Source organism: Prionailurus viverrinus, chromosome A2, assembly GCF_022837055.1.
Source record: "Prionailurus viverrinus isolate Anna chromosome A2, UM_Priviv_1.0, whole genome shotgun sequence".
Taxonomy (NCBI): Eukaryota; Metazoa; Chordata; class Mammalia; order Carnivora; family Felidae; genus Prionailurus; species Prionailurus viverrinus.
This window is the reverse complement of record NC_062562.1, coordinates 180314-295228: the sequence shown is the minus strand read 5'-3', so window position 1 is coordinate 295228 and position 114915 is coordinate 180314. Positions and strand designations below refer to the sequence as shown.

The 114915-nt window shown below is 59.6% G+C and overlaps 4 protein-coding genes across 18 annotated transcripts; 3 read left to right on the top strand and 1 right to left on the bottom strand.

The window, feature by feature from the left end:
* The first annotated feature begins 14198 nt into the window (after positions 1 to 14198).
* Positions 14199 to 51282, top strand: AP3D1 (adaptor related protein complex 3 subunit delta 1). 4 transcript variants are annotated; one of them, XM_047849011.1, is made up of 32 exons: positions 14209 to 14429; positions 25935 to 26030; positions 26626 to 26706; positions 28016 to 28096; positions 30044 to 30151; positions 31607 to 31736; positions 32612 to 32751; positions 32898 to 32971; positions 33993 to 34042; positions 35235 to 35284; positions 35606 to 35654; positions 36635 to 36780; positions 36866 to 37014; positions 37085 to 37315; positions 37758 to 37989; positions 39079 to 39224; positions 39580 to 39721; positions 41237 to 41308; positions 41997 to 42072; positions 42541 to 42743; positions 42942 to 43015; positions 43098 to 43278; positions 43509 to 43574; positions 43909 to 44025; positions 44863 to 45006; positions 45388 to 45435; positions 45792 to 45981; positions 46190 to 46278; positions 46388 to 46473; positions 47035 to 47156; positions 47270 to 47349; positions 50333 to 51282. In XM_047849011.1, exons 1-32 carry the CDS (start codon positions 14334 to 14336, stop codon positions 50426 to 50428), a joined length of 3645 nt encoding a protein of 1214 aa, XP_047704967.1. In that variant the 5' UTR covers positions 14209 to 14333; the 3' UTR covers positions 50429 to 51282. The 4 variants fall into 4 exon arrangements, with proteins under 4 accessions (XP_047704969.1, XP_047704968.1, XP_047704967.1 ...); XM_047849009.1 differs by having other exon boundaries at positions 44860 to 45006; XM_047849013.1 differs by lacking the exons at positions 46190 to 46278; positions 46388 to 46473; positions 47035 to 47156; positions 47270 to 47349; positions 50333 to 51282 and having other exon boundaries at positions 14199 to 14429; positions 43509 to 43585; positions 45792 to 45934.
* Positions 51283 to 52269: 987 nt separating this feature from the next.
* IZUMO4 (IZUMO family member 4) lies at positions 52270 to 55614 on the bottom strand. Of its 7 annotated transcripts, none has more exons than XR_007150174.1 (10): positions 55056 to 55344; positions 54865 to 54945; positions 54700 to 54771; positions 54068 to 54094; positions 53895 to 53970; positions 53664 to 53711; positions 53567 to 53581; positions 53182 to 53199; positions 52916 to 53011; positions 52270 to 52596 (listed from the first exon to the last, which is right to left on the bottom strand). XR_007150174.1 is itself a non-coding variant. In XM_047848977.1 (10 exons), the coding sequence occupies exons 1-10, from the start codon at positions 55267 to 55269 to the stop codon at positions 52506 to 52508; spliced, it is 657 nt and encodes a 218-aa protein (XP_047704933.1). In that variant the 5' UTR covers positions 55270 to 55342; the 3' UTR covers positions 52270 to 52505. The 7 variants fall into 7 exon arrangements, 4 of the variants coding, with proteins under 4 accessions (XP_047704933.1, XP_047704935.1, XP_047704934.1 ...); XM_047848977.1 differs by having other exon boundaries at positions 52916 to 52930; positions 55056 to 55342; XR_007150175.1 differs by lacking the exon at positions 53664 to 53711 and having other exon boundaries at positions 55056 to 55345.
* Position 55615: 1 nt separating this feature from the next.
* On the top strand, positions 55616 to 71011 carry MOB3A (MOB kinase activator 3A). Of its 5 annotated transcripts, XM_047848974.1 has the most exons (6): positions 59848 to 60241; positions 60413 to 60573; positions 64640 to 64769; positions 65083 to 65629; positions 68381 to 68583; positions 69231 to 71011. In XM_047848974.1, exons 4-6 carry the CDS (start codon positions 65209 to 65211, stop codon positions 69375 to 69377), a joined length of 771 nt encoding a protein of 256 aa, XP_047704930.1. In that variant the 5' UTR covers positions 59848 to 60241; positions 60413 to 60573; positions 64640 to 64769; positions 65083 to 65208; the 3' UTR covers positions 69378 to 71011. The 5 variants fall into 5 exon arrangements, with proteins under 5 accessions (XP_047704927.1, XP_047704930.1, XP_047704931.1 ...); XM_047848972.1 differs by lacking the exon at positions 59848 to 60241 and having other exon boundaries at positions 60256 to 60547; XM_047848971.1 differs by lacking the exons at positions 59848 to 60241; positions 60413 to 60573; positions 64640 to 64769 and adding an exon at positions 55616 to 55794.
* Positions 71012 to 87264: 16253 nt separating this feature from the next.
* MKNK2 (MAPK interacting serine/threonine kinase 2) lies at positions 87265 to 99440 on the top strand. 2 transcript variants are annotated; one of them, XM_047849451.1, is made up of 14 exons: positions 87265 to 87410; positions 87547 to 87682; positions 90891 to 90978; positions 91085 to 91186; positions 91265 to 91362; positions 93360 to 93439; positions 93765 to 93838; positions 94120 to 94224; positions 94341 to 94396; positions 94500 to 94595; positions 95045 to 95239; positions 95942 to 96106; positions 96847 to 96890; positions 97210 to 99440. In XM_047849451.1, exons 2-14 carry the CDS (start codon positions 87632 to 87634, stop codon positions 97442 to 97444), a joined length of 1389 nt encoding a protein of 462 aa, XP_047705407.1. In that variant the 5' UTR covers positions 87265 to 87410; positions 87547 to 87631; the 3' UTR covers positions 97445 to 99440. The 2 variants fall into 2 exon arrangements, with proteins under 2 accessions (XP_047705407.1, XP_047705408.1); XM_047849452.1 differs by lacking the exon at positions 95045 to 95239.
* Positions 99441 to 114915: the final 15475 nt, after the last annotated feature.

Sequence of the window (114915 nt, the reverse complement as noted above, 5' to 3'; positions counted from 1 at the left end):
CAAAAAAAGGAGAGAGAAATGAGACATATTTCCACATCCTCTTTATGGGAGGAAAGAAGGGAAGGGTCCCGGGTAAGAGTGGGGTTGCAACATGGGTGGGAGCAGACAGGGCCAGGATTGACCACCCAGAGACTTAGTCCCCATCATACAAGGATAAAAGTCCTCACGAGCTTCTTCTCCCTTCTCTGGGTTCCCCCTCTCCTCCCTATGAACCTTCCGCAGTGGAGAATCCCTGGAATTACGATTGCCAGATGTAGCAATGAAATATACAGGATTCCCAGTTAGAGTTGATTTCAGACAAACAACGGACAATTTTTGTTCTGTAAATATGTCCCCAATATTTAATGGGTCACGCTTACACTAAACAAAATTCACTGTTTACCTGAAATTCAAATTTAAGGGGCAGTCCTGTATCCTAGGTGGCATTCCTACCCAGAAATCCAAACACCTGCCAAACACACACCAGCCTGCAGGGGGTAAAGGGCCCGAGTCACTTCCTGAGGAGCCATATTTATTATCACGTGACCAGGTCATGTGATCACACTTCCTTAACGGGGATTGGCTCCCTAGCGAAAGCAACCAGCCATAGGTTGGGGAAGCAGCCTATCAGGTGGCCAGGCGTTCTAGCCAATAGAGGTTTAGACAGTGACTTAGTGGCCCAATCGGAGCTTCGGTCTGTGAGAATATTGCAGGTGGGTGTCCTAGGTTGAATGTGAGTTCAAATCCCGTCTCCGGCAGTTGTCTGTTTTGGAGGAGAGTCATCAGCCTCTGATTTTGATATGAACCCCATATGGGCATTAAGCGAGGTGCTATAGATGAAGCTTACAGTAAATGCTCCATAATTATGCCCATTATTATATTATTATAACTACCAATGTCAATGTAATTAACACTTTTGCTCTCCCTTCTCCCCATGACATGAGGCCAGCAGGGACTAAATATCATTACCCCACTTGACAGCTGAGGAAACCAAGGACAGGGATCCGCTGTCTGGCTGAGTTCCTGGGGGAGCGGTGGCTGGGACCAGGCCCTTCCGGGCTCCGAGGGCCACCTCCCTGGAAGCCTGGCTTGCACCTCTGTTGCCACCTCACCTCGGCACCCTCCCGGCAATCCCGGGCCCTGTGGTTACCAGGACCACAGGTGATGCAAGATGACGGGTTCGTTGCTGGGACCTCCTCTCCGGCTACCAGGGGACTGAAACAGCCTAACCGGGGTCTCTGGGGGCTAGAAGTGCCAACTCATTCACGCCGACACCAGGTCTAGCCCTAGGGACTCCACACCTCACGAGCAGAAATGAAAGGCGTTTTCTCGCTCTCAACCAGAGGACTCATTAGAGACCACCTCTGTCTCTAATATCCAGGTTCGTCACCTGCCAGCTGGCACTGGAACGATCGCCCACGTGGGTGTATTCGTTGGACACTTGAGACAGACAAGTGTGGGCACGAATATCGTAGCTCTGGAACCTCGGCCACTGCTGCAGGGATGGGAGGTTCGTACGACACTTTGGAAAACTGACATCATATACTAGACGTGAACATACCCTTACCCATGACCCTGGATGTGAAGCCAGGAGAAACGAGAGCACTTATCCACCAAAAAGTATGCACAAGCATGTACATCATTTAGATAAATTACACATCATCAGAATGAAAACCTTTTGTGCTTAAAAGAGCTCCACTGAGAAGATGATAAGGGACTTGTATTTTGAACGTGTAGAGAACTCTTACAAGTCAACAGTTTATAAATAATCCAACTGGGGGACACCCGTGTGGCTCAGTTGGTTAAGCACCCAGATCTTGATTTTAGCTCAGGTCATGATCTCACTGTTTGTGTGTTCAAGCCCCGCGTCAGGCTCTGTGCCGACAGCTCAGAGCCCGGAGCCTGCTTTGGATCTGTGTCTCCCTCTCTCTCTCTCTGCCCCTCCACCGCTCACACTCTGTCTCTCTCTGTCTCTCAAAAAGAAATAAACAGTAACAAAAAAAAGTCTCTTACCGTTTGCCTCCCTCCCTCCCTCTCTGTTTGTCACTATTTTTTCCCCTTCCCTCCCCCCATGGTCTTCCGTTAAGTTTCTCAAGATCCACATATGAGTGAAAACGTATATCTGTCTTTCTCTGAATTATTTCACTCAGCATAATACCTTCCAGTCCTATCCACGCGGCTGCAGACGGCATGATTTCATTCTCTGGTGCTCTGATCATTCGGGAAATTGCAAGAGTTTTAGGAGCTCTAGATAGGACCTGGGGGACAGACCAATACATACCCATTTTTAAAATTATTTCACAAGTCATAATTTACATGCCATAAAACGAGCCCCTTTAAACGCGCAACTCAGTGGGTTTTGCTACAGCCACAAAGTTGTGCAAACATCACTACTATCTAATGTTAGGACAGTTTCATCACCACAAGGCAGAAACAAGAAAACAAAAAACCTGTACCCGTTGGCTGTCTCTCCATATCCTTTCCCAGCCCCTGATAACCACTAACGTAGCTCCTGCCTGTGGATGTGCCGGTTGTGAGCATCTCACACAAATGGAATCACACGCCGTGCGGTCTTCTGTGTCTGGTCTCCTCCCTGAGCATCGTGCATTCAGGGTCCGTGCCTCCAGAAGCACGTGTAGGCGCCTCGCTCCTGCTCGTGGTTGAGTAATTTTTCCAATGTACCTATAACTAGTCGTCTGTTCGTGGATATTTGGATCACCTCCACTTTTCGGCAATTACGAAAAACGCTGCTGTGAACATTCACGTACAAGTTTCGGTGTGGAAATAGATTTTCGATTCTTATTTTTGAGTTGAGGAATATAGAATTTTAGCTGGGGAAAGGTACCGTGAAGTTCATGGAATCATTAACATGTTCAAAAGATTTCAAGTATGCTATATTTTTTTTAAAGGTTAAAAAAACTTTTTAATGTTTACATTGATTTTTGAGAGAGAGAGAGAGAGAGAGAGAGAGAGAGAGCGTGAGAGAGCACGAGCGGGGGAGGGGCAGAGAGAGGGAGACACAGAATCCCAAGCAGGCTCCAGGCTCTGAGCTGCCGGCACAGAGCCCGACGCGGGGCCCCCTTCTGTGATACTTTTTGTCCCAGCGGCCCAATCTGTGATACTTTTTGTCCCAGCAGCCCAAATGGACTCAGACGGTGTATAATGGTCCACCAGTGCACATCTCTTTCCAACTCTGTATTCAGTGCTGTCTCAAAGGTCGATTGAAAATCAGCTCCGGTGGGAGCATTCACACCACAGAAATTGGTGAAGGTGACAACCTCCCCCCACCTCTAGATAGCTGTTCAACATTCAACAGCACACCGTGCTTGGAATATAAGTGGGGCAACATAAATCTTGGAACCAGGACCAACTAAGATACAGTTAGCGCTACGGATGCCCCGCTGATCTGAAGATGGGAATAGATGATTACTGTCTAAGCCACGGAGCTTTGGTGTAGTTTGTTACCCAGCGTTAGCACAACACTTGCCAACTAATACACCAGGCGTTCACCTTATTGGACTGAGAGAGCTTCAAAGCAGTGACCCCAAGTGAAGATGAGAAAATCTGTTAATGGTGACACAGTTGGGTTCAAAGGTAGCTGGGATTAGGAAACAAACATGAGACCTGGGTTCAAATCTAGAGACTTAATAGCTGTGGGGTTTGGGTTCATGGACCTCACTTCTCTGAGCCTCTGCCTTCGAGAGAAAATTGAAATGACCCTCGCTCATTATCTCAGAGATCAAAATAGAAGAACACATATGGGAAGTAGCACAGGCACTCAGTGAATGCTCCCATAAGCTGATGCCTAGTGACCTTGCCAAGCTCACCTTCCTCTGTCCCCCTCTTTGCTCGCCCTGCTCCGATCACGCCAGCTTTCTCTCCGTTCTTCCGTGCTAACTTTGTCCTGACATCTGCCTGGTCATTTTCCCCAAAACTTCTCTCGGCCATGACTTTGGTCTCCTGCTCATTGCCAAAGTCAGCACGGAGTAGACACCCGGTATGGTGTTATTGAATGAATGGATGAATAGACAGAAGGATGGACAGACAGGAGGATGGCTGGCTGGCTGGCTGATGGGTGATGGATGGATGGATGGACAGATGGATGGATAATGCATGGATGGATGGGTCATTTATGGATGAAAGAACTGACAGGGGCGGAGTTGGGATTGATCACATGTGTCCAAACCTCTGGCTAGATGCCACGCTGGGGGCTCCAAGCCAAGATCATTTCAGAGAACAGTGGCCCCTTCTCTGAATCTGGCTAGCACTGCTCTCTGCTGGATGTCCTAAATATTGCAGTAGTCTACCAGAATCCCATAGGCAAACATTGGCCCTTGTTCAAAACCATTCTTCGGTACCCCCTGGATCACAAGTCCTACTAGGGTCTCACTGGGCTAAAACCCAGGTGTGATCAGGGCTGGTTCCTTCTGGGGTCCCAGGGAGACCCTCCTCAAGCCTTTTCCATCTCCCAGAGGAACCGCCTCCTTGGCCTGAGGCCCCGCCCATCTCTTTGACTCTGACCCTTTGCCTCCTTCTCATGAAGACCTCCTGAGGGTGCTGCCCTCCGCCCGACTGGTAGTCCAGGGTCATCCTCATCTCAGGGTCCTCATCTGTAAAATCCCTTTAACCATATGAGGTGACCTACCTACCTCATATGGTAAAAGATTAGGACGTGGACATCTTTGGGGGCCATTATTCTGCCAACCACAGCATCCAAGACATATCGGTAAGTGAAGGCAAGCAACGAATCAGCACGCTGACATGTTTTTCAATGTTTATTTATATTTATTTTGAGAAATAGAGAGAGAACCCCAAGCAGGCTCTGCACTGTCCGGTGCCCCAGCATGTTCTCATTTGTATGAAAATGCATTCACCTCCAAACAGACCAGGTAGAGACCAAAGTGCATAAATGTAGAGAGAAGGGTCTGGAAGGAGACATCCCCAACTGCTAACCACTGTTAGCACTGTTTTCCTCTGGGAAGAGGATATTGAGACATGAGGAAGACGGGTTTTGGAGAAGGCCATGAGATAGAAAAGCCAAAAGGTATGCTGTGTCCCTGCAAGTCTGAACAAGATGCGATAAACGCTAAAATATTGGAGGAAAAATAGGATGAGAAACAAGATATTACATAATCTCAAAATATCTCCCCTAAGATATTTATTGGTAAATGAAATATCTCCCCTAAGATATTATTGGTAAGGGGAGCGACAGATCAGCTTGTTCTCATGTGGGTTTTTCTTTACGTTTATTTGTTTACCTTGAAAGAGAGAGGGAGAGGCAGAGAGAGAGGGAGAGAGATTTTGAGGTTTTACAGATATCTGGTTTTAATTTCCAACCTAATTACATTGTAGGAAACTATTCTGCATGATTTCAATCATTTTGTATGTATTACATGTTTCATGACCCAGCTCATTATCCAATCGTCTTGATGAATATTCCGTGTGTTTTTGTCTTTAATTAATTAATTAATTTTGTATAGCTCCGCGTGCTTTTGAAGAGAATGTACATATTGCTTTTGTTGGTTGATAGTGTTGTTCAAATCATCTATATCTTAACTGATTTTCTATTTACTAATTATTGAGAGAGGGATATTGCTATCTCTTGTCATAATTGCGAATTTGACTTTTTTCTTCTCATTCCAGTCAAATTTTCCTTCATGTATTTTGAACACAGTTATTAGGGGCATACATGTTTAGGATTGTTACGTCCTTTTGATGAATTGGTAATGACCTTTTTTTTTTAATTTTTTTTTAATGTTTTATTTATTTTTGAGACAGAGAGAGACAGAGCATGAACAGGGGAGGGGCAGAGAGAGAGGGAGACACAGAACTGGAAGCAGGCTCCAGGCTCTGAGCCATCAGCCCAGAGCCCGACGCGGGGCTCGAACTCACGGACCGCGAGATCGTGACCTGAGCCGAAGTCGGCCGCCCAACCGACTGAGCCACCCAGGCACCCCGGTAATGACCTTCTTTATCCATGTTAGTATTCTTTGTTCTGAATTCTTTTTTTTTTTTTTTTCCTAATAGAGATGTAGCTACTCCAGATTTCTTACGATTAGTGTTTGGATGGTGTATCCTTTTTCCATCTTTTACATTTTTTTCCTGCCAATGGAAAGTTCCCGCCTCCACCACTTGTAGCATTCCCCACCTCAGCTTTATTGAGCTATACTTTACATACAATTAAATTCACTTTACTGTAAAACTACAATTTGATAACTTTTGGCCATTATTTATGGATGTATAACCACATCACGATCCCAATATAGGATATTTCCGTCACCTCAAAGTTTTTTCTCCTTTGCAGTCAACCCTCCCCTCATCCCTGCCCTCAAGGCCACCACTGATGTGTTTTCTGTCAATATTGTTTTCCTATGTTTTTTTAATCCACTTGTCTGTTGGTGGATACTTAAATAGTTTCCACTTTTTGGCTACGATGAAAAAAGATGCCATGATCATTTGCCTACAAGTCTGTGTTTGGAAATGTGCCTTAATTTCTTCTGGGTAAATCCCTGTGAATTGCTGGTGCATATGGTAAATTTATCTTTAACTTTGTAACAAACCGCTAAGCCCCGTTCCAGAGTGGTGGTGCCATTTTGTGTTTACTCCAGCCATGCCTGAAAGTTCCAATCGCTAAGCATCTTTGCCAATACTTGGTGTTAATGGGCTTTTAAATTAATTCTTTCTAGGGGCGCCTGGGTGGCACAGTCGGTTAAGCGTCCGACTTCAGCTCAGGTCACGATCTTGCGGTCTGGGAGTTCGAGCCCCACGTCAGGCTCTGGGCTGACAGCTTGGAGCCTGGAGCCTGCTTCGGATTCTGTGTCTCCCTTTCTCTCTGGCCCTCCCCTGCTCATGCTCTGTCTCCCTCTGTCTCAAAAATAAATTAAAAAAATAAAAATAAAAAAAAATTAAGAGTAGAGACGCAAGGGCGCCTGGGTGGCTCAGTCGGTCAAGCACCGAGTTTGGCTCAGGTCATGATCTCATGGTTGGTTTGTGAGTTGGAGCGCCTCATTGAGCTCTGTGCTGACATCTCAGAGCCTGGAGCCTGCTACGGATCCTGCGCGTCCCTCTCTCTCTGCCCCTCCCCCTCTCATACTCTGTGTGTGTGTGTGTGTGTGTGTGTGTGTGTGTGTGTGTGTCTGTCTGTCTGTCTCAAAAATACATTACTATTAAATCATTTAAAAAAAAAAAAAAAAAGAATAGAGATAGGGATGCCTGGCCAGCTCAGCTGGTAGAGCATGCAACTCTTCATCTTGGTCATGAATTCAAGCCCCATGTTGGCTGTTGAGATTACTTACAAAAAAAAAAAAAAAAGATTAAGGACAACTTTCTTTCTATTTTGATATTCAGGTGTTACAGCAGCAATTGCTGAAAAGGCTATTGTTTCCCACACTGAGTTATTTGGCAGTTTTGTCGCAAATAAATTGACAATATAACTGTGAGTCTCCTCCTTGGACTCTCTCTCTCTCTCTCTTTTTTTATTGTCTTGATTACTCTAAGTTTAGAATAAATCTAAAAACAGGTGGTCCTCCAGGGGCGCCTGGCTGGGTCCGGGGGTAGAGCATGAGACTTGGAGTCCTGTGTTGGGTGTAGGGATCACTAAAAAAATAAATAAGCTTTAAGAAACTTCAGATAGTCCTTCAATCTTGTTCTTTTAAAAATTGTTTTTAAGCCTTTATATTTAAAGCCTTTATATTTAAGCCTTTATATTTAAAGGACAACCTATAGTTGGGGCCATGCGGACAGTTTCTGTCCCTGGACTAGTGTTTAGACATTTGTATTTAATAGAAGTATGGTTATGGCCAGGTTTATTTGTTTATTTTAATGTTTTATTTATTTTTGAGAGCAGAGGAGGGGCAGAGAGGGAGGCACAGAATCGGAAACAGGCTCTAGGCTCTGAGCCATCGGCCCAGAGCCTGACGCAGGGCTCGAACTCACGGACCGCGAGATCGTGACCTGGCTGAAGTTGGACGCTTAACCGACTGCGCCACCCAGGCGCCCCTCAATTTATTTTTTTAAGTAGTCTTCATCCCCCAGCATGGAGCTCAACGTCGGGTTTGAACTCACAACCCCGGGATCAAGAGCTGAGCTGAGATCAGGAGTCATGCTCCGGGCACCTGGGTGGCTCAGTTGGTGACGCAACTGACTCTTGGTTTCAGTTCAGGTCATCATCTCACGGTCATGATCTCAGAATCGTGACATTGAACTGCGCTGGGCACGGAGCCTGCTTGGGATTCTCTCTCTCTCCCTCTTCCTCTGCCCCTCCCCTGCTAGTATTCTCATTTTCTCTCTCTCTCTCTCTCTCTCTCTCTCTCTCTCTCTCTGTCTCTCTCTCTCTCTCTCTCAAAATAAATAAATAAACTTTAAAAAATGCTCTAGGGGCCCCTGGCTGGCTCAATCAGTTAAGTGTCTGACTCTTGATTTCGGCTCAGGTCACGATCTCACCATTCGAGAGTTCGAGCCCCATGTGGGGCTCTGTGCTGACAGTGCGGAGCCTGCTTGAGATTCTCTCTCTCTCTCTCTCTCTCTCTCTCTCTCTCTGCCCCTCCCCACCTCTTATATGCTCTAGAACAAATCTCATGATACATTGCCGTTACTTTTTACGTAGAGTCAATGATCATTTAAAGAAATGAAGAAGTAATCCTATTCCCCACGTTTTAAACATTTCTTAGGCTCTTCCTTCCTTTGCGTAGATCTACATTTCTGCTCGCTGTTATTTTCCTTCTGTCCAAAGAACATCCTTTGACATCATTTCTTTCAATGTCAATCCACTGGTCACAAACTTACGTGGCTTTTATTTGTCTGGGAATGTGTGGCGTCTTTGCTGCTAGGTAAAGAATTTTAGCGTTTTTGTTGTGATTGCTTTGTTTCTTTTGGTACATAAAAATATTGTAGCCCAATGTCCTCCAGTGTGAATTGTTTGTTAAAAATTTCAGTCATTCTGGGGCGCCTGGGTGGTTCAGTCGGTTCAGCGCCAGGCTTCGGCTCAGGTCATGATCTCACGGTTCATGAGTTCGAGCCCCGCGTTGGGCTCTGGGCTGACAGCTCAGAACCTGGAGCCTGCTTCGGATTCTGTGCCTCCCTCTCTCTCTGCCCCTCCCCTGCTCGGTCTTGCTCTGTTTCACAAAAATGAATAAATGTTAAAAATTGAAAAAAAATTCAGTCATTCTTATTTTTGTTTCCATGTATGTAATGTGTCTTTTTCCTCTGATGTTTAAAAAATATTTTTTTCTGTATCTTTGGTTTCTGGTTTATTTTAGTTTTTTGAAATAATCTCCAAACCCCACATGGGCCTCAACGCATGACCCCGAGTCAGAAGTTGCACGCTCCAGGGCCTGAGCTAGACAGATGCCCCCTAATACTTTTTTTTTAATTTATTTTTTAATTTACATCCAAGTTACTTAGCGTATAGTGCAATGATTTCAGGAGTAGATTCCAGTGAGTCACCCCCTACGTATAACACCCAGTGCTCATCCCAGCGAGTGTCCTCCCTAATGCCCCTTGCCCATTTAGCCCATCCCCCCGCCCACAACTCCCCTCCGGCAACTGTTTGTTCTCTGTATTTAAGGGTCTTTTAGTGTTTGTCCCCCTCCCTGCTTTTATATTATTTTTGTTCCCCTTCCCTTATGTTCATCTGTTTTGTCTCTTAAAGCCCTCATATGAGTGAAGTCATAGGATATTTGTCTTTCTCTGACTAATTTCACTTAGCATAATACCCCCCAGTTCCATCCACGTAGTTGCAAATGGCAAGATTTCATTCTTTTTGATTGCTGAGTAATACTCCATTGTGTGTGTGTGTGTGTGTGTGTGTGTGTGTGTGTGTGTGTGTATACACACCACATCTTCTTTAGGCATTCATCCGTCGTCGGTGGACATTTGGGCTCTTTCCATACTTTGGCTCTTGTCGATAGTGCTGCTATAAACATGGGGGTGCATGTGTCCCTTCGAAACAGCACACCTATATCCCTTGGATAGATGCCTAGTAGTGCAATTGCTGGGTCATAGAGTAGATCTATTTTTAGTTTTTTGAGGAAACTCCAGACTGTTTCCCAGAGTGGCTGCACCAGCTTGCATTCCCACCAGCGGTGCAAAAGAGATCCTCTTTCTCTGCATCCTCTCCAACATCTGTTGTTGCCTGAGTTGTTACTGTTGGCCATTCTGACACGTGTCAGGTGGCATCTCATTGTGGTTTTGATCTGCATTTCCCTGATGACGAGTGATGTTGAGCACGTTTTCATGTGTCGGTTGGCCATCTGGATGTCTTCTTTCGAGAAGACATGTCTATTCATATCTTTTGCCCATTTCTTCACTGGATTATTTGTGTTTTGGGTGTTGAGTTTGAGCAGTTCTTTATAGATTTTGGATACTAACCCTTTATCTGACGTGTCATTTGCAAATATCTTCTCCCATTCTGTCGGTTGCCTTTTAGTTTTGCCGATTGTTTCCTTTGCTGTGCAGAAACTTTTTGTTTTGATCAGGTCCCAAGAGTTCATGTTTGCTTTTGTTTCCCTTGCCTCTGGAGACGTGTTGAGGAAGAAGGTGCCGTGGCCAAGGTCAAAGAGGTTTTGCCTGCTTTCTCCTTGATTTGATGGCTTCCTGTCTTACGTTTAGGTCTGTCATCCATTTTGAGTTTATTTTTGTGTCTGGTGTAAGAAAGTGGTCCAGGTTCATTCTTCTGCATGTCGCTGTCCAGGTTTCCCAGCACCACTTGCTGAAGAGACTGTCTTTATTCCATTGGATATTCTTTCCTGCTTTGTTGGATTAGTTGGCTATATGTTTGTGGGTCCATTTCTGGGTTCTCTACTCTCTAATTCTTTAGTTATAACATGACTGGGTATGCTTTTCCCTATTTTTTAAAAAAAGAATAATACCTTTTTAAAAAATATTTATTCATTTATTTATTTATTTTATTTTTTATTTTATTTTTTTTCAACGTTTATTTATTTTTCTTGGGACAGAGAGAGACAGAGCATGAACGGGGGAGGGGCAGAGAGAGAGGGAGACACAGAATCGGAAGCAGGCTCCAGGCTCTGAGCCATCAGCCCAGAGCCTGACGCGGGGCCCGAACTCCCGGACCGCGAGATCGTGACCTGGCTGAAGTCGGACGCTTAACCGACTGCGCCACCCAGGTGCCCCTCATTTATTTATTTTTGAGAGAGAGACAGAGAACATGAGGGGGAGGGACGGAGAGAGAGAGAATCCAAAGCAGGCTCCAGGCTCCAATCTGTCAGCACAGAGCTTGATTCAGGACTTGAAGTCACCAACCATGAGATTATGACCTGAGCCGAAGTCGGGTGCTTAACCAACTGAACCACCCAGGTGCCCCTGCTTTTCTCTATTTTTTATTATTCTTGGCATTCATTGAGGTTCGTAGACCTGTGGGTTTATGGTTTTCATCAGATTTGGAAATTTTTGGCCATTTGGGTTTGTTTGTTTGTTTACAGAGAGACTGAGCGTGTGAGCCAGTGCTCAGGAAGGGGAAGGATACGGAGAGAAAGAATCCCAAGCAGGATCCACGTTCAGCACGGAGCCCCACTTGGGGCTCAATCCCACAACCATGAACCCATGACCTGAGCTGAAATCAGGGGTTGGATACTTAACCGACTGAGCCACCCAGGAGCCCCTTGTTTGTTTAGTTTCTTTTTCTTTTTTCTTTTTTTTTGGTCATTCCTTTTCCTCTTTCCTTATGGGGCTCCAATTATATGTATGTTAGATCCTGATATTATCCTGCGGGTCACTGAGGCTCTGTTCATCCTGTAAGCATTCTTTGTCTTCTGTGTGTTTCACTGTGGATAGTTTTATTATAAAATTTTCTTAAAAAAATTTTTTTTTAACGTTTATTTATTTTTGAGACAGAGAGACAGAGCATGAACAGGGGAGGGGCAGAGAGAGAGGGAGACACAGAATCTGAAATGGGCTCCAGGCTCTGAGCTGTCAGCACAGAGCCCGACGCGGGGCTCGAACTCACAGTCCGTGAGATCATGACCTGAGCCGAAGTCGGACGCCCAACCGACTGAGCCACCCAGGTGCCCCTAAAATTTTCAATGTCACTAGTGACCTACAATTCCCAATGTCTACTCTATCACTAAGTCCATGCAGGGAGCGTTTTTCATACTGTGCTTTTTGGGTTAGAGGTTTATGTTTTATTCTCCCCCGTTTCTCAGCCGCTGGTTTTTGGCCTGGCCTGGTGGATCTTCACCATACGCACACGCAGTGACATTCAGCCAAAGACTCATGGGGACGCTTATGAAAATTTATAAGTTCTTTCTCGAGATAGCTCTCTGCTCTCTGCTACATTGCTCTGAAAATTCTAGCCACCTGGACCTCCCTCATCTCCCGTCTTTATCCCCTCACTTCATGAAACTGTTGTGCTCTGTTTGGGTTTTCCCGCCTAATCACAGTCTGGATGGTGCCTACAGTATTTTAGCCAGTTCTCCTGCTGTTTAGCGTGGGAGGGCAAGTCCCATAGCATTTACCTACTGTATTCTTTTAACAGTTGGTCAGGAATCTGTTGCATGTATATGCCAGAACTTACACATCCAGTCTCCAGTTCTTCTCTGTACAGTTGGGTAACCTCTAAGGAGTTATGTAATGCTTCTTACCATAGGCTGGTTTTGCCCGTAATTGAACTTGACATTGATAGGATCATATCATGCACACTCCTTTGTGTTGGGCTGGTTTCCTTCCACATTGTGTCTGTGCAATTTATCCGTTTTGTTCTGTGTATTAGTGATCTGTCCTTTTTCACTGCTGCGTAGTACTCCATGGTGTGGTGGCCGCAAAGTTGTGCATCCATTTTCTGTTGATGGACATTTGGGCTGTTTTGGATTTTGGACTAATAGAAATACAGCTCCTCTGAGCCTTTGGTGGATGTATTTCTGCATTCTTGTCGGGAACAGTAGTGACACTTCTGGGGCATAGGGTCTACGCGTGTTATCTTTAAAACACACAGCCAGGAGTGCCTGGCTGGCTCAGTCTGTGGAGCAGGCGAATTTTGATCTCCTGCTCCTGAGTTCATGCTCCGCGGTGGGAGTAGAGTTTACTTAAAAACAAAAACAAACACAGACAGCCAGGCAGATTTCCAATTAAGCTGTGTAGCATTACATTCCTACCTGGACAGGAAGAGCAAAATTTCAGTTGCTCCACATCATTACAACTCTCGACAGTGTCATTCTTTCTGATTGTAACCATTCTCATACCGGTACAGAGGCGTCTCATTGTCCTTTAAATTGGCGTTTCTCCGATGACCAAAGAGATAGAGCACCTTTTGCTTTTTTATCTTTTGGCCACTGGGGTGTTGCCTTTTGTGAAATGCATGCCATATTTTAACTGGGTTGGTTTTCTCTTCGTGATTTGTAGGAATTTTTGTTTTGCTCTGCCTTTGTGGATTAAAGTCCTTAGTCGGATGTATGAACATTGCAACTATCTCATCCCAGCTGGTGGCTTGCCTTTTTGCTCTGGTAGGGGTGCACGCGGAGGGCGGGCGCCGCGTGTCTCGTCGCCTGGCACCCAGTAGGCCCCCACGAATGTGTGCGGAGCCAACCGGCCTCGCTGGACCTCCAGCTCCCGGCCTCCGTTCCTCCACGTGGACATGTTATTCCCGTCCTGCCCGTGTCACGGGGTTTTCAGAGACGCGCTGGAGGCACCGCATCCGCTCCCCGCTGCGTCGGGCTTGGGGCTTCTCGAGCAGTGTCAGCTTTTCGATTCAGGAAAGGCGGAGCTGGATTCCTTCCCAGGAACTTGCCTGAGAAGCTCCACGTGGGAGCCCCGCCCACAGCAGGCCCCACCCCCTGCTGTCATTTGGTTCAGGGGCGGGGCAGGGAGGGCGCTCCTGGGGGGCGTGGTTAGAACCCGAAACAAGGAAGTGGGTGGAGTTATGGGGGCCGCTGGCCAATGACAGAGAAGAGCCCTGAGCCGGAGCGTGCGAAGCTAAGCGGACGGTGAGGGCGTTGTCTGCGTTTCCATTGGGCGGCAGGCGTCGCCAGGGAAACGTGGTGGCCTGGAGATGTAGGGGCGGGGCCCTAGGGGGAGGTGGGGCTTCCGGGGGCGGGTCGCCGGGCCTGGGCTCCTGTAGTCAGCTGACCCGCCGCCATCTTGTCCGCCATTTGCCAGCGGCGCGGCGCGGAGCCGGAGGGGAGCGGGAGTGCGAGCGCGGCCTGCGGAGCGGGTCGCCGCCGCCGCCGCCGCCGCCGCCGCCGCCGCCGCCCCGCGGACAGCCGCCGACCTGGCCTGGGAGCCCGCGCCACCGCGGCAGCCGGCAGCGCAGCGCTCCGCGGGCGGCAGGCGCGGCCCCCGGGCCCCCGCACGGTGCCCTGCCGCGGGCCTCCCGGGGCTCGAGCCCGGCGGCGTCCGCCGCGATGGCCCTCAAGATGGTCAAGGGCAGCATCGACCGCATGTTCGACAAGAACCTGCAGGATCTGGTGCGCGGCATCCGCAACCACAAAGAGGACGAGGTGAGCCGGCGCGCCGCACGGGGCCGGCCTGGCTCTGCCCGACCCCGACGCCAGTACCACCCGGGACCCCGACTCCGGCCTCCTGCTCGCCCCCGAGGCCTCGAGCCCCGCCTGCTTGCGACCCGGGCCGCCGCTCGCCTCTTTCTCCCTGAGCCTCAGTTTACCCCTGACAGACGCGAGCCGCGACTCTCAGGACCTCCCGTACCTCCCGTGTGTGTCGGATCACCTGGGGGCCCTGCCGCTGGGTGCCCTCCCCTCCCCCCCCGTAGTCTCAGTTTACCCTCTGGGCGATGGAAGCCCGCCTCCCCGTCGCCGCAGGTGGCCCGGGAAGAGACTTTGGAGGGCTCTAACTCCGCTCCAGGCCTCTAGACTCCTGGTTGGGGGGCCCTCCTCTCCGCGGGCCGCTCCCGGAGGAACCCAAAATGGGATTGGTACGCGTCCGGGTGGCCCTCTGGGGCCCGGTCCGGGAATCGGGCCTTGCCTCCTGGGCCCGCGTCCCCGGGAAGGTGGAGCCGCCCCTCTCAGGGAGGGAGGGGAGACCGCGGGAGCCCTGACTCAAAATAAGGAAGCCGCTGGGGGGGTCCTGGAATGGGGAAGCCGGCTTCAACCAGAAAGCCGAAAGTCGGGGCGAGGAAAAGGCTGTCCACAAGTAAAATCGTAACCGTGGGCCCCGTTTCCTTCCCTGCGCCCCTCCCCCCAGCCAGTGACCTAGATTTGAGAGGAACGGGGACGGTCAGTGGCCACCAGGCCGCCGGCTTCCTTGAGGAGGTGTCAGCCCACACTTGCACAGGGGGTCTCGAAGGCGCACCCCGCTTTCCCAGGTGGAGGGGGAGGCTGCCCGGTGGCGGGCGGTTGTTGCGTGCGGTGCGGGTCCCACGGGTCCCACTGCCCGACGCCATCCGCCCTCCTCACAATGGCGCCGGGGAAGTCGGGCACGCCAGGCTGGGAAGTGCAGGGAAGGGAGGGAATTTGCCCGAGGCACCCGCAGCCCCCGGGCCGTGTGCCGGGGCGAGTTCCTGCCGCCGGTGCACTTTTTCAGAACGGGCGTGACCTCGCTGGGCAGTCATTTGCAGCCTCCTATCCTTCCTTGGCTGTCCCCGGTTTTGCACCGTTAGCCGCTCCCGCTCGCAGGGGTGGTTCCGGTGCGCGTCTCACTGGGTCCTGGCCTTCAGGTTCGGTCACGGGAGAGGGGCTGGTTGGCCTGGGTTTTGTCTCTCCCAGCTGGGAGGGGCCGAGTGAATCTGCAACCTGTTCACCCTGCACGTTTCTTTTGTGCGCTGGTTCTCCTCCTGATTTCCCTGGGTTAGCGGATGTTGCTGGGTCGCCTGTTCTGGGATTGCGAGGAGGCACCGAGGCCGCTCCAGTTCGGGCGCCCGGTGTTTGGGGGAAGCACGCTGTCCCCGGGCAGTTCCCTGAGCCGTGGTTGATTCATTGAGAATCGCTGGCACCTTTCCGCGGGCTTGGAGCCCTTTCCACGGGGATGCTGGAGGGGGAAGAGTCTCCGAAGGCCCGTGTCTGTGTGGGTCCTGCCCTCCACCTGTGGGCGATTCCCAGAGGACGTGGTGTCTTGGCCCCCCCGGTTTCCTCGTCAACAGATCGGGGTGACCTGGAGGCTGGTTGCTGGGGTGTTCTCCAGTCGCCTCGCCGCTCGGCTGCTTCTGCACCCTCTGGCTGCGCTGGGTCCTCCCCTGCTTCCCCACCGCACCCCGGTGAGGACTCGACACTAGGCGCTTTCTCCGCGGCAGTTTAGCGCACTCCAGAGTTGGCTTGATAATAGGTTTTAGCCGAAATCTTCGGTGCGGCATCCTACAAATGAGGCTCGACGGGGCCTTGAAAGGCCACGTGGAAATGCAGCGTGATCTGTGGTGATTCAGTCGTGCTGTTGGACATCGGGAGGCTTGCGTCCAAGTTCTCGGGCTTATTGACTGGGTGACGAGGGAAGTGCCTCTGATACAAAGTGGGGGTGACAGCGTCTGGGTGGCTCCCTCCGTTAAGCGTCCGACTTCGGCTAAGGTCGTGATCTCGAGGTCCATGGGTTCGAGCCCCGCATCGGGTCCAGCCCTGTGCTGACAGCTGTGGGAGCCTGGAGCCCGCTTCGGATCCTGTGTCTCCCCCTCTCTCTGCCCCTCTCCCGCTTGCACTCTGTGTCTCTCTCAAAGTAAATAAGCATGAAAAAAACATTTTTGAGTCGGGTGACAGCCACCCCCTTCAAGTGCTTCTGAGAATGCCGTGGGTGACGTAATGCGGGTTTACACCGGGTCACCCACGAAGCTGTCTGCTTGGCTATTTCCAGACCTCAGCCTCTGACCCCTTAGTGGGTTGTGAATTCAGTTTAACGAGTTATGTTGAAAAAGAAGCTAGAAAATCCCAGTCCCGCGTGCACATAGAGTAACTGCCGTTTATTGAAGCTTATTTCAGCCAAGTGTGTGCATGCACGTGTATTGGGTTACTACGGAAACACGTTGCTCAAAATGAGTCCAAGAAGTTTGAAAACAATGGTCGAATTCATATGTGTCTGGGTGCTTAGTTTATTTTTAATCCTTGAGATACAGCACAAATAATGTTGGCAGGGAGGGCAAAATGCACTTATGGATATCCTTGCTTCTAAACTTTGGATATGACGGGGGGGGGGACCCCAAATGACTTCTTAAGTTTGTGTTTAAACTTTTTTTAATGTTGATTGTGAGAGAGAGAGAGCAGGAGTGGGCAGGGAGAGAGGGAGAGAAAGAAGCCTAGGGAGGCTCTGCGCTGTCGGTTCAAAGCCCGACATGGGGCTCAAACCTACAGTGAGGTCATGACCTGAGCCAAAGTTGGGTGCTTAACCAAGTGAGCCACCCAGGCGCCCCTAAGTTACTCTTCTGGGTACTCTTCATATTTGGGGGAAAGCTGCTTTTCAATCTTTTTAGGTTGTAAAATCACACCCATACTTTTAAAAACATACTCGATGTTTATTAAAGAAACGGGGGAATGCTCCTTGCCTGTGAATCAGTTTGGAGTATGTGTGTTGAGTGTTTTTTCTGTGCTGAGAAACGATGGGCATTTCCGAGTGTTGAGATTTCCTTCTGCATCCTGGGCGCCTGGCCACGCCCAGTGGTGGAGCGGTGACTCTTGATCTCAGAGTTGTGAGTTTGAGCCCCACTTGGGTGTAGAGATTACTTGAAAAAAAGGTTCTGTTGGGGGCGCCCGGGTGGCTCAGTTGGTTGAGTGTCTGACTTCGGCTTAGGTCGTGATCTAACGGTTCATGAGTTCAAGCCCCACATCGGGCTCGCTGCTGTCAGCACAGAGCCTGCTTTGGATCCTCTGTCCCCTCCCTCTCTCTGCCCCTCCCCCGCTCATTCCCTCTCCCTCCCTCTCTCTCAAAAATAAGCAAACGTTTAAAAAAAAAAAAAAAGGTTCTGTGTGCATCTTGCTTGTAGTGTCGTGGTCCTTACTGACTGCTTCCCAGGATGCAGTATATGAAGACGCCCCACGGTATTTTTAACATCTCCCTAGTCTGGATGTGCTTTAGTTTATTTGCTTGCCCCCCCCCCCCACCCCCGCATTGGAGTGGCTTCACATTGTTAGACACAGGCCCTGATTGGATCCACTAGTATCTGAGTAGTAGTGTTCTGGCTTGGGTGTGAACATTTCCAAATCATTTAACTGGTGTTTCAGAACTTCAAAAATTCAGTTTGTGTAGAGTAATATTTTGAAATGAGATGTAACCTAGGATTAAGATTGAGCTGTAGGGGCCTGGGGACTCCTGTCGGTTGAGCGTCTGACTTCAGCTCAGGTCATGATCTCACAGTTTGTGGGTTCGAGCCCTGCGTCAGGCTCTGTGCTGACAGCTGGGAACCTGGAGCCTGCTTCCAATTCTGTGTCTCTCTCTCTCTCTGTCCCTCCCCTGTTCACCCTGTGTCTCTCTCTCTCAAAAATAAATAAACATTAAAAAAAAAAAAAAAAAGGCTGGGGCGCCTGGGTGGCTCAGTCAGTTAAGCGGCCGACTTCGGCCCAGGTCATGGTCTCGCGGTCCGTGAGTTCGAGCCCCGCGTCGGGCTCTGTGCTGACAGCTCAGAGTCCGGAGTCTGTTTCAGATTCTGTGTCTCCCACTCTCTGACCCTCCCCCGTTCATGCTCTGTCTCTCTCTGTCTCAAAAATAAGTAAACGTTAAAAAAAAAAAGGCTGAACTGTATGCAAGAGCTCATATTCTGTTGTTTCTCATCTCAAAGATGGCAGTTTCCTGGGGTTCAGCCCAGGAGGTTTGTGGGACCCGCCAGGCTGTGAGGGGCATGTAGAACCAAGATGGGATCTGGTCTTGGGACTGTTGTTGAAGCACGTATCTCGTCTGGCCCAGGGCAGGCACCCCGTCTGTGAGAATTCCTTTTGTTTTAATGACTTCTAGGGAGAATAAAGATACGAAGTTTTGTTTTTTTTTTTTTTTTTTTTTTTTTTGGGACAGAGAGAGACAGAGCATGAACGGGGGAGGGGCAGAGAGAGAGAGGGAGACACAGAATCGGAAACAGGCTCCAGGCTCCGAGCCATCAGCCCAGAAGGATACGAAGTTTGAACTGAGTTCTTTTCCTGTTCTTTCTTAAAAAAAAAAAAAATTTTTTTGATGTTTGTTTATTTTGGGGGGGTGGGGGAGAGAACAAGTGGGAGAGGGCCAGAGAGCAAGGGAGACACAGAATCCAAAGCAGGGTCCGGGCTCTGAGCTGTCAGCACAGAGCCCGACACGGGGCTCGAACCGACAAGCCATGAGATCATGAACTGAGCTGAAGTTGGATGCGTAACCGACGGAGCCACCCAGGTGCCCCAGTTTTTTTCCTTTTCTTTAATAACATTGGTCATTACCCTAAATCAGGATCTCTCCCTCGGCACTGCTGACATTCAGGACTGGATCATTTTCTGGGGGGCTGGCCCAGACTCTGTGGGGGTTGAGCAGCATCTCTGGCCCCGCCCACTCGAGGCCAGGAGCACCCTCAGTCTGACAACCACAGATGTCCCCAGACATTGCCCAGGAGAATCTCTGACCCAAACTGATAAGAAAAATCTCCCTGAATTCCCTAACATTCTTCCCTTTATCCAGGCACCCTGTGTTTCCCACATCGTCACCATGTTGTTGGACCTTGTGGTATTGTGATACTGGAGATCGGAGCTCCTGGGTGGCTCAGTCGGTCTCGCGCTCTCTCTCTCTCTCTCTCTCAAAAATAAACGTTAAACAAAACTTAATAAAAAAAAAAAAAAAGGAAACATATATTTTGGTCCTCATCCCTGGCTCTAGGCAGAGCTTCTAAAATCTTTGTAATTTCCTAAGCAATAAAAGTACTAGGAACATCCTCGTTTATTTTTTGGTCTCTGACCCTGTTCCTGACCCTGAGCTCCTAGATCTCTCGGCATTTCCTGGGTGACAGGAGTGACTTTCGTCCTAATGAGATGACTTGGTGGCTCCTGGGTGGGCCATCTTCTGGGAGGGGAGATGGGCCAGGGATTGAATTAACGACCTATCCCGCCTGGGTGATGACGCCTCTGCAAACCTCTCCAAAGTGTGTGTTGGGGGAGGGTCTTGGTGAAAGCATCCCCGTGCTGGGAGGGCGACGCGGCGGCTGGCCCACTCCTACACTCGGGACCCTCCTGGAGCCCTCCCTGTGTGTGTCTGTCATTTGTCACACCCTCTGTTACGTACTCGACTGGTAAACGTGACCGTGACCCGGCCATGACCGGGTGCTTCCCTGGGTTCCCTGTGCTGCTTTGGTACCTTAGCCGGGCCCGAGAGGAGGGGGTCATTCAGAGTGGGTGACCACGTGGACGGGGCTCTGTACTGACCAGGCGGTGTGGCCACCTGACGGCGTCACAGCCGGGTCCGGGTCGTGCGGGGACCCACCCTGCATGTGGCGATCGAGGAAGACTGTTCGCGGGCAGACTCAGAGGGTGTGCTTTCCAGATTTGCTTTGCTCCTCGTCCTCCTAAGTTGCGGGGTGATGGCACATAGCACGTTACGCAGTTCGGTTAACGTAATTGCCTGAAGTTCTTTGAGTGAACTCTTTGCTGGTGAGTTTATCACCTCAACTCGTGTCCCTGCTGCTTCTGCCTGCACCGAGCTCCCTGCCGCCGGCTTCTGGCCGCTGCTCCGGCTGATCTCGGCTCAGGTCATGATGTCGTGGTTGTGAGATCGAGCTCTGTGTCGGGCTCCACCCTAAGCGTGGATCCTGCTTTGAGATTCTCTCTCGCCCTCTCTGCCTCTCTCTGTCTCTCTGTCGCCAAAAAAACGGTGCATAGCTGTCAGCACAATGTCACTTTGGGACATTTCCGTCACACCCAAAAGAAACCCGTGTCCATCTACAGATACTTCCCCACCCCCTCCCCCAGCCTCCTGGATCTGCTTCTGTCTTCGTGGGTTTGCATCAAAGCGTTTTGAATAGCGTTCCTGCCCCTTAGGTGGACCTTGGTGCCCCTTGGTCCTCTGTCCTGTGTGAGAGCCGAGGGTGACGCGGGCCATGAAGGTGACAGGAACGACCATGATTGGCTGCCGGGCACCGCCTGTTGTGTGTGCAGGGTTGGGGGGGAGGGGTGCTGGGGGCTGGCTGTGGGGGAGGGGAGAGGGCTGGGGCTGGGAGGCTGCTGGAGTCACACTGTCTCCAGTTACTGGCACTGAGTGGGTCTGGGGCGTCGCGGGAGGCCCTCCCCGAGGTGGTCGCGGCTCCTCTTGGCCGCAGGGGCGTTGGAGCCCGTCCACGGCAAAACGCTAGCGTGGCGTCCTGAGTTGTTGCTGCCACTCGAGTGTGGTCGGTAGAACAGCTTCCTTCGTTTCCCGACCGACGTTTCCTACGTTTGGGGTTAAAACGTATCGAAATGATGGTGATGGTGGTCAGCACCCTGGTTGTTCTTCATAAGGTGGAGAAAGTCGTCCCCACCCTGTCCCAGCTGTCGTGAGGACTTGACATTTTCTGGTCTGAGAAACTCGAGTGGCTCGGAACACTGATTTACACTCCGGCGGAACATCCCGTGCATGCCAGGCTCTGGGGGTCTCAGCCAGTAAGGGGCCCGGGGCTCACGCTCGTGGACAGGGTGGTGTGGGCTCCAAGACCCTGAGCCGGGGAGCCAGTGGGGCCCGCGGACAGAGCTGACATGTTTGGGACAGTCCAGAGAACCTTGTGAAAACGTCAAGGGCTGGAGCAAGTGTGCTGCCCCTTCAGCAGGTGAACGGATGGACGAACTGGTCCACGCAGCTGACAGACCATGGCCCACGCAGGTGACAGACAGACCGTGGCCCATCCGGCACTGAAAATGGGCCATCGAGCCACACAGAGACACGGAGGAGCCTCAGACGCACAGCACTCGGTGACAGAAGCCAGGCTGAGGAGGCGACACACGGGGCGGTTCCAAGTCCAGGATGTTCTGGACAAGGCAGGACCACGGAGGCACGGCTGCCGGGGTGGGGGAGGGTGAATGGGAGGAGCACAGGAGTTTCGGGGCCGTGGGTCTACTCCGGACGACACCGTGGTGGTGGGCAGGTGTCCGTGACATTCGTCCGAACCCACGGGGTGTGCCGCACCAGGAGTGACCTCGTGTCCGCTGTGGACCGTGGTTCGTCACGTTCGGTGCTGGGTGGGGATGTCGATAACGGCGCCAGCAGTGCGTTTATGGGGAGAAAGTGCTGCAGGGAATCCTGGTAGGTGGCCAGGGTCGAAATGGCTACTTACAATAGACCTGAGGAGTCCTGTAGAGGGGAACTTTGTGTCCTTTGTCGGAAATTAAATTCTCTAGCGAAGAAGGTGCAGAGAGGGCATCGTCCATTTCAGTGCTTGGTTTGCTGTTTGAGAGTCCGAATCAGGCTCGCCCGTCCGATGTCTTTCTTTTTTACTAAACGTCAAGGATACGTGGCTATTCGTACCTTAGGCTTTAAGCTCTTTCTAACGTATGTTTTTAATAGCGTTGTCTGGACGCAGATCCCGACCCGCCCGCCCACCCTGACCAGCCTGTTCCTTGTTAGTGATGTTGCGTGTAAATGAGAGATTAACGTGGCCACGGGGCTCTGCTTTCCTTCCTTCGACTTGCTGCGACCCCGTTCGAGGTCAGTACTGAATCCTCCTGCGTGAGCACGTGCTCTCCGGTCCTTCGTCACCTCCCTGCCTTTCCCAGGTGCAGGGGCCGTGAGCCAGGCGCCTCCTCTGTACCCACAGCTCCAGTTCAAGCAGGCTCATGTGTCCCTCCCCCCGGGAGTGCCCCCAGGTGCAGGGACAGATGTCATCGGCCTGGCCGGTTCAGCCAGTGCAGCACGTGGCTCTTGATCTGCGAGTTTGAGCCCCACCGCGTTGGGCATAGAGATTACCTAAATAAATAAATAAGTAAAGATTTTCTCCTAATTTTCAGTTTTTGGCCGTTTGACTTGGGGATGTGTGGGTGTGGTTTTCTTTTCGTTTTCTGTTGGTTGGTGCTGAGCTTCTTGGACCTGTACGTGGACATCTCTCACTACGTGTGGGGGAGTTTCAGCCGCTCTCGTTTCAGATGTGTTCTCTGTCCCACCCTTCCTTTCCCGGGACACCGGTTACGTGCCTGTCCCGCCGCGTGCCCTTGTCCCACAGACCTGGGGCTCTGCCCCTCTTTTCTCGAACTTTTCTCCCCTTCAGACCGGACGGTTACTATCGTCGCACCTTCAGATGCGCTGACTTCTCTCTCCAGCTCCCATTTGCCTTCAGTCCGCCCCGTGCATTCTTTGTTTCAGAAATTATCTTTCTAGGACCTCCGCTGGCTTATTTCCTACCACTTGCGTTCGCTGAGGTTTCTCCTCCTCTCCTTCTTGGTGAGCGCCTCCTTTTTTCTGGTCACAGGGGCCGAGCTGAGCCCTTTGTGTGCTAATTCCATCCTTTGGGCTACCTCAAGGCCAGTGTTCGTGGGTGGCTCGTCTCTTTTTCGTGGGTACGGGTGACATGGTCCCGTTTCTGGTTTTGAGTAGCTTCAGACCGAATCCTGGACGTTGTGACTGACACGTTTTTGGAGGCTCCAGACTGTGTTATCTTCTCTGAGGCGTGTTGACTGGGGGGCAGGGTTACTTTAAGGGGCAGTTAGCTTTTGTCTGGGCTGAGACTCCAGCTCTGCCCTCCTCGCTGCGGGCAGGGGGCGGGTGCGGTGTGTTCGTTTCTTTTTGCTTTAGCTGGAGCGTGCCGTGCATGCCTAGCTCTGGGGTCAGCCTCGGATTCGGGCTGAGTTTCTATGTTAGCGTGTGGGCACCATCGCCCCCCCACCAGTCCCCCGCCCCCTGGGATTTCCTTCCTTGAGTGGCAGCTGCCCTGTGTTCTGGTTCTGGAAGGCAGGAGCCCCAGGCCTTGGGTGCTCTGTGGGGTGCTTGAGATAAAAGCCAGGAGAGACATTACCCGGTGCTTTTGTGCCTCCAGATAGTCGTTTTAAAGCCGTACCTGGGGGAGCCTGGGACTGATGGGAGCTCCGTGGACGGCGGCAGAAGTGGACTCCGCCTGGCTCTCCCGAAAGCCGGGGTGGGGAGGTCCCTAGACTGTGTGCAAACGCGTCAGCAGCAGCAGAACATTTGAGTTCGTGCTTGGGGGCCGTCACGAGTCCTGCCACTGCACGGTCAGCCCCCCCCCGTTCTTGAGTGCGCGCCTGGGAGCGCTGCCGGGCCATCGCCTGGCCCCGTCTTCCGTGCGTAAGCGTGAGTCCCCCCACACTTGTCACTGTCTGCCTGTCCATTCCATTTCGTCCATTCGTTCATTCAGAGTAGGCTCCGCGCCCAGTGTGGGGCTTGAACTCTCGACCCTGGGATCAAGAGTTGGATGCCCCACCCATTCAGCCAGACAGCCCCCTATTTTTTCCCCTTTTAAATGGTTAACGGTCATGATCCAGGATGCAGGAAGGGCCATCTGTGTGCAGGGACAGCAAGTGAAGATTCCCAAGTGGGATTTAGTAACTGGAAGCCTGTTGGAAGGATACAGTGACACTTGCTCCATTGCACCGACTCTCGATCGTAAAATATTCATGAACTCTTCTCTGGCTGAGAGAGGGCTCCGATGGCTCCTGTCCCCAGGAGCCTGTGCTTCAGGCAGAGGAGCGTCTTGGGGCCGAGCGGGGTGTGGCCTCGGGGGACGGGAGTGCAGGGTGCACAGCCAGCGTACAGGACACTTGGAGCAGGAGTCCGCCATGGGCTTGCCACCCTGGTCTCTCGGGATGCGGTCACCCTGGGGACGGCATCCAGGGGCTGACCACTGAGTCCTGCCGGCAGGTGCCCAACTGGGCACATCCGAGTGGTGGTTGCTGTTGGCCACGTGACAGACGCGAGGCTCCTCGTGCTGCATGGAGTGCTGGGCACGTGCGGGGCTGGGGCACTGACCCGACAAACTCGTTCCGAGCCCTGCGGTGGCCCCTCGCTTCGTGGCTCCTCTCTGAGGCCTCTTCGGGGCAGGGGTGAAAGGAGCCTTGCCCCCCCCCCCCCTCCCCCCCCCCCCCCAGAGGGGCACACCAGTGGCTCTTGACTTCGCGTGTTAGTGCTGCTTCGGGTCGAGCCCGTTTGAGTGGTAGACGTGCCGAATCAGCGAGGAAGCCCGAGGGAATCCTCAGACCGTGTCCCCGCAACCCCTGCGGCGTGACTCCTGGAGTGGAAAAGGCGGGCAGTTTGCAAGTGTCCATCCTTCAAACGGATAAACACGAGGTGGCCTACGTGTGTGGGGGGGAGACAGAGCAAGGCACAGACCCTGTGCTACCGCGGCACGAGCCCCGACATGGTGCCCGTTGAGAGAAGCCAGCGGGCGCCACGGAGACGCCCAGACGAGCTCGCTGCCGCCAGGGCAGGACCGGACGGGAGAGCTGGGTGTCGAGCAGCCGGCGTCAGCGGGTGGACGGCGGGACCTGGGGGTTACTTCCGGGCCTTGTGCGAGTCTCAGTGCGCGCTGTTAAAACTAGAGGACCCCGTGTCTCAGTGTTGTTCTGTGTTGAAGTTCTTTTTTAACTTTTAAAGCGTGGCGACACAGAAAACCACCGCGAGGGGGCGCCTGGACGGCTCAATGAGAAGAGGGCATAGATAGCAGTCTTGGTCTCGGGGCTGCGAGTTAAGCCCCACGTCGAGTGCAGACAGTGCTTAAAAAGAAAGAGGAGGGAAACGTCAGCTGTGCACACAAGTTGCGAAAAGGGAATAACGTGTTGCGGCACCTGCTTCCGTGGCAGGGAGTCCGGCTCTCGCCGTCGTCGTGTCCTCTCAGGACTGAGGGACCCCCGGGCGTCTTGCCGAAGCGGCTTCTTTAAGTGCCAGCTCTATTAGACGCTCGCGTGCTGTACGAGTCACCCGTGCGGTTTCTCGCCGGTGCGTTCAGGAGTCGGGCAGCCGTCACCGCAGGGAGCTTCAGAGCACCGTGTCACCCCAGCCCCCGACACCCACCGGCCTGCTTCCTGTGTGTGTGGATGTGCCTGCTCGGGGTGTTGCACGCCAGCGGAATCGCACGGCGGGCGGCCTCTTGCGTTTGCCTGCTTTCTTGACCGTTTTAGACCCTTGGGATTTTCCAACGCTGTCTGCTTCCCTTTTAGGCAAAGTATATCTCTCAGTGCATTGATGAAATCAAGCAAGAGCTGAAGCAGGACAACATTGCAGTAAAAGCCAACGCGGTCTGCAAGCTGACCTACGTAAGTACCGCGGACCGTTTGCTCGGGCGGAGCCCCCCCCAACCCCGACGCCGTCAGGCGGGTTGTGGACTCCACCATCCCTCCATCCGTCCTTCTGTCCACCCGTTTATCCGTCCACCGTCCGCTTCTACCCGCCTGCCAGACATTGACGCCGTCATCCCCAGGCGCCGGCCTTGGCACAAAGTTGAGGGAAGGCACGCCGCGACGACCCTGGGGCTCGGGGCATGGCGGGCCCCGCCTGGCCTGGGCCAGGCCCCCCTCTTCTGGCCCCTCTGCTGGTCAGAAGGGAGGTGGAAGGCTTGCCAGGGGCGCCTCGTCACTTCGGGGGTGTGGGGAATTTTTACCAGTACTCCTGGACGCGAGTATTTCAACCACAGGCCTTCGTCCTGTGTTTGTGATTAACGTGGTCCTGTGGTTTTCAATGGGAAGGCAAGCCCGTCAGAAGAAGAAATGAAATGCCCCGGGGTGTGTGCGTGGAGAGGCCCGCCTGTTCGGGAAGCGTGTGGCGGTCCCATAGGAGCTGAGACAGAATGTTGGACGTTGGGCTCAAGCCTCGGCGTGTGAGTGAAAATCACTGGGCCTGTCTCTTCAACAGTTACAAATGTTGGGCTATGACATCAGCTGGGCTGCCTTCAACATCATAGAAGTGATGAGCGCCTCCAAGTTCACGTTCAAGGTGAGGCGGGCGAGCTTGCTTTGAGACCTGAACCGCGTGGTTGCAGAGGGTGAGGGTGTCCGTGGCCGGGGGCCACGCAGAAACAGAGTGTGGGACACGAGCGGCCTGTTCCAAGCAAATCTCCACGCCTCAAACATCACCAGCTCATGTTTGTCATGTTATTTGTTAATGCCATTTGTGTGATTTCCTTTTTCAACTTTGAGGAATGTCAGTGAAATGATGGGTCCGTAGGGTTATGTCTGTGTATCTTATTTTTAGTGTTTATTTTTGAGAGAAAGCGTGTGCACAGGGGAGGGGCGGGGGGGGGGGGTGGGCAGTGGATCTGAAGCAGGCTCTGAGCTGACAGCAGCCAGCCAGATGCGGGGCTCAAACCCATGAACCGTGAGATCATGACCTCAGTTGAAGTCAGATGCTCAACTGACTGAGCCACCCTGGTGCCCTGTATTTTTTAACGCCAGTAAAGATAAATGTGTAACTGTCCAAAAAACGAGAAAGCGCTGACGGTCTTGCACAGAGGCCACCACTTGTCACCTGGCCCCAGGGCCTCGTGGTCCTTTCTGAGCGTTTTCCTTCACCTCGCAGGGGTCCTGCTTGTGAGGGATCTGGAGCGCCTCCTCCTCACTCGATATCATAACTCGTAAATATTCTGAAAAGCGATCGGCCGTCTGTGTGGCCCAGTTGAGGGCATTCCGTAGTTTTCCTGGGGTCTCACCAGCCGGGCAGCTGAGACCATTTCCAGGTCCCCAGGGCCTCGCGCCCCGCCTAAGGGTCACTGCCTGGGTCAGTCCCGCGCTCCCTCTGAAGGACACCGTCATCCTGCCCACGGGTTACTCTCGGTGAAGAAACAAAATGTTGTGTTGCCAAAATCGGGAGGCGCTCTGCACGTGTACGAGGGCGTCTCGTCCGTGTGCCAGTGTGACGTAGGTGTCTGCGTCAGCCTGGCAGAGGGACCCGAGTGCTAAGAAAACCCAGTGCTTGTGATGACTTACGGATTCGATCGTAAAGGGAGCTCCTGGCTGCCCAGGAGGCTGTCAGGACACATGCTGGGGAGAGGACCGGCTGGTCTGGCGGACCTTATGAGAACTTGCATTTCAAAGGCCGGGTCTGGAACTCAGGAGCAGTTTCCTCCTCCTCCTCCTCCTAGAATGACTTTCTGGCACCCACCCACCAGTGTTCCAGCGGCCAGCCGCAGGCTGTCACTGCCTGACCAGGGGGCTGCTTGGCACAGAGCTCGGGGGGCGGCCTGGGGGCTTCTCCCCAGGGCGCCCGGCCCCTGCCTCGTGTGTGACGCCCTGTGTCTGACTCACAGCGGATCGGCTACCTCGCTGCTTCCCAGTGCTTTCACGAGGGGACCGACGTCATCATGCTGACGACGAACCAGATCCGCAAGGTAGGCCGTCCTTGGCCCTCACCGAGTGCCCTCGAGTCACCCTGTCCCCGTAGTATCCTCCACGCTGGCTTTTCTGCTCCGAACGAGCGGCGAGTCGAAAGCAGCGAGGCCCACAAGCTCTCGCCGTCGTGACCCCCCTCGCAAGCCCATGGCTCGCGAATGTGGCCGCGGCATCGGCAGGAGACGCCCAGGAGTGGTGTGGCGGGCCCGTCTCTCTGCCCTCGGGCAGTGGCGAGGCTGGAGGTTGCCAGACGTGCCCCTTCCCTGCCCCAGTGGAGCGGGGGGGGGTCCTCTGGGAGTTGGAGGGCTGTCTCAGGCCCCTGTCCCTCTGGGAGTGCTCCTCGGGGCTGCACGCCCTTCCCGCAGGGGCCTCCCTGCCCGCGGGCCCTTTTAGTCACGCTGCGTACACATCTCAGTCAGGTGTAAGTTTTTGTGTCTTAGTCTCGAAGATCACCGAGTGGTAACTTTCTTCCTCGGCCGCAGAGCTTCGAGCGTCTTTTGTGCAGTAGTGAGGGGGTGTCAGGGAGAGGCAGAGCTCACCGGCGGTGGGGTTTGCGGGCCGGACCCCGTGAGTTGCGGTCGGCCTCGCGGGGGCACCCGGTGACCCGGGCCGGGCTCCTGGCCGGGGTGTGTGTGGGCGCTTGGCGTGGGCCAGGCCACTGGTCTGAGCACGCGAGCCCGTGGTCGTGAGGAGGTAGCGGTGGTCAGGTTGCATGGCGGAAGCGGATGCCACGGGGCCTCGAGGGGCAAGCCCAGCTGGGAGCGGCCACTGGGGGAGCCTATTGGGGGGGGGGGGGCTCCGGCTGCTTGGAGCCCCAGGTGCCAGCCCACCCGCCCGGCGAGAACGGTCTCTGGCCCGGTGCCAGGACGCAGCCGTGCCCCCACCCACCCCTTTGTAAGGACCTCCGTTCAGACATCTCCGCGTGGACATGTGCTAGAGGCGGGTCGCTTAGGTCTCTGCTGTCAGCACAGAGCCCGACATGGGGCCTGATCTCACAAACCCATGAGATCACAACCTGGGCCGAAATGAAGAGTTGGACATTGAACCGACTGAGCCCCCCCACGTGTGTCATTTAAATAAACCCGTGACTTCTGAAACACGGCTTCCGCAGACCGGCCCCACCCCCGTCCCCTCGGCTGGGGCTCCTCCCACTTAATGGTGACGCAAGCGTCCTCCCCAGAAACTTCTATCTCTGAAAAGCCCCGCGTAAGTCTCGCTGAAGTAGGAGCCTGGCCGTCCAGGGCCTGGGCTCCCCCTTGGTTCCGTCCCGTCAGCCTGGGCTGGAGTGGGTTTCCGAAGTTGGCCTCTTCAGGTTGTCCCCACAGTCTGGAAGGTCAACTCCTAAAATGCTTCTCAGTCTGTTTTTACCACGTATAGATGGGGTTTGGGGGGTTCCTTAGGAAAGCATCCCCAGGGCAGGTTTCTGGCACAGACGATGCTTCCCTGGCGTGGAGGCCGGGCCCTTCTGCGCTGTGTAACCAGAGGCCTCTGGCAGCTGCCGGCCCGAAACATGAACCTTGGGCCGTAGGTGCCGTGCCTTTGGGCGGGGCCGGAGGAGTGGCCCCTGGTTCTGCTCTGGGGACCCCCGCCACAGGCCTGGGGGGCGGTTAGGGGCGGTTAGGGCCGGCCGGACTTGCCTTCCCCTCACGTCGGGGATCACAAACAGGCGGGCAGCTCGCGAGCCGGGCACTGGTACAGGCTCGGCCCCGCCTGTGGTCACGGCCCTGGGACGCCGGGCTGTGTCTGTGCGGAGGGCGGTGCCTGCCGTGGGCCTCTGTGCCCAGCGGGGTGGGGACGGCTCTCCCACCGTCCCAGCTCTTCGGGGACAGTCCCAGAATGGGCTGCTGCTCGCTACTCCTCAGACAGGCACAGCCCCAGACTGCAGGCCGGGAGCCCGTGATGCCCGGGTGGCACCTGCCCGCTGACCCTCCTCCTTCCCTTTCCAGGACCTGAGCAGCCCCAGCCAGTACGACACTGGCGTTGCACTGACTGGCCTGTCCTGTTTTGTTACCCCAGATCTTGCCAGAGACTTGGCCAACGACATCATGACACTGGTGAGTTTGCGAGAGTACCCGACCCCCTTGGCCTTTGCCCCGTGACGTGACTTGGTCCGTCCAGGTGCCTGGAAAATGGAGGTTAACAGTCATACCAGGGACACTCGGGCACGTGGGAGTGGGCCGGGTTCCCCCGGAAGACACGGGGGACCGGGTTGCCGTGTCCCCCACCCCCTCACTGGTGGGGCCCCGGGCTCCGGCTGTCTCCACCCTTACATCCCTTCGTCACCTTCTTTCACTGGCCCTGCCCGGGGCCCGGGGCGAGCGCCCACGTCCTCCGGCGCGTCCCTGCCACTTACCGCCTCCCTGCCCGGTGGTGGCCGTGGCAGTTGTGGCAGCAGGCCCTGCACGTGGTTAGCGTGGTTCTTCCGGCTCCACCCCTGATGCTGTGTTCTCTTCTGGCCACAACTTGACTTCCGGTGGTTCGGTCCACCTGAAGGGCCAGGACCCTACCCAGGGCTCCTCTCTAGGCTGTCGAAGCATCTTTCTAAAACGCAGATGTCCTCTTAGAAATCGTGGTCCTCAGGGGCACCAGCCGTACACCTGAATCTTCAGCTAATTGGGAGGCCTTTTCCCATCCGGTTTTATCTGGGCAGACCAGAAGGGCGGCTGCGTTCCCCCCGGACAGGTCCATCCGTCCAGGTCAGCCTGTTTGCCGTGTGGATGGATCAGTCTCAGCCTGTGGTCTCAGACTGTGTGTGCCAGCAGCTTCTAGAAAGGGGGCCGGTGCGCCTCGGCCCTGCCCCATGCAGCTGGCCCAGTCGTAACTGACTTTGCCCACACTCGGCCCCGCCCACTCGTTCACATCGTGTCCCTGGTGGCTCTCGAGAGCCGGAGCAAGAGTTCTGCCCTTCCGGCCCAGACGGTGCTGGGTCGTGGGGCTGGGAGCTCTCTCGGGGCAAGGTCCCCGGGGCCCATGCGCGTCGGAGGCAGGAGGCCTTTCTGGCCAGAGCAGAGTCCCGAAAGGATAAGAGTCCGAGACGGTCACGTGTGGAGGGGGCCCTGGCACCCTGCTGTGGGAACGGGCCTCGGCAGCTGGAGGCTCGTGAGGCAGAGGCTTGCTTTCCAGTTCAGGGCCCCGTCCCTCTGTCTGTCCCTCATCGGGTTCCAGCCAGTGTATGACAAGGGTCTCTGCCTCGGAGGGCGGGCCTGGGGTCACAGGCACAGGGAAGCAGGTTTCAGTTCTGTCCACGACACTATCATGTGACCCCTGGGCTGGGGGCAGTGGAGCAGGTGAGCAGGCCTGGCTTGGAGGCCAGAAACCAGATGAGCTGGAGAGAGGGCTTTCCTTCGGGTGATGGAGGGGAGACTCGGGCAGATGCAGGACAGGTGAGCAGGACAGGTGAGCTGGGTGGGTGCGGGGAGGGCGACAGGGGCAGCGGGGGAGGTGAGCAGGGCCGGCGCCGGGAGAGTAGCGGTGTGGCGGGGAGGCTGACCGGACCTCTGTCCCTGCAGATGTCGCACACCAAGCCGTACATTCGGAAGAAGGCTGTCCTGATCATGTACAAAGTGTTCCTGAAGTACCCCGAGTCCCTACGCCCCGCGTTCCCCCGCCTGAAGGAGAAGCTGGAGGACCCCGATCCCGGTTTGTCGATTGGCGAGGGGGTGGCTGGGGGCGCAGGGCTCCGTGGCATCTGTGAGCCCCTGGTGCAGGATGCTGCAAGGAAAGCGTTGAAGGGGCACTGGGTCCCGGTCTCGCGTCCTGGGATCTCTCCAGACAGCGCCTCCTTCCCTTCTGGCACCTGCTTCCCGTGCTCTGGCCTGGAACCCGCCATTTCCCCAAGGAGCCTGGCCCCGTTTGTTGGTGTGGGGTTTAGGCGCCGAGCTCTGGGTGCTGGGTGTCCCCTTGCCGCTGGGCTGCCCTTTTTCCAGCCTCTCAGTAGACCCCCGCCGTCCCCACACTGGGGAGTGCCCGCTGTCTGTTCACACCTTAGCGCTCATGACTTGATGCCGGTGTCTCGGCCCCGGTCCCCACCACGGGGCTCGTGCCTACTTGTCCTCTATAAATCCTTCCCGCGTTGAGAGCAGTGTCAGGTGGCTTCTGTGACACAAGGCAGGTCCCAGCTTGTCTCTCGGGAGAGCCTGCCTTGTCTTCAGGAGAATCACGGGCCGTGGGAAGTTTTGGTAGGAAAGTGGGAGCGAGGCAACAGGCGTGGTGGGTGTCCTGAGCCCGGAGTTCCTTGGGACCTGCAGGGGAGCAGCCCACAGACTCAGGCGACGGGCCGTGTCTGTTGCCTTGGCCTTGGCCGCTGGGAGCCTAACCCTGACGTGACTGATACTTCAACCCGGCCCACAGGTGATGGGCGGTGTGCCAGGCACAGAGCAGGGCTCCCTGCGCTTGGGGGGACCAGCCTGAGGAGGACGCCCCTCCTCGAGAAGGCTGCACCTCCCCGTGTGGTCGAGACTCTTAACTGCTGCAGAGGGACTCCCTTGCTGATGGGACACCCCCTTATTTCACAGGGGTCCAGTCGGCCGCAGTCAACGTCATCTGTGAACTGGCCAGGCGTAACCCCAAAAACTACCTTTCCCTTGCCCCCCTGTTCTTCAAGCTGATGACCTCCTCAACCAACAACTGGGTCCTCATCAAGATTATCAAACTGGCGAGTATCCCTCCTTACCTTTCCTTCCTCGCCACACAAAACGGCCCCGGCCTGTCCTAAGAGTCCCCTGGGCGTGTGGGCGCGGGTCGGAGTCCGCACGGTTCTGTTCCTGCCACGAGTGACCCCCCGGCTTCTGTCGTCCCTAGTTTGGTGCTCTGACCCCCTTGGAGCCAAGGTTGGGCAAGAAGCTGATCGAGCCTCTCACCAACCTGATCCACAGGTGAGCCCTCGACCCCCACGTGACCTCGTCTGCCGCACGCAGCCCCATGCCCCCTCTGGGCCCTCGGGGGGACCCGGGGAGAGTCTTGGTGGCAAGAAGCAAACACACGCCATGGGACTTGGCTCCGGACCGTGAGCTGTGCCACCGAGGCTCGTGCCGGCCCCCCCGGGACACTGGGGGCTGTGAGTCCGTTTTGGAAACAGCACCAGTGAAAACAAAAGGAGGGAAGACCCCTAGCTCAGCAGTAGGCCCTGGCCCTCTGGCTGGGTCTCTGGCCGGTTCCGGAATGTTGCAAGAGCTCCCACTCCACTCGGGGTGCCTGCGCTTGAATCACGGACGCTGAGTGGCAGATGGCACCAGAGATCTGCTCTCCAGGGGACCTGGGAGGATGGGCGACGGGAGGAACGGGGGTTTCGTGGCCCCATCAGACCTAGCACCACGTGCCCTGCGTGAGGCCTTGGGCTCAGAGCATCTTCGGTTTTAAACAACAGGCATCTTTGCATGTGGTGCGGCTCTGTGGTCTTCAGAGGGGATTAACAGGAAGCCACGAGTCTCGTGACGATGGTGTGGACGGGCTGATGGCCCCTGTTCTCTGGGACGGGTGGCGGCCACGCTGTCAGGTTTAGGTGACTCGGGATCAAGAGCGTCACCTCAGAGGATGTCAGAGTGGAGTAGACGCACCTGGTGCCTGCCCTTGGGTGTCACCCTGGGCCGTACTGGACGCCCCCAGGGGAAGCACTGGGGCCACGGACGTCTGTGCCGTGCCCACCTGTGTGTGGGCCCCTGAGGCGGGGCAGGGGGCCGTCCCAGGTCCGGAGAGACATTTAGGGCAGGTGGCATTCCCTCACGGACATCCCAAAACGGGCTCTGGGGACATCAGAGGTCACCGCCGGCGGTTAGAAAGGGAGGCTAGTGTCCCCCGGGGACTGCCGCGGACCCAGGCGATGGGAGCGTGCGGGGCCACCAGGCCTGCCTCCGCCTCGGGCCTCCCAGTCCTCACCCTCTGCTCTTCCTCCGCCAGCACATCCGCCATGTCCCTTCTGTACGAGTGCGTGAACACCGTCATCGCAGGTGAGGGGCCCGCCCTCCCCCATCGGGACCCCCGGGGGCCACAACCGGCCGTGGGACACATGCGCCCAGGGCCCCTGCCCGTCTCCGGCCTCCAGTGCCGCGTCCTGCCGCCCTCGGCCATGCACCTCCCCTGCCAGCAAGACTCTCCTTCCTGAGTATTCTAGAACGAGGCTCCGGCCCCGTGCCGTCCCCCGTGAACTCTCGAGCACAGAACCTACCACGGGAAGGTTTCACAGGGCGGGATCGGAAGGCGCTTCCCTGGCTTGAGCCCGGCTGCGGGCCACACAGAGCGCTGGGGGGTGCGTCTGCCCCTCCACCTGCTGTGTTTGGCGGAGCCAGAGTCGCCCCCAGGCCGGCTGGCCGTGTCCTAGTCTGCCGTCTGGGTCACTTTTTCCTGGATGTAGTGGCCCATGGGTTCACCTGCTCTCTGCCTGATTATCTGGCCAAAGCTTTTGGGAAGGCAGCCTTCTGGTCCCTCTCCACAGCCCCGGGGACACCCTGAAATTCATTCACAGGAGGCTGGCCCAGGGTCTACACTTTGTGATTGGAACTGCGTGGGCCGTGGGTGTTCAGAGGCTCAGTGACACTAGCAGAAAGGGAGGGCGGGCGGGTGGGCATTGGGGCAGGCTGGCACCCAGAGGCAGCCGACGCAGAACGTGGAGAGGTTTCTCTGTGTCTGGAGGGGTCGATGGGGGAAACCGAGGTGTGGCAGGATCAGAGCTACCCTTGGTGACGGGCAGGAGATCTGGGAGGAGTAGGCCAGGGCGGGCCTGGCACGTTGCAGGGTCGTGGGTCTCAGGTGGGGGTGGAGCAGGCTCTGGAAATTGCCCTGGACGGGGGTGCCTGCCTCGGGGCTCTCTGTGTTCTTGGCCACAGAGACCCAGCGCCCAGGTTCTCACCGGGGGGTCGGTCAGCAGGCGCCTCTGCCGGGCTCGGGCAGAGACCCCAGACCCCAGGAGGGGAGCAGGTCCTCGGCCCAAAACTCCTGTCTGCACAGACAGCTCCGGGACACGAGCCCCCCGCCGGCAAGGGCGGCGGGAGCCCCGGAGTCAGGTTCCAGACGCGGTCTCATAAGCCGGCCTGTCCTGGGAGAGTGCCAGGCGTGCCCGTGCTATGTGGCGCCCCGACCGACGCCCCCAGAGGACATGGGGCGAGGACCAGCGAGTCCCTGAGACGAGGTTTTCTGTTTCAGTGCTCATCTCCCTGTCCTCCGGCATGCCGAACCACAGCGCCAGCATCCAGGTACGCCCCCCCCACCCCCCTGACTATCCTGACGCGCCGTGCCCTGCACCAGGCCCCGTGCAACGCGCGTCTATGGAGTTGACAAGGGAGCAAGGGGAACACACGTTCGTGCCCCGGGAGTGTGTACGTGGGCGGTCCCCAAACTATGTCCCTGTTGGAGCCCACAGGCCGCCCTCCTGTCACGTGGAGTGGAGCCGGGTGTCCCCCTGCCCCTCCTGGTCCCAGGACCTGTGAGCGGGACCAGGGCGCGAGGCAGGCCTGGGGTCATGGGAGTCACCGTTGTCTCAGAGGCGTGACCAACACTCGCCTTCCCCTCTGCAGCTTTGTGTCCAGAAATTGAGGATATTGATAGAAGACTCCGACCAGAACTGTGAGTTCCTCTTTGTACCTGCGCCCGGAGCCTGTGTGGCGCTGGGGCTCTCGATCCCGCACGAGCACAGGCGCTGGGACTCTTCCGCTGTGCCCCCCAGTGTGCGCGGGGTGCCGCGGGCTTTGGCAGCGTTTTAAAGAAGCCAGTCTTTCTCCGCTTGGCCGCGGCCCCTGCCCGCTGCCCTCGTGCGCGGCCGTCTCAGTGTGTGGCTCAGTGGTGACGGCCCCTCCCGCGTTCAGCTGGCGGGGTTTGAGACTGTGGGTCGTGTGGCCACGCCCCTGGGGGGGTGCGACCCGGGCGAGGTCCCCGAGCCCCAGTTCCAGCGTGGAGCTGAGTGGGCTGCTGGGGAGACGCATTCGGAGGGGAGGGGGGGGGGCAGTCAGAGGAGAGCTTCAGGATGAGGCCCGGAGCCTCACTGATGTCTCCTGCCTGAGGCCTCCCCGGGACCGTCCAGGGGGGCTGGCTCCCCCGTTGGCCTTGCTCGCGCGCCTGCGTGTTCTGTAGACATGCTCCATCAGGGCTTCTGGCCTGTCACGCGCCCCGGAGCCCGGACCGGAGCGTCAGGGGCTCCTGAGGGCCCGGGAGCACTGGCTCCACGTTTTCAGTCCAGATCTGTTGGCAGCAGGGGCTGCCGGACCTGTCCCGCGAAGGGCCAGACAGGGCCCCGTCGCCCCCACCGTCGTGACCACGGGCCACGTGCTCGCGCGAGGCTTTTACAGAAACAGGCTCTGTTGGGACCTGGCCCGTGGAGGCCCGCGCTTCACTGCCCTGCTTCGGCGACCCCGTGTGTGGGTTGCTCAGGGGGAGACAGTGGCGCCCGGCATGCGGGAGGTCACCTGGCCTGCAGCACCCACTGTTGAGGACACCCGGGGGCCAGCGTGCGGCCCGTCCTGGCGGCGTCCACATCGTCGCTGTCTCCGCACAGGCCCCGAGGGCTGTGAAGGCGCGTCCGTGCTAACGGTGTCTCGCCGTCTCCACAGTGAAATACCTGGGCCTGCTGGCCATGTCCAAGATCCTCAGGACGCACCCCAAGTCCGTGCAGGCCCACAAGGACCTCGTCCTGCAGTGTCTGGACGACAAGGACGAGTCCATCCGCCTGCGGGCCCTCGACCTCCTGTACGGAATGGTGTGTGCCCCGCCCCGGTCTGTGCTCCCCGCTCCCCACACCCGTCCCCGGGCTCCTCCCTCACCGGCTCCTCCCCTCCCCCCAGGTGTCCAAGAAGAACCTGGTGGAGATCGTCAAAAAGCTGATGAGCCACGTGGACAAGGCCGAGGGCACGACCTACCGCGATGAGCTGCTCACCAAGATCATCGACATCTGCAGCCAGTGCAACTATCAGCACATCACCAACTTCCAGTGGTCCGTGCCCCACAGCCCCGGGGGGCGGGCGCCGGTGTGGAGCGCGCTCCTCAAGGGCTCCCTCCCGCAGGTACATCAGCGTCCTGGTGGAGCTGACCCGGCTGGAAGGCACCCGCCACGGCCACCTCATCGCCGCGCAGATGCTGGACGTGGCCATCCGCGTGAAGGCCATCCGCAAGTTCGCCGTGTCGCAGATGTCCGCGCTGCTCGACAGCGCCCACCTGGTGGCCAGCAGCACCCAGCGCAACGGCATCTGCGAGGTGCTCTACGCGGCCGCCTGGATCTGCGGGGAGTTCTCCGAGTGAGTGCGCTCCCCAGGGAGAGGCGTGCCGGTCGACCCGCGTCCCCGGTTCCCTGGCGGCTGCCCCAGGGCCCCCTTCCTGGGCCGCTGTCTCTGGGGACAGCGCGGCTTTAAGTGCACATTTCCGACCATGAGCCCCAGCGAGGAGCCGGTCACGGCGTGGCCCGGGGTGATGGGGTTTGTCTCCGGTGTCCTCTTCTTCCTGCCCGTCGCAGCCGCGGATGTTCTGTCGCCACAACGATGCTGTCGAGCTGGTTTTGTTTTCTTTTCGTGGGTTTTTTTTTTTTTTTTTTTTTTGTGCTGCTACTCCGTCGTCGTCCCGTCGTTGCTGTGGCTTCTTCCCTAGAGTCCTGTCCATCTGCCCTGGTGCCTGGGGATGGGGGAGCGCCCACGTGACCCCTGTGGCGGGGCGGCCTGCTCATCGGGCCCTTCTTGTCCGCAGGCACCTGCAGGAGCCCCAGCAGACCCTCGAGGCCATGCTGCGGCCTAAAGTCACTACCCTACCCGGCCACATCCAGGCCGTGTACGTGCAGAACGTGGTCAAGCTCTACGCGTCCATCCTGCAGCAGAAGGAGCAGGCGGCGGAGCCGGAGGCGGCCCAGGACGTCACCCAGCTCATGGTGGAGCGGCTGCCCCAGTTTGTGCAGAGCGCGGACCTGGAGGTCCAGGAGCGGGTGAGCGTTTCTCGGGGGTCTGCCTCCGGAAGAGCCTGCGTCTCTCGTTTGTGGCCGGCTTCGCCTTTCCCAGAGGGCATCTTGGGAGAAATCTGCTTTCCGGGGCTCCCTCCCGGCCCCGGGGATGTGGGCGGGTTCTGGGCCCCCGCGGCGGGGGAGGCCCCGGTTGGTCCTCCGCGGGTGGAGTGCAGCGAGAAGGGGGCAGGTCGTGAGAGAAAGAACGAGTGGGAGGTGCCGGCCTGCAAGGGAAGTGGCGGAATCAAGCCGGTTGGCAGCAGGTTCCTGGGTGGGGTGGCGGGTGGCCGGGGACCGGGCTGCTTGCTGCGGGGAGACCGGTCTGGCACGTGCTGCATACAGCAGGCGGGTGGGAGGGAGCTCGGGGTGGCCGTTTCTGGTGCCCCGGGGGCAGCGGAGGGCTCTCAGTTATCCAGACCTCACAGAAGCGTTCAGTGCCCCGGCCTCGAGCCCTGCGTCCGGCTGGGAGCCGCACTCGAGCCGAGTCCCAGGTCGGAGTCCGCAGAGGACGGGCAGCACGGCGGCGCCCGGTGCCTCCTGGAAGTTGCCGTTTCGGGTTGTCTGGGTCTCGGAGGACAGTGCTGTCTCTGCTTGTGACTCCGTCTTGTTTGGGGGCCCGTTTCAGTCTTTGTCTCCTGCAGACTGACACGGCGGCCGGGGCTGGTATCTTCCTCCCCGGGTGCTTCTGTGTGGCCCGTGGCTTCTCTCGGTGCCGTTGGTGTGTACGCACACACGTGTATATTTTCTTAACGTTTATTTGTTTTGAGAGAGCGCATGCGCACAGCAGAGGGGCGCAGAGAGAGAGGGGACGGAGGAAGTAAAGCAGGCTCTATGTGGACAGCAGATAGCCCGATGTGGGGCTTGAACTCACCAGCCTTGAGACCAGGGCCCGAGCGGAAACCGGACACTTAACCGAGCCCACTCTTGTGCTGCTCTCGGTGCCTCCTAGACGTTCTCAGCAGGGTCAGACGAGAGGCAGCCACTCTCCTGGGCTGGGCAATGCACTAGGGCGCCAAGTGGCCGACAGGGCCAGTACTCCGTGACCAAACTGTGGCTCCCCTGTGGTCTCCTCAGGCGTCCTGCGTCTTGCAGCTGGTCAAGCACATCCAGAAGCTTCAGGCCAAGGACGTGCCGGTAGCAGAAGAAGTGAGTGCTCTCTTTGCTGGAGAGCTGAACCCAGTGGCTCCCAAGGCGCAGAAGAAGGTTCCAGTTCCCGAAGGGTGAGCTGCGCGGCCTGTCAGAGGACATGGGCCAGGATGGCAGGAAGAGCAGTGAAAGAACCACAGTGGGGTCTTGACTGGTGTCCCTGTCCCAGCTGCCGCCCCCCGGAAGTAGACGGGGCAGCCCTTGCCTACAGATACCGGGTATGATGAGCCGGCACGGGGTCCCCAGAACACAAGGAGGGTCACGAGGGGCCCGCAGACTCTCACTGGGCAGCCATGATCTCGAGTGGCGGCCTAGCTTTTGCGTCCTCGTCTCCGAGAGGACAGGGGTGTCCCTGTCTCATCTGCCCCATGAGCGTGCGAGGCTGGCACTCGGGCTGGAGCTGCCTTGTGACCTCCCTGCATCTTACAGCCTGGACCTGGACGCTTGGATCAATGAGCCGCCCTCGGACAGCGAGTCTGAGGACGAGAAGCCCAAGGCCATCTTCCACGACGAGGAGCAGCGCCATGCCAAGCAGCGGCAGCCGGAGGCAGAGGAGGAGGAGCTGGCCCGGGTGAGCACCGGGTGCGGGGAGGCCGGGCTTTGTTCCCACTGGGGCCTCCGGGGCGGACGGCCTCGCTCAGAGCAGACCCTGGACCCTGAGCCCCCAGGTGGCTGAGCACGTTCCTGTCCTGTCCGATCTGAGCTTTGTCCCAGTACCCTCAGGGGAGCACTGAGCCATCCTGGGAGGTCTGGGTTGGGTTTTGTGCAAATGAGAAGTGGTTTCTCTTAAGGCCTGAGCTCCTCAGAGAGAGTCATGGGGCCTGGTTTGGCATGCAGGGGGTTTCACTCGTGCCTTCCGGGTGGAGGGTTTTATTGTCTTTTATTTAAAAAAAATTTTTTTTAATGGTTATCTTGGGGGTAGAGAAAGAGAGAGAGAGAGAGAGTGCATGTGCTCATGTGCATGAGCGGGGGAGGGCAGAGAGAAAGGGAGGCACAGACTCTGAAGCAGCTCCAGGCTCTGAGCTGTCAGCACAGAGCCCAACGTAGGGCTCGAACTCCCAGACCGTGATATCGTGAGCTGAGCCAAAGTTGGACGCTTAACCGACTGAGCCACCCAGGCCGCGCCCTTGGAAGATTTTATTCTACTTTAAAAAATGTTTTTTCTTGGGGTGCCTGGGTGGCTCAGTCGGTTAAGGATCCGACTTCGGCTCAGGTCACGACCTCGCGGTCCGTGAGTTCGAGCCCCGCGTCAGGCTCTGGGCTGACGGCTCAGAGCCTGGAGCCTGCTTCTGATTCTGTGTCTCCCTTGCTCTCTGCCCCTCCCCCATTCGTGCTCTGTCTCTCTCTCTCTCTCTCTCTGTCTCAAAAATTAATAAAGGTTAAAAAAAAAATGTTTTTTCTTAATGTTTATCATCCAGCTGGGAGAGAGAGACTGGGACAGCGTGAGTGGGAGAGGGGCAGAAAGACAGAGAGAGACAGAATCTGAAACAGGTTCCAGGCTCTGAGCTGTCAGCACAGAGCCTGACGCGGGGCTCGAACTCATGAATTGTGAGATTGTGAGCTGAGCCGAAGTCAGATGCTCAACGCACTGAGCCCTGCAGGCGCCCCTCCGGTGGAGGGTTTTATGACAACATGCAGCATTCAGACAGCTCAGAAAAGTCCAGAGATACTGCATCCCCTCAGCTCCCCACCACACCATGCCTTATCGTCCTGAAAAAAGGGGTCCCCTTGTGGCCTGTCCTGCTCTCCTCCTGCCCATCTGCAGGCTGAGCCTTCAGGCAGTGTGATCTGACCCCCAGCTCAGCTCTTCTTTGTTACTGAGCGACCTCAGACAGCTCACCCAACCTCTCTGAGCTCACATCCTTGAAGCAGAAGGCCATCTCCACATCCTGGGGTCTTTTCTGAGCTCTTGCTGTCCCCCCACTTGTTCCTGCTGCGGTCTCCCTATTGGTCAAGGGCCACCAGTAAAGTACTGGGGCATTCCGGGCCCGCCTGGGGCCTGGAACATGGACGCAGTCCGTGCCTGGAAGGGAGGGTCTGTTCCACGTGCATTCACTGACTTGCACTTCGAATCCTGTCCCTGCAGCGTCGAGAAGCCCGGAAGCAGGAACAGGCTAACAACCCTTTCTACATCAAAAGTTCCCCATCTCCCCAAAAGGTGAGGCTGGCCCCAAGTCGTCCTTGAGAGACACTCCCCTCCCCCCGAGCCCCACAGCGCCCCCATCCGCTCTCGGGAGGACACCAGGGGCCCCCAGCGCTCTCGGGAGGACACCAGGGGCCCCCAGCGCTCTCGGGAGGACACCAGGGGCCCCCAGCTCCAGGCCAGTGTTTGGTTGTCACAGTAGGTCCACGTGGCCCAACTGCCAGGTGGGTCTGAGCACCAAGACCTGGGAGCAGGTGTGGATGTGGGGTATTCCACATGACTAGAATGTTCTAGATCTTAATCCAGGTGGTGCCTGCTGCCTTCCTCCGTGTCCTCCCCCCGCTGGGCTCCGCTCAACTTTCTGAGGGGCCGAGGTGGCCCACACCTGGCGTGCACCCTCACCAGCGCCTGTGATGTCTGACTTTGATTTTAGCGCTCACAGGGGGTTCGGGCTGCATTACTTTTCTAACTCGAAGTAGGTGACCCAGACAGAAAGCTGTGCCTCGGCCCTGTGCCTGTTGGTGCTGACGGACCGTTCCCCAGTCTTTAGGGGGCTGTGCTCCCCAGGATGCCCCGTCGCATTTGCAGGGGTCCCGCACACCGCCGGCTGCGTGCGTGTGTCATCCTGGGCCGTGGCCCCACCTCGGGCGTCTCCGTCTGTCCGTGCGTCCTGCCCGGTAACGCTCACTGCTTGCTTCTCCAGCGGTACCAGGACATGCCCGGAGTGGAACATATACCCGTGGTGCAGATAGACCTCTCGGTGCCCCTGAAAGTGCCAGGCAAGTATTGGCACAGGCGGTGTGAGCCCCGGGAACCCATGAGCGAGGGGGTGGGGGCCCGAGTCTGGGTCCCGGATGCTGCCGAGGGCCAGCCTTACCAGCCCCGGACCTGCCCCCTCCTGCGTCCTTGGCTGGAGTAGGTTCCAGACTGGAGGGTGAGTGGGGGGGTACACGCCAAGGGCCCCAGCCTCTCCATGCTGGCGCCGCCTCGTTTCTCCCCGGACCCTGCCGCGCCCCCACCGCCACCCCCACCCCCGCCGCCGCGCGCCCGCACGTCCGCACTCGGAAAGCCTCCGCCTGCTCCCGGGCAGCCACGGTGGCAGCCCCTGTGAGCTCCCTCGCCCCCTTTTAGCGCAGACCATGGTGGGCCGTGGGCCGCTCGCCCTGCTGAGCCCCCAGGGGCCACCCTCCCGCACGTGGCTCTCGGGGCCAGGGCGGCGCTGAGCACCGTGGGGCGCACGCCTGCAGGGATGCCCGTGTCGGACCAGTACGTGAAGTTGCAGGAGGAGAGAGACCACCGGCAGAGGCTGGAGAAGGACAGGAGGCGGAGGAAGAAGAGGGACAAGGACAAGAGGGGCAAGCCGCGGCGCCACAGCTCGCTGCACACAGAGAGCGACGAGGACATCGCCCCGGCGCAGCGGGTGGACATCGTCACCGAGGAGATGCCTGAGGTCGGCCCGCTGGGGCCACGACGGGCGGGGAGCGGGTTCCCTCCACGGGCAGGTATCCCGCGGGCACCACCGCCCGCCGCTCCGGGGCCACGCTCGGGCGGGCCCTCCCGTCACTGGCGTTCTCGGGGGGCCCCTGGCTTCGCAGACCCCGGGGGGCTCGGGCCGGACGGACTGGATGCGCTTTCTCTCTCCCCTCAGAACGCTCTCCCCAGCGACGAGGACGACAAAGACCCCAACGACCCTTACAGGGCCCTGGACGTCGACCTGGACAGGTAAGCACGGGGGCGGAGCCGGGCCGTCCTGTTTCCTGTGTCCCCGTCAAGTGCTCGCCGTGACGCACCCGCCTGCCCCCAGGCCCCTGGCCGACAGCGAGAGGCTGCCCGTCCAGAAGCACAGAAACGCCGAGACTACCAAGTCCCCCGAAAAGGAGGACGTCCCTGTCGTGGAGAAGAAGATGAAAAAGCCCAGGAAGAAAGAGAAGCAGCACAGAGAGAAAGAGCGAGAGAAGAAGGAGAAGAGGAAGCAGGAGAAGGAGGTGGGCGCGGGCAGCCGGGTGCAGGGGCCCCGCAGTCCCCCACGCTGAACGCCGCATCGCCCCGGGGCTGCCCGCCGTGGCGCCGGTAGGGCGGGAGGTGCCGCCCGGTCTCGCCGTGCGCGGGTCCCCGCGGAGCCGGAGCGGCCGCGTCCGGTCAGGGCGGCGCCGCCCGTGCTCCTCTGGAGCCCGCGTTGCTGCTTCACCGAAAGCACGTCTTCCTGTGGTTCCAGGGCGAGGACTTCGATTTCTGGCTGTCCACCGCCCCGCTGCCCGCCGCGGCCCCGGCCCCGGCCCCGGTAAGAGCCCGGTGGCCCATGCCGGCCCCACCCGGTCCTCCACTGGAGACACGGGTGCACGTCCGGGCTGTCCGCCCCAAGGTTGCGTGGGCGCGCAGACCGGCGAGGTTGGGGCCGGCCCAGCCGGTGGCTGTAGGAACGGCCCCCGGCCCCGCCTGCAGCCCCTCGGCCGGGCCTGGCCGCCTCTCCACCCTGGCGGCCGTGCGCTTCGGTGCCGACCGGATGCCCCGTGTGCTGAGGGAGGCCGGGCCGGGATGCGGGGCTGGGGGCGCAGAGGACACCCTGTCCCGGGTGCCAGTTGCCTCCTCGAGCCCCGCTGCCCGGCTTCCTGCAGGGAGAGCCTGGAGCGAACACCGTCACCGCTGCCCCTGAGGGAGGGGGCGAGGAGCCCAGGAGAGAGGAGCGAGGCGACCAGGACGAGGACGGAGACAACGAGCGGGACCCCGAGAAGGTGAGGGCGCGTGCCTTGGCTGCCCTCGTGGGGTGGCCGCGTGGCTGTGCAGGAGAGGGTCGTTCCCGAATCCCGCGAACGGGGGTCATGGGGGTCCTGGTGGCGGCTTCTCGTTTTTACGTCTTACTCGGTAGTAACTCACCTATGGGACGTCGCACCTTTTCACAGTCTGTGGTTCAGGGGCGTTCACCGTGTTGTGTTACCATCACCAGTGCCTAATTCCAGAACATTCCCTCTCCCCAAAAGAAACCACATCCCCACCCACGGTCACCCCCCACCCCCCTCCCCGGCCCCGGCCCCCACGAGCTCCCTTCCTGTCCCCGGATGAACCCGTTCTGGACATTTCACACACGCGGACTCACACCCCGCGTGGCCCCTCGTGTCCGGTCCCCTCCCTGAGCGTCGTGTGTTCGGGGTCCGTCCTCGGGCAGTGGGCGTGGACGCCTTGTTTCTGCTTGCGGCCGAGGGACGTGCGCGTGTGCGGTGGACAGGTGCGTGTCCGTTCACCCACTGAAGTTTTCACCTCTTGGTTGTCGTGAGTCGTGTTCCTGCGAGTGTGTGTGTGCGGGTTTTGGCGTGGACGTGTGTTCTCGTGCCTGCGCTGAGGAGCTGCCGGGCCGCGTGTCCACGCGTGGGTTCTGGCTGGTCTCCCTGTGCGTTTTCACCCGTCGGCGGTGAGCCGCTAGGTCCTCGCCTGCCCCCCGCGGACCCCGGGGGTTGCTGGTCTGTGCGCTCTGCCGTGCGGGCTGCCGAGTGGCCTCGGTGCGTGTCGTGCCTCGCTGGGCAGCGGCGGCCAGAGAGTGCCGAGGGTTGAGCCGGGTTTCTCTGCTCCAGAAGGCTTCAAAGCATAAGAAGAAGAAACACAAGAAGGAGAAAGAGGAGAGACCCAAGGACAAGAAGAAGCCCAAGAAGAAGCAGCCTCCAGGTGAAGAGGCGGCAGAGCCCGTGGAGAACGGCGCGCTCGCTGACGAGCCTCTCCCGGTGAGGGGTACTTCACTCGCCCCCCGCAGGCCGGAGGCGCCCCCACGGCCCGCCGAGGCCTCGACGCAGGGACAGACCCCGGCCGAGTCTAGGAGCCGCGTCTGCAGGCCGGCGGGCAGTGGGGCCTCGGTGGGCGCGGGCGGGTGACCCCGGGGCTGTGGGCGTCGGGGGGGTGGCGCTCTCGTGTGGCGGGACGTCCCCGAGGTGCAGGCGTGCGCTGCCCGGGACCCCCGGGGGCTCCCCGCACCCCGCTTCTCGTCGGTCCCGACGTTCCCACCGGAGCACTTGGCAGCTGGCGACGGGCCCGGCCCGGCCCGTGAGCCGCCGCCGCCGCCCTCGGGTTCTCGCTGGCCGAAGCTGAGCGTTTTCCTCTCTTCCCAGCCCATGTCCAGCTACTGCCTCCTGGCCGAGAACTCCTACATCAAGATGGTAGGTGCTGTGGGCATTGCAGGGGGGCTGGGGCGCCCTTGGGCTCCTTTCTCGGGGCGTGAGGAGGGACGCGGTAGGGCTCGGGGGCAGCGAGCGAGCCTTTCTAGGGAGAGAGGCGCACATGGGTGCTTGCCGCCACGTGGGCCCGCGGGGCCGGCTGGCTGTGGGGGCCCCGAGGGCCGATGTGGAAGGGCGGGAGCGGCCGGGACCACGGATGGACCCGGAGTGGTTTCCCTCGCGTGAGGGTTCGAGTACTTTCCCCTCTCGGATGCGTCGTACGTTTCCACGGCGGGGTTGCCGGCACTCCCAGGCCCCTCGTGCAGGCCCCGGAGGCTGAGGCCGGCCTTGCCCTGCAGACCTACGACATCCAGGGCAGCCTGCAGAAGGACAGCCAGGTCACCGTGTCCATCGTCCTGGAGAACCAGAGCAGCAGCTTCCTGAAGGGCATGGAGTTCAACGTGCTGGACTCGCTCAACACCAGGCTGGCCCGGCCAGAGGGCTCCTCCGTCCACGACGGCGTCCCCGTGCCTTTCCAATTGCCCCCGGGTACGTGGGCCGTCAGGCAGGTCGTCGGGGCTCCCGCCGACCCAGGTCCTCTCGGTCCCAGGAGCCCCCTTTCCTCCTGTCACCTGCTTCCCGACCAGGGCGGGCAGCGCTGAGGACAGGCCCCGGGCGGGGGCAGTGCCGGACCCCAGCTGGGCAGCGCCCCGTGCCGCTCTCGGGACCCACTCTTTGTCCCCTTGTCCTCTTCCAGGCATCTCCAACGAGGCCCAGTTTGTATTCACCATTCAGAGTATCGTCATGGCCCAGAAGCTCAAGGGGACCCTGTCCTTCATTGCCAAGGTAACGGGGCTGGAGGCGGGGCCCAGAGCCCACGGACGCGTCCCCGCTCCGCGGGCCCAGAGCACCCGGCCCCCTGGGCCCTCCTCACCCCATGCCCCCACTCCCACAGAACGATGAAGGGTCGACCCACGAGAAGCTGGACTTCAAGCTGCACTTCAGCTGTACCTCGTACTTGGTCACGACGCCCTGCTACAGGTGCGTGGCGCCCACCTCCCTCCTGCTTCCGCTCGTCGCGCAGTTAGCCGGCAGACACCCTTGGCCTGAGGAGGGCCAGGAGGGCCCCGTCTGCCGTTGGCGCAGAAGGTTGGCTCCGGCGAGCGTCCGCCAGCCCGGGCCAGTGGCAGATACACGCCTCGTGGCCCAGGCGGCAGACGGGTTCTCTCCTGGTGCCAGAGGCCAGAGGCCGCGATGGAGGGTCGGCAGGGCTAGATGCCTCTCGTGCCACGCTTGTTGGCGCGCAGACGCCGTCTTCTCCGCGTGTCCTCACGCGGTCGTCCCTCTGCGTGTCTGCGTCCTGATCTCCTCTTTTTAGAAGGACGTTGGTCTTACTGGTTTAGGACCCTGTTTCCAAGTACAGTCACATCCTGAGGTCCAGGGGTCGGGAGTCAACATAGGAATTTGGGGGACGCGGGTTAGCCCGTGACATCGTACGGGGCCGTCAGAGACCTCGAGCCGCAGGCACACGAAGGGAGGTATCACGCCTGGGGCTGGGAGCCCACCGGTCGTCAGCCTCCCTGTCCTGTGTCCTTTTCACAGTGACGCCTTTGCCAAGTTGCTGGAGTCTGGGGACCTGAGCATGAGCTCAATCAAAGTCGACGGCATTAGTATGTCCTTCCAGAACCTTCTAGCGAAAATCTGTTTTCATCATCATTTTTCCGGTAAGGCCTCCGACGTGGCCGGCAGGTGGGGCGGCTTCACACGTGCGCGGTCGGCCCTCTGCCCCCCGGCGGGGCGGGCCGGCCCGGGCCTCAGCCTGCGCCCTCTGTTGCAGTGGTGGAGAGAGTGGACTCCTGCGCCTCCATGTACAGCCGCTCCATCCAGGGCCACCACGTCTGCCTCCTGGTGAAGAAGGTGAGCCCCCCCCCCCCCGTGCTCTCGAGGCCCCAGGGCTTCTTGGGTTTCGGCATCTCGCTGAGCTCAGCCCGCCTGTGGCGCTGAGGGCTCGTGAGCCTGCCTCCGAGAGGAGGCCGGCCACCCGCTTCCCCGGCCTGGTCTTGGCGTCAGGCCTGGCAGCCCGCCCGTCGGAGTCGGGAGGGGTGCCCGGTCCTGGGGCGCCTCCTCACCCGGTCCTCGGGCTCTCCAGGGGAGCCGTCTGGGCCCAGGGGCGGCCTCGGTGAAAGTTTCCATCGGGCGGTGTCGGGTCCTTTCCTCGGCGGCCGTGGGTCCTCGGTCCACGAGCCGCGTCTCGGGCCGGCCGCCGTGGCGTATGGTCCCTCCGCCCAAGGCGCCTTGTCCGCGTGGGTTGTCTTCCGTGGGTCTCTTCCGTGGCGCCCAGTGGGTCCCAGCGGCACCTTCCTGCACTCCTGATGGTGACACTTTGTGTCTTTTCTCGTTGTTCTTGGCCGTCCTGGCGGGAGGCTTATCGTTTTTCTTGATTTTTTTCAAAGGTAAATTTAAAAGCTACCCTTTTAGGAACTTTGTTTTTTTAAGGCAATAAATAAATTTCGTTCCGCTTTGTTCTGTCCCTCCTTTTTTCTGCCTGCTTTGGGCTTATTTTCTGTTTTGCACGTTTGTTCAGGTAGGAGCTGAGGTTTTCCTTCTTTCACGAAGAGTTTAATGCTTCGTTTTCCTTGAAGCCGTGCTTTAGCTGAACGCCACGGGCGTTTAAATGTTTCGTGTTTATGTCTAAACGGTTCTAACGTTTTCTGATTCCTGCTCCCAGGTCCTGTAGAGTGCACAGGTCACTTAGAAGCGTGTTGTTTGGTTTCCCGTGTTTGGATGGCTTTTTGCTTCGGATTTGTAGCATGCTGCCACCGTGGTTGGGGGACACGCCGCTTCTGATTTCGGTGCTTTGAAAGTATTGAGATTTGCGTTCTGGCCCTGGACGTGGTCATTCGTGGCAGGGGTGGCGCTCACAGATGCGTGGAGGCAGTGAATGTTGTGCCGGTGGAGTGGGCCCCGCTGGTGGTGGTCTCGGTTCTTCTGGGCCCTTGGAGTCTGTGTTGCCGGCCCGGCGGCTGCCTGAGTGGGTGGTGTAAGGTTAGTGACAGTCAGGCTGTCTGTCCCCCTAGAGCTGTCGGGTTCGCTCTGTGTGTCTGCTGTTAGGTGTGTGGACCGAGAAAGTCGTGGCGTCTTGACATACGCACCTGTTTGTTTATCCGCGTCGACCTCCTTCTTTATCTCGGGTTGTTTTCTCTGCTGCGAAGTTCTCCGGTCTGATGTTGGACAAAAAGCCACTCTCGCCTTCTCATGATGGGTGCTGACGCACATGTCTTCTTGAGCGCATCCTTCCTGTGTTGGAAGGCGTTCTCACGGGTGGGTGCCGTCATCCCACTGACGACCCCGGGTCTCCTCCTCCGTCTGGTCTTCCGCTTCTCCCCTGCCCTCCCTCTCCTGCACACGCCATGCCACCTGCTCCACACCTGCCTCCAGCCGCTTCTGGGACAGGCCTGGGGGCCGGGGAGCCTCGTCCAGGGCTAGTTTTGCTGGGCGCGTTAGCTTGGCGGATCTTTGTCTCAGTGCTTTAAAATCACGCTGCTTCTGGGGTGCCTTGGCGGGCTCAGACAGTGGAGGGTGTAGCTTGATCTCGGGGCTCTAGAGTTGAAGCCCCACGCTGGGTATAGAGAGGACTCACTTTTTTTAATATTTATTTTTGAGAGAGAGAGACAGAGTGTGAACAGGGGAAGGGCAGAGAGAGGCAAAGAGAGACACGGAATCTCTCCAGGCTCCAGGCTCCAACCTGTCAGCACAGAGTGTGACCAGAGGCTTGGACTTGTGAACCATGAGATCCTGGCCTGAGCCAAAGTCGGACGCTTAACCGACTGAGCCACTCCGGTGCCTCGAGAGGACTTAAAAGTAAAATCTTCCAGAAGATCGTCGCACTGCCTCGTTTCACAGTCACAGTTTCTGGACGAGAGCTGCACCCCGTTATTCTTGGCACGGGGAGGCGCCGTCTCCTCTCCAGGTTTTTCTTGGTTGTCAGCCTCCAGCAGGTCACAGCGTGTCTGGCGCGGACTTCTCTGGGTCTGTCAGGAGTGTGCTACGCCTCTTGAGTGTTTGCAAAATTCTGGAAGTTTCCCGCTGTTACTTAAGTCCTTTCTTAGCGCCGGGTTCTTCTTACAGCAGGGCCTGCCTGGCCCCGCCCTCTGCCGTGCTAGCCATTCTGCCCGTGGGCCCACCCGTGGGTGTCTCGTTTTGACGACTGTGTATTCCAGGTCTGGAACGTCCGCCGGGCGTTCTCGAGACCTTGCCTGTCTTGGCTGGGATGTTCCGTCTTCCTGTTGGCTTCAACAGCGCTCCTGACTGCGCGTTGGGGGGGGTCTTACAGTAGGGACTTACAAGCCTGTGTCCCGTCGGAAGATGCCGCGTCCTCCTCGTGCTGGCCTGGCCGTTGGCTGCCTTTTCCACAGAGCTGAGCTGAGAGGTCTCCCGGGTCTCTGGGTGCTGAGTAACCGGGGCCTTGTTAGTCCCGCGGGGGACACGGCATGGGCTGCAGGTGCCTGACCGCTGGTCCCAGCGCCCGTCTGTCTCTGCGACCTTTGTCCCGCTTGTCGGAGCCGCCGCACGCGGGCACCGGCCCTGGGACCAGGGGGACAGCGGCTCGCAGACACATTTACAGGCCGCTTTCCCCGAGGCCCCCCAGCCAGAAGGCGGACCGTTGCTCACGTACCCCACTTTGGCAAGCCGTTGCCCAGATTGGGGTTCTCCGGTCCTGGCCTCGCTGGGGGCGTGGGGGAGGGAGGGGGCTCCGGGGCACCTCCCTCGTCTGGATTCGCGAAGCACCAGCACCGAGGGAGGTGGTGACAGACACAAACGGCACATTCGGCCACGAGGCGGCCTCTGGGCGTCGCGTTCCACGCCCTCCACAGTCCTGACGGCCATTTCCCTTTTCCAGGGGGAGAAGTCCGTGTCGGTGGACGGGAAGTGCAGCGACGCGACGCTGCTGAGCAACCTGCTGGCGGAGATGAGAGCGACGCTGGCCGAGTGCTGAGCCCGGCCCCCCGCCCCCACCCCGGCCCCCGCTCGGGTCGCGAGGTGACACGCTGTGCTGACGCGTCTTGTCGGCGTTCCTACTTTGTTTGCCTCTTTCCATCTCTTCAGCGAGGAGCCCCGAGGCTGCCCGAGGAGCCGGCTGCGGCGCCCGGTGGACCGTGCGGGGTGGCGCGCCCTGATCCCGCGAGGCCCCCACGCTCCCTGCCTGGGGGCGCCTGCTCACCCTCCTGCCTCGCGGCCGCGGGCCAGGACACCCGGTGGCCCCGGGGCCGTGCAGGCTGCTGTCGTGTTCCCCGCGTCCCACCCACGTGTTCGTGCGTTGCAACGGCTGCCACCCGGGGTGGGGTCTGGTCGGGATCCCTGACGGAGTGGGGCCTGGACCTTGTTGGTTTACATTTCTTTCCTGTCCAGTGAAATGTGTCTCGGTCGGCGGTGTTTGGCAAGTGGTGGGGACTGTTTGGGATTCCAGGTCCCTCCTGTCGCCGAACGCTCCCCAGGCTTTGTCCCACACCGTGCCCGCAGCTGCGGGGAAGGCCCGGTCCTGGGGGGGGGGCCCCGGCCCCTGGAATGCACCTCACGGGGCGGGGCGGGGCGGGGCAAGGGGACCCCGGACCACCCCGTCAGAGATGATGGTCCTCAATGACGTAACTTCCTTTTGACGAACACTGTCACTTTAGCATGTAGGGTAATCTATTACAGAATCCTGTGCAGTGATTCCAGAACCTCAGAACTGTATGATGTGTTCGATAAGAATTGATTTGCTATCGACATTCCCAGATAAAGGAGAGAGAGACATATCACGCTGCTGTAATGATTTTGTGTCGAGATGATCCAATAAACTTGTAACACAGACGTTTGTCTGTTGCACCTCCTGTCTGTGCCGGTGTGCACACCCGGTAACAAGAGGGACTCCGGACCATCCTCGAGCTGCCTGGGGCGCCCTCGGGAGGTCACACAGCGTGCTGGGGATCCCTGTCCCCACCTGCGAGTGCGCCCTTCCCTTCGTGATGGAGGTGAGGTCATCCCCACACACGGGCCAAGCCCCAGCAGGGAGCCACGACCCCACCCACGGGAGGTCCACCAACATCGCGGACCGCACCCTCCTTTCCCTTCCCAGGGAACCCCACTAGCGGTGGGTGTGTAGGTGAGTGGCAGAAGCAGGTGCTGGAAGGCAGGCCCTGCCCGTGCTTCAATTTGCCACATTGCCACTGCCTTTACTGACGCCACGTGGCCAAGGGACAATTCGGGACCAGTAAGGCTGGGTCAGCAGACGGAAAGCCGTCCGACCCCTACGTGGACCCGGTGCCGGGCAGCCCCCGCCTTCCACCAGCTTCTCTTCCTGATAATCACCCGCCCGAGCCAGACCCCTCGCGGGTCCCTCCGCTCCCTCACCAGCACTGGGGCAGCAGAGGCCACATTGACGCCTTGAGGCCATTGTTGGCCGGTAAGACCACCGGCCTGCACGCCCACCCGGCCCTGCGGACTCTTCTGACCTCCGTGTACCTGCTCCTGGCAGGACTAGTCCCCGACTTCTCGTCTGCCAGGCCCATCAAGCCATTTACCGTGGGTCTCGTAACGCACATGAGTGTTTGCGAAAGGAAATGGCGTGCTAGGGACGCTTCCTGTGCTCCTTCGGCTGAGGTTTAGCCCGGCGTGGCGAGTCAAGAGCACCCGCTCGCGCCAAAGGCTTGGGTGTGTCAAGCCTGCCCGGCTGTGTTGAGACGGGTGGCGGTACAATTGCTATGGAAATCCCGGGGCTGTCAGCCCTGCCCAGTGCCCATGACCGGGATGTGCCTTTCCTGGGGACCCAGCCCTGGTTGCCCCAACACGGATACTCTGTGATGAGAAACAGGGACGTTTAATCATTGCCTCTAATAGCCCTGCGGCTCCGCCCGGCGGTGACGCACTCTATATACAAAGCCACGCGCCCTTCCCGGCCCCGGTCCCGGCCTCTGATGGCAGTGCAGGGACTCAAGGCGGCAGTGAGCCTGCTCCGGGGGGTCAGGCTGGGGCAGTCCAGCTGAGTCCTGGCTCCACCTCGAGGCTAGGGCCAGTCTGGCGATGGCCGGTGGCCGTCAGTGCTGTGTCAGGCACTCGGAAGCGTTTTCCAGAGTCAAGTTGGCCAGGTGTGGGGGCTCAAGACATGTGAAGCTTGGTGACATCAGACTGTTGGGGAGACAGGGGTGCCCTCAGCTCTTCTCTCCCTGCTCCACCTCCCCCCCCCTCAAACCAAGGTCTTTGCTATGGGCCTGGGGCATGTGACAGGGCTGCAGACAACCCTCAAAGCTCAACTTGGAGGTCTCGTGGCCTGTACCCATCCCCTAAACAGCATCGGGGTCGAGCCCAACTCTCTTGCAAGGGGCTGCAAAAAGGGGGTGGGAGGCTGCAGCAAGCTGGCCATTGGGTTTTGACCTCTGGCTTAGGCTCGACCCTGCCTGCAGAGTCCACCCAGGTCCTCAGAGCCTCCCTCCTTTGCGCCACTCACAAAGCTGGAGTGGTTCTGTGCATCCAGGAGAGGGGAGGAAGATCCGATGTTTATTCGAAGTGATCACTTGGGTGTGGTTGCAGGGGTGACGTCCAGCTTGTCCCAGGTGCAGAGAGAGCCCTGCCGGCTGTGTCTCCCTAGCCAGCCCCTCCCCGTCCATCCCTGACTTAGAGGCCCCCGTGCCACCCCTTTTCTGACTCCCTCGTGCTCCCCTCCAGAAGGCCAGGCCAGGGTTTTGGAGAGAACAGACGGGGTGGGGGCCTTACCTTGTGTGGTCGTCCTGTCTGAAAGACATGACAGGGTCCCAGTTAGACCCAAGCTTTAGGGCTGTGCTGTGCCTGTGGCCCCCAAGTCCCTCCACTGGGGCACATCCGTCATGGGCCGCGCCCCCCCCCCCCCCCCCCCTCCCAGCTCTGACCACAGCCCTGCCAGCTGCTTAGGGCAGGGGTAGGACCAGACTCTATGGAAACCTTTAACTTGGGTGTTGCGCCCCCTGGTGCCAGCTGAGCGCAGAGGAAGGGCAGGCTGGGGTCCTGAGCACTGGAGCAGGTGCCGCCTCCCGTGGCCGCCCTCCGCATACTCACCCGCAAGGGCACATAAGCACACCGCCTCTGATATAAGTCATGCTGGGTTTGGGGACAGGGGACTTACTTGTGCCACTTATTTCTACAACGACAGCAGGATTGGAATCAGAACGTCAGGCGTGGAGGGGAAGGTCCCCTCCCTGAGCCCAGGGGCCCCAACTCACATGTACCGGAGGAGGCCCTGCACAGCTGTTTCCCACTGTGCCGATGACCTGTGGGCACACGGGGCGTGCAGACGGGGCGCCCCAAATCCAGAACTCAGGGCCTGCCGAGGGGCTACCACCCCACCCGACCCCGGTGGAGACAGGCCAGGGAGGAACAGGGAGGGTCCCAGGAGAGCCTCAGACCCACGGGCACAGGGCCCTTGCTGGTCACCACCCGAGCCTGAGCCTTACTCGCAGTTGTAGCCAAAGCAGACGACGTGCGAGTCCGTGCAGTTGGTACAGGAGATCGTCTCGTACTGGAAGATGCCTGCAACACAGGAGAGGCGGCCGCAGGCTCCCCCCGCCTCGGCCTCCAGGGCTGCCGCCACCGCTGTGCCCCACGGACCGGGCAGGGGCTCACTCACCACAGTGACGCTGACAGTCGATGCGGCCTGTGTGGGGACGAGGGCACTGACGGCACTTGTCCCCCGCCCCCACCTACCCTTTTTATTATTTTTAATTTTTTTTTTTAGTGTTTGTTTTTGGGAGAGAGAGAGAGAGAGCACAAGTAGGGGAGGGACAGAGAGAGAGATACAGAACCCGAAGCCGGCTCCAGGCTCCGAGCTGTCAGCACAGAGCCGGACGCGGGGCTCGAACTCCCGAACCGTGAGATCATGGCCTGAGCCGAAGTCGACACCTAACCAACTGAGCCCCCCCAAGCGACCCCCGACCCAGCCTTCTTGCCCTGCCAGAGGCTCACCTAGGGTTAGGCTGGCTCTCAGCCTGGGAGGAGGGTAGCAGCCCTACTCAGCCGCTTCTCCAGGGACAGGCTGGGGGAGGGCTGGGGTTTATCCAGGCCGCCTGCTGGTGCCCACGGGAAGGAAGGGCCCCTGCCTCGGGGAGCTGCCCTTCTTTCTCTCTGTTGGGAGCCGGCTGCACTGAGCCAGAAGCCCCAGTCCTGTCACGCAGCCTCTGCCACCCCCTGGCCGGGGCCCCTGGCTCCGGAGGGACTTCTGAAATACCCCCGCGGCGCTCCCCAAGCCCTTCCTTTGCTCACTTTCGATGATTGCATTCTGGAGGAGGTGCACCTGCTCCCGAAAGATGGCTCGCAGCTCGTTGGGGAAGTACCCTGTGGGGGTAGGCAGGAGGGAGGTCAGCCTCCGGCGCTGGGCGGAGGGGAGCTGTCTCGGTGTCCGCGCGCGCGCGGCGCCCGCCCCCTTACCGGGGAAATACATCTTCCCCTGGTACAGCTGATCCATCTTCTGGTACACGGCGTTCGCCACTTGGTTCAGCTTCTCCCGGGCTGGAGGCCGGAGAGGGAGGCCGGTGAGCTGCGCGGGTCGGGGCCAGGCCGGGGTCTGGCGGGAGTCTGGCCGGGCCGGGGGGCGCGCCCGGGCGGGGCCCCGCACTCACTGATCTCCGCGGGGATGGCCAGGTGCAGCTCCTTCATCGTGTCCTGGCTCCAGTCGCTGAGCAGCAAGCCCGACACGGGGATGTCGCCCACCCACCAGGACTTGAGATTCACGTGATGGCGGTAGAAGGAGAACTTCTCCGAGAAGTTGCCGTGACAGTGCAGGCAGCCGCGGGCCAGCGCCGCGGTCAGGCCGAGGCACAGCAGCAGAGCCATGGCCCGCCCGCCAACCAACCAACGGCGCCTCCCGCGCCACGCCCCCAGCGCCGGCCTCGCCCGCGCAACGGACAACGGGCTGCACCGGCCCCGCCTCCGGCCCCGCCCCCACGCCGCGCCCCATGCCCGCGCGCACGGCACGCGCACGCGCACGCGCACGCTCTTCCTTGTGGGCTGGCCCTGTCTCGCGGACCCGCTCGCGCTCCTGCCACTGCGCTAGCTCCCGCTGGTCGGCCTTGAGCCCCTGGCCCGGGCCAGTGACGTCACCGCCCGTTTCCGGTTGCCCGGCAACAGAGAGCGCAGCGGCGGGGAGCATTCTCCTCCCCCCCAACTCTAGGCCTCGCCCCCTTCGGCTCCGCTTCCGGGGAGGCCTAGGCCGGTAGCGGAAGTGGACCTGGCTGGGCGGGGCGGCGGGGGCGGGCAGTGGGCGCTGTTCCTCCTGGGCGGCGGAGGGGACCGGACGAGAGACGCCGGACGCGGGGCAGGCGCGAGACCCGCCCGACCGGTGGGGGCGTGAGACCGCAGGTGGGTCCTCCGAGGGACGGACGCGGGCGGCGGGGAGGCCGGGTCCCTGGGGAGCGGCGGACGCGGGCGGCGGGGAGGCCGGGTCCCCGGGGAGCGGCGGACGCGGGCGGCGGGGAGGCCGGGTCCCCGGGGAGCGGCGGATGGGAGAGGTACGATGGGCGTGAACTTTTGCCTATCGCACACCCCGCGAGTCCACTTGCACTTTCTGGTTGTGGACTTGATTCTGGACACATGGTCCCAGCCAGCCGCTTCCTCATTCCTGCCTTCTTCCACCCCACATAAAGTTCGGGGGCTCCTATTGGCCCGGTTACAGGTTCAGCGGGGAGTGGTAACAAAGGTCCCAGGCCTGGCCAACGTCAGGACAGGGCCCTGCAGTCTCCCCCAGGTCCTGACCCCCGTGCTTCCGAATTGACACGCTCAAGACTGCTCAACCCCTGCGTGTTTGGGGTGGCCTGGCGGGTGGTCTGTAATCTACAGATTCCCAGTGGGGTGCAGCAAGTGGAAGTGCCCGCTGCCCCTGCCCCATTCGGGGCCCTCCTCCTCCCCTCCCTGCTGGGGGCACCCACCTCAGACAACAGCCATGCATCACTCCAGTCTCCCCACACGTGGCTTCCTCTCTCATTCACCCCTCCAGCTGTCCCGTGCCACGGCCGCTGGCCATGTGTGGCCAGTGTGCACTTGGAACGTACCTCGTGCAAACTGGGGTGTGCCGCACGTGCCAGATACAAGTCTTGGAGACAAAGTCTGTTTAACAACAAAAAGCAAAATGGGCCTGTGACGTTTTCTGTGTCCGTCAGGTGTCGAGATGGTATTTGGCATTTTGGGGCTAAATGCCATACGGTGTTAACAGCGACTTCACCTGCTTCCTTTCACTTTTTCGCTTTTCACTGAGGCTCCTGGAAAATTTGAAACTATGCCTGTGGCAGATGTCACATTTCTAGTGCTTTTTCTGACATCCTGTCCGCGGATGTGTATCCAACTCCTTTTTCCCAGGATTCGTTGTCCTCTGCGGCTTTAGGTGTTTCCTAAATAGAGTAAACTATTGGAAGATTTAACCAAATGCTTGGTGGATCGTAATTGAATCAACCTTACTCATAATTTTAAGTCGAGTTTATTTTTTTAGAGCAGGTTTAGGCTCACAACAAAACTGAGTGGAAGGTACAGGAAATTCCCATAGACTCCCTTTCCCCATAAACGCACCGGCGGCCCCATTATCAACATCCCCACCCAGCACCGAACGTGACGAACCACGGTCCACAGCGGACACGAGGTCACTCCTGGTGCGGCACACCCCGTGGGTTCGGACGAATGTCACGGACACCTGCCCACCACCACGGTGTCGTCCGGAGTAGACCCACGGCCCTGAAACTCCTGTGCTCCTCCCATTCACCCTCCCCCACCCCGGCAGCCGTCCCTCCCCGTGGTCCTGCCTTGTCCAGAACATCCTGGACTTGGAACCACCCCATGTGTCGCCTCCTCAGCCTGGCTTCTGTCACCGAGTGCTGTGCGTCTGAGGCTCCTCTGTGTCTCTGTGCGGCTCGATGGCTTACTTTTTACTTGAACTTTCCTAAAGGAGAGAGCACCATTACCACCTCTACCCTGCACACTGCTGAGCATGGTGTTCGAGTACCAGACGCCCTTAGTAACCTGACGGGTTGAATTCTAGGTACGCCTCCCTCTGTCTCAGCAGAAGCAAAAGTGGTTATTTTAGTCCCTCAGGGGCTTCTCAGAAATGCCAGTGCAGTTCCCGAATCTTTTCTGAACAGTTTTAAGTCTCTTTGTTTCGTACGTACAAATGCCCCAAAGCCAAGACAGCTCAGCGAAAAGTCAGCCTTTAATCATGTTTCCGGGCGCTGTTCTCCCTTCCCCAGCACTTCATACAGTGGGGGTTTTACAGAAATTCCCCAGGCAGCCGGCTTAGAAGTTGGGCTTTTACTCTGGGAAGTTTTAGACACGCCCCAGCTGGAGGGCCCCATTCCTGATTTCCTAGAATTTCGAGGTCTGGATTGCTTAAGCGAAAAAGGGGAATCCAACGTCAGAAACCCGATTCTGGGAAGGAGACGGGCGTTTCTGTGTCTCCTGAGTTCAAAATAAGACATCTGTGACTGGGTCACTCTGGGGGTGCGCGGGCGCTGTGGGGGCTGAGCACCGTCCCAGGCCCCCGTGCTCGATGCCAGGAACACCCCAGTCGTGACGGCCACAGACGTCTCCAGACATGGCCCACTGTCCCTGGAGACGGAGCGGCCCCAGGCGAGACCCTGGCACAGCTGGGAGCTAGGCACAGCACCCTGGAGAGAGCGCCGTCTGTGAGTGGATGGGCCTGGCCTGCTGTGGCCGCACTGTGTCCGTTTCAGACCAGGGTCTTCTCAGAGTCCAGTCCACATCCTGAGCATCCTGACGTTAAAAGGAAGCTTGGTCAGCCAGCTAGCGGAGTCTGCGTCGGGACGGGAGCGGAGCGGCTTCCCCTGCTGACCTGCGGGCCTCTGCTCAGTGAAAGGGCCCCTTGAAACCCCAGGCGGAGGCCTAGAAGGAAGAGGCGCGGCTCCTGAGCAGACAGCCACCCCTGGTCTCTGTCACACTGTGCTTTCTGTCCCCAGGGGACACGGTTTCCTCACAGTCCTTGTATATCTGCCTCTGTGGCGGGAGAGGCCCGGCGTCTGCGGCGGCCCCAGTGCACCCAGCACCCCCTTGAAGCGCAGGCAGTGGGCACGGGAGTCCTGGGCTCAGATCCCCGGCCCGCCCCCTACTTGCCCTGCGATCTGCCCCTCAAAGCTCCAGGGAGGGCCCTTCCTGCCTCTCCCAGCTCCTGGGGGTCACAGGCCATCCTGGGCGTCCCTCGGCTTGCGACGCATCCCCGGTCACATGGCCGGCTTCTCCGAGTGTTTGTCCGGATTTCCCGGTTCTCATAAAGGTGTGCGTCCTTGGATTGAGGGCCACCCTGTCCGGTATGACTTCATCTTGACATCTGCAAAGATTGCAGTTTCCCGACAGGGGCTCACTCACAGGTGCCAGTGGTTAGGGCTTGAACATCCGTTTGGGGGGGACACGATTCCACCCATGATAGACGGATGGGGAGTGACTGCTGATGGGCAGTCTTTTGAGGTGATGAGCACGTTCTGGAATTAGTGGTGATGATTGCACTCTTCTGCGATCTTACTAAAAACCGTTGAATTGTGTACCTTAAGTTACTTACGTGTGAACCGTATCACAATTGGTTAAGACATAAAAGAACTACCAGGAGGGCGGGAGTATGTAGAACCCCTGGATGGCACCCGGCCTGGAGTGATCTCTGCAAACCACTTCCTGCAGGACAAGTTGGGGAACTTGGCCCCGAAAACAAAGACATGAGGGCTGGATGCCAGCAAAGCCGCGCACCCTGGGGGGGCTGGGGGCTGGGGCCACCTTTGTGTGAGTTCCGCAGGACGGCAGGTGGCCTTCCCACTCAGCCAGCGGTGGGGACACTGAGAAGACAGCGCCGGGGGTGTGGCCTTTGACAGGACAGAGCCTGGGCTTCCAGCACCTTCCAGCTGAACCTCGGCCGCTGGGCCAGGAGCCGGGGTTTGCTGATCTGGGACCGACCTCTGAGGCTGGGGCTCGTTTGTCTGGAGCCCCAGCTCCAGGGCAGGGTCCCCTTAGCAGCAGCATGTCAGGGCCAGGGCCAGGGCAGGGTGTGGGGGCACCGGAAGGAAGCGGCAGCCGCAGCTCTGGGCCTCTCCCCGGGGCGGGGGGGGGGGGGGGGGGGGAGGGGGAAGGGGATGCTTAGAGGGACTGTGTTGTGTTTGGTTTTCAGAAAAAAGGGGGGGTGAGGAGGGTGTGGGTAGGGGCGGGGGAGTTTGTCGGCTTACCTTCCTCAGTCTAGAAGTTTCTGAGTGCCACCACATCTCGTCTGTGGGAAGCACCAGGACAGCCCTCCCCCCCCCCCCCCCCCCCGGAGCCCTTAGCGCCGAATCCCCTGCCCCACCCTCCCCTGCGCCAACCGCGGAGGTGTTCCGGGAAGAGCTGGTAATGGGACCAGGGGCGGCGGTGGGGGGGCTTCCCGGGCACCCTGGGCTCCTGCCGCCCCTCGAGGCCAAGGCACCTTCTGGGGGCCACCGCCCCTTGTCCGGGGGTCGGGAGGGGGGTGCATGTGTTTGCTTTTGAGGGGAATTCTACCACCAGGGAAGTTTTCCAGGAAACCATTGCTTCCACTTAAAAAACCTTCCCACTTCCTGAGAAGAGACCGAAAGCAGGCAGGAGCCCTGTAAGCCGCCCACTGCCCTGCCCCGCCCCACCTTCCAGAACCATCCCCGTGCGCGTCTGGTCCGTGGCACGAAGGCGTGCAGACAGACCACCGCCCTGCAGTACCCCTGAGGCCGCACTCCCATGTCACACGGCGTGCTTCTGTCCTGTGTCGCCAGGTGACAGGGTCTCAGCTTAAACTCCCAGAGCCATCCGCGGGAGGCCCCAGGTAAAAAGCGACAGCAGGGCACTGGCGGGCTGTGTTTCTCTCGCCCCAGGATTGCTGTCCGGGGCGTAGCTTAGCCGCGGTGAATAAGGAGCCGGGGAATCAGGCGACCCACAGGAGGGGCTGCGGTAGCCCCTGTCGGGCTGGACATAACCCCCACCCTGTCTCCTCAAGCGGAAGGGAGTCTGCAGGTTGAAGACAGACCTCGAACGAGGAAGTATCTAAGCCGCGTCGGAGGAGGAGCAGAAGGTGGCCCACAGGGGATTCCTGTCCCTTGACCTGTCCCCAGAGGGGCCTGAGAGCGGCCAGGTTTGCAGCGCGACCCCCCCGGGCAGGTGTGCAGGCCGCTTGGGCGTTACTGGGCGTAGGCGGGGAGCGGGTTCCGTGCCGGCGTGTCCAGCACGGGCCCACCAGGGGCGCACGGCCGGTCTGACAGAGGGTCGGGGTGGGTGTGGCTGCGCCCCGTCTTCTGAGGCGCCACCTTCCCACCGCCCAGGCCCTCCCGCTGGAACCAGGGAGGGTCGGCTGGCTCCCACCCGTTCTGTGCAGGCTTCACAGGGCCGCAGGGGGGACCGGCCCGGCCCGGAGGGGGGCTGGCACTGGCTTTGGGTTAGGCCGGCAGAGACCCAAATAACGGAGAGGGGGCCCGCCGTGGCGGCACGCGGCCGGGCAGAAAGGGTGGTGGCTTCACCCACAGCCCAGGGGTCCCGCTCTGGCCCCTCCCCCTACCCGCCGCCAGGATGGAAACTCCGACCTAAGTAATCATTAACCAGGCAGTACAGAGACATGGTCTTCTAATCCAGGGTCTCGCCCGAGGTGACTCGGCCCCCAGGGGACCCTGGTCACGACGGGGGGCGGGGATGCCACCCCACAGTGCCCCGGGGAGACCCGGTCGGCCCGCTGTCGGTGCCGCACTGCTTGGGGGTGACCGTAAAGCCGAATCCACCAAGGTGGCGGTCGATGGTGCCAGAGCCCCCGGGCTGCCCTGGGGAGGGAAGCGGACGCGCTTCTCTCCCTTGTCGCCCCGTGTCCTCGTCAGAGCACAGGCACCTCGAGCCACCGGCCGGGGGTCATCACGAGACCTCCCTCCTTCCAGTCGTCCCGGCACCGTCTACTCTCTGTGCCTCTCGGTGGCTGCTCCAGGGCCCCGTGAGCGGGGGCTACAAGCCGCGCTGGCCTCCGTGCGAGCGAACAGGGACGCCTCAGCCGTTTAGGGCCCCGGATACAGGCCTGCCCGTGCCCCCCCCCCCTTTCTCAGATAACATCCGCGTGCCTTACTCCCACTCATCGACAGCGCACAGCCCTGTGTCTTCAGTTCACAAGGCTGCTCAAGCACCTCCTCTGGTTCCAGAACATTCCATCACCCCATAGGAAACCCGGTCCCCATCAGCCGTCACCCCCACTCCTCCCCCGGCCCCCACGAGCCCCCTTCCTGTCCCTGGATGGGTCTGTTCTGGAAGTTTCACACCCGCGGACTCACACTCCGTGTGGCCTCTCGCGTCGGGTTCCTTCCCTGAACGTCGTGTGTTCGGGGTCCGTCCGCGGGGCGGCGGGGGTGAGCGCCTCGCTCCTGCTCGCGGCCGAGGGATGTGTGCGTGTGCGGCGGACCCAGCTGGTTCATGTGGTCACCTGTTGATGGACGTTTGGGTTGTTTCCACTTTTTGGTGAACGTTATGAATTGCGCTGCCGCGAACACGCATGTATGTTTCGTGTGCACGTGTGTTGTCGCCTCTCTTGCCTGTGGATCTGAGAGGCATCGCTAGGCCCCGGGGTAGCCCCGTGCTGGGCTGTTGTCCCCAGCGGTCGCTGCCTTTTACGCGCACACTGGCGTAAAGGCCCGGGGGTTCCGGTCTGCCTGTCCTCGCTGGCACTGGTGACGGGCTTTGTGACGGCTGTTGTCGTGGGAGCGCTGGTTTCTCCGTCCCTCTGACCCCGCCGTCTCCGGTCAGCTCTTCCGACCCTGATGCTCATCTTCTGTGTTTTGCGCAGTTCCTGTGCCTTGAGCGCGGCTCAGCTGGGCCCAGAGGAGTGGTGGGGCTTTGCCTGTCCACGCAGAGGGTGGGAGGCCTCGCCAGCCACGCCGCAGGCAGGAAGGGCCCCGGCCCACGGGTAGCCAGGCTGGGCTGCCGCAGTGTCGTCCGCAGCGAGTCACTGTGCCCAGGCTCGTTATGAAACTCCGCAGGGTCATGAGTTCAAAGTGGAGTGGGCAGGGCTGGGCTGGAAAGTCCTAACACCCAGGCGTGGGCAGGGGTGCCCCCCGCTGGGGCCCCAGGAAGCCCCCTTTCCCCCCTTTTCTGGCTTCCAGAGGCCCCGCATCCTGGGCCCGCGGCCTCTCCTCATCCTCCCGGCCAGCAGCACGGGGTCTGCCCATCTCTCTGCCTCCCTCTCGTGAGGACCTCGCCAGGACGCTGGGCCCCTGGGGCACCCAGGGTCACCCCCACCTCAGGGACCTTGACAGGGTCCTCTCTGCCACGTGAAGTGATAGGTTCCCGGTCACAGAACCAGGACGGGGACGCTTTTGGAGGCCCTTATCCTTCCCACCGTCTCCTGCCCACTCACCAGGGCAGGGAGCCTGCTTCACACTCTTGCACGTCAGGTGCTGCCTCAGCCCCGGGAGCAGGCCGTGGGGACACACCGAGGACAAGGCCGACGCTGGCCAGGTGGGGCAGCTGTGAGCAGGCGGGAGGGTGGCAGTGGGGTCCCTCCATGTCTGCCGCCACCTCCCATTTGGCCCCCGGTGGCCGCAGAAGGACCAGCTCTCGAGGCTCTGCTTGGGTGCTGGCGCCCTTCAGCTGCGAGCAATCTCTCTTTAAGTCTCGTGGCCGAGAGTCCACACGGCCCACACCGCTCAGCTGGGGCTCCCAGCTCGGCCACAGCGGGCACAGAGTCGGCCCAGTTCTGGCGAGGCAGGTGCGCAGGCCGCACGTGGCCCCAGAAATGCAGTCGCCGGCTCCGGGGGCACCTTGTCAGGACCCAGGGTCCCGGGAGGCCCCTTCTTCCCACGTCCCGGCAACAGAGGGCCACAGGCCGTGGTGGAGCCATGACCGCTCTAAGTGTTGGCTGGGAGCCCAGGTGCCCCCATTGCCAGCCCGCCGTCTGGGTCACCCTCCCCGCATCCCGGGCCGCCGTGGGCACTCATCTCCGAGAGTCTGGGGACCCCTGCACCCGGACAGGTAGCGCCTGTGGTGCACGTTCTCTGCGGGGGCCGCCGCGGGGGCTGGGGGTGAGTGGGGTCCCTGCAGAAGGGGGCTTGATGAGGGAAGCAGAGGCCAGAGCCACGTGGGCCGATGGCCAAAGATGTGACGCCCTGGAAGCCGGGAAAGGCGAGGACTCCCAGGAGGGCCGTCTCGGACCTGGAGCCTCTAGAACTTTCTGATAGCACGGTTGGGCTGTTAGGAGCCCTGAGTCTGTGGTACTTTCCTAGAGCCACGTGCTGGATCTTGAGGGGTGGAGTCAGAGGAGTGAGCCCCCCCCCTCCCCCCACAGTTTAAGTAAAGGAGAAGCTGGCGGGGGGTGGGCATTCGTCAGCGGTTACTTGGTTACTTGTTGTAGGCAGCAAATGGAGGAGGGATACGGAGGGCCGCAGGGCGGGGCCGCAGGGCGGGGCCGCAGGGCGGGGCCGCAGGGCGGGGCCGCAGGGCGGGGCCGCAGGGCGGGGCCGCAGGGCGGGGCCGCAGGGCGGGGCCGCAGGGCGGGGCCGCAGGGCGGGGCCGCAGGGCGGGGCCGCAGGGCGGGGCCGCAGGGCGGGGCCGCAGGGCGGGGCCGCAGGGCGGGGCCGCAGGGCGGGGCCGCAGGGCGGGGCCGCAGGGCGGGGCCGCAGGGCGGGGCCTGGCACTTCCGCCTCTCCCCACGCTTCCCCTTCTGCGCCTTCTGTCTGGTGAACTCCCAAGACCCCGGCCCCGCCTGCCCCTCTGGCACCCGGCCTCCCCCATCGCAGCCCGGCCTTCGCTCCTGGGACAGTGTGGGGTGATGGGCAGTGCCAGGCACAGCATGGTGACTGTGTCCCGCCTGAGCGCCCGGCCTCACGTGCTCCATTGCGCTCTCTCCCACTCCCTGACGTGGGGCGTGTCCTGTCCCAGGTAACAGGACACGGAGCACAGAGAGAGGCTGGAAGAGTAGGGGGAGATAGGGCCCTCACCGCCCTGGGCAGGGCCGCGTCCCCAGAAGCCAGTGGGCGCCCATCCTGGTCCCAGCTTGGACAGACAGGACCCAGACGGGCTCGTCCGGGCCTCTTAGGCAGGCCCTGTGGGGCAGCGTGTCCCCCCAGAATTCCCGTCCGTCCATTGGGAGCGCGGTTTCTGCGCATGTCCTCAGGGTGGTGAGGTCTGCTCCCGGCCCTCTCCTGGCCCTGGCGGTGCTGGCCATCCTTGGTGCCTCCCCTTGACCTCCATCCTCATGCAGCCTTCTCCCGTGTGTCTGCGTGTCCTTCTGCGAGGACAGCCGTCATCGGACTAGGGACACCTGGATAATCCAGGAGGAGCGCGTCCCGAGATGCTCAGTCACCTCCGCAAAGCACCTTTTTCCAAATAAGGTCCGTTTGCAGGTCCCAGGGATGGAGACCTCCCTTCGCCCTTGGCCGCCACTGACCTGCTGCGGTCGCCGTTGGCCGCTGCGCGGCTTTGCACACGACCCCTCCCGCCGTACAGCGGGGGCTCCGCCAGCTCTGGCTCATCGGGGGCTTTGCCTCAGCGCCTTCTGCCGAGGTGGCGGACCGTTGTGTCCACCGGCGCCCTCTCCATGAAACTGAAAACCACGAGTCCCGGGGGCCTCCCGATCCAGCCCCGTGTGCTTCCGACAGAGGGCTTCCAGAAACAGGTGACCCTTCTCCCCTTTCTGTGTTCCAGATCTCGGGGGAGGCCGGGGACGCCGCGAATCTCTGGTCCCCCGTCCCCGCGGCTGACAGCAGCGCCCTGCCCGGGGCCACTCTGCAGAGGCCTCGCCGGGGAGCACGGGCCGGGCACGGGGCCACCATGTCCAACCCCTTCCTGAAGCAAGTTTTCAACAAGGACAAGACTTTCCGCCCCAAGCGCAAGTTCGAGCCGGGCACCCAGCGGTTCGAGCTGCACAAGAAGGCGCAGGCGTCGCTGAACGCGGGGCTCGACCTGAAGCTGGCCGTGCAGCTGCCCCCCGGCGAGGAGCTCAGCGACTGGGTGGCCGTGCACGTGGTGGACTTCTTCAACCGCGTCAACCTCATCTACGGCACCATCGGCGACGAGTGCACGGAGCAGTCCTGCCCGGTCATGTCCGGCGGCCCCAAGTACGAGTACCGCTGGCAGGACGAGCACCAGTTCCGCAAGCCCACGGCGCTGTCGGCCCCCCGCTACATGGACCTGCTCATGGACTGGATCGAGGTGCAGATCAACAACGAGGAGCTCTTTCCCACCCACGTGGGTGAGTCGGGGCGGCCGGGCCGGGCGGGTAGGACTCGCGTTCGAACGGTCGGCCCGTCTCGAGCGGGCAGTTCAGGGGCGTTTAGCAATATGTTCGCAGACTTATGCAAGTGCCACAACTGGTTCTGGAACATTCCACCACCCTGAAAGGAGCCCCCTTCCCCAGCACCCATGAGCCCCCTTCCTGTCCGTGGATGAGCCTGTTCTGGACGTTTCACACGCGTGGCCTCTCGTGTCGGGTTCCCACCCTGAGCGTCGTGTTCAGGGTCCGTCCGCGGGGCAGCGGGGGTGGGCGCCTCGCTCCTGCTCGCGGCCGAGGGATGTGCACATGCACGGGGAACACGGTCGTCTGTGGACGTGCGCGTGCGCGGTGGGCACATTGTTCTTTAAGTTAAGGACCCTGGGATGAGAGATGACTCTGGATCGTCCTGCTGCGGCCTGAGTGTCATCACAAGGGCCCTTGTGAGAAGGAGGCAGAGTGAGATCCGACTTGAGAGAGAAGGTGGCGCGGCAGCCGGGAAGGGGGGAGGGGTCGTGGGCTTCCAGAGGCAGCAAGGACACGGACTGACCCCGGAGCCCCCGGAGGGAACAGTGCCTCCAGCACCTTGACCAACAGCAGGCCAGCGACAGACTCGGAACTTGTGGCTTCCGGCATTTAAGCCGCCAGGCCGGTGATAGTTTGTTACAGTGGCACCGGGAGACTCCCTGGGACACGGCTTCGACTGTCCCCGCCAGTGTTGACACGGCATCCCCGAGCAGCAGCAGGGCAGACAGGTGTCAGGCCCGGCCCCCGGGCCCCCCTCCGCGTGTGCACTCCGTCCGTCACTGTGGCCGCCAGCCCTGCTGAGACCCCAACAGGTCCCACCTGCTCCTTGGCGGGGGGGGGGGGGGGGCGCGGCACCCTAGAGCTTGAGGCCCCAAGCCTGCCCCTCGCCACGGAAGGTGAGACTCCTAAGCTTACCGAACAGGACACCGACGAGAGGCAGAGAAAAGTAACTTGGCAGGTGCCTCGCAGCCGTCCAGTGGGACCCTGAGGCCTCACGCAGGCCCTTGTGCTTCAGGCTCTCGGGGCCCCAGGCCCGTCCCACACGGTCACATCGGGTGGGGGGGGGGTCCGGCTTGGCCAGCGTCACCCTGAGGCTTGCAGGGCCCTGGCCAGGCAGGCAGAGGAAATGCTTCACGCAGAGTGGGGTCCCGTGTGCTGGGCGCCCGCTGGGGCTGGGGTTGTGGCTTCGCAAGGGAAGGACGGGGTCCACGCTTCATCCCGGCTCCCGTGTGGGTTCCGTTCACGCTTGTGCGTCCGCTTGGGTCTCGAGCCACCAGCCTGTGCTCTTAATGTCGGACCGGGGGTTGCGCACTTTTCCTCGTGGGGACCAGTTGGTAAATCTCTCCAGCTTGGCCGGCCACACGGTATGTGTCTTGACGGCTCACATCTGCGTCACAGACCGAAAGCTGCTGTAGGCGGTTCATAAACAAACGGGTGCACCTGTGTCCCGGTGTCACTTTATTTGTAAGAGCAGACGGGGCCGGGTTCGCACCCCGCGGGAGAGTCCTCAGGAGCGTGTGCGGCTTAGTCCTGGGAGATTCTGTGTCAGACCCGTCCAGACCAGCCTGCTTTAAACTGCCCCCCTTCACCCAGGAACGCCCTTGGCGGCTCCCGTCCTAGGACAGAGGCGCAGCGGGGGCCGGGGCGGCCTCACACCCGGGCCCCGTGTGGGTTTGGTGCCGAGCCGGGCTCCCCGGGGCTCCGTTTGTCCGCTTGCTGTGGGCCTGATGTTCCTTCTGAGCTTAAAGCCCCTTTCCACTACGAGGGGCCCCAGCGCGTGGGGACTGCCAGCCCTCGAGGTGACCGTCCCACCGCGTGGGTTCCAGGGGCTTTCAAGGAAAGCATCTGCTCCGCAGGGACCCACAGACCATTCGGTTTCACGTCCAGAGTCGAGGGACGGGGAACGTGCACAGGCCTCAGTGAGCCTGAGCAAAGGCTCCACAGAGTCGGCCGGGAACGGCCCGTTCACCACGCTCGGACGCTTGCCCATGACCGAGGCCCATCGTTCCCCTGCCCCGAGAGGCCACCTGGGCCCAGATACAGGGGAGGGAGCAGGGTGGCACCTGGGACGTGCAGGGTCAGGCTGTGCCGGTCACAGTCCGCTCTTAGAGAGCCTTCTCCCTCCCACTTGCCTCCGGGTAGAGGACAGACAGCCCCGTGGGCCCTGCCGCGTGGGGCGCTGGCTGGCCGTCCCGCTCTCGCTGCGGCGCCGTCCTGAGAGCTTTCCCGCACCCGCATCCCGCATGCGCCGGTGTGTCCAGCTGGGGGGACGTGCGCCCGGCACACGGGGGCTTCCCGCAGGGCGCGGCGTCTCTGTGCGGCCTCTCCCTGGGCTGCTAGCCCCTCACGTCGGGGACGGGGGCCCCTCGCTCTTTCCGGTCCCGGGCGCGCACCTGCCCGTGCTGGCTGCACCCCGTCCGTGCCGCGGGACGGAGGGACGTGAACGGATGGGGGTGGAAGGGGCACGCGGGGGCGCCTGACGCGACCCACCGCGGCCCAAGGAAGCGTCGGTGACGGCAAACGAGAGGACGTGGTAAAGACGAACCGGGGGTGGGGGCAGGAGGACCGGGAGCCCATCAGGGAGTCTGCTAAGGACAAGAAGCCTCACCGGAAACGCGCGCGGCGCCCACGGGCCGGAACCCAAGTGGGGTCGGGAAGGGGGGAGGTGGGCCCCCCGCCCCCCTGAGCCTCTCGCCCCGCCCACAGGCACGCCGTTCCCCAAGAACTTCCTGCAGGTGGTGAGGAAGATCCTGTCGCGACTGTTCCGCGTGTTCGTGCACGTCTACATCCACCACTTCGACCGCATCGCGCAGATGGGCTCCGAGGCGCACGTCAACACCTGCTACAAGCACTTTTACTACTTCGTCAAGGAGTTCGGCCTCATCGACACCAAGGAGCTCGAGCCGCTGGTGAGCGGGCCGGGACTGGTGGGCGGGGGGACGCTGGGGTCCCGGGCTGGTCCGCAGGGCCCAGACCCCCGGCTTGGCGGCGGCCCCCGCGGCTCCACGGCCCGAAGTCGGCGGAGGGGAGCAGAGGGGGGTTCTTTGGGCTTGGGCCCAAATTGGTGACGCCTGGCAGGCTCACGGGACCCCCCCTCCCCCCCGGGCTTACTTTTGGTTCTGGCTGCTCTGTGCCCCCCGCTGGCGGGCATGGCGGGGATGCGGCTGCCATGCCCTCGGGGACCCTGGGGAGGTCACCCTGCAAACACCAGCTGCCCAGTGGCCAGGCCCAGACATCTCAGTCTCCCCCACCCTTGTCCTCACTGCCTGGCTGGAGACCAAGCAATGATTTCTTTCTTTTTTTTTTTTTTTTTTTTTTTTTTTTAATGTTTATTCGTTTTGAGTTCGAGGCAGAGCTGGAGCGGGGGAGGTGCAGAGAGAGAGGGAGACACAGAATCCAAAACAGGCTCCAGGCTCCGAGCCGTCAGCACAGAGCCCGAGGCGGGGCTCGAACCCACAGACCGTGAGATCGTGACCTGAGCTGAAGTCAGACGCTCAAAGGAGGCTCAGTTTGTTTGTTTGCTTGTTCATTTTAATGTTTACGTATTTATTTTGAGAGAGAGAGGAAGTGGGGGAGGGGCAGAGAGAGGATCCCAAGTAGGCTCTGCCCGGTCAGCGCAGAGCCCAGTGTGGGGTTCGATTTCACGACCACGAGACGCTCACAACCTGAGCTGAAATCAAGAGTCGGATGCTCAACCGAGTGAGCCACCCAGGTGCCCCGATTTTTTTTTTTTTTAGCTTCGTGCCCCGATACCCTCATCATTTCTCCCGTATCGATGCTTCCAGTTCTTTCTGGGGCCAGCGAGACTTCCCCAGGCTGTGTGTAAAGGGCGTGGGCTGGTGCTCATCTGCCCGCTGCTGCTGCACACCGGGGCTCCCGGGGTCTTGCTGTCGTGCAGACTTCGCGCCTTAGCGTTTACGCGTTGCCGCAGCCGCTCTCCCTCGACAACACTGCCTTTTTGGCCCTTCACAGGATGGCTTGGGCCCCCCCCCCCGCGCGCCACCCGGTTATCTGTTCCGTTGTTCGTAAGGTTTGGCGAGAAATGAAGCCTGCGGGTCCCTTGAGGCCGGATCTGCTTTTTTGGGGTGTGGTTTCTGTCCTTCTCGTCCTGACGTCCCGCTCGTTCTTAACAGAAAGAAATGACTGCACGGATGTGCCACTGAGCGCCGCTCGGCCCTGCGGCCACCGAGGCAGTGCCCAGGGGACACTCTAGCCTGAGGGCCACGTCTCCGGAACATGGGCCCGTGCTTTCTAGAAAGCCCAGCAAGTGATCGGAGCTCCATGCTGTCGCGGCTACGCTGAGCGCCGGGGTCGAGTCCTCCCCGATCCCAGATGCAGCAGCCGTGGGTCTGGCCACCCTGAGCCCGTCTCCTCGGCCGGCATTGAACTTGGACTCCGTGGTTGTATGTGTTGGGCACCTGGGAAAACCCACTGTGTTTGTAAAGCACTTGCGTTTGCCCAGTGGGCCCGCACGGACCTGTGCCCTGCGGGCAGCCGGCGCCTGGGAGCCCCGTGTCTGCTTCACGACAGGTACGACAGGGACCCCACAGCCTGCCTCCCGGCCCCCCCGGGCCCCTTCGTGGATCATGAAAGATACGATTTTTCTTTTCCTACACGGGAGCCTGCCTTCCCCTTTAGAAGAATATCCCCTCTCCCGTGTGGACAACACAGGATGAGTCCCCTGGAACCGCTCTCCTGGGCAGGATCTTTGAGTCTTGCCAGATGTTAGCTGGCCAAATGTCCTCCTGCAGAGCCTGCCAGCTTCACATCGAAACCCTCTGTCTGCGTGGCCCTGTGTGGCTGTGGGATCCGAATCCCACCACTGTCTCCCACGGGCCCTGGGAGGGGTGGCCAGGGCCCCGTCGGGGGCTGCACCGAAGTGACCACGGGAAGCCCCGTTCTGCCCCGAGTGCGTGCCTCTGCCTGCCCACACATCCTCCGTGGCCTCTCGCCGTGGCTGCCCTTCCAGTGTGGACCGTGCCGACTCAGTACCTCTGGGTGTCTGGGATGCTCGCAGACGTGAGGGGCACCGTCACCCAGCACCGAACAAGTGCAATTAACATGAGCTCGGGCCTCGGTCCTTCCGGAAGCCTCCGGGGCCCAGCTCAGCGGGGGGCCTGGCAAGACAGCCTCCCAGGACGAGGCAACTGTCCAGTCGAATGTCGCCCCTTCACATGCAAGACCACAGCCAAACCGCAGAACCACTGTGCGCCCCAGGGTTCCCAGCTGCTCCCGCCGTGCGGCCAGGCCGGGGACGGTGTGGCAGGGACCCTCTGCATCCTCCCCGCCCACGGGTGTTCCCACCCGAGCATCAGAATAAATTGTGCTATTTTTGTACCCGCGGCTGCTGGTGGTCATTTCCATTTTCCTGGCGGGGGGGGGGGGGGGGGAGCCGGTGTTGGGACACGTCACGGCCATTGTCCCCAAGGGGCGAGGGATCCTAGATGTCACGATGGCCGGTGGCCCGCCAGAGTGCCCCAGATAGGTAAACAGACGCACAGGCTATGGGTGCAGTTAGGATTTCGTGGGGTGGTGAGGATGGAAGTCCCCGGAAAGCAGGCTGAGAACCGTGGGGAAGGCACGTGCTCTGTCCCCTGTTTCTGTTTCGTCAGTTGTCGCCAGTGCTTAGGCACAATTTTAACTCTGCCTTTCTGCTGTGCGGGAGAAGGAGCCAGAAAATGTTGAACCCACTGCAGCGTGATAGGGCAGAACCAGCCAGGAGTTTTCTGGGCAGCCAGCTCTGAGCAGACACCTGAGTCATTCACCCCGACTGCTCTTTCTTCTGTGCAAGATGGGGTCCCTCTCCAATGCACGTGCCCCGGTTCCGGGGCCCCCAGGCGTGGGTCTCTGGCAAGTGGGAGCAGACGAAGGGGCGGTGGGTAGGGCTGCGCAGGAACCAGGGCAGGGCTGGCTTCTCGCCCCTAGAGGGCGTGCTGTCTCCGTGGGAATTGAGCGGCTTCTCGGGAATCACGTTATCTGGAAACACCTTCTAAAGGAGCCATGGTCTCCTTACCCGTTGACTTTGCAAATGCACCACAATTTCCAGAAACAGCTAAAAATTTGGGAGCTGCTATTGTCATTTGTAATCACCCCCAAAGATGTCCCCTTCCTGGTCCTGGGACCTGTCGCCTCATGGCACAGAGGGGACCTTGTCAAGGTCCCTGAGGTGGGATGACCCTGGGGTTCTGGGGGAACCGGCGCTGCCCACACCTGGGTGTAAGGACTTCTGAGCCCAGAACCGTCAGAGAACCATCGTGTGTGGCCTTAAGACCCCCCCTGCTTCGGGCTGCTGGGAACGCAGGGATCTGAGGCCAAACGGGGTGGGTGGTTCACGTCAAAACCCCAGAAGCTGTCCAGCCGGGAAAGGTAATGGGGGGGCCAGGCGTTGGCATGGAAATCTGGTCAGACGGGGAGGACGAGGGAGGACACGGCGGGGCTGCTCGGACAAGACCGCTGGCCGAGCCCCCTCCTGGCCAGCGGGGACTCCCAGGAGTGGCGGGAATCTGCATCATTCCCGCGGAAACCACGCAGGAGGCAGCCTCTGGTGTTCGTGAAGGAACGTTCTGGTAATTCGGGAACAGCTGGACGAGGGCACCTCAGAAGATCAGGAGCCCCTGTCACTGGAAGTCGCCCCGGGGCGGGCTCTACCCCTCAGAACCCCCTCCTTAGTTGCACCAGCCCTCGCCAGAGGCCTCCCCAGGCCCTGTTGCTTTGCAGCGATTCCTGAGGTGGAAGCAAAGTCAAGGTGGGAATGACTTGGATCCTTTCTTCGTCCCAAAAACCGACCGTGAAGTACTGGACCGAGATGCTGGTTCTGGTCTTGACCACCAAGTGGAGAGGCAGGTGGGGGCCACGGAGCCGGGGCAGGCCCAGGGTGACGCAGGCGGACAGGCGGTGTGGACAAGCCCAGGCACGCACCGTGCAGGTGCCCCATCAGTTAACCGATGCCTCCTGGTTGTTGCCTTTGTTGACTTTGGCGACCATAAATTCTCTAGTCAGATCTTTATAAATATCCCCGATTGTGGATACAGGTAAAATGCCAGGGTTGGTGTCTGTGTGTGTCAGAGGGCATTACCCTGGGGGACATTTTGGTGAGTTGGGGAGTACCCTGCAGAAAGGGAGCACTAATTTACATCCCCATCTACACAGGTTCAGGGATCCCACTTCCTTACATCCTCCCCAAACTGGCCGCATGTCATTACCTATTTGATAGGAAAACACTCTCACCGCACGTTGACCATTTATATTGCCAGTGTATATCCTTTGTCCTTTTTCCATCGGAAAGTGGTCTTTTCTTATTGGTTTCTAAAAACTCTTTACATGTTGGGTGTAGAGACCCTTTAATAATACTCGCTTATAAAAGCTTTTTTGCATATAATTTGTCCTATGTTACACAAATTTCTCCTGGTTTCTTGTTTAACTTTATGATCATTTCAACATAACTTTTTTTTCTTCTTCTTCTCTTTACCAGCTTTCACATTTTTGGTCATTCTTTGCCTCGACGTTTTCTGCCCGTAGTGACGAGCTTACAAACTTGGGCTGGGGAGGCCTTTATGGAAATATTCACCTCTGTTTTCTTCTGGTTCTTCATGGTTTTCCTCTTTTTTTATTTTGTAGATGTTTACTTATTTATTATTTGTTCGGGGGCGGGGGGACGGGCAGAGAGAGACAGAGAGAGAATCCCAAGCCGGCTCCGAGCTATAAGTGTAGAGCCTGAAGCGGGGCTCAAACTCGGGAACTGTGAGATCACGGCCTGAGCCAAAACCAAGAGTCAGATGCTTAACCAACCGAGCCACGCAGCTGCCCCTCTTCTTTTCTCAAATATTAAACGTTGGATAAACTTGAGAGTTTCATTTCCACGTATGGCGTGAGGTAAGGCTCTAGAGACATTTTTATTTTTTTTAATGTTTATTTTTGAGAGAGAGAACATGAGCAGGGAAGGGACAGAGAAAGAGGGAGACAGAACCCAAAGCAGGCTCCAGGCTGTCAGCACAGAGCCCAGCGCGGGGCTCGAACTCACGAACCATGAGATCACAACCTGAGCCGAAGTGGGACGCTTAATGCACTGAGCCACCCGGGCGTTCCGGAATTTTTATGTTTTAAATAACAAGGAACCCCTACTGCGGCACAGCGTGGCCCTTCGGCACAGATCAGGAGTGCTATGTATTTACACGGGGCTCTTTCTGGGTCTCCTAGCAGTTAGCTGCCTCCAGCTCCAATTTTAATGTACCTTGTAAAGTTACAGTAATGGTTGTATCCGCCAATATAAATTCCTCGTTGTTGTTGTTTTTTTTTTTTTTCAACGTTTATTTATTTTTGGGACAGAGAGAGACAGAGCATGAATGGGGGAGGGGCAGAGAGAGAGGGAGACACAGAATCGGAAACAGGCTCCAGGCTCTGAGCCGTCAGCCCAGAGCCCGACGCGGGGCTCGAACTCCCGGACCGCGAGATCGTGACCTGGCTGAAGTCGGCCGCTTCACCGACTGCGCCACCCAGGCGCCCCCTCGTTGTTGTTTTTTAATATTTTCTGGACTATTCTAAGTATAGATTGCCGATGGACTTTAAAATTCCTTTCAGTTCCAGAAAACTTGCTTCTGTGATTCTGGTGAAAATGGTTAATTTGCATAATAATGTGGTTCCAGGTTCATTCTGGAACATAGGTCGATCCCTGCGGTCCCGCGTATCTCTCCACTTACCCCGGCCACACGCGTCTCTCTGTCATTTACAGCACTCAGCACCTCTGCCCAGTGCATTTTCCTTTCTCTTTTCTTCATATGATTTTAAAAATTTAGGGGCGCCTGCGTGGCTCAGTCAGTTAAGCATCCGACTCTTGATCTCAGCTCAGGTCATGATCTCACGGTTCGTGAGGGTCAAGCCGCGTGTCGGGCTCCACAATGAGCCTGGTGCCTACTGAAAAAAAATGACACACGTGACATACTCTAAAATTCGCCATTTTGGGGAATGCAAGCTGGTGCAGCCACTCTGGAAAACAGTGTGGAGGTTCCCCAAAAAACTAAAAAGAGAACTACCTACCCTACGACCCAGCAATTGCACTAGGCATCTATCCAAGGGATCCAGGTGTGCTGTTTCGAAGGGACACATGCACCCCCGTGTTTATAGCAGCACTATCGACAAGAGCCAAAGTCTGGAAAGAGCCCGAATGGCCATCGGTGGACGAATGGATAAAGAAAATGTAGTGTATATATATATATATATACAATGGAGTATTACTCAGCAATCAAAAAGAATGAAATCTTGCCATTTGCAACTACAGGGATGGAAAGACAAATCATATGACTTCACTCATATGAGGACTTTAAGAGACAAGACAGATGAACATAAGGGAAGGGAAGCAAAAATACCATAAAAACCGGGAGGGGGACAAAACGTAAGAGACTCATAAATATGGAGAACAAACTGAGGGGGTTACTGGAGAGGGTGTGGGAGGGGGATGGGCTAAATGGGGGAGGGGCATTAAGGAATCTACTCCTGAAATCATTGCTGTACTATTGCTAATTGGGATGTAAATTCTAAAAAATTAAAAATAACATTTAAAAAAACTTAAAAAAAGGAAAAAGTAAAATTCGCCATTTTAAAGTACGCAATTCAGTAGTTGTTAGTGCAGAGTTGGGCGACCATTAACATCAAATTCTTGAATATTCCATCACCCTAAAAAAAAAAAAAAACTGTCCCTCTGAGCTGTGACCCCCATCCCACTCCACAGCCCCTGGCAACCATGAATCCATTTTCCGTCTCTGTGGATTTGCTTGTCCTGGACATTTCATATCTGCACGTTTCTTTTAAAGTTAATTCCCATGGGGCGCCTGGGTGGCGCCGTCGGTGAAGCGGCCGACTTCAGCCAGGTCACGATCTCGAAGTCCGGGAGTTCGAGCCCCGCGTCGGGCTCTGGGCTGACGGCTCAGAGCCTGGAGCCTGTTTCCGATTCTGTGTCTCCCTCTCTCTCTGCCCCTCCCCCGTTCATGCTCTGTCTCTCTCTGTCCCAAAAATAAATAAACGTTGAAAAAAAAATTTTTTTTTAAATAAAGTTAATTCCCAGTTATTTTTGGTTGTTACTATGACTGTTTTTCCATGACGTCCTTTTTCCCATCGCACTTTCTAAATGATTATGTCTGACATATATAGGAAGCCTCTTGTTTTTGGAACTGATCTAGTAACTGGCTTCTTAAATTTTAAGTTGATTCTCCTGCAATTTCCAGACAGAGATTCACATCTGCAGACGATGTGAATTGGATCTATTCTTTTTTTTTTTTTTTTCAACTTTATTTTTAAGTAATCTCTACACCCGACACGGGGCTCAAACTCATAGCCCCAAGATCAAGTCACATGCTCCACCGAATGAGCCAGCCCGGTGTCCCTGAATATATTCATGTTTTTAAGGCCAGAATCCGTGGATACTATTTCACAGATGATGATATTGGCAAAATTAAGTTCAATATGCTTATACGTACACACATACGTTTGCATACGTACACGCACATAGTTAGCCACTAATAAAATGAAAACTAACATATATCCTTTCAGATTAACTAGAGAGACAAAGACAGGATAAACATCATCTACAAAAGAACGAAAATTCGGAAAACAGCAAGGATGAATACTTTAAAGCAAGCGCCCAAGACTAGCTCACGACAAAATTAAACACATCAGCCACCGATCAGGATTGGCTACATGGAGCTCGCTGTCCGTTTTTGTAGGTAAAGTTTTATCGGCACACGGCTCTGCTCATTCATTTGCCTATGACCTAGGGGGCTCCTGCGCTATGGTGGCAAAGCCAAGCGGCTGTACAGAGACCCCTAGCCCCACAGAGCTGAAAATAGCCACTACCGGCTCGTACGGAAGTTTGCCACCGCCCAATGCCACAAGAGACACAGACTGATTCTCCCGCGAGCACAGAAGAACCTCACGCAAGACTCAAACCAAAATCTTCACACTTTATTCTTTCCAATCACACACAGTGATGATGGGGGCACAACTCCGAGTATCCGACAGCCCCGAGCTGCGCACTTGAAACGGGAGAATCTCGGGGCGCCTGCGTGGCCTGGTTGGTTGAGCGTCCGACTTTGGCTCAGGTCGTGATCTCGCGGTCCGTGAGTTCGAGCCCCATGACAGGCTCTGTGTTGACCGCTCCGAGCCTGGAGCCTGCTTCGGATTCTGTGTCTCCCTCTCTCTCTGCCCCTCCCCCGCTCACGCTCTGTCTGTCTGTCTCTCTCTCTCTCAAAAATAAGTAAACATTAAAAATTTTTTTGTTTTAAATAAAGTTACTTTTAAGTGTTTTCACCTGGAGGCTCACCTGGGGATGCACCTGCTTGAGGTCCCGTGGTCGTCGGCAGAATTCAGCTCCCGGCAGTTACAGGACTGAGGGCTGCAGTCTCTTGCTGGCTGTCGGTCAGAGGCCACCCTCGGCTCCCTGCCCCATGGGCCACTTCAACACGGCCTCATGCTTCATCAGAGCCAGCAAGAGAGAGACTGGGCCAGACGAGGTAGTTGCAGCCGTTCATCCCAAGAGATAGTACTGCTGGAACATTCTAGATGTTTCCTCCTGCACCCACCTGGGGAGAGTCTCTCTAGACCGGGGTCTGCCCTCCCCTCCCCCACCCCCACCGACGTTCAGGGCTGGATCGTTCTCTGGAGGGCGTCCTGGGCAGTGTGGGGTCAAGCAGCATTTCTGGCCCCACCCCCTCGATGCCAGGAGCCCCCGGTGCGATGACCACAGATGTGCAGCCATGGCCCCTGCCTGGACAAGGTCCCCTGGGGCAGAACCACCGCCAGATACAAAGGCTGTAGGGGACGTTCCTGACCCGGGGTGGTGGTGCCTGCCGCGACGCTGGGGAGCGCGGAGACCGCAGCCGACGTCACACCCTCCCAGCCATGTCTCTGCGCACACGATCCGACGTTTCTTGTGAGCGAGGCGTTTTCTCGAATGCCTGGTCTCCTGTTGCCAATCGTGTTCAAAAGCGTGGTCCGGTGCTCAGCTCTCGATCTGCAACGTGGCAGCCTCTCACGCGCCCGCTGGCCTCTTCCGCGTTCACGCAGATCCTTGCCTGCGGTGACCCGCCGCGGCCAGGAAACGTGCCAGGCGCTGGCCGGCACTTGTGGTCATCTGCTGTGCGTCCCATCCGGGTTAGCAGGGCAGCAGGCGGCCCTTCGCGCCTGCCCAGTGCTGTCAACCCCTCGTCCCCGGTCACCACGCGCCATCACAAACCACCACCGCGCTGGCTTCTGTCGTGGTCAAACATCTCTACTGAGGTGTCACTGACATGCCATACAAGTCACCCAGTCGAGGTCAACAGTTCGGTGGCATTTGGCACATTTGCAAAGTTGTGCAGTCATCACCTCTATCTAGCTCCCGAACGTTCTCACCTAACAGAAACCTCATCACCACCCGCCGGCACCCCCTCCCCCGGCCCCGGGCCCCCACGAGTCCCCTTCCCGTCCGTGGATGGGTCTGTTCTGCACGTTTCACACACGTGGACTCACACCCCGTGTGGCCTCTCGTGTGTGGTTCCCTCCCTGAGCGTCTTGGGTCCGGGGTCGGTCCTCGGGGCGGCGGAGGTGGGCGACTCTCGCGCCGGCTCGCGGCCGAGGGACGTGCGCGTGCGCGGTGGAGGCACCTGAGGGTGCGCGTGCACGGTGGACACGTCACGTGCAATTGTCAGACGTTGGGGCTGTTGTCACCTCTGCTGTCCCCAGCCACAGCAGAGTTTTGTGCAGGTCTGCTGTTTTGAAGCCACTGTTTACACTACACTCTGCTGACCTTCCGATGGCACTGCCGGTCACCACCCAGGGAGGGGGGTGCGTTCCTAGATATTTCTGGAGCCATCTGCCCTTCTTTCCAAAGACAGTGGATGAAAAACAAAACCAGCTGCTCGGCTCTGCCCCTCCCTGCTGTGGGCCTCCCGTCCCTAGATGGGGATGCCGTCCGCAGGAAGGCCACCAGGGACGACAGCCTGGAGACAGCTCTGTCTGTCCCCGGGTGGGGGTGGGGGGGGCTGGTCCCCGCCACCTTGCTGCCCAGACCCAGGCCTGTCTGAGCTTCCGTCAGATGCCGGGTTGACCTGGATTTCACACTGGTGACACTTGGCACTCTCCAGCACTTTGCTGGAAAGTGGCGATATAGTCAGGTGGCCACCCTGTGTCCCCCACCCCGGGACCTCCACCCGGGACTTACCAGCTTGCTGATTTTCCCTCTCACCAGGCACCGGACCCCCAATCCTGACCTCCGTGGGGGATGGGTACAGGGCTGGCTGGGACCCCACAGCAAGGTCCCTGGTCCATCACGACACAGGAGGTGGCCACGAGCCCGGGGTCCCAGCAGACACCCTGCATCTGCTCGCCCCGCGGCCCTTTCTCCGCCGTCCAGCCCATTTCCTCTCTGTGTGAGCAGATCTTCCTGACTGTTCTCTGCTCGGCTCTGGGAACAGCTGTGAGTTCCAGCCACCTGGCCAGGCCAAGGCCAGAACAGGCATTTTGGAGGGAGTCCTGGAGGAGAAGTCCAGAGCAGGGGGACCCCACCGCACCCTCTGTCGAATGAACATACTCTGTCAGTCCAGTCTCCAGAAGCTTCCAGGGAAGATGTGCTGCTCTGTCACAGCAGCAAGGGGAGGCTGGTGCAGGCTCATCCCTAAGGATCAGCCTGGGGGCAGGGCACGGTTTCCTGGGCCCCTGTAACATACCACCAAAACTTGGTGCCTTAAAACCACACACATTCTGGGGCGCCTGGGTGGCTCAGTCGGTTGAGTGTCCGACTTCGGCTCAGGTCATGATCTCACGATCCGTGAGTTCGAGCCCCGCGTTGGGCTCTGTGCTGATGGCTCAGAGCCTGGAGCCTGCTTGGGATTCTGTGTCTCTGTCTCTCTCTCTGCCCCTCCCCAGCTCACGCTCTGTCTCAAAAATAAATAAACTTAAAAAAAAAAAAAGAATAATAGTGGTGTGCTTTCTTTTTTTAATTTTACTTCATTTTGAACTAGTTCTAGACTAAACAAAATTTGCAAAACTGAGGGTTTCCAGGTACCCCCACCCAGTTTCCCCTAAAGCTGACATCTTACATGGCCAGGGAACCAGGCTCAAAGCAGGTCGTCACAGGTAGTGGTGTCCAAGGGGGCTGAGGTGAGGGTGATGCAGGGACAGGAAGGAAGGCCACCAGGGGGGGACTGGGTCCACCCCCCAAAGCCTGACGTGGACCAGGGCTCTGCCCTGCTGTCCTCCCCAAATCTGTGGGTCCTGCCACCTCTCCAGATGCCAGTCGCAGTCTTTGAGAGCAGCCTCGGCAGGGGCCCTGGCCGCAGACATCTCCAATCCCTGAAGGCCACCTCGGGCGACACTCCAAGCTGGGGGCACAGAGGCTGGTGAGTGGTTTGGGGTAACACTTCAGCGGCTGTCTGCACCCAGGATCAGCCAATGTCACTGCTTACCCCTGATTTGTATTTTCATTGACCTGGACCAGTTGAGAGAAAGGAGGGCCGGTCCAGGGTGGAGGGACACTGTGGCCATGGACACCGGCCCCTCAGAGCCCATGGGGACCAGATGTTCACCACCACCCCTTTGTTTTCCGCTGTCGGATACAGGGCTGGAGGGGATACTGCTGGAGACCTAAAGCCCAGGGAACCAACCTCCCGAACCCTGCAGGTCAGGAAGGGGTCCTTGTAAAGGCAGTTTCCTGGCCCCAGGATTAGAAGGGTGGGCGCAGGGGCCCAAGCCTGGGGACAAATAAGGCTCCCAACTGCGGTGTGGCTTTCTGAGGGCTTGCTTGCCCTAAAGCCGAGGAGCTTGGGTGATCCTCATGCCGGAGGTGCCTGAGGTCTAGGTGCACACCGTGGCGCCGCATAAATGCGGGGGTTCCCTTCCAGGGAGCAGCGGACTCTGGATGCTCCGTTCACGTGCCTCTGATATGCGCACCTGAGGAAACTGAGGCACAAGGAGACACCCCCCCCACCCCCACCCCGGGCCGGCCCTCCGACCCTCACCTTGGGGTCGCGCCCTCGGGGCAAGCAAAGCGGGAGAGATGTGCGCGGTCCCTTTAAAAGGAGCGCGGCCCTTCTTGCGCGACCCTGAGGAGAACAATCCCATTGGCTGAATTGTGGGACTCAGCCACGCCCCCCGCGCTCAGTCCTTGGAATCCTATTGGCCCAGCTCCAGGGCCCATCTTCCACACCCAGGGAGCCTGGGCACCGCGCCAAGCTCGGTGACGCAAACGCGTTGCCCGGCAACCGCTCCCGCCTCGGGGCAGAGGGGCCCAGCGCCGGAGCCAGGGCGCAGGCGCGGCCGCAGCGAGTTCCCCTGGGCGAGCGGCCTGGACTCCGGAGTCCACCCCGCCCGCCCCTGTCGGCGCCCTCGCCCCCCCCCCCCCCCCCCGCCACCCCGGGGTCCCGACGTGCGGATGAGCAGGAGGAGGGACCCTGGGGGCGGCAAGCCCGGCGGGGGTCACGGCGTGGGAACGGGCTGGGCGCCGCGGGCGTCCGGCTGCAGAGGGCGAGGAGGGTCCAGAGGCGCCGGGTCACAAGTCCCGCAGCGGATCCGCTCGAGCTTTTAGCAGCATTAGCAAATCCAACCCTGGGGGAGGGCATTCCCGGAGGCTGGAGCCGGGTCCCTGCACCAGCCGCTTTCGGCCACAGGCACTGGCCCGGAGTCCAGACTTCGAGGCCCCTCCTGCCTCCTGGACACATCGCCACTGTCCTCCGCCCTCTCGGCCGGGTTTGCCTCCTGTGGGCCTGGCTGGACCTGCCTCACTGTGCTCATCTGCAAAATGGCAACACCAGGCGTCAATGCCTGTGTGAGCCTCCCAGGACTACTGTAAGAATTACCAGATTCGGGGGCTTAAAATGGCAGAAACCTATTCTGTGACACTTGTGGAGGTCGGGAATCCCACACAGGACTCGGGCTAAAAGCCAGGTGAGGGCAGTTTCCTCCCGACGGCCCAGGAAGACACCCCCCCACCCCCCCCACCCCCCCCACCCCCCCCACCCCCCCACCCCCCCCACCCCCCCACCCCCCCCACCCCGGGAGCTTCTGCCCATCTCTGCCTCTGACCCTCTGCTTCCCTCTCGTGAGGACCTCGTGAGGACTCTGGGCCTCCTGGGAACCCAGGGTCACCCCCACCTCAGGGGCCTTAATCTCATTCGCAAAGTGCCTTCTGCCGCTAGGGTTCACCGCCACAGACAGGTTGCTGGCAGTCGGGCAGGACGTGTTTGTGCTGTCACTCCGCTGACCCCAGGGCGTGACTGAGCTTTCTGAGGCATGGAGCCAGCTCAGCCTTCGGCCTGGCCCTAGGAAGAGGGGAACCTGTGTGTCACTAGGACATGCAGAACTCAGTGCCCCCCCCCCCAGGCCTGGGACCCAGACTGGCCAGGAGCAGCCCCAAGGAAGCAGCCTTCAGATGGTGTCTGGGGTCAACCGGCAGGGAGAGGCCCTGGGCTGCAAGAGGGTTTGGGGCAGGTGACCTGAGTGGTGTGGCCTGGCCGGGCATGCGATGTCCCCCTGCATCTGCTCCCCTCTCCCTCCCTAACCTACCACCCTTTTTGTGCTCCCGTGGCCTGGCCTCCCAGGACCTGCACCCACACCCGGAAGCTCCCCACCCTCCTCAAAACCGGGGGCTCTTGTACATGATGCCCCAGGTTATCGTCGGAGAGGTCAGCTGGGAGTGGGGGCCCCGGATTCCCCAAGAGCCACCTCCAGTGCCTTGGAGGACGGGGCGGAGAGGAAACAAGATGACAAGCCAAGGGCCCCATCGTGGGTCACTAGGGCAGAGTGGTGGCCTTTGGCCATCTGCTGGGCCTGCCCTGCCAGCCCCCAGCCCCCACCTTGAGGACTTTCAATGACTGACCCCCCAAGAAACCACACGCGCCGCCCATGGCTCCCGGAAAGACGCCCACGGCCAGGCAGGCGGCGCAGCCCAGAACTCCTGGCCACGCCCACCCCTGCTTTCCCTTCTCCCCGCCCTTCCCCCACCCTCACCGAGGCCGGCGGCCCTGGCTCCGTCCCCAGGACTGCTGAGCCACCGGAATGGAGCGGGCTGTGAGTCAGTCAGCAGGAAGGGACACTTACAGCCACTTGCATCAGATGTTCCTGCCGCGTGGTCCCACAACCTTCTAGAAGCCCCAGCTCGTGACCCTCGCTTTTCTGGGGATCTCCTCGGGCCTGGGGTTCCTGTCCATGGGGGACCAGACAGATGGGAATGGGTGGAGAGGGTACAGGCTAGGCTGGGCACCAGCTTGGGACTCTAATTCCACGAGTCCCCTACCCCCACTGCCATGCTCACCCCAACTCTCAATCCTGATCCCAGCACCCTGGTCTTCCTTTGAGGCTGCACTGGGACCCAGGTGTCCCACACCAGCTCAGGGCTTTAAGGCAGCCCTCTGCCCCCTCTGAGTCTCAGGGGGCCCAGCTCTGAGCAGGAGAGGGAGAGGCCGGGGCCGTCCCCCAAAGGCACTGCTTGTGAGCACACTGGAGCCATCCCAGACATGCCCCACGCCACCCGGCCCCAGACACAGGCCCCGTCTTCTCTCCGGCGTGTGCACACCAGCAGGTGCATGGGCCACGCACCTCCACCCGGCTCCCACGCCCCACACAGACCCAGGCTCATTGCTTCTCTAAATGTGCACAGACAGACCTACACACCCCAATCTGGTCACACTCACACATGCTCACACCAGATGGGCACCTTGTTTTTGTAATGCCGGGGGGAGAAAGGTCTTTGCCGTTGTCCCCTGGTAGGGTTGTCAGGTAAGCTACAGGACCCCACCGTTACCAAGTTAAATTTGAATTTCAGAGAAGTGATGAATAAGGTTTGGGATATTTGTATGCGCGGGACTCTCTCTGAAAAGTATTCATTGTCTCTCCGAAATCCACATTTAACTGGGTGTTCTGTAATTCATTGGCTAAATCTGGGAGCTCTGCCTGCTGGGATGTGGAGGCCCTGAGTTCCCGGGGCTCCCCCAGGCACTGCCCAGGAGGTGAGCACCCAAGCCCCCGCAGGGGCCCAGGGCTCAGGCCAAGGAGGGGGTGGTCAGAGGGGAGACCACTGAGCACAGAAGCTTGCCTCCTGGCTCAGAGGAGGCTGGCAGAAGCAGAGACCCCAAGGATGGAAGTCAGGACCTGCCTGCTGTCTCCTCTGGGGTGTGGGGGAGAGCCCACATACGGCATAGGCCGAGAGTCGCCCCGCAGAAGCGAGGGGCTTCTCAGGGGCCTGGCTGGGCGTAGACTCTTGGAAAGGCAGAGTCCATGCACCTTTGGTCTAAGCTTTGCCAAGCCAGCTTCATGACTGCGGCGGGAAAGGGGGTCAGCACCCCCCTCCTTGAGCCCCTAGGGAGCCACAGGGGCGGCTGGAATAAAAAAACACAAAACTGCATGGGGAGGTGGGGGCGGGGAGGGGAGGGGGAGGCCCAGGAGCCAGGGAATCATTTCCCGTTTGTCCTCCTTTTTCAGGCCAGTACCTGCGGCTCTGGGAGCCTCAAAGTAGCCCCTGGGCCCCCAGGGCTGTCCTGAGCCCCCCTCCCAGGCTCTGGCAACCCCCTCGGCATCTGGCATCGGAGGGGTGGGAAGCGGTGTTGCCCTGGGCCCTCCCTGTCCTGCCCACCAGCTGTGTCTGTCCTTTGCCTCGGCTGGGACTGCACCCTCCCCCCGCGCCCCAGTGACAGTCACCAGGAGCTGGGGAGGTGTGAGGAGCAGGGGCCAGGACATCGTCTTCCTGCCCTCACCTGCCTGGCAGATTCCTTCCACCCCCAGAGGAGGTCAGAGGCGGGGAGCGGGACCCCTGGGGGTCCAAGAGGAGGGAGGCAGGGTGGCTGGCAGGTACATCCCAGCCCTCTCTCTCCCTCGCTCCCTGGCCCCCGGGCACCCGGCACCTCTGGGACCTCAGCCCATAAACAGGGCCTCCTCCGGGAAGATGGTAGGCTTTGGCTGTGGGGATCTGTGGGGCTGGCCCACAGCAGGACAGGGCCTAGGCCCGAGAGCCTGCAGGCTGGGCACAGGCGCCCCTCCCCTTCCTACATTCCCCCTGCCCGTCCCTATGGCCACCAGTGCAGGCCAGGCTAGGGCCTGCATAGCACAGGCACCCACAGGCACCTGTACCGACGAGGTTAGGCCCGGCTCTCAGACCCAGGGGCTCCGGAATCTCTGCGGGGGGGAGGGGGGGCGTCTCTGACCTGACCTGCTCAGGGTATGTGCGTGAACTGATTGAACATACCCCTATGCAGCCCGCGGTGCGCACAGAAGCCTGCACGTGTGTGCGCGTCACGCATGGCCCCACCCGCTTAGGGGGCCCACCGTGTGCATCGCGGCCCCTCCCAGCGTTCACACAAGTGTGTGCTCCCCTCGCGGTCCCCACCTTCTCACACACGGGGCAAGGGACTGCAGGACTCAGCAGGGGACACTGGTGATGTCTGGGGACACTTGTGGCTGTCATAACTCGGGGCGTGCTCTACATCAAGTGGGAGGGCATGGACGCTGCTCAACACCCCGCAGTGCCTAGGACGGCCCCCACGAAGAATGACCTGCCACTACGTCACTAGTACTGGGGAGACCTGCTGGAAAGACCCCAGAGGCAGGGCCATCGTCCTGTCTGCCCACCTACAGCCTGGGGCCCACAAAGGGACCACCTGTCTGGGCTGTGTGACGCTGAGGCGGCTTGTCTGAACGGTGCCCAGTGCTGGGCCTGGCTTCTGGCTTTGGGAACAAGTCTGTCCCCACTGGCCAGGCTCCAGGATCGGCCACCAGGCCCTGAGCGTGGCTACACCTGGGAAGATGGCCCCGGGCGAGGCCTTCGTTCGTTTCCGTTCCCTGAGGTCAGTGTGAACAGCAACCCCACACAGGTGCACACGTGAGGGAGGACGCAGCTAAACACCCACACTGGGGTATAGACCGACTTTCCTGTCCTGGGCTGAACCACGTTCCCCAGAGAGATACGTCCACGACTCAACCCCTGGAACCCGTGAATGTGACATCTGGCGACAGGGTCTTGGCAGGTATAACTGGACAAGATGAGGGGTGCTGGAGTAGGGTGGGCCTGGTGCCACGAAGCAAAGAGCAGACGCAGAGGAGACGGCCACCTGAAGGTGGAGGCGGGGAGCAGGGGGAGGCGTCTACAAGCCTGAGGGACTCCAACCCCGGAAGCTGGGAGAAGCAGGAAGCATCCTCCCCTGGAGCCTTCCGAGAGGGTGTGGCCCTGCGGAGACCTTGATCTCAGACTCCTGGTCTCCAGAATGGGAGAGCATACATTTCTGTTTCAGGCCTCCCCAGTGTGCGACGCCGTGTTACAGAAGCCACAGCGGCTAACACACTTACACAAGCCCCGTAGGCACAAACACACAACCATGCACACACAGACGCTCAGACACACCTATTCCTTCCAGCAATATTCGGCGAGCACTCCCCGTGCACCAGGCCCGGTGTGCTGGGCTCTGGACGGGCAGTGGACAGGGCTGTGCTCTTATGGAGCTGACCTGAGGAGGGGCAGTGACCCATCTGTACCCCCCTGAGCCACCCGAAGCACATGAAAACCTGCAGGTAACCATGCACACACAGAGAGGGCCCCTGTGGAGGCAGAGGTGGGAGGGGACAGCCAAGAAAGGAGGGAGGGAGGAGGAGGAGGCAGCTTCCAGGTGGCCTCTCCGGGGCAGGCAGGTCTAACAGCCCCACCCCAGGCACTTGAAGCCAAAGTGTGTGTCTACACAAACACACACACGCACACACACGCAGGGGACAGAGGACTTGGGGCTGACTGAAGTCAGGTGTGGCCTGAGCTGTGGCCTTGGCAGGCGGCACATAGAGGCAGCCCCCTGGAAGGGGACAATTCAGTTTCAGGTCAGCGGGGCCCGGTTGGGGGACAGTTGGGTTTGGGTGGTGGCAGGGCGAGCTGAGGTCTGGAGGAGACGGAGGTGGGTTCACCCCACAGGCTTGCGCTTCCATGCGCCCAGGGCTTGGAGTCTGAGGACTTTGCACCACAGTGCTTCAGGGACAGGGAGCTGGCCCAGCTCTGGAAGAGCCGATTCTACCGAGCCTGGGTGGTGGGGGCGCCGGCCCAAATGGGATGGCATTTTATCTGCTGTCCTGGCTGCCCCGCACCCCCGGGGCTCTTTCTTGGTCCAGGGTCCCAGGTTGTGGCATTAATCAAGAGAGAGCCACAGCAGGCTCTTCCGGGATTGGGGAGCTGCAAGAGGGAGCCATGGTGTATTCTAGGGCAGGGAAGTCGCCCAAAGGAGTCAGTGTGTCCCAGGCCCTGGCCGGCATCCCGGGGGAGTTGCCAGAGCGTAGGGCCCGGCTTCAGCTCGGTGCCGGGGATCCGCGGCCCTCCCAGGGCCTCAGGCGGCCAGTCCAGCACCCACACCCCTGCCCACAACCGCCAACATCCCTCCCAGGTCCTTCCCCTGTAGCCCCGCGCACCTCACTGCGCAGGCGCGCGGAAACCCCTCCAGGCCCGAGTGCGCAGCCGCACGCGGCCCGGAGAGCTCTCCAGCCCCGCCCCCGTTGTGCGCTTGTGGGCGGGATTGGCGGAGGCGGGGCATGCGTATTGGGCGGGGCGAAGCCTGGCCTATAAAGGCGGCCGCGGGGCGGTGCGCCCGGCTCCTCTCGGCGGCGGCGGCGGCCCAGGCAGAGGAGTCCGCGGTGGTGGCGGCGGCAGCGGCGGCGCTGTTCCCCGCGCGGTCCGCGCAGTGGGGTCCGGGCTGCGTGTCTCGGGCGGCGGCGGCGGTGGCACTGCGGCCCCGGCCCGAGTCCGACCCCGGTGAGTGCGGCCCGGCGACGCTGGCCTGGCCCCGACCGGGTCTCGGGGATCGGGCCCCGCGGAGCCTCGGCGTCCGGGGCTCACGGCGCGCTGGCCGCAGCCACTCACGTTCTCCTTTGTCTGCTCCCGCCTGCAGGGTCCCCTACCCGGCCGCCCCCCGCCCACGGGCCGCTCCCCCGGGCCCGCCGTCCCCTCCCCCGCTGGCGGGGCCCGGACAGAAGATGGTGCAGAAGAAAACAGCCGAACTTCAGGGCTTCCACCGTTCGTTCAAGGTGAGGGCCGGGTGGGTTTGGGGTCGCCTGGGGCTGGACCACTCGAGTGGCCGGTGGGGGGCGCGTAGCCCCCACCCCCGGGATCCACCCGGGGCTGCTGCCCGCCCTCCCCGCCCCCCCGCCCCCCCGCCGTATGTCTGGGGCTGCCCCAGCCGGGAGTGCGCTGGTGGGGGTGGTCAGCGGGCCACAGTCCAGTCCCCAGCGCCCTGGGGACTGTGAAGTCTTTCCTCTAGGAACCCCAAGCGCGGTCAGGGCCCCCAGGCCCTTGGGAGCACCTGGTTGTGTGTCCCCTGCCAACCCCTGTGCACTGCTAGGGAGCTCAGGCCACAGTCCAGTCCTCAGCGCCTTGGACCTGTGGGTCTGTGGGGTCTTTCCTCCAGGAATCCGAGGTAGGACTGCAGGTCCCAGAAAGCCCTCCTAGGTGGTCCTTGGAATAAGGGAGTGAATTGGATGCCCCTCAGCCCTGCGCCTCCCAGACAGTCCGGGCCCAAGTGCTATTTCCTGTGGGAGCAGGAAGTTTCTGCGGTGGCCCCACGGCTGCAGTCTTGGTCTCAGATGAGCGAGTCTGGGGGGGGCGGGCAGGTGCTGGGGAGGGGCCCCACGGGGCTGGCTCAGGGGACGCAGTGATGTCAACGGCCTCCCCACCCCACCAGCCGCGTTATGTAATGGCTTCCCTGGGCCTTCTTGGGCAGGGACCTGTTGCCCTGTAAAGAAGGCAGGACCTGGGTGTGTGTGGGCACGCGCACGCGTGTGTGTGTGTGTGTGTGTGTGTGTACACAGGCACTCCCAGAACCGGGGTGGGAGGAGCAAGCTGAGACTGTTTGGGTTAGAATTCCCAGGCCTGTCCAGCCACATCTTGGGCCAGCGTGCCCCACCCCTGCCCACACGCCTGCCATCCTCGCTTTACCCCCTGCCAGGGGAGCAACAGCCTTGGCAAGTCCAAGTGTCCGGGGCCGGGCTGAAGCGGGGGGTGGACCCGAGACGTCACCGGCAGTGGTCTATTCCCTCCTGGGGCTGGGCATGAGCTAGGACAGGGTCAATGTGAGGGGCCAGCACGGCAGCCAAAGCAAACTCGAACTTTCTGGATGATTCCAGCCGCCTCCTGCCAAGGCCTGCTGACTGGAGGCCTGAGGCCAGCCCCAGGCCCAGCCCGCCCACATTGCTTGGGACTGGAGGCTGCTCCCAGGTGGGACCATGGGAGTCCTGAGGAGTGGGAAGGACCCTGGCCAGGGAGCCTCAACTATGAGAAGGTCCTCTCGGCCACTCTGGGACTCCCCTCCCGCCATGCTGAGCTTGCTTCTTGGGCTGGGCCTCGCCCTCCCGCCCCAGTCCAGCAGCAGCACTGCCGGGACCCTTTCTGCTGGGCGTCTCCCAACACACTTTCCCCATTTTCAGTTGGGAAATCGGAGCCTTGGAAAGAGATGTTTGCCCCGAGTCTCCCTGCAGGTGGAGACAAGGACACAGGAGCTGCTTTCATCAGGGGTGGCCAAGCCACCAAGGTGGAGGCTGGGACAGGCTTGTGGGGGTGGCGAGGGGACCCATAGGCCCCCTTGAGGGTCCTCGCACTGTTCCTCGGTCCGAGGAGCTACAGGCAGCTTCCTTCCATCACCCAGCCACAGACGTGGGTCAGGCCTGGGGCCGAGGTCACTAGACGGAGGTGAGCGGCTGCTGGCTGCTGGCCCTGAGCGTCCCCCCACCCCCACCCCCGCCGCTGTCCACCCCTATGTGGTTACCCTGGGGCCCCTCCTCCCAGGTAGAAGTAGTGACCTGGCCCCTCTCGAGACCTCTGGAGGAGCCCAAGGCAGGGTGCTGGTTTCTGGCATTGGTGACTGTGTGCCTGCCTCCCCACGGAGGCCAGACCCCCACCGGGCAGGGCCAAGGGCCGGAGCACTCCCTTCTCCCGTCTGCCTGGCCTGGCCCGGCCCAGGCCTCCTCGCAGCCCTGCACAGGGGGGTGGGGAGGCTGAGAGGCCTGCGCCTGTGTTTTCAGCCGCTCCCTCTGACCTCCGCCTGCCCCCTCTGCTGCCGGCCTGGCTTCTGGGCCTCCCGTTTGTAGGAATCTGGCCCAGCTCCTTCTGCCCTGGGCCCCTCGGTGTTTCTCTGGGGCTTTCCTGGAGTTCCTTCTCTGGATGATCCTCCTGCTGGAGCCCCGTCCCCAGTTGTCCTGAGGCCCCAGGGAGGGGCAGTGACCTGGCTCGGGTCACCCAGCATCAGCAGCACCACCGTGCACAGAGGCCCCCTCACCCACCTGAGGCCCCGGCCACCTAGTCGGCCAGGGTGCAGGGAGCTAAATTAGAGCTATTTCCTGAAGGCCTCTGCTGGGCCTCAGTGTCCTGGCCTCAAAGGCCTCACATCTCAAGCCAGGGGCCATCCGTCCTCACTGTGGCCCATCTGCTCTGCAGAAGATTATTCCAGCAGCTCTCTGGGGTGGGTAAGACAAGGTTTCTCCAAGCCCCAGCTGCCTTCCTTCCCTGCTCAGGGTCTAGCACCCTTCCGCCGGTCCTGGGGACTAGCCGGTGACCTCCAGTGGGCCTCTCCCTGCAAGGCTGGTTTCTTAGCTGGGCACGGGGGCCTGTGAGGAGCTCTGTCCCGGTGGCAAAACGGGACAGTGCTGGCTGTGGCCCGGGCAGGGCTGGGCAGAGGGCGGTCCGGTGTCTACACTGTTGCAGCCGGAGGCCTTGGAGACCCGTCCTATGAGCCGCGGTCAGGCGACAGCGGGACCTCAGAGGGAGCAGCGCATGACCAGGAGGGCAGTGGCTCCCTGTTTCACAGAGGGAAGACTGAGGCCAGAAATTCAGGGCCTCGTGTTGGAGGCTGTGGGAAAGCAGGCAGGGCCACCCCTGCTGGGAACCCCGCCTAGAAGCCAGAAGCCGGTGACTCACCCCCTCCCACTGACCGCCTTGCTGTCTTTGATCCTCTGCAGCCCAGGGGGCCAGTTGGGCTGCGGAGGTTGTCCCGGGTGAGCCGCGAGGCCTGGCCTGGGCACCATAGTGACTCACGCCAGGCCCTCTTGCCTGCTCGGGGCCCCTCCCCGCAGCGCATCCCTTTCCTGGACACCCCGAGGGCCCTGGGGTTCGGGGGAAGAAGGACCATTTCCTTACAGTCAGGCAAAGCCAGGCTTTTGTCCCCCTGGACTTGTGGATGCAGACGCGGGGGCTGGGTCACTCTCTGGGCAGGCCCTGAGAGCCCTCCCGTCCTGTCCCCTGCAGGGGCAGAACCCTTTCGAGCTGGCCTTCTCCCTAGACCAGACCCACCTCGGGGAGACCGACTTCAGCCTGGAGCATCCCACCCGCCCCGGTGAGGGCCGGAGAGGAAGGTGGCGGTGCGGGAGGGCCGGTGCGGGAGGGCAGCAGGGGCTGCCTGCTGAGCAGGGCGGGCCTCACCTCCGGGTCTCCTAGTGCAGATATGCCCGCCAGCCAGCCCATCGACATCCCAGATGCCAAGAAGAGGGGCAAGAAGAAAAAGCGGGGCCGGGCCACCGACAGCTTCTCGGGCCGGTTTGAAGGTCAGTGAGGACTACAGGTGGGGGTGTAGGGAGACGTGGCCAGCCCGGGGCGGCTCTCACCGCACCCCTGCTCCCCAGATGTCTACCAGCTGCAAGAAGACGTGCTCGGGGAGGGTGCCCACGCCCGAGTGCAGACCTGCGTCAACCTCATCACTAACCAGGAATACGCCGTCAAGGTGAGCACCAGCGCCCGGCCAGCTCCCCGCACCTCTCCCTGCAGCGCCTGGGCTCTGGCACTGGCCGCGGGTGGCGGGAGGGGGGAGCTGGCCTTTGAGCTCCCGGACCAGCAGCTGGGGGAAAACTAGTATCTAAAAATGGCCCCAGGGCCAGTGACTCAGGCCACCCCTGGGAATCTAGGTCAGCCTGCTCTGAGCCCCTGAGTCTGGGCAGGAAGTGACCATAAGGAGCCGCTCCCTACCCAGGTGGCTGAGGACCTGGTGCCAGGGCGCCTGAGAGCTGGGGGCTCCGGTCAGAGTTGGCTCTTGCCTGCTGGGTCACCCCAGGCCACTCCTCAGCGACAAGCGGTTCTCCGTGTTGGTTACAGGGGTTAAAAGGCCATGCCGTACTTGGGGCCCAGGGAGGCTTGGCATCTGGGGAGACCAGGGTGTGGCCTCGAAACCTGTGTCTCTTGGCCAGGCAGTACGGCCCTGTGCTCCGAGAAACCGTCCAGTCTTCCCTGGTGACCCTGCATCCGGGTGGGGTGGGGTCACAGGAGGCTGGCAGACCAGGAATGAGGACCGGTGCTCCCCGGTGAGCGAGGCTGGCCAGAGCCCAGCGCTTTGGTAGAAGTCTGATGGCAAAAGTGGCCATCGTCCCTGCCCCGTGAGTTCCAAGTCGGGCGGCATGATGGTGCCAGAGAACTGGATGCTCAGCTTTGAGCGCTTTCTGCAAGACAGGCCACGCGCTGAGTGTTTTCCCCTTAAGGACCGTCGGGCAGCCTGGCCTCCTGTGCCCCTTCGACAGTTCGGAAGGAGGCTCTGAGGGGTTAGACAGCCTGAGTCAGACCCTGTTGGGCCTCCTGTAAGGTCATCCCTCTGCCCCGAGGGACTGCAGTTTCCTCCATGAGGTGGGGTCCTGGCCAGATTCCCAAGGGGTAGGATGAGGTTCTTCAGGAGGGCATGGCTGCTGGCATTGTGTCACGAGGCCCCGACATCTGGTTGGTCTGCCTCTCCGAGGCACGGGTGCGTTTGTCACCAGACAGGTGGGACAGCACGTAGGCTGGGCCCCGGCAGCACGCGGACACCATGCCTGCCTGTTGCAGGGGCGAGCTGGTGGCACACTGTGTTCCCCTCCTCCAGGCCGGCGTGCTGGGCAGGGAACCCCGGGCCTGCCCCGCCTGCCCGGTGAGAGGGGCCTAACATCCAACCTGGGAAGATGTTCCCAGTGGGTGCCCGGGGGCCGAGGTGGCCCGGAGAGAGCCAGCTGGCACCTTCTGCCCCCACTTCTGTGGGCGAAGGTGTCTCGGGGAGAATCCGGGAGGCAGGTGGGCCCAGAGCTGCCAGGTGCCGGCGGGATCGGGGGCAGAAGCTGGCTTCCGGAGGCTCTGGAGTCGCGGGGAGACTGTCCCTGTTGGTTGACGGGAGGGCCAATCTGGGCTGGCATGAAACAGGCCTGGGCTGAGGGGCCCGTGGCAGCTGCCCAGACTGTCACAGAACAGGGGAGGTGGGACTTGGCACCAAAGTGGGCAGGGACGGCTTGGCTGGCAGCCAGGCACCCCAGGGCCGCTCTAGTCCCCTGTGTGGTGTGGGAGTCTGCACAGTGGCCACCGGTCTCCCAGGCAGGGAGGGGGTGCTGACACCCTGAAGGGGCATTTTGCAGGCGTCTCAGGCCCCAAACATGCCCCCGAGGCCTGTGGGGTCAGGAGCGGAACAGGCCCGCCTCCTCTTTCTGCCATTCTTGTCCAGCTTGTCTCTCCCCTGATGCCACTTGGGAAACATGTTGCAACCCCCCCCCCCCTTCCCCCAGCCTGTGCTGACGCCATAGTTCTGACTTCTGGCAAATTCTGGGCCGCAAGAGGAGAGCTCTGCTTAGAACTTAAGGTCTAAGCTCGAATGGGGTCTCAGCCATGGCACAGGGCAGGTCTCTGGTGGGAGCCCCTTGGGCTTTGGGAAGGGCTTTGGCTGACCCACTGCTCTGTCTCCTGCCCGCCCCTCCCCCCCCTCCCCCCACTTAGATCATCGAGAAGCAGCCTGGCCACATTCGGAGCAGGGTTTTCCGGGAGGTGGAGATGCTGTATCAGTGCCAGGGACACAGGTAATGTGACCCACCTTGCCACAGAACCGGGCCCTTAGCCATCTTTCCGTGTGTGAATGGGCCTGAATGCCTCCTCACCCCCAGCAAGCATTTGGGGAGCATCCAGTGTGCAGCAGAGGCCGTGCAGGGTGCACTGGGGAAGACCCAGCGTCAGGCAGGCAACCCAGAGTGGGCAAGGTGGAAGCAGGCCCGTGGCCCCGGTCCCAGCCTTCCTGTGCACAGGTGGGGGTGGAAAGGGTGGGCCCCTCCTGGGCTGGGCTGTGGGTGCACAGGGGCCTTAGGAAGCCTCCCTCCTCTCCTGCCTCTCCAACCCCCCACACCTCAGGAATGTTCTAGAGCTGATAGAGTTCTTTGAGGAGGAGGATCGCTTCTACCTGGTGTTTGAGAAGATGCGGGGCGGTATGTGGGGCCTGGGGGACGTTTGCAGCTGTGTCCTAATGGGCTGTGGGCTCGGCCACCAGGGAGGACTTTTCAGATGTGCTCGTCCTGCACATCAGAGGGGGCTTGTGGGGTCCGAGCTTCCTGTCCACATGGCAGCTCAGGGTTGAAGGCTCTGAACCCAGGGAGGCCAGAGTGGGCACTTCCCTGTCGGGTGGAAGTGGGCACTAGGCACTGGGCGGTGGCCTGGAGACACGGAAGTGACGCGTATGTGTTTTTCCTCCACCACGGCCTGGCCCCAGGCTCCATCCTGAGCCACATTCACAAGCGGCGGCACTTTAACGAGCTGGAGGCCAGCGTGGTCGTGCAGGACGTGGCCAGTGCCCTGGACTTCCTGCACAACAAAGGTGGGTGGTGGGGCTCCCTTGTTCCCTGGGATGTCCAGCCTCGCGCCCTGTCCAGCTGCCTGAGACTCCTAGAAAACGCCTCCACTCCCGCCACTGAGTCCCGGTTCTCACCGCAGGCATCGCCCACAGGGACCTAAAGCCAGAAAACATCCTCTGCGAGCATCCCAACCAGGTGAGGGGCGCCGGGGAACCGCCTTCCCTGCGCCAGGGCCCGGGCTGGGTTGGCCTGGACCGCCGTCCCCCCCTCCCTTACCGCCTTTTCCCACCCTTCCTAGGTGTCCCCTGTGAAGATCTGCGACTTCGATCTGGGCAGCGGCATCAAACTCAACGGGGACTGCTCCCCGATCTCCACTCCGGAGCTGCTCACCCCGGTGAGGCGCCCAGGCATCAGGCACGCAGCGACCCGCTCCGTTCTGCTCTGGGGCTGCGCGGCCCGCTGCCCCTGCCCCTGCCGTTGCGTAACCTCGAGGTGCTGGCTGCTCTGCTGCCTAGCCCGTGGAACTGGTGCTTTTGCTTAGCAACAGCCACTGATTGGCCCGCGGAAAGTGGCGGGCGGGGCCATGGGCGGGAGGGGAGGGGCGGGCTCCCAGCAACTGCCGCTGATTGGGTGGCTGGGCAGGTGGGCACCTGCCACCTGTTGATTGGGCGGGTGTGAGGGCGGGGCCTGCCCCCAGCCCGTCTCTGATTGGCCAGGCTGGGCATCGGGCACCGCAGGCTCAGGTGACCCAGTGTTGGGGCCTTCACGTGATGCCGGGAAGTCCCGGCCTGCTGCAGTCCCCTCCTCCCCTCCACGGGCCCTGACTCCAAGTCCCACCCGCAGTGCGGCTCAGCGGAGTACATGGCCCCCGAGGTGGTGGAGGCCTTCAGCGAGGAGGCCAGCATCTACGACAAACGCTGCGACCTCTGGAGCCTGGGTGTCATCCTCTACATCCTGCTCAGCGGCTACCCGCCTTTCGTGGGCCACTGCGGCAGCGACTGCGGCTGGGACCGCGGCGAGGCCTGCCCGGCCTGCCAGGTGCGCGCGTGCGCCCCGTCCCCTGTGCGCCCGGTGCATCGCAGGCCTGGTCTGTGCGCGCGTGCGCCCCGTCCCCCTTTGTGCCAGTCTCTGAGCGTGTGCGTCCCCCACCCCCAGCACCCCTCTGTGCCCTCCCCCAGGGCCTGCTTGCTGCCGAGATCCTGGCCTGTGATGCCTGATCCATCCACGGGGCAGTGCTGGCCTGGTGCTCCTGGGGTTACACAGACTCCTTGGTTTTATGGTCTAGGAGAGGAAGCATTTCGAGGTCAGAAATCTGCCGTCCGGCAGGACTAAGATTTAGGGTTTGGGATGATCATGTTTCAGCCTGGTGACCTTCTGCTCCCATGAGCCCGGCTGCCCAGAGTTGCCTTTCTGCTGTTTGGCTTCTCTTGGGCAGAGTTCACTGGCACTCTCCTGAGGCCGGGTCTCTAGTCCAGCCTGCTTTCCTCTCAGGCATTTGGCCCCCCAGAGCCCCCGGTCCCGCCAGCTGACCTCAGGGCCCCCACTGCAGCCCCTGCCCACCCCCCCTTGCGGTCTGGGGGCCAGCTGTTCAGGTCACGGGTTAGGCTGCATGGCTGGGTCTGGGGCCTACGGCAGCTTGTTACCGAGCAGCGTCATGATGTACCCCGTTGGTCCAGGCCGGTGTGGATGTTGGGGTAAGTTGGCTGCAGCTGATTTCACCCCCTTGCCCCTCCCCCACAGAATATGCTGTTTGAGAGCATCCAGGAGGGCAAGTATGAGTTTCCCGAGAAGGATTGGGCCCACATCTCCTTTGCTGCCAAAGACCTCATCTCAAAGCTCCTCGTCCGCGACGCCAAGCAGAGGCTGAGCGCCGCCCAAGTCCTGCAGCACCCCTGGGTGCAGGGGGTGAGTGAGCCCTGCTGGGGACCTCCTGCCTCTGGCCCGCCTCCGATGGGCAAGGGAGGGACTTGGAGCAGGGGTATGAGCATCCCCGGGGAAGCCAGCATTGACACCCCCAGATGCAACGTGGGTCTGGGGCCCAGCCTTGGGGTCTGCAGGGGCCCCAGGCGCAGCAGTCAGACCCACCACCTGCTTCCAGCCAGGCGCCAGGACTGCAGAAACTGCTTGAGCTTGTGCCCCGGAGGCATCGGGGCCTCTTCCCGTCTGGCACAGGGAGCAGGCTGAGGTCGTGCAGGTGTTAGGCAGGTGGCAAACCCCGGGCAGGGCCCGCCAACCCCAGTCCTGCTCCCTGTCCCCCCACCCACAAGCCGGGAAGAGCCTGACGTTTCTCTGGCCCGCAGCGCCCCGAGCCAGGCTGCCTGCCCAGAGCAGGGAGGGCCCACGGGCAGGAGTCTTAACCAGACGTTGGCACCGGGAGTCCACAGGAAGCAAAGGCTGGGGCCCTGGTGTTCAGGCCAGCCGGTGGAGGGGCTCCCAGCCCCTTCTGGGGCACCGGGAGACCTGTGGGGGCGGGGGAGGGGGCAGGGGGCGGGTCTAGAGAACCGCTCTGGGCTTCTGCCTTGCCCTCCCCCTGGCCTGGCTGGGCTCCAGCAGATACACCCCCCCTCACCTCGGTCGCTGCCAGCGGGGCCCCGGGAAGGCAGCTGGGCTCTGCTTTCAGCTCCGCCTCTCCCCTGTCCTTACAGTACGCTCCAGAGAACACCCTGCCCACACCCATGGTCCTGCAGAGGTGAGACCCATGGGGGGTGGGGGTCTCGGGCCCGAGAGCGGGGGGACCCCGAGTCGGGGGTGGTTAATGTTAAGATGACTAAAGTGACAAGCCGTCTTTAAATCGGGGGGCTGGGAAAGCCATCTGAGCGCTTGGGTGTCCTCGTACCAGTGATGGTGATGGATTGGGCCCCTGGCGGGGGTCCTGGTCCCCCAGGGAGGCTGGGCATGCCTGGGGCCTGCAGCCCCTCCCCCTGAGGTACTGCACAGACTCTAGGGGTCCCAAGGGGATCGGGCCCCGAAGCTACCTTTCACCTCCTTGGTGACCGCCCCGTCTCCAGGAACAGCTGTGCCAAAGAGCTCACGTCATTTGCGGCTGAGGCCATCGCCATGAACCGGCAGCTGGCCCAGCGGGAGGAGGACGCGGCCGAGGAGGCGGAGCAGGGCCAGCCCGTGGTCGTCCGAGCTGTGCGCTGTCTGCGGCTGTCGCCGCCCTCCCAGAGCAGGCTGGCCCAGAGGCGACAGCGAGCCAGCCTGTCCGCGGCCCCCGTGGTCCTGGTGGGAGACCACGCGTGACCCCTCCCTCCCTCCCTCTGTACATAGGTCACTCCCCCCCTACCCCCCCCCCCCCCATCAAATCTAAAAAGTTTTTTAAGCTATTGCCAGCCGGTGACCAGCAGGCTGCCCTCCCCTGGCTGGACTTCGAGGCGCTAAGCTCAGTTGGGGGGGCTCTTTTTATATGAGGTTTTTGCTGTTGGCTTTTTTTCTTTTTTCTGTCTCACCCCCGTTTTTTTTCCCTTTAAAGGTGTTAAAAGCAAAGCAGGCACCTGGGGAGGAGGTTGGAGGGTGTGTCCCCGGGCTTGTCCCGTCCCGGCCCCAGATACGCACCTCTACTGTGAAGGGTCCCCACGCCCCACGCCCCACGCCCGCCCTGCCCAGATGTGACTCAGGAGAGGAGGGCACTTGTCGCCTTCCAGAGCTGGGGGCACAGAAGCGCACCCCTTCCCCAGCCCTCACAGTATTTGCAGGGACGGGCCACCCCCACGTCTCCCCGGGGTGACACAGCACCTCTTTAATCCCTCACCCTGAAGCACCCTGGTCGCTTGGTGGGGTGGGGGCTTCTCAGGTCTCCCTTGTGGCCGGAGGGGGCTTGGGTGCGGGCAGGTGGGAATCACGGCTGCCTGCCGGGCCCCGCCTCTGACTGACAATCGGGGCTCCCTCGAACCTTGACCTTAAGCTCTCGCCGCCCCCTCCCCTGCCCTCTCCAAGGGGGACCCTGCCCACCCAGGAGGGCAGTGCCAGAGGAAGTGGGAGGGGTTGGACAGGCGCCCGTCAGCCAACGTGGGGGTCCCTAAGACCCCCATCCTGGGCACCGGAGTGCCCTTTCTCAGGGCTCAGTCTGACCATGGCCACGTCCTGCCCCTCACCGTCACCCCTGGGTCTGGTGAGGAAGCTCTGTCACCACCCCCCCCCCTTACTCCTCCTCAGAGCCAGGGCCCAGCCAGGGGTCCTGCTAAAGCCCCCCTCCCCCAAGGGCAGCGTTTCTGCGTGCCCACCTTCAGGAACACGGCTACAGCTGCCACGGCCTCCTCCCGGGCACCCAGGAACCTCCGTGCCCGCCTCTACCCACCTTGGCGCCGGGGTCAGATGTTGAGTGACCGCCGGGCTTGGGGCGACTGACCCCCCTCTTCCCTCGGGTGGGAAACACTATGCAATACAGGCTTCCCTTTTCTCCATGTTCGTGTGCTTCTGCCGGGGGTGGGGGGGGAGGTCTCTGCAGCCCCCCCCACCAGGGCAGCCTGGCCCTGGGGTCTGGGCGAGACTCCGCGGCAGGCCGGGCCTGGATCGCTCCCCCCCTGGCTTCTAGTTGTTCGTCCCGTTTTGTTCGTTTTTTAAAGACATCGGTTGACTTCCCTTCCCTGTTGTTGAATACTTGAATGTTGGGGGGCCTTGTGGGTTGGGGGAGCTCACATGCCGTTTCTGTGGCAGTCTCTGGTGGCCGGTGGGGACTGACTGCCCCTCCCGTCCCCCGCCCGCCTGGATCTGTGGACTGGCCTTTCCAAAGACCCGGGGGCGGGTGGGGGGGAGAAGGCCGCCCCGCCCCCTGCTTCTCGCCCATCAGTGATTCTACGTTTTGCAACTGGGGATTCTGCCTTTTTGTAAAAAAAAGAAATGCACCCCCCGCCTGCCGCGGGTGCCGTGGCCGTTTTAACTCTGGAAAGCTGAGCTGTGAGGAGCTTTTTTTTTTTTTTCCCAAAGGTGGGGCAGCCACTTCCTCCCCGTCACACGGACAGTGTGGCCCAGAGGACTGTCAGAACCGCTACTGTGAATGGGCGCCCGGCCCCTGGCCCTGGGGGAGGGGAACCACAACGTTTCAATGTTCAGATGTATAAAAAAGACAAAAAAAAAAAAAAAAAAAAAACTCAAGTTTTTTAGAAGTGGGGGGGGAACATCAAGCACTTTAACTGCACCGCACCAGGCGAGCCGGTAACAGCTCATTTTCCTTACACCAACGTCAACGCCGGACTTTTGTATCGTTTTGTAAGGATTTAATAAAAGTCATAAAAACTTGGGGGTCCTCGTCCTGGTTTTCTGTTGAGTGACGAGCAGCCCCAAACCATTTCTCGATCGGCGATCTCACTGATGCCGTTGGAGTCCGGGGTTTGGACGGGCGCCGAGGGGGTTGGCCTGTTGCTCGGGGGCCTGGGCCCTCGTCTGTCCGCGGCGGCTGTGGGCCCGGCTTCCTCCCGACGTGTGGGTGGCTCTGCCAGACTGAGAGGACAGCCAGAGTTGCCCGGGACCGAAGCGGGAGCGGCCAGGCTGGCCTGCTCTTGGACGCCATCACGTCCCCGCATCCAAGGCCCGGCCCTCTGCTGTCCCGGGGCCGAGGGTGCGCGGAGGCGAGCAGCTCGGGGTGGTGGGGCTGCTACCTTTGGCCGATGCAGCCCAACGAAACCTGGTAATTCCAGCCTGTCCCGTGTGGCTGGCCCTGGGCCATCATGAAATTCTTGCTGCAAGCAGGCTTTTGTGCTGGATAGCCGGGGCTGACCAGATCCAGGCAGGGAGGCAGTGGACCAGGGAGGGCTTCCCGGAGGCAGGAGCCAGTGGGGGGGGGAGGGGGCGTCAGCCTGGGCTGCCCCGTGCTCCGGCTCATCTGAGAAGCCAGGCGAGGTGATGAGATAGCAGGGCGCGTGAGCCACCCGGGGGAGCTGCAGGTGACCTGGGCTCTGTGGGGCGGGGGGCCGGTCCTCGACTGTGCCAGGCTCAGTCCCTGGAGCTCCTGTGTCTGCTTCCCTCCCTGAGCGTCCTGTGTTCAGGATCCAGCCAGGGGGCAGGCGCTAAGATCCCCTGGGCCAGCAGAGGCTGGTGGGTCACCCCTCCTGCCCGGGACCCGGGGCTCAGAAACACAGCCTGCCCCACCTGGCATCCCCGAGCCTGGTCCCACCCCTGCTTTTGTTCAGCTCCCTCCTAGCCCTCCCCCGAGACCCTATGGCTGCCCTGCCCAGGACTGGACCACCACCAGCCCCCTCCAGGGCCACCCCCCACCAAATCCCTCTCAAGGTGCCTCTGGGCCCCTTCCCTGGCTCTGGCCCAGCCTGACATGTGGGTGGGTCGGAGCCCTGCCGACCCTCACCGATGCCCTCTCCCTGCCCCCTCCTGCCCCCTCCCTGCCGGGCCGGCATAGGTACAGCCTGTTCTACGAGTTGAGTTGCGTTTTCTTCCCGGCTGATCCCGCCCCTTCCACGTCTCTCTCTCTCCCTCTCTCGGTCATGGAGTGGCAGGAAAATCCTGAAGCTGGAGGACCCAGAAGCCTTTTCCCGGCTGATGACTGTGGCGCCCCACCCGCCTCCACCTGAGAAAGAGGAGGGGCCAGCCACGTCCGAGGTGCCAGGGAGGTGAGTCTGTGACCAGGGTCTCTGCGCTGCACGAGACGGTGGCTCGCGTTGGAGATACATGCACGCAGTGGGGGCTGGGCGCATCTTCACAGTTTTTCTGTAAAGCTAAAGCTTTTTTAAAAAATAAATTTTGGGGCGCCTGGGTGGCGCAGTCGGTTGAGCGTCCGACTTCAGCCAGGTCACGATCTCGCGGTCCGTGAGTTCGAGCCCCGCGTCAGGCTCTGGGCTGATGGCTCGGAGCCTGGAGCCTGTTTCCGATTCTGTGTCTCCCTCTCTCTCTGCCCCTCCCCCGTTCATGCTCTGTCTCTCTCTGTCCCAAAAATAAATAAACGTTGAAAAAAAAAATTTAAAAAAAAAAAATAAATAAATAAAAATAAAAAATAAAAAATAAATTTTACTTAAAAAAAAAAAAAGTAGTGGGCGCCTGGGAGGCTCAGGTGGTTAAGCGTCTGACCTCGGCTCAGGTGATGATCTCACGGTTTGGGGTTCAAATCCCGCGTCGGGCTCTGCGCTGACAGCTCAGAGCCTGCTTAGGATTCGCGCGCTCTCTCTGCCCCTCCCCTGCTCATTCTCTCTTTCTCTCAAAATAAATACATAAAACCTTAAAAAAATAAGCCAGGCGTAAAAGGCCACGTGGTGTGCGAGTCCACGTGTGTGAAACGTCCAGAACAGGCTCATCCATGGACAGGAAGGGGGCTCGTGGGGGCCGGGGCTGGGGACGGAGAGAGGGTGACTGCTGATGGGGACAGTGTTTCCTTTTGGGGCAATGGAACTTTCTGGAATTAGGCAGCGGTGATGGTTGCACAACACGGTGAATGTACTACGCAGCACCGATTTGTTCCAGAAACTTCACCTCAATTTAAGTTAAAAAGATGAGCAGAGCAAGTCTGTGTAGGGTGGGTTACATCGGGGAGTAATTTAGCTCCCCAAGGTGGGGGGCACACAGGCACCTCCCTCAGAGCTGGGACTCCTGCAGGTTTTGTCCCTGTCATTGTCACCAGTGCCCATGCCGAGCCCTCCAGGTGCCCCCACCCCACCCCACCCCACCCCCAGCTCGCCGGTCCTGCTGCTGGGCAAGGCCAGAAGGGAACATTATGGAATCGAGTCAGACGTGAGGAAGAACCTGCCTGGATGGGGTAAGCCAGGGTGAGGGGGGCGGGGCACCGCGTTCCCAGGGCCTGGGACACCCCGCGAGGTGGGCCATCGGCCTTGCCCGTTTCCAGCACGCGGCTGCCTGCACACATGCCCTGGGTCACCCGGGCCTTTCACTCCTCCCCACACGGGGCTCGGGGTTTATGGCAACCTCGGAAAGATGCTGTAGGGTTTCTGTCACGTCCATCATTTCCCCCACGAGGACTCAGTTTCCCCAAATGGAACGTGACGGTAATGGCTCCAGCTCCCCCCGACTCAGTTTCCCTTTTGCGACCCCCTGTGAAGCAGCAGGAGGCGGGGACACCAACAAGGGTGGGGGAGGACGGGGTTCTTGCCCAGCGCCGCAGCCTTGGCTCGGGGGTCAGGACGCTCGAGCCCGAGGCCCTCGGGGAGAGCACCTGGCCTGAGGCTGGCAAGTCCCCAGAACAGAGTCACAGACACACGGGCGGAGCACGGCTCTGTCAGTGTTCTATCAGCACGTTCCTGGTGGCACCTGAAGGTGCCAGGGCCGCCGAAGCTTGTGGGTCTAAGCCCTGGTCGCTCCTCACCCAAGGTCATCAGCTCGGTGACTCAGCCCTGCAAGTAGCAGCCAGGACCAAGGACAGGTGAGCGAGAGCCTCTCCTGGGCACAAAACCTTAGGGGCTCCAAACACGGGGTCCCCAGGATCTTCCCGAGACAATTGTAGATTCTGGCGTTCAAGCAGCACCCGGTTCCTCCAGTGGTAACATTTTGCAAAACTGTGTTACAATGTCGCAACCAACACCGACTTTGCTACAGCGCGGCTGGCCGCCGAGTCCCGATTTCCAGGTGTCTCTACGGGCTCCTGCCCTCCCTCCCGAGCTGCAGCAAGAGCACCCTGATTAGCTCCAGGAACTCCCTCCCCTCTCTTCTCCTTTGGAAATAGAAATGCATCAGACTGGACTGTCGAGCTGGGGGCCTCTGACGGAACTTTCTGGAATGACGGACACGTTCTCCCTCTGAGCTGCCCAAGACAGCAGCCACCAGCCACGTGCGGCCGTTGAGTGAAATGTGGTCAATACACATGAGGAACTAAATGCTTTCATGTGTTTCTTCTTCTTTGGTTTCAATGTGTGGAGCCTGGCAGGGCTGGTGGGTCTCCAGCTAGAAACCCTCCAGCGGGCCAAACCCTCCCTTTTCAGGCCTCTGCACTTTCTGGGGTTGGTCCCCAGTTCCTGCGTCCTCAGTCCGTACAGTCCTGAGCCCTGGGTACACAGTCGGCACTCGATAAATGCTGGTGGAGGGAGAGGTTGAATGAGTGAGGTCTCTGGACCGCCCCCCCCCCCCCCATCTAAACTGACTGGGGCACCTCCGTGTGAAGCTTGGCTTGCCCTCCGGGGCCTCACTTTGCCCCATCTGGATAGTGGGGCAGGGGTGTCACGGACCAGGGCAGGGTGTGACCTGTCTTCCATACCTTTATCCCTCGCTGGTGCGGTTCCTTGGGGGTCCACACCCTGTGATGGCCACCCAGGGCAACACACCCCACAGCAATGGGTGACATCCGGGGGTGTCCCCTGGGCCCCCACCCTAGAGTGAAGGGCAGAGCAGGGGACAAAGACCCAGTGGGAACGGAGAGCTCCCAGCCCTGTATTTGGGGCCAGAGTGGGTATTCCAGGCACTGCAAGCAGGGAGGAGGACGCAGTTTTCGGATGGGGAAACTGAGGCACGGAGAGGTCAAGTCACTTGCCTCCGTGCAAACAAGCAGCTTGCACAGCTGGGGCCGCAGAGCCCTGAGAGCACACACTCCCCCGTGTTTTACAGTCCTGCCTCCCCTGCCTGCCCGTGCCCCGTCTCTCTCTCTCTGTCTTGTTCCTCAGGACACCTCCCTCTCTCCCTCCTTTCTGCCTTTCTTTCTCTAATAAAAGCAGCCAATATTTGCGGCATATCCAGAACTATTTTATTTCCCAGAATGAAAACACATAAAATATATTTGTTTTAAAAAATGTGTTAAGTGGGGGTGCCTGGCTGGCTCAGTCTGTTAAGCGTCCGACTCTTGGTTTCGGCTCAGGTCATGATCTCACAGTTTCGTGAGTTCGAGCCCCGCATCAGGCTCTGTGCTGACAGCGCGGAGCCTGCTTGGGATTCTCTCTCTCTCTCCCTCCCCCTCTGCCCCTCCCCTGCTCGCTCTCTTTCCGTCTCAAAATAAACACTTAAAACATCGTTTAAAGAAGTTTTAAGTTAACTAAATGTAGACATTTATGGTGCCTGCCCTGGGGGGTGGTGATAATGGTTTTCCTGATGCTTGGGGGGGGTCGGGTGGGGGGAGGTCTCTGCCTGCAGCGAGTTCTCCCGACGAGACCTCCCGACCGCTCTCCAGCCTGTCCAGGAGCGTCCTTCTGTCACCCGATGTCACCTGCAGGGCTGTCTCCCGGGCTTCTGCTGCTCCTGTCGGGTGGGTCCTGACCGGGTTGGGGGCAGGAGCCCCGGAAGGGCTGGGGTTTCTCTGTGCATCCGGCAAGGAGAGCCATCTGGGTGGGGGGGGGGGGGCAGGAGGTGAGAGCTTGAAGACAGGGAAGCGGAGGAGGATGGGGGCGTTTAGATGGGGTGCCCTGTGTCCCCATGTTTGCCGGAACACATGCAATCGATCGCGTGGGGTTTCCCCAGAGGGCTGATAGGGGCTGGGTGATGCAGCTGGGTGCGTGTCGGGGGGAAAAGACCAGACTGGGGACCCACAGGGGCATGTCCAAGACAGGACGACGCCCTCCCCCCCTCCCTCCACCCCGGGGCTGCTGTGGGGACCGTCCAAAACCAAGACAGGGCAAAGGGACGTGCTCCAGCTCACGGCTGCATGACAAAGAATCCCAAAGCTCACGGCTCAAAACAACCATTTAATTTTCTCATGATTCTGTGGGCCAGGAATCTGGGAAGGGCTCAGCTGGACGGCTTGTCCCGGGCCCAGAGGGACCGCCTCCAAGATGGCTCTTCCCTCACGTGTCTGGCTGCACCACCGTCCTGGCCTGTCTCTGTAGAGTGCTCGCCTTCCAGCACTTTCCGTGCATGGCACCCATCTCTGGCATGGCTTCCGGAAGCCCAGGTGAGCCCAGGGAAGGGAAGCAGAAACTGCTAGGCTCGAGCCGGCACATCCTCTTGGGCAAAGACAGGTCGGGTCCCAGGGACGGAGGGAAGAGGTCCCCAGGCCCCCTCCCCCAGGTCAGGACCAAAGTCGACAGGTGCGTGTCTGCAGCCTCTGCCCCGCGGACGGACCCCGAACACGCCACGCTCAGGGAGGGACCCAGACACGAAAGGCCACACGGGGTGAGTCCACGTGTGTGAAACGTCCAGAACAGGCTCATCCAGGGACAGGAAGGGGGCTCGCGGGGGGCTGGGGGAGGGGGTGGGGGCGGTGACTGATGGGGACGGGGCTGCTTTAGGGGTGATGGAAGGTTCTGGAATTGATTGTGGTGATGGGTATACACTATGCGGATATACTAAAAACCCTGAGTTGTGCACCTAAAATGGGTGAATTGTAGATCGACAAAGCCACGGCGGGGGGGGGGGGGGGGGCATAGTCACAGCGGCCACACGGTGGACACGACCTAAGCGTCCGTCCGTGGCTGAAGGACAAACACAATGTGTCCATCCACACGCTGGAATGTGACCCAGCCTCAGGAAGGACATTTCTGGCCGGTGGGGCCTCTGACCCTTTCTCCCCACCCCTCCCCCAGGCTCTCCCCTCCCCCCCCCCCCATTTCCAGCGGGCAGAGGGGGAGGGGACAGGATCGGGAGCATCTCACCCGTGGAGTCACCCGCCTGGCGCTGGGCGCTCAGGGGCCAGCCGGGTCTGGGGTGGGTGGTCTGCGGCGGGGGGGAGGGGCCAGGACTGGGCGGGGCGGGGCGTGGCCAGCAGGCGGGACCCCCACCCTGCTGTCTCCTTCGGGCCCGCAGCTGGGGGCGGGGGGGAGGCCCCCTTCTGGCCGCTTGATACTCAGTTTGCTAACCTCTCCTCCATCCACCCCCGGCCCTACTGTGGAGACCTCCTCGTCTAAGACGCCGTCCAGGCCTCGCCCTCTGCGGTGAAGGTCTGCGGAGCTCGCGGACTTGGCCTCCCGCTCGCTCCTGTGACCCGGGCCCCGCGTGGGACCCTCCCAGATGCTGCCCTGGGGAAAGGGACATTACAACCCTCAGGCCTCTGGTGCCTCGGCTGTTAACTGGGGGAGGGACGGGGAGGGACGCAAACCCCAGTGCCAGGTGTCACCAGTAAAGACTCGTGATGCAGGGGACTTTGGATTTTCCACGTCCTGGGAGAGATACGTCAAGGGGGGGTGAGGGTGGAGGGAAGGAGTAGGATCCCAGTCACTGTGGTTCCTGAGGGCACCTCCTTCCTGAGAAGGGCGGAATGCTTCCAGAACATTCCAGAATATTCCCGCTTGTATCCTCCTCCCTGGTCAACATTCCCGGAGTGCAACAGTCAGCCTGGAAGCTTGTAAAACGTGAGGTGGCCCGGCCTCTGGAGTGCGCGTGTGGCGTAGGGGACAGACTTTGCTCTGCAGTGTGGTCAACAAGTCGGTGCGTTTATCAGACCCGTCTCACTGAATCTCAGACGCCCTTCTGCTTATTTGGAAAGCGCAGGCCCCAAACCTGGTTGTCCCCCTCGCTGCCTCTCCCGGGCCAGGTTTCCCAGAAGCACACAGCGAGACAGGCATGGGGGGGAGGCTTTCTTTGGTAGGGTTCCCTGGGAAGATCCAGTAGGGCGACGATTCTCAACAGGGGTAACCGCCCCCCACCCCGGACACTGGGCCACGTCTGGGGGCATCTCGGGGGTGTCACACTGGGGTGCCCCTGGCATGGAGCATGTGCTCGGCCCCCACAGCGACTAGGAGGCTCCACAACTGAGAACCATCCAGGCTCCTGTGTTAGCAGTGCCTGGGGGGGGGGGGGGGGGGGCGGGCAGGAGCCAGAGGGGAAGGCAGGCGAGCAAAGCGGGGACAGCACAGGTGGCCCGAGGGGAGACAGGAGACCTATTTATTTATTTATTTAAAAAAATTTTTTAGCGTTTATTTATTTTGGAGACAGAGAGACACAGAGCATGAACGGGGGAGGGGCAGAGAGAGCGGGAGACAGACTCGGAAGCAGCTCCAGGCTCCGAGCTGTCGGCACAGAGCCCGTCGCGGGGCTCAAACTCACAGACCGCGTGATCGTGACCTGAGCCGAAGTCCGACGCTTAACCGACTGAGCCCCCCAGGCGTCCCAACAGGAGACCTATTTAAAACCCTGCCCTCCCTGTTGGGATGAGCCCTGGGTGCTGTATGGAAACCGATTGGACAATAAATTTCATAAAAAACAAACAAACCCCTGCCCTCGAGGTCCCACCCAGGCCGTCTGCCGTGACTTGGGGGCCTGTTTGGTCCCTTTGCTCCAGGTGGGTCACAGGCCTCCCCACCACGCTCACGCTCTCATGTGGCCCCCACCCACGCAGAGGCAGGACAGGCCCGGGTGAGCCAGGCTCCGGGGGAGGCCAAGGAGTGGGGCTTCTGAGGGCCCGGTGGCCTCCGTCTGGCACCTCTGGGGCCACTGGCTGGAGGGGGCTCAGGCATCAGTCCCCCTCCTGTCCCGACTTCCTGCAGAGACTAAACCCCTGCTCCTGCAAACACCGCCTCCTGGCAGGTCTCCCGGGCTTCCGAGAGGAGTCGCTCAGCTTTGTTTTCTGACCCGCTGAACTTCCCTTCCCGTAGGCGGGAGGCTAGACTCAAAGCCTCGATTCGAATCCAGTTAGCACTTTGGGCTGGAAACCTTCGTTCAGAGCTGGTGCGCCCGCCCGGCGAAATCTGGTGGTTTCCATGCGCTCGGGCCCATCCTTGGACCGGGGCGCTGGAAGCCCCGCGGGCGTGAATGGCCGCTGTCATTTGAGATGGGACTCTGTGCGCACACAACGCCCCGCGCCCCTTCCCGTGACGCACCTATGGCCTCAACACCACTGCCCACCCCTGCTGGACTCCAGAGTTCCGTAACAAGCTGCTGGTCTCTGTCCAAGGTGTCCCCTTCCTTTCCCCAAACCCAGTCACATACTCAGTTTGTGACCTAGGGAAGCCACCTTCTCCCCGTGGGTGAACAGTCCGTTCTTTGCCCAGGCAGATCCCGTAGTCTGACTTGGCATGAGACTATGGCCCAGAGATTAAATCCAGACAGAACCCACTGGCACCCGACTGGGCTGGGCCTCACCCGTTCGGGGTCACTGACCCACTTTGAGGAGGTGCCTTCCCGGGTCGGGATGTCAAGGAGAAGGCTGGGCTGGCTGGTTGGAAATGTTTCCACCTTCAGCCCAGGCTAATGTGAGCCAAGTGGAACCAGGAAGCATCGACCCACAGCTGATATTACTGACAAACAGCAGTTGTGTGGGGGAGGGAAACCTCTTCCTCTACCCTCTTAGGTTCTGTGCCCGGGGACGTGTGAATTAAACTGGTGAAAGACATTAAAAAAGTTTTTTTTTAATGTTTTATTTTTGAGAGAGAGAGAGAGAGAGAGAGCAAGCACGGGAGGGGCAGAGAAAGGAAGACAGAAGATCCGAAGCAGGCTCTGGCCTGACAGCACAGAGCCTGACGTGGGGCTCAAACTCACAAACCGTTGAGATCATGACCTGAGCCGCAGTCGGAGGCTTAACCGAGTGAGCCGCCCAGACGCCCCATGAAAGACATTTTAACAGGAGCCATACGAAGTTGCTTATTTTTAGTTTTACGCGCTCAGGCATCACGGACAGTAGTAAGTGTGCAAAGGAAGCGTGGGGTCTGAGGCTCACACACCGCCGTAACAGGAAAAAGGAGGTGACAAAGGCCGCTTGCGGGAGAGCAAATGAATTTTAGGAAAAATAAACAGGCCGTTAGGAGACTGGACAGGAGGTTTGATGGTCTGTGACAAAGTCTGGGGAGGGTGCTAGCATCCCTTCTCCTAGAAGAGGGTTTGCTCCCTGGAAGGGATTTATGACAAATGAGTTCTTTTGGGAGCCTCTGGTTTTCGGCAGATGAGGGACTGCAGGAGCTCAGACGCCCTCAGCTCAAAGTAATTCTTACACCAAAGTGGCGGCTTTTGGGGTAGCATGCCTTGGTCCCCTTCGTAGCTCCCCCTAGATTTTCTGCTAACCCTCCATTTTTTTTCTGTTCAGTGTCAGGCATTTTTGGTGTGGATGATATTATCCCTGTGTGAGATCCAGGCCCTAGAGACAGGGCAGAAGGGTGCGGGGGACGACACTCGCCCTGCTCCCCAATGATGGCTTCATAGAAAGAGTGTGCCCCCTTGGGGCACCTGGGTGGCTCAGTCGGTAAGCGTCCGACTTCAGCTCAGCTCATGATCTCACAGTCTGTGAGTTCAAGCCCCGCATCGGGCTCTGTGCTGACAGCTCGGAGCCTGGAGCCTGCTTTGGATTCTGTGTCTCCCTCTCTCTCTGCTCCTCCCCCACTCACACTCTGTCTCTCTCTCAAAAATAAATAAACATTTAAAAAAATTAAAAAAAAAAAAAGAGTGTCCCCGCCCCCCCCCCCCCCCAACGAATCCCCATTCCTGGAATTAGCTTGTCAGCAGCGCCCCCTAGAGGCCACAACCAGCTTGAACAGGGCTGGGCGCCAACCAAAGACCCCTGGATGCAAAATTCAGACACCTTCTCACCTCCTCAAGGACACTGCAAGGGACTGGGGACAGGGGTTTGGTCAGCAAGCAGCGTAAAGTGTCAATCAGATGAGACAAAATGGCCTGCTGTCCTTCCCTCGTCACCCCTGGGGCTGGTGTGTCCTCACAGCTAATGTCTGTGTCTTCTAAAGGACACCAGAGCACAGGTAAACATGTCATATTTTCACATCAGCTGAACTTAACTGAGATATAGTTTACTCACAGTGACGTACGCAGATCCTAAGCACATCTGGATGGGTTTAGGCAACTGAGGAGGGTATGTCACCCACACCCCCATCGAGATCTAGAACATTCTGGCCCCTGGAAAGTTCCCTCCACTCCCCAGACAACCATTTTCCTGATTTCTGTCTCCATAGAAGTTATACCTGTTCTGGAACTTGATCTAACTGGGACCGAACGGGATGTCCTCACCATCTGGCTATAGAGCTGGGACTTTGCAAATGTATGGCATGAGGTAAGAAAGTTTGTGTTTGGATATACCTAAAACTTTTTGTTGTCGTTGTCTTCACTTGAAACATAAAACCCTTTACTGATAGAGGCATCGCTCTCTTCTCTGGCCAGGCATGGACACACAAGATGTTTAAAAAATAAATAGAGATCGGGGCATCATCTGGGGGGCTCAGTCGGTTAGGCGTCGGACTTCAGCTCAGGTCATGATCTCACGGTTCGTGGGTTCGAGCCCCACATCGGGATCTGTGCTGACAGCTTGGAGCCCGGAGCCTGCTTCGGATTCTGTGTCTCCCTCTCTCTCTGCCCGTCCCCCACTCACATTCTGACTCTCTCTCTCTCTCTCCCCCCCAAACATTAAAAAAACTTGAAAAAATAAGTGATTATAGCCAACATATGACCCCTGTCCAGACTGTTGCCCCCCTCACACTCCACACGTGGGTCATCTCCTCCGCAGACGCTTCCCCGAGAACTCATAAAGGAGAAGAACTTTCAGGACGTACAAGTATCCTACGCAGTGTCCCTACATACGAGACCGTGATGCTACTTCACGCCTCACAGACCGACCTTAAGTCCTTCGTGCTGTCTGGTTTCTTATTATTGATTGATTGATTGATTGAGACAAGTGGAAACGGGACAGAGAGAGAGGGACACAGAGGATCCCAAACAGGCTCTGTACTGACAGCAGAGAGCCCCGGAGAGAGCCGGATATGGAGCTCAAACCCATGAACCGTGAGATCACGACCTGAGCTGAAGTCAGACGCTTAACCGACTGAGCCGCCCAGGCGCCCAGAGTGTATTTATTTTCATGACTGTATATATTCCATTGTATGAATACACTATCAGGCTATTTACCCATTTGACTTGGGTTGTTTTTGGTTTGGGGCGATTACCAAACATTTAAAAAATGCTGCTGTGACTATGTCTGGGCTCTGTGTTTGCATGTGATTCACGAGGGTAGGACGTAAGAATGGAATTACCGGGCTGTAGCAGTTGTGTGCATTCAAACTCCATAATGCGAAACTGTTTCTCAAAATTGTGGCCTGGTTTATCACTTCCCAGCCTGACAACAGTTCCTGCTGCCCCACACCTCTGCCATCGTTTCTTATTAGCACATCTGAATTTCTTTTCCCAGCCTGTGGGGTCTGTAGTGCTATCTCACCGTGATTTCAACTTCTGTTTCCCTACTCACTAATAAGGCCGAACACCTTTTCATAATTCGTTGCCCATTTGGGGTTCCCCCTCTGTGGCTCATCTAGTCAAGTGTAGCTCAGCGTTCAACCTGGTTTCCTAATGTTCTCTTAACGATTTCCAGGAGCTCTTTGTAGATCCCAGAGACAGACCACTTGGTGCACACAGAATAGACCCCTTCCGCTGTGTGTCCTGCCTTTTCGCTCTCTGGATGGGCTGCCTTTTTAACAGTTCTTAATTTTAATATAATCCAATACACCATTCTTTTCCTTTATTGTTACGTGACCTGTTTCAGAAATTCTCACCACAGAAGCATTGTTTTACATCATCTTCTAAAATGTTATTGTTCTGGGGAGCGCCTGGGTGGCTCAGTCGGTTAAGCGTCCGACTTCGGCTCAGGGCGTGATCTCGTGGCCCGTGGGTTCGAGCCCCATGTCTGGCTCTGTGCCGACAGCTCGGAGCCTGGAGCCTGCTTCGGGTTCTGTGTCTCCCTCTCTCTCTGCCCCTCCCCCGCTCATGCTCTGTCTCTCTCAAACCAAATAAATAAACATTAAAAAAAGTTTTCAAGGTTATCGTTTTATCTTTCCTATTTACATCTACAGTCTCACCCAAATTGACTTTGAGTATGGTGTGAGGTAGGGGTCACGTTGTGTTTTCCCGTGGTGACACCCAGTTGTCCCAGCGTGCTTTGTCGAGGACCTCGTTTTTTCTGTGCTGCCCTGCACTACCACCTGTAGCCTGAATCACTCCCCTGGATGCTAGCAGCGTCTGTCTTGGGCTCCTGATCTCTCTGTCCATCTTCAGCCCCTGTCTTCGTGATTGTAGCTGTTCGAGAAGTCCTGATCAGCCGTACGAGGCTGTGCTGTGAGTGAGGGGAACCCAGCACGTTTGCTCACCCCCCTTCAGCCACGCACCTAACTCAGCCCCGTCAGCTGTGCCCATCAGCTTTACCAGCCTTTGCCTGAATCCATACTCTCAGGAAGACTCGCAGACTCTTGGGAGTATCAGCTCACAAGCCCTTCGACGTCAACGTGGGTGTGATGACATCAGATGGGGTGCGGCCTGAGCAGGCTGCGTGCACTTGAATCTTCACTTACCACCCTGCACAAATTCCACTGCAGGTGGGCATGTGCAAGGCTCTTCGTGAAACCTTCAGGCATTGAATGGCTCCCACTGTCTTCCCTCTGCTTCCTAGGGTGAGCTGCTCAGACCTGACCTCCCGACCCTCCAGGAGCAAAATGCCATTGGCAGACAAGAATTGATGGCCTGAGTAAGAAGTGTCAGGAGTCACAACAGTTTCTGTCTGAACCTGCACTTCAAGCAACCGGACTAACTTGGGTGGACTGCACAACCACCACAAAGCCCTCCCATTTCTATGTGCTCCCTTTGCAAGGAGATGGTGTTCCTCCTGTCCAGAGGGGGTTCTGTTTCCCCATCCCATTAGCATTTGTTTATTTTTGAGAGAGAGAGAGAGAGAGAGAGAGAGAGAAGTGGGGGAGGGGCAGAGAGGGAGGGAGACACAGAATCTGAAGCGGGCTCCAGGCTCCGAGATGTCAGCACAGAGCCCGACGCGGGGCTCAAACTCCCAAACCGTGAGATCATGACCTGAGCCGAAGTCGGACGCTCAACCGACTGAGCCCCCCAGGTGCCCCAAGGACTTCAAATTATTATAAAAGAACATGAAGATTATACAGCTATACTTTCTGAATTTCTCAAACACATTCCATTTCAAAAGCTGCAGGCTAAGTTTACACGTTAGAATATTCATGAGGCCATTCCTCCTTTGTATGCACCTATAAAAATCAAAAACGAAACCACGCTTCCCTAAAGACATAGCTATTTCTAGACTCCATTAGTGTCATCATAAAAGCCCACTGGAAATAAATTCTCACTTTAATGTTAACACTTTTCACAATACATCTTTCCTAAAAAGACAAAAAAAAAAAAAATCGGGGAAATGTGGATTTCCCATACTGAAGTTAACGTAATAGAATCTCCTACTTTCTGACTTGAATAAGCTTCAACTCCCCCCCCCCCCCCCCGGGAACTATCCACACAGCACTGTGCTATATGTAATTAATTATTCCAGGGAGATGTCTATTTAGATTTACAATGGGATCAACACGAGAGTGCCATACAGTTTTTCTGCAGGCGCAAATGCTAAGCAAAGGCCCTGTGGACACTTCCCAACACCATGGGTACAGTAGATTATGGGGAGCACAGAGGTTCAGAGGAGACCGCACGTTTCAAATTTTTTTCCGCAATGGAACAAGAAAAAAACGTTTAGAGAAAGCAAGAGCACAAATATATATGTATAATGCCACTGTCAACAGCATAACTTTTCAGAGACGGCTTCCACCCAGGCCGGCTAGCTGAACTTTGACAAAGCGAGCAGGATAGAAAGGTGAAGGAGGTTCCTCGTTTTCTCACCAAAGGGATGACGCAGATTAGCAGCAGCATCGCTCGGCGTCCTGTTTGCCTGTAGGTCGCCAAACACCCAGGATCTGCAAAGCCGAAGAAGCCGCCAAGCCTCCCGGCAAATCTCAAAACCTCTCCGGCCTAGAAGAGGTTCCAGGCACCTCTGGAACCGTCTGGAACACGCGGACAGCCTGGGTGGCTGCTTTCCACGCAGCTGGCCAGGCAGGTGTCCCTTGGGCTAAAAAAAACCTCTGAAACTCACAGCAGACTGAATCTCTCTGGATGTCACCTCCAGCTCTGGCGGTACTGTCCCAGCTGACTTCCAGAAGCTAACCCTGTCGCTCCTGGTTCGGGGCGGAGCAAGGACATGGGGAATACAGAAGAAGAAACACGGGTAAGAGAAGAATCATGTAAAAACAGAAACAGTAGAGGCAACACCTGATGTGCCATCAGCCCCACCAACGCGACCAGGAACGGAAAGACCCCACTGCAAGGACCAGGCCGGCCCCACCCCGCCCCCAAACCAGTGCCCCAGCGGCGATTCCGACCAGACCGGCCACAGACCGTGCGGTGGTGGGGCGGACGGCGCATGCGCGGTTCTTGCCGCCCGCGAGGCCCCGCAGACGACCTTGGGGCCTGCGGTTCCCGCCGCCGCAGGTAAACCTGGCTCCCGCAGAGCCTCGGGGACACCTCCTTGTCCTTGCCTTCGGAGCCTGAGCCCCAGATGGTGAAAAATAATGTTATTCCCCCCCCACCAACATTTGATTTTGAAAATGTGCAAACATCTAGCAAAGTTGGAATAATTACGCCACCTCTCGGTAATCTCTGCACCCAGTGTGGGGCTCAAACTCACGACTCTGAGATCAAAGGTTGCACCCCCAGCCAGCCAGGCACCCCTGAATTTTTTTCCTTTGAAGTAAAATGTACACACAATGACTTTCATAAATCTTAAGTGTACATTTGCTGAGTTTTAAATCGATTTTTAAAATATTTATTTATTTTTGAAAGAAAGAGAGACAGAGCATGAGCAGGGGAGGGGCAGAGAGAGGGAGACCCAGAATCCGAAGCAAGCTCCAGGCTCTGAGTTGTCAGCACAGAGCCCGATGCGGGGCTGGAGCGCACAGGCCGCCGAGATCATGACCTGAGCCCCCCAGGCACCCCCACATTTGCTGAGTTCTAACAAAGGCACACCTCAATGGGAATGGAGCCTCTATTAAAATAGAGAGCCTTCGGTTCACCCTGTGGCGGGCCAAAGAGCAGCCCCCAGACATGTCGTGTCCTAATTCCTAGATATTTACCTCACATGG

What these genes read in the sequence shown, in the direction of transcription:
- IZUMO4 (XM_047848976.1), bottom strand. Translation starts at nt 55,585, where the DNA reads ATGCTCCCCGCCGCTGCGCTCTCTGTTGCCGGGCAACCGGAAACGGGC. An exon ending in GGCCATCCCCGCGGAGATCA is followed by an intron (nt 54,946 to 55,055) that starts GTGAGTGCGGGG and finishes TCCGGCCTCCAG; the next exon opens with CCCGGGAGAAGCTGAACCAA. An exon ending in CCAGAATGCAATCATCGAAA is followed by an intron (nt 54,095 to 54,699) that starts GTGAGCAAAGGA and finishes GTCCCCACACAG; the next exon opens with GCCGCATCGACTGTCAGCGT.
- AP3D1 (XM_047849009.1), top strand. Translation starts at nt 14,334, where the DNA reads ATGGCCCTCAAGATGGTCAAGGGCAGCATCGACCGCATGTTCGACAAG. An exon ending in CCAACGACATCATGACACTG is followed by an intron (nt 30,152 to 31,606) that starts GTGAGTTTGCGA and finishes CTGTCCCTGCAG; the next exon opens with ATGTCGCACACCAAGCCGTA. An exon ending in AAGGTTCCAGTTCCCGAAGG is followed by an intron (nt 39,225 to 39,579) that starts GTGAGCTGCGCG and finishes TGCATCTTACAG; the next exon opens with CCTGGACCTGGACGCTTGGA.
- MKNK2 (XM_047849451.1), top strand. Translation starts at nt 87,632, where the DNA reads ATGGTGCAGAAGAAAACAGCCGAACTTCAGGGCTTCCACCGTTCGTTC. An exon ending in ACCAGGAATACGCCGTCAAG is followed by an intron (nt 91,363 to 93,359) that starts GTGAGCACCAGC and finishes CCCCCCACTTAG; the next exon opens with ATCATCGAGAAGCAGCCTGG. An exon ending in GTTTGAGAAGATGCGGGGCG is followed by an intron (nt 93,839 to 94,119) that starts GTATGTGGGGCC and finishes GCCTGGCCCCAG; the next exon opens with GCTCCATCCTGAGCCACATT.
- MOB3A (XM_047848971.1), top strand. Translation starts at nt 65,209, where the DNA reads ATGTCCAACCCCTTCCTGAAGCAAGTTTTCAACAAGGACAAGACTTTC. An exon ending in GCTCTTTCCCACCCACGTGG is followed by an intron (nt 65,630 to 68,380) that starts GTGAGTCGGGGC and finishes CCCCGCCCACAG; the next exon opens with GCACGCCGTTCCCCAAGAAC. An exon ending in CCAAGGAGCTCGAGCCGCTG is followed by an intron (nt 68,584 to 69,230) that starts GTGAGCGGGCCG and finishes ATTTATTTTGAG; the next exon opens with AGAGAGAGGAAGTGGGGGAG.